This window comes from Gopherus flavomarginatus, chromosome 8 (assembly GCF_025201925.1).
Source record: "Gopherus flavomarginatus isolate rGopFla2 chromosome 8, rGopFla2.mat.asm, whole genome shotgun sequence".
Taxonomy (NCBI): domain Eukaryota; kingdom Metazoa; phylum Chordata; order Testudines; family Testudinidae; genus Gopherus; species Gopherus flavomarginatus.
In genome coordinates, this window is record NC_066624.1 from 43,197,153 (window position 1) to 43,339,119 (window position 141,967).

General features: G+C 50.3%; 3 protein-coding genes across 8 annotated transcripts in view; 1 reads left to right on the forward strand and 2 right to left on the reverse strand.

The window, feature by feature from the left end:
* Positions 1 to 9,580: 9,580 nt before the first annotated feature.
* ELF4 (E74 like ETS transcription factor 4) lies at positions 9,581 to 51,970 on the forward strand. 4 transcript variants are annotated; one of them, XM_050964212.1, is made up of 10 exons: positions 9,667 to 9,712; positions 26,234 to 26,597; positions 35,388 to 35,673; positions 45,553 to 45,724; positions 46,170 to 46,262; positions 46,708 to 46,851; positions 47,807 to 47,890; positions 49,276 to 49,468; positions 49,710 to 50,018; positions 51,093 to 51,970. In XM_050964212.1, exons 3-10 carry the CDS (start codon positions 35,602 to 35,604, stop codon positions 51,796 to 51,798), a joined length of 1,773 nt encoding a protein of 590 aa, XP_050820169.1. In that variant the 5' UTR covers positions 9,667 to 9,712; positions 26,234 to 26,597; positions 35,388 to 35,601; the 3' UTR covers positions 51,799 to 51,970. The 4 variants fall into 4 exon arrangements, with proteins under 4 accessions (XP_050820168.1, XP_050820171.1, XP_050820170.1 ...); XM_050964214.1 differs by lacking the exon at positions 26,234 to 26,597 and having other exon boundaries at positions 9,617 to 9,712; positions 35,385 to 35,673; XM_050964213.1 differs by lacking the exon at positions 26,234 to 26,597 and having other exon boundaries at positions 9,617 to 9,712.
* A 2,524-nt stretch (positions 51,971 to 54,494) lies between these two features.
* BCORL1 (BCL6 corepressor like 1) lies at positions 54,495 to 102,292 on the reverse strand. The gene is made up of 14 exons (XM_050964190.1): positions 102,210 to 102,292; positions 94,013 to 94,151; positions 88,150 to 88,240; positions 85,279 to 87,867; positions 84,647 to 84,812; positions 84,276 to 84,356; positions 83,502 to 83,906; positions 80,548 to 80,777; positions 80,222 to 80,428; positions 79,927 to 80,093; positions 79,569 to 79,714; positions 78,405 to 78,482; positions 71,484 to 71,637; positions 54,495 to 56,162 (listed from the first exon to the last, which is right to left on the reverse strand). Exons 2-14 carry the CDS (start codon positions 94,096 to 94,098, stop codon positions 55,883 to 55,885), a joined length of 4,680 nt encoding a protein of 1,559 aa, XP_050820147.1. The 5' UTR covers positions 94,099 to 94,151; positions 102,210 to 102,292; the 3' UTR covers positions 54,495 to 55,882.
* A 38,773-nt stretch (positions 102,293 to 141,065) lies between these two features.
* Positions 141,066 to 141,967, reverse strand: part of UTP14A (UTP14A small subunit processome component) — a 9,873-nt gene continuing 8,971 nt past the window's right edge. For all 3 annotated transcript variants that reach the window (XM_050964200.1, XM_050964198.1, XM_050964199.1), the window contains exon 15: positions 141,066 to 141,578. In XM_050964200.1, coding sequence (XP_050820157.1) covers positions 141,309 to 141,578 — 270 coding nt within the window. In that variant the 3' untranslated portion in view covers positions 141,066 to 141,308. The remainder of the gene's footprint in view (positions 141,579 to 141,967) is intronic.

The window sequence follows — 141,967 nt, forward strand, 5'->3', positions numbered from 1 at the left end:
GAGAGGCGGTGCGGTGCTCCGTGCCGCCGCCCAAGCTTTCTGAAGGCGGTCATCCGCTTCCTGCTCAGTCTGGAACTGTTCCCTTGAGGCTGGGGTCACCAGTTCTTCCTCAGACTGTGGACTTGGGCTTCGTCCCTCTGGAAGCGATGTAGGTGATGGGGTGGTTTCCGTTGCTGGTGAACCGCTCTCCGCTGGTGCACCTGAGGGTATTTCAGGCTCTGGCTGAGCCTTTTGGGTATGGCTGTCTGTTGCTTCTGCCAGTTCTGGCTCGCTGGCGCCCTCTGGCGTTGAGTTTGAAGATGTGGTTGCAATTGCTGGTGCTGGTTGCTGTTCCAGTTCCGGGCCTGGGACTAGAGGTGCTGTGGCTGTTTCAGTGGTTGGCATGGAATCTGGGTCCACCACCTCTGTCTGGGTCTCTGGTAACACAGACGGGGCGTCTGTGGATGGCTCAGGAACAGGAATGGGTCTGGAAGCTTGCCTGGTTTGACTACGTGTAACCATTCCCACTCTCTTGACCCGCTTCACCTGGTTGGCCAAGTCTTCCCCCAGTAGCATGGGGATGGAATAATTGTCATAGACTGCAAAAGTCCACATTCCTGACCAGCCTTTGTACTGGACAGGCAGTTCAGCTGTAGGCAAGTCTACAGCTTGTGACATGAAGGGGTAAATTGTCACTTGGGCCTTTGGGTTGATGAATTTGGGGTCTACGAAGGATTGGTGGATAGCTGACACTTGTGCCCCCGTGTCTCTCCACGCAATAACCTTCTTTCCGCCCACTCTCAAAGTTTCCCTTCGCTCCAAGGGTATTTGAGAGGCATCTGGGCCTGGGAATCTTTGGTGTGATGGTGGTGTAATGAACTGCACTCGGTTTGGGTTCTTTGGGCAGTTGGTCTTTATATGTCCCAGTTCATTACACTTAAAGCATCTTCCAGCTGACTGGTCACTGGGTCGAGGTGAGTTACTGGAGACTGGTGAGGTGGAAGAATAGGGTGTCTGTGGCTTTTCTTGGGTTGTAGGTGGGGTCTTTGGTTGCCCTCGGTTGTAGGGTTTATTGTCGGTGTGCCCTCTGGGGTATTCGCTCCCCTTGACAGTAGCTTTCTTGCTTTCTGCCACTTCCATCCATCTGGCTCCAATCTCCCCCGCCTCAGTGAGATTTTTGGGTTTTCCATCTAGTATGTACCGTGTTATGTCCTCAGGAACACCATCCAAGAACTGCTCCATTTGTATGAGGAGGTGCAGTTCGTCTATGGATTTAACATTGTTTCCTGATATCCAGGCCTCATAATTTTTCCCAACGTAGTAGGCGTGTTTGGGAAATGACACATCTGGTTTCCACTTTTGGGTTCTGAAACGCCGACGGGCATGATCTGGGGTTATCCCCATTCTGTATCTGGCCTTGGTTTGAAAAAGTTTATAGTCATTCATTTTCTCCTTAGGCATTTCAGCTGCCACCTCTGCTAAAGGTCCACTGAGCTGTGGCCTCAATTCTACAATGTACTGGTCTTCAGGGATGCTGTACCCAAGACAGGCTTTTTCAGAATTTTCCAAGAAGGCCTCAGTGTCATCACCTGCCTTGTAGGTGGGAAATTTCTTGGGATGTGGAACCATAATTGGTGAAGGGTTGTTAGGATTGGCTGGAGCCTGTTGCTTAGCCTTTTCTAATTCCATGGCCTGTCGGTGGGTCTCCCTCTGGAGTTCTATCTGTCTTCTGTAGGCTGCCTCTTCTTCTTCTTGTTTCCTTCTGTGGGCCACCTCTTCTTCTTCTAGTTTCCTTTTGTGGGCTGCCTCTTTGGCTGCTTGTTCTCTTTTGTAGGCTGCCAGTTTGATGTTTTCTTCCTTTTCTTTCAGCTCCACCTCTTTTTGTCTTTTTTCCAGTTGTCGCCTGTGTTCAGCTTCTTTGATTTGTACTTCGGCCTCCATTTTTGTATTGGAAGGCATGGTTCCTGTTTTCTTGTGTTGGGGTGCCCTCCGGTGTTTATCTTCTGAACTGCAGGCTCTCTGCCTCCTGGGGTCTGCCTAGCAACAATGCCTTTTTCCCTTTCTTCCTCTAGCTAATCCTTTTAAATGTAAAGTAAACCAGAAAAACCACTTTATTTGCATGTGTATTGTGCTGGTACTTGACTCTCAATGAGAGTGCTATTATCTCACAAAAGACCCTTAATGGTTCCTTGCTTAATATGCAAGCCAAAAACTGCAAGAGAGAGCAGAAAAAAAAATTTCTCTCTGGTTCCTTTTAAAACCAAACTGTTTCTCTCTGCTTAAAAGCCCCTAGCAGAGAAAAGGAAAATAATATTTCTACTGGCTTCTGGATTCTATCTATCCCACTTCTACCACCATGTCATAACATTTTTCCCAGATCTGGACCTTAGCGTCCAAAATATGGGTGTTAGCATGAAAACCTCCAAGCTTAGTTACCAGCTCGGACCTGGTAAAGCTGCCACCAGCCAGGGATTTACAGTGCCTAGCTCACTGTGGTCTCCCCAAAACCTTCCCTGGGGGACCCCCAGACTCAGATTCCTTGAGTCTCACAACAAAGGGGAATAAACCATTTCCCTTCCCCCCTCCGGCTGTTCCCTCCCTGGGTTCCTGGAGAGATATACAGAAGCAAGCTCCGTGAATCTAAACAGAGGGACTCCACCCTCCCTGTTTCCAGTCCTGGAAACACAAGTACTTCCCCCCTCACCCAGAGGGTATGCAAAGTCAGGTTAGTAAATCTAACACACAGAGATTTTCCCCCTGACTTCTTCCTTCCACCAATTCCCTGGTGAGCTGCAGACTCAATTCCCTGGAGTCCCCACTAAAGAAAAAACTCCAACCAGTCTTAAAAAGAAAGCTTTATATAAAAAGAAAGAAAAGGACATAAAAATGGTCTCTCTGTATTAAGGTGACAAATACAGGGTCATTTGCTTAAAAGAAAAAAATGAATAAACAGCCTTATCCAAAAAGAATACAATTTAAAACATTCCAGCAACTACACCCACGTAAATACAAAAGAAAACAATATAAACCTATGGTCTTCCTATCTTTGTACTTACAACTTGGAAACAGAAGATTAGAAAGCTGGAGATAGAAAAATCACTCTCATAGCCGAGAGGGTACAGACACAAGACAAAGAACAAAGAACTCACACACAAACTTCCCTCCACCCAGATTTTTAAAAAGTCTTGTTTCCTGATCGGTCCTCTGGTCAGGTGTTTCAGGTTACTGGTGTTACCCCTTTACAGGTAAAAGAACATTAACCTTTAGCTATCTGTTTATGACATGGGCAACTCCAGTCTTGACACTCGGGGAACACTGCAAGGCCTCGCTCTTTGATAGCACCTTGGCAGCACTAGCCAGAGGTTTCAACCCTCAGCCAGCACAGGTCAACCCCACCCACTCCAGGCCCAGCCTCCAGGAAGCCCACGCAGGCCTTTCCTGTTGTCGCTCAATATTCCAGGAAGGTGCTCAGATCCTGTGACTGGTGAGGCAGATCTTAAGGTAGATGGGCTCATGCAGGAACCAGAGGCGGCAGGAGGAAACCCTGAAAACAGCGCTGGCTTGGCACTTTATTAGGCTCCTGTACAGTGATTTCCCTACACCCTCCTTGAATTTCCCCAACACTCCTCCCCGCCCCCGAGTTTTGTGAACTATTTACATGCCAAACCTGGTGTCTGAACTTTGCAACTTTGTCCTCACCCACAACTGTTTCACATTTGGGGACAATATATACCTTCAAGTCAGCAGCATTGCTATGGGTACCCGCATGGCCCCACAGTATGCCAACATTTTTATGGCTGACTTAGAACAACGCTTCCTTAGCTCTCATTGCCTAATGCCCCTATTCTACACTGATGACATCATCATCTGGACCCATGTGTAAGGGGACTGTTATCCCCTTACTAACTTTCAGTGGTGGGGTGGAGGTTGGTTGCTAGTTCCCAGCACTAAGGGGAAGGATCGATGGCAAATCAGGACCCTGAGACTGACAGTCCCCAGGAACAATGGCGAGAGGCCAATGCTCCAGGTCAGCCTGATTGACAGGGCGGGCAGGCTAATCAAAGAGCCAGAAGGCCAGGGTGGGTCCCATCCTCTGTGTGAGCTTAAATTGCCTGGGTCAGACAGAGTGGGGCTGAGCTAAGGCGAGAGCAGGGGCCCAAGCTAAGCTGCTGGGAGCAGAGCTGCAGCCCAAAAAGCCAGAGCACAGCCCAGAAAGAGCAGACCTGCCCTGGGAGGAGAGCTGCAGCAACCAGAGCCAAGGGGCCAGACAAGCAGCCCAGGAAGCACGTGAGAGCTGAGAGTGAGTCACAGAAGCAGCCTGCAGAGCAGACCTGCCCTGGGAGCAGAGCTGTAGCAACTGGAGCCAGAGAGGCCAGAGAAGCAGCCCAGGGAGCTGGAGGCAGAGCAGCAGCAGCAGCTGTGCTGAGGCAGAGTGGAGCTGGAGTTGGGGCTGGAGCAGTCCGGAGCTGGGTGCGGTGAGCAGCTCGGGAGAGCGAGGGGGACCCTGGGCAGTGGGCCCAGCACAGGGAGACACCTCAGCCAAGAGGCTCTGCAGGCCAGACTTGGAGGGGGATCATAACCCTGACAGAGCAGAGGTGACACTGGGGAGAAGGGTCCTGCCACCCAGAGCCTGAGAGAGTGTGGCCACCACCAGAGCAATTGTCTGACCCGCAGAGTCCCTGCAGCACAGCCAGGGCCTGAGAAGGAGGCCTGGGACCTACAAGGAACAGACTGTGAAGTGCCCTGATGTCCAGAGACACTGTTTGTGATGGTCCCTGCCACAGAGCGGGGTGATGTGTTTTCCTTTAACCTTTCCCATTTTTCCTTATTCTTTTTTAAAATTAATTGTTAATTAAATAACTTGTATTTGCTTTAAATTGTATGATGTGATCAGTGGGTCAGGGAGGTGCGCAGTGCAAAGAGAGTACCCCGGAGTGGGGACACTCTAGCCCCTGTCCTGGGTGACCACAGCAGGTTGAGGGTTGAGCCCCCCAGGAATCCTGGGCCCAGCCTTGTTGGGGTTACGAGGACTCTGCCAGACAGGAGAGTGGAAGGGGAGTCCTAAAGGGCAGGGAGGCCTCTGGGTAAAGGAAGTGGGAGCGAGGACTCAAGATCCTTTCACTAGCCCACTTCACCGGGTTAGTGCAGAAGCCAGGAAAGTTTCCCCACAATAGCGGGACCATTCCCCCGCTTACACATGGAAAAGAAGCCCTTGAGGTATTCCACCATGATTTCAACAATTTCCATCCCACCATCGACCTCAGCCTAGACCAATCCACACAAGCAGGATTGTGATTTGACACTATTGTGCTAATAAGCAATGGTCACATAAACACCACCCTATACTGGAAACCTACTGACCGCTATACTTACCTACATGTCTCCAGCTTCTACCCAGGACACACCACACGATCCATTGTCTACAGCCAAGCTCTAAGATACAACCGCATTTGCTCCAATCCCTCAGATAGAGACAAATACCTACAAGATCTCTATCAAGCATTCTTAAAACTACAGTACCCACCTGCTGAAGTGAAAAAACAGATTGACAGAGCCAGAAGAGTACCCAGAAGTCACCTACTACAAGACAGGCCCAACAAAGAAAGTAACAGAACACCACTAGCCGTTACCTTCATCCCCCAACTAAAACCTCTCCAGTGCATCATCAAAGATCTACAACCTATCCTGAAAGATGACCCCTCACTCTCCCAGATCTTGGGAGACAGGCCTATCCTCGCTTACAGACAGCACCCCCAACCTGAAGCACCAGCAACCATACACCACAGAACAAAAACACTAACCCAGGAACCCCTCCTTGCAAGAAAGTCCAATGCCAACTCTGTCTACATATCTATTCAAGTGACACCATAATAGGACCTAATCACATCAGCCATGCTATCAGGAGCTCGTTCACCTACACATCTCCCAATGTGATATATGCCATCATGTGCCAGCAATGCCCCTCTGCCATGTACATTGGCCAAACCAGACAGTCTCTACACAAAAGAATAAATGGACACAAATCTGACATCAGGAATCATACCATTCAAAAACCAGTAGGAGAACCCTTCAAACTCTCTGGCCATTCAGTAACAGATTTAAAGATGGCAATTTTGCAACAGAAAAGCTTCAAAAACAGACTCCAACGAGAAACTGCTGAACTTGAATTAATATGCAAACTAAATACAATCAACTTAGGCTTAAATAGAGACTGGGAATGGCTGAGCCATTACACACGTTGAATCTATTTCCCCATGTTAAGTATCCTCACACCTTCTCATCAAACTGTCTTAAATGGGTCATCTTGATTATCACTACAAAAGTTTTTTTTCTCCTGCTGAGAATAGCACATCTTAATGAATTGGCCTCTTAGAGTTGATTGGGCAACTCCCACCTTTATGTTCTCTGTACGTATATATATATCCTCACTATATGTTCCATTCTATGCATCTGATGAAGTGGGCTGTAGCCCACAAAAGCTTATGCTCAAATAAATAAATTTGTTAGTCTTTAAGGTGCCACAAGTATTCCTGTTCTTTTTGCGGATACAGACTAACACGGCTGCTACTCTGAAACTTGCTCGTTCTTGTGTTATGTGAAGGATTAAATAACATTTTCTTATTCACTTTCTTCACACCAGTCAAGATTTTATAGACCTCTATCATAGCCCCCTTAGTTGTCTCTTTTCTAAGCTGAAAATTCCCAGTCATTTTAATTTCTTCTCCTGTTTCATACCCCTAATCATTTTGGTTGCCCATCTCTGTAGCTTTTCCATTTCCTATATCTCTCTTTTGGGATGGGGTGACCAGATCTGCACATAGTATTCAGGGTGTACACATACCACAGATTTATATAGAGGCAACATGATATTTTCTGTCTTATTATCTATCCCTTCCTTAATGATTCCCAACATTCTGTTTGCTTTTTTGACTGCCACTGCACACTGAGTGGATGTTTTCAGAGAACTGTCCACAATGACTCCAAGATCTCTTTCTTGAGTGGTAACAGCTAATTCAGACTCCTTCATTTTGTATGTATAATTGAGATTGTTTTCCAATGTGCATTATTTTGAATTTATCAACACAGAATTTTATCTGCCATTTTGTTGTCCAGTCACCCAGTTTTGTGAGATCCCTTTGTAACTCTTTGCAGTCTGCCTTGGACTTAATTATCTTGAATAGTTTCGTATCATCTGAAAATTTTGCCACCTCACTGTTTACCCATTTTTCCAGATCATTTATGAGTATGTTGAATAGTAATGGTCCCAGTACCAGCCCCTCAGGGATACCACTATTTATTTCTCTACATTCTGAAAACTGATAATTTATTCCTACCCTTTGTTTCCCATATTTTAACCAGTTACTGATCCATGAGAGGACTTCCCTTTTATCCCATGATGGCTTACTTTTCAAAAGTCAATTTAAATTAAATACATTTAAAAAATATATTGTTATGTGTTTTGGTGTAACTTGCATTATCCTTATGTTAAATTTGTATTATCCTAACAAAATATTTACCTTATTCATATCTCCTTTATATATCTCATTGGCCCTGACACCCACCCTGTAAATTCAAACACTCCCCTAATTTCAATTCCTGGGGAAACTACTGCTCCCGTAATCCAGCTTACCTTGGCAGTCCTCACTTCCAGCCAGTCCACACCAGTAAACCCACTTCCCCTCATTGCAGCAGCTCCCTGGGCTTGGACAGCCATGAACAGGGGCTGGAGCAGAGCCGTAACAAGGGCAAAGTGAGTGAGGCACGTGCGCAAAGCGGAGGGGTGCAGCTCTACCATCCAAGTGGGGCAGAGGGAAAAAAAAAGCTGCTATCGGCGGCGGGTCCCTCAGTCCCTCTTGGAGGGAAGGACCTGCTGCTGAATTGCCACAGCCGCTTCATTCATTCTTTGGCGGCAGGGCCTTCTCTCCGAGAGGGACTGAGGGACCCGCCGCCGAATTGCCGCCAAAGAGCCTGGAGCCAGCCCTTGTCTCAGGCACAAAAATTCCTTGTTACTGCTCTGGCTGGGGGCTAAGTAGGAATGTGGATATGTAAGGGGAGGGGAGGACAGGTGGGAGCCACACTCCAGTGTGTGGTTTGTTGGACCCTGACACTTCTTTCTGTGGTGTTCTGGTATGGCCAAGATGGTGTCCCCCCGTCACGCACCCCAAGCCTGGCCCAGTGCAAACAGCATGGACAGAGCCCGCTACCTGCTGCCTTCCTGCCCTTACTGGCAGTCTTCCCTCTGTGGCCCCACAGAGAGCATCTCTCTGATATGCCTGCACAGACTCTGTCAGCCACTCATGCCAGTGCCTGCTCCCCGCAGGAGCCTAAACTTGGATTTGCTCCAGCTCCCTTTGCCCATTAATGCTCTTGGTGACCTTCATGCCCTTCTCACTGAGGTTACTTTCTCTGGCCCCCTTGCTGCCCTGGTTCGTGTCTGCTCCCCCTCGCAATTGAGAACACCCAGAACACCCTTCCTTTTTCCTCCTTCCCCTATAGCCCCTCACTCAACCCTCAAATCACCTCTGAGCCCCTGCCTCTCTCTAGGTGCTCTGGCTGCCTGCGTTGCTCACATGCTGTTACCCTTTGCAATAGCCTTTGCTGGTCAAAGTAGGGAATTGGGTGGGGTGCAGGAGGGGGGGAAGAGAGGCATGTGGTTTAAAGGCCTTGGCTCTCAGCAGCAAAGAGGGCAGGAGTTGAGCTGACAGGATCCAGTGCTACTGCATTGAACAGAGCAATACTTGATGTGGACTCCAGTGTGCTGGTAGTCAGGTATGAGTGTGCATTCTGTCCCTGCAGCTGGCCAGGCTCTGCTACTGATACGTCCCAGAGAGTTGGTAGCTGGGCATTGGGTTGCTGCAAATCCAGCATCCCTGGGGATCAAGCTGGGCAGCAGCCATAGGGTTCTCACTGGTGGGGTCCAACAGGGCTGTCTCTTTTGCCCCAGCCACATTAGCATCTCCCTGCAACCTCCATGGGGCCCGTGAGATGTCATGGCCCCTGCTATAGCAGCATGGATGCCTCCCAGAATTAGAGTCACACTGGGATGGAGCTGAACCCAGCCAGGTGGAGATGTTAGTGATGAGAAGAGAGGGTCTGCCCTCTAATCACCCTAGGGGCACACCTGGGCATATTCCTGCTTCAAGAGGACAGGGTCCCTGCAGCGTGTGCAGGGCATAGCTGAGTTCTGGCCCCCAGCTCTGACTTGTTTGATGTGCTCACCGTACGGTGGCTGGAGCTCTGCTTTAGCCCTGGGTTTTGTGCTGCTGTGTGCACAGATTCTGTGTGGTGAGGGGGCCTGGTGCATTGTGCACATTCTGCCCTTTCACTCACTGTGCGTGCTGAGTCCCCCACCCCTCTGTTTTGCACACTCGGTCCCCCTCACTCAGTTTGCAGCTTAAGAGCACTAGCTCTTGGGCATGATGACAGCTGCAACTGGGTGATGGGCTGCTTCCCCATTGCACTCTGCTTCTCTCGCTGTGGCTTACAGTCATCCGGCTCACCTGGTATTTGCATGTCTGCAGCGCTTGCCATTGGCGAGAGGAGCCAGAGGCGGGCCCCAGGGACACGCCTGGCTCGCTGACTCACTTGCACAAGCCCAAGTTATGCTTCTCCTTTTTGAATGTCACCACTTCCCCATCCTGTTCGGGCAGGATTGCTCAGGGAAGCCCTCACTTCCTGCACAGCTTCTGGGGCTCCAGGGACCGTGCACAGGAGTATGGCTGCGTGCCCTCAGGTACATGGCTGGGAGACGTCGCTAGGCGGGCGGGATTTGCTCCACTGAAACCTTGCTGGGTGTGAAAGGTGCCGTGGGGACAGGCACTGAGGTGGGGACCGGCTGGGAGAGTGGGTGGCCAGCAGGACTTTCTTGGGGGCACTTGGCCAAGTATAGCAAATGTGGCTGGGATCCTTTGCTCATGTGCCCAGCCTGTGGAAGAGCCTGCTATTAACCAGGAAGTGACACAACCCACCCTGCAGCCTCTGGCACTCAGAATATTAGCTTGTGGGTCCTCACCCATCTCCAGCCCTGAGGAAAAACCTGAGAGCAGGCCACCTCCCTGCAGGACAGCCACACACCTGGGTTCACTGTCCTAGTCTCACTCCCTACACCCGGGGTATGGGTATGCTCCCTTCTCCCCGACCAGGCACCTGCCAGCCTTGCTCCCCCACCCCTATGCTCACCTGCGCTCCCCACCACACATGCTGCAGCCTCACTAGCTGGCCTGCACCCTCATTGGCTGGAGCACCCAACCTGCCCCTCCTGTGGGTTAATGTTTGACAATACATTGAGTCAGTCACTGTAATCAGCGCCCCAGGCAGGAGAGCCATTCACCTTGTACTTGGGGGCTGGGGAGTCCCTTCCCCATGCAGTGAGCTGGCTCTGGAGCCAGGTAGAGGATGAACGAGTCTGGCCGAGGCCTGCCTCAGTCTCTCCTCCTCGTGCCGTTGTATGGGAACCGAGCGCTGTGTTGCTGCCCCTCAGAGGGGGCTATATGTACTCAGTTGTTTGGGCCCAGCAGGTCTTGGGTTGGGCCTGCCTGTGCAGGGCCCTGCCATTGTTGTCTAAGGGAGTGGCTTGTTGCAGCTGTTCTTGGCATTGCTAGGGCCCCTTGTTTGTTTGAGGGGCTGCTGAGCACCCTCCCAGCAAACATGGCTGGAGCCTTCACTGACCAACTGCACAGCAGCCCAGCCCAGCACCAGCTGTTCCGGTCCCGGGTACTGGATGCAATTGCTTTCAGAGCTGAGTTTGGGGCTGCACCTACGGTGCCCAGACAGCAAATGTGAAAAATCGGGACAGGCAGTGGGGGGTAATAGAAGCCTATATAAGAAAAAGATCCAAAAATCAGGACTGCCCTATAAAATTGGGACATCTGGTCACCCTAGCTGCACCGGGCCAAGTTTTGAGCCCAGCCTGGAGCTCATGAGCAGCTGGGAGAGTAGGAGCCGACACTCAAGGGCAGAGTGGCTCTGTCTCCAGAGTCATCTTAGCCACAAATCCCTGGATGGGAGCAGCAACAGCAGTTCTGCTGCACACAAACCTTCTCCATCTGATAGCAAGAAGGACTCCCTCCAGCCAGCCCCTGGAAAGGCTCAAACATAACAAAGGCAAGTACCTCCTAGTAGTGGCTTCCAGGCAGTGTCAACATCTTGCAGCCAGCCCCCTACAGCAGCTAGCATCACTCACGCCTTGCTGTGGTTTGAGCAGGGAGAAGGGAGGGGTTCCTGACAGCAGCCTACTGCTGCCAGCACCGATAGGAGCCCTAGCATAGATGGCTCCCCTCCACCCCCATTAACACTGTGTCCCGTGCAGCTCTCCATCCCCCCACCATGATTAACACTCTGCCCCGTTCAGCCCCCCCATTCCCCCACCCCCACTCTGCCTTGTGCAGCCCCCTACTCCCATGGCATTATATAGTGGCATTATGATATTATTATTATTATCTATCTTTTTCCTAATGATTCCCAACATTCTGTTAGCTTGTTTGACTGCTGCTGCACATTGAGTGGATGTTTTCAGAGAACTGTCCACAATGACTCCAAGATCTTTCTTGAGTGATAACAGCTAATTTAGACCCCATCATTTTAGATGTCTTGTTGGGATTGTGTTTTCCAATGTGCATTGCTTTGCATTTATCAGCATTGAATTTCACTTGCCATTTGGTTGCTCAGTCACACAGTTCTTTGAGATCGTTTTGTAGCTCTTCACAGCCTGCTTTGGACTGAAATATCCCAATGCCGTCCTGCTGCGGGAGCTGATTCCCAGCACCAGCCTGCTGGGCTCATCTCTAAACAGGGCTGGCTGCTCCCCAGCCCACTCCTTCACTCTCACTCTGTGACCCTCTCCCCAGGGGGAGGCGCTGTCTGTAATGACTCCACATTCCCCGCAGAGCACAATGGGAACACCCTCCTAGCCAGGCACGGCGTGCTCTTCACACTCCTCGGCCTTGGGTGCTGTCCGCTGCTAACACACAGCAAATGCCTGAAGTGTCCCCATCACAGTTGTACAGTCACCACAATCCTCCTTCCTCCACTCCCCTAATGCTGGCTGTGGAAGGCAGAACACAGGGCTAGTCCCTGCTCAATCCTCGCCATCTGTCCAGGAGCTGGGCTCCAAACTCCTGCCTCTAGGATGGAGACATTGGCTTGGCTCTATTGTTTGGAGGCAGCGGAGGCATTAGCACTGTCTGTCTGAAATCCCACAGCTGTGACGTGAGGCAACGGTCTTGCAGCAGCAAACTCCCAGCTCAACACTGCTCCGAGCCGTGGTGCAGCAGCTGCTAAGGGGAGGAGTGGGAGGAGCGCTCACTTGTGCTCCGCAGAGTAGCTGAGAGCTCATTGCCCTGGGTCTCAGAGCAGCCCCTGCAGGTGTAGCAGCGTGCTGCATCCACAGTGCCATACCGAGTGTACAGCTACTCCAAATCCCCCACCAAATGTGGCCACCAGCACCAGTGTCTTGGCTGAGCTTGCTCACTTGACTGCATGGGGTAGGGGCTTTCTCACAGCCCGGTTCCGAGGTTTGCTGTTGCCCTCAGCGCAGACCACAATATGCAGTCGCTCCCTCTGCGCATGGACCTTTGCAGATGGTATAGCCTAAGCTGTCCATGAGCCCAACCATCCACATCCGCTGCCAATCTAGGCACTCCGCTCTTATGGCAGGGGCCCAGTTCCCAGGGGCACTCCGGCAGCACAAAGCAGCTGGAACGCCAGCAGGTCCAGCCCACTAGGATTTCCCCTGTGTTGTGTGTGAAGTGGCTGCTCCTGTCCACACACACTCACTGTCACCATAACTTGGCCACAAGAGGAGCCAGTCTGTGCTGTTAGGTTGGCCTGCAGCTCCCTAGAGATCTAAGAGTCTGTTACTCTGAAAGCAACCCCCCTTCTAGGCCGTCTCACAAGTCACTCTGTTGTGGGAACACAGTATCCCTCAGAATGGGGTTCCCAGGCCTAGCAGCCTTTCCATGGGGTCCCAGCTCTTAGCCATGCACCTCTGTCCAAACCCCAGTCCTCCCTCCTAGGGGGTCAGAGGTTGCCCTGGGAGCAAGCACCACCCTTAACAATAGCACCATCCTTTTATCTAACCCAGGCCAATCCAGGAGCAGAGCCAGGCCAGGATCTCTAGAAAGGTTACACAGACTCCCTTGCCCCCAGCTAGACACGCGTGGACTCTCTGCCATGCACCAATGCAAATGCCTCCCCTCCCAGGTCAATCCAAGCCAGGTGCTGCTGGGTGTGCTGAGTTCAGGATGGTGGGTCGGTTACACTCCCTCAGCTTCAGGATGAGAGGTTATGAAAGTCCCCGTTTGCCAACCGCTTCCTTCCTGCCCTTGCTCAGGGCATCAGCCTCTTTCACCTCCTGTTCCTGTGTCTCCTCTTTCAACCTTACCCCATCCCACCCAGTCTGCTCCTTGGCATCTTCCCCCAACACACACACACACAGGTCAGAGCTGTGAATCTCCATGTGCCACATGCAGCCCCTGAGCTGGTCCTTCTGCAGGCTCCTTGGCTGCCCAAGCCACCTTTGGGCTGCTTCTGTTCTTGGGCAACCGGGGCTTGCTCAGCCTCCGAACGGCTCTCCCTTGTGCTCAGTCTGGCCCACGGTCCCTGGGAGTAGAAGGGGGCAGTGTAGAGACCAGCTGCCAGTCACGCGCTTGCTGAGGAGTCCCTTATGCCTGGGCTCTCTTGAGTGGGAGGGTGAGACCTGCTACCTCAAAGGCCCCATTATGGTGCCAAAGCAGGCAGGGGCTTTAGGGTAGCAGGCTCACTGAATAGTCTATTGTGCATCCCTTGTAATTCTTCTGGAACCCTAATTGGAATTCTGTTAATCAGTGGTGGCTGGGCCCTCTGCCCCCTGGATGTTCTCTGAGTGTGTGAGAGAGTCACAGAGCACATGCCCAGACTGCCTGCATACGGTGTGTTTACTAATACCTTGACATGCCCCTGCCCCATATGGCCATGCACCAGTGTCCAGACACTCTCACACCTGTCACCGCAGCAGCCGGATGCATCCCTCCCTCCGGCTGCTGTGAAATTTGCCGACTCTGGGGGTGCAGCCTGGCAGGCGAAGCCCCCAAAGTGGAGCCTGAGAGCAATAGAAATAGCTGGGCTGCTGATTTTCAGTGACAGCAGTACACACAGCTCTGTGTTTAGGGGAAAATATCTCCCTTTGTGCGGCTCGCAGCCCAGATGCCGCAGCATTGTGCTAGGCCAGAAAGTCCCAAGGCAGAAGAGCTCAGCACCCGTGGGCAGCCAAGCTGAGCTCTTGTGAAAGTCTGGCTCCAAGTGACCATAAAGAGAAATGAAACAGACCATGCTCCTCTTCTACCACAAAATGCAAACCCGAAACCAGTCCCATCAGTGGGGAAAAACACGTGGCTGCCTGCCCTTTTTTAAAATAGCCTAGCTAGAACTGTGCTCAGAGCAAGGTTCTTCTGACAGCACACACTCTCCCCTGTCCCTTAGAGCCGGTCCTCCTCTACCTTTGTGCTGTCATTCACATCTTGGCTAAGGTTACCACATTTTCCAGATCAAAACCAGGGATGCTTTTGTGGCAACCTTAAGAATCCCCACAACCCTCATCTCGGCACCTTTCCTGCCAAAGGTGAGCTGCTCTGCGGGGCTCTGGCATTGGGTAATATAAACACACAGCACAGGCAGGAACACACAATTTTTTTTTTAAAGTCCTAGTTCCTGGGTTCAGGTGAAACTAAGAATCTCAGCTTGCATTAGAAAGTCAGTTTCTAGTGCTGGTGGTTGCAGAGAAAAGCTGGAAACCGTGACCCAAGAGCAGCCTGAAGCTCACATACCAGAAGGCAAAGAGAAATGTGCAACATTTATTATTTTAAAGACAGGCTCATAAGTTTTGGGGGCCTGATTCTTGATGTTTGATCACTTGAGATTGGTGACACGGCACAGAATACACAGAATATATTAACCTCTGCCCCCAACTTCTCCTTGAAGAGAACCACACATGGCAGATGCCAGTCATGTGATGCAATGCACTCTTGACTGGCGCTCAGAGAGATGGAGTGTCTGTACTGAATAGAACAGAGCAGAGCCCCTAAATTCCCAAGGTTTGTCTACGCTGGCCTTTTCTACCTCTGGTTAAGTGATTTCCAGTTAAGTTGAGGCAGGTAACATGTTGGTAAAGGCTAGTGTGGACACTATTGATGTCTGCGTGTTTCCCTAGGGCTCAGTCCTGGGACTGGAGACTTGATTCTTCCTTCTGAAACCTAAGAAATCAAATGCAAAGAACTGTGTTAAGGCAATATATATATATATTGGATCTTTGAAAAGAGCCAGTTTTCCAATGCTGGAAGCAAAATTGAGTGTGAGAGGAAAAACATTTTCTATTAACTTTTTATTCAATGTTTTATATATATATATATATATATATATATATATATATATATATATATATATATATATATAAAACCAAAGGTAAACTATACATAAATATCTCATAATATATTAATCATTTGCTAACTAACCTTAGCTATATTTGAAACAATTATATCTGTAATATGAAAGGTTAAAATATAAATCAGTTATTTGTATTGGACATGCACAAAATTTGTTTATAAAAATCCAGCTAATTAAAGAAAAAATATTAAATTAAGATAAAAAATAGAAACAATGTTCAGAGGGAGATAGAACTGAGGGGAAAAGGAAGTGGACAGAGAGGAGGGTGAAGCGAAGGGGGTGGCATGCATTTAATAGGGTCATTCAAATACTTCCAGGGAAGCATCCCATGTCTCTGAGAATTTTTCTTGGGTATTTCTGTTACGGTGTATGATGCTTTCCATGGCGGCCCATCTTAGGTCTATGATCCAGTCCTCAACTGTTGGTTGCTTTTTTTATTTCAGTTTTGGTAGAACACCTCTACCCTGATATAATACTGTCCTTGGGACCCAAAAAATCTTACCATGTTATAGGTGAAACCGTGTTATATCGAACTTGCTTTGATCCACTGGAGCGCACAGCCCTGCCCCCATGGGGTGCTGCTTTACTGCGTTATATCCAAATTCATGTTATATAGGGTCACATTATATCAGGGTAGAAGTGTACTAGTCCTTTAGCAATTTTTAGCCAAAGTTTTTCAAATGTATTCAACTTCCCATTATCATCCATTAGATTTAAAATAACAAGTTTAGCTTATAAGGCAATTTTATCTGATAGGAAAAAAATTACTGCAATTAATTTCTGCTCAAAGCATATAGATGCAGGAGCATTCCCAGAACATATGGGTTACGTTAGCACCTGCTGAACCAGCACCAACATTTGCCTGGCTTAGTGGCGCCAGTATTGAACAGTCAGAGATGAGTGCAATGCAGCCTCCATATGATTTTGTGCTGGATTAATCTTAAACAGAGATCCAAGGAATAGGTCAGAGCATTGGCTAAAATTTGTTTCCACTGATTAGGAAAGAACAATTGGCCTCGTTGCTCGTCCCATGTCTTTTTTAGGGAATCTGTGTTTGCTGGCCAAGTGCATACATAGTGTTACCATAGGACTTGGCAATATGGACGATATTTGGAGAAATGAAAGCCATTCAGGTGGCTCAGGGGTAGCATAGGGATGGGGGCCAAACAAATGGGAGATTGCATGGATGTATTGCCATTCCACCTTAGGCTCTAGATTGACTTTTCCATTCATATTGTCAAAGGGAGGGAGAGAGGTATCATTTTCTATAAATTGGCTGATGGCCAAAATCCCTTTTCTAATCCAATCTGGTTGAATGATGGGGTTGCCTGCTAGACAGAGTTTTGAGTTACCCCAATAGAGACTTTGGTGTGTAGAAGGGGGTGATCTTTAACTTCAGCAGCCATCATACACCATGTTTCTGGCTGCTGTAAGTTGGTTGGTAATAGTTGCTCTTTAGGGAATCAGTCATAATCCTAGTGCAGTGCAGTGCACTGGAAAGGGGTTAAGGAGTGACCAAGTCCATTTCCAGCTGGAGCCAGCCGGGGGCTCCACAGCATGAGGGAATGAGGTGCTGTGCTGCTTGGATAAGAATTATTGCCTGATGGTGAAGTGCAAAGTTGGGAAATCTGAACCTACCTTAATTAACAGGGAGCTGTAATCTGTGTAAGGAAATTCTGGGCTTGTTGCCAGCACCCCATGAAGAAGGGCCTGGACCTCGTGTTGATTTTGGTAAAATAAAAGGGAGGAATATGGCTATGGAGGCAGGTCAGAATCACAAGGATCCTGGGCAGGGCATTCATTGTAATGATGTTGGTTTGTCCCCAAAAGGGGAGATGCAGTACTTGCCACCTGCTGAAATCATTTGCTAATTGCATGATTAATGGGGCTAGATTAACCTGGACTATGTTTTAATTTCCTTAGGGAACAGATGCCAAGATAGCTGATGTTTGTCTGTTGCCACCTAAATGTCCCTATAGGTGAGCCATTTCCAACTAAATCCAATGAGATCTTCATTACTTTCAAGTTATCCCAAGTGATCTGGTAGCCAGAGAATTTTCCAGTTATCTATTGTTTTCAGGGTATTTGGAATAGATTGATCCAGATGTCATCTGCATATAGAAGGATTTTTGTCTCCTGAGACACTTATTTGATCCCTTGACATTCCCTAATTAGCACTGCAAGTGATTCCATCCATATCTGGTTCCCTGAAACAGATCAGGGGGTGGGGGGGGGCGGGGATGGATGCTATTTGTTTGGGTACAAGAGCTGGGATTGGAATATAACAACTCTATCCAGGAAATAAAGAATTTCCCCAACCCAAATTTATCCAGGGTAAGCAACAGGAATTGCCATTTCACTCTGTCAGAGGCTTTCTCTGCAAGGAGTGAAATGACTGGGTGGGAATTTCTAGAATGCCGGTGGAATGCCGTAATGTTGATCAAGTGACGTTTGTTACCTAAACCAGGCCTTTTTAAAATAAATCCCACTTGATTGGGGTGAACCACATCATTCATTACTTTTTCAAGTCTCTTAGCCAATACAGGTATTTGTGAAAGCATTTTTTTATAGGTACTGATTAGAGAAATGGATCTGTAGCTATTACACTTTCCCACACGTTACTTTCTTTAAGTAGTGCTAATTAGGGCTCCCCTCACAGAAGACAGCACCATAGCTTTATTTTTATGCATCTTTCTCCATATATAATAGCTTAGGAGTCAGCATTCTTTGAGACTTTTATAGAATTCTGTTGGTAGGACACGAGGGCTGAGGGTCTTGCTCAGACTCATTTCCTCCATGGCCTTAATTATTTCCTCTGATTGCAAGGAAGACGCTAATCTGGCCTACTCTTCTTCTGAGGTTTGTGGGAGTATAACAGTTTTAACACAGGTATTCAGTTCTTCTGGGTCAGGTGATGAATCATTACAGTAAAGAGCCTGGTAGAATTTCAAAAACTGATCACTGATCTTTTTTTGATTGGTAGTAACCTGCCTTGGTGCTGATTTTGAGTCATACTATTTGTGACCTTTGACCTCTTAGTTGTAATCTGTATATGAGAAAGCTCCCTGCTCTCTCCTCGGACTCCCAGTATGTTTGTGTGAGTCTAACAAGAGCAAATTTGGCTTGTGCTGAAGTCGATCTATTTCCTTGCTGCCAAAGGTGAATTGTTTAAGATTTCCTTGGGTGGGGAAGTTTGCACATTCTAAATCCAGGGCTTGAGTTGTTTGGTTAGCCTGGCTAGCCCTCTTCCTGTCAGCTGAGTAGGCAGCGGTCCTGCCCCTAATAAAAGCTGTTAGTGGGTGTGACAATCCAGACTAAGGAATAGCTGTGTCACTCCTATCCCCTAACCTAGAGTGCCATTTACAATGCTTTGCTGCTGAAGCCTCCAACCTGGACTGCTCACAAACAGTCTCCAGCATGTAAGTCACTCCCAGCCATATCTGTGTGTGTGCGGCAGCCAGACAGCCAAACCTTGGCTCTTATCAGCCTGGGTTATACTGCAGGGTGACCCCAACACATCCCCAGTCCCAGATCTTCCCCTCATAAATGTATGTCCTGTACTGCACAGCCTTCTCCTGGACAGTGCAAACATGTTAAGTCCATTATTCCTTTAATGGAATAATATGCACACAACTTGTTACCCAAATGGAGTTACCCAGACACTTCAGCTTGAACACACTGGATTAGACAAAACAGTAAAACAAATTTATTAACTACAAAGAGAGAGATTTCAAGTGACTACAAATAATGAGACATAAAAGCCAGAACTAAATCCATGATATGCCTATAAATCCATGGTACACCTATAAATCCATGGTACGCCCACATCTTGAAGACTGCATGCAGATGTGGTCACCTCATCTCATAAAAAATATACTGGAATTGGAAAAGGTTCAGAAAAAGGCAACAAAAATTATTAGGGTATGGAGCAGCTTCCATGAGGCGAGATTAATAAAACTGGGACTGTTCAGCTTGGAAAAGAGATGACTAAGAGGGGATATGATTGAGGTCTACAAAATCATGACTGGCCTGGAGAAAGTAAATAAGGAAGTTTTATTTACTCCTTCTCATAACACAAGAACTACGGTCACCAAATGAAATTAATAGGCAAAAGGTTTAAAACAAACAAAAGGAAGTATTTCTTCACACAATGCACAGACAACCTGTGGAACTCTGTGCTAGAGGATGTTGTGAAAGCCAAGACTATAACAGGGTTCAAAATAGAACTAGATACATTCATGGAGGATAGGTCCATCAATGGCTATTAGCCAGGAGGGCAGGGACGGTGTCTCTAGGCTCTGTTTGCCAGAAGCTGGGAATGAGCAACAGGGAATGGATCACTTCATGATAACCTGTTCTGTTCATTCCCTCTGGGTCACCTGGGATTGGCCACTGTTGGAAGACAGGATACTGAGCTACATAGACCTTTGGTCTGACCCAGTATGGCTGTTCTTATGGTCTTAAATGGTTACAAGAAAAATAAAAATAAAACACTTACTCATGCCTAACTTAACAAACTACATGAAATTCAAAGCAAAGGTTTCTCACCACATGCTTTCAACAGTCTTACTGATCAAACTCTGTAGGTCAGGACCCTTCCCCCAGAGTCCAACAGCTGCTTTCTTTGTGTCTTCAGGTGCAGGGAATGCAGTAGGAGGGGAGAGAAAGAGGGGTGCCTTGGGGTGTTTGTCCCTCCTTTTTATAGTTTCAGTCCCCCTCTTGAAAAACATTTCCAGATGAGATCCAGGAGACAAGGAATGTATGTGGAAGGATGTTCCCTGCTGTTTCTTCTTCACCTGTTTGAGCTGCCTTTGTCTTCCCTTCCTGCTTGAAGACTCTGCTTACTGCATAAATGCAAATTAAGGCAAGCACACCTTCCTTTCTTTAGGGTAGACTTGTTTGCCGACTTGTGTTTGGGCAAGGCTGTGAGGATTGGAACATGTGTTGATAACATCATGCAAGGAAATCTTATAACTTCACATACAATGTTGCCACATATGTTTTACCAGGACAATATATCCAGCAAATTATCAGTTTTCAAATGATACCTTACAAGGCATACTTGGTACAAAGATTATTACAATAGTGTGCAGGATGTGAATACAGGGGTGTTCCATCACACACAAATGTTTATCTTTCAAATGAAAGGAGTTCAGTCTCCATCTTTTACAAGTCCAATTTGTCTTGGGAGTGGAAAAATTTAGTATAATTGGTGCATGATCAGAAACCACGATAGACTTGATTTCATTATTAAGTACTGAGTCCACCAGATTCATAGAAATCAGGAAGAAATCTATTAATGAATATGTGGAATGTAGGAAGGAAAACCAGTAAAAGCCTTTGTTGCAGGGTTCTGCAACAGCTATACGTTTTTAAACCCTAATTCTTGCATAATATATCTTGTATGTTTCTAGTATGGGATTGTGTATGCTAGAGTCTGCCTTACTTGTCTAAAAATGGTCCAACATCTTATTAAAATCTCCTGCTATGATGAGTGATTCTAGTGGGATATTAACTAATTTGGCAAAAACTTGTTTTAAAATATTTGGATCCTCTTTATTGGGTCCTTCTATATTAATCAGGGTATACACAGAGTCAGATATCTTAGCTCTTATCAGCAAAAATCTACCTTCTTCATCTTTATTTACATATAGAATTTGTACAATGAGTCTTTTGTGAAACATATTGCCACACCTTGGCTGCAGAGGAGAAATTGTTGAACTCTGCTACTCCCATCCACTTGCTCCTAAATTTCTCTGCCTTCCAGTCCTTAAAGTGGATTTCTCGGAGGGTGATAATATCTGCTTTCAGTGTCTTTAGGTGGGTGATAATTCTTTTTCTTTTTATCAGGTGATTCACCCCTTCGATGGTCCAGGAAACACAATTTATAATATTAGCCATAAGGAGTGTTTAGGTCAAATATTTCTTTCTCAAGTGCCATTGTTAGCTCCATGTCTAGGCATGGTATATCTGGGTTCCCTCTCTCCATCCCAGGGACATGAGGGAGAGGGGAAAAGGGCGAGGTACGGAAGACCAGGAAAGGTAAAAGATTAGGTGTGATGTGGGAAACAGACAGGAAAAAGAAACCAAGTGGTCAAAACTGACCAAGGAGCACTAAAAATACATGATTCATGTCAAAATGTAAATAGGACCTAAGTCCAGGAGGTTTACCAAGGTTGGCCTTGTCACGCAAATGTGAGGGGAAATATTAGACAAAACAATATGAATTATAATTAGGAATTGTATAAAACAATTTTTAGATGCCCCAAAAGATCACAATTTTGCTATCACATAAAGCCTCTTCCATTAAAAAAGTCCTCATTAAGAAAGTAAGTGAAAGCAACAATAACAAATACAAATAAAATCCAAGAAATGGAAAAATGAGGACTCTGATATTAATGAGTACAAATCAGCAGTTAGGAAATGCAGACAGTTGACAAAGAAAGCCAAAGGAATCAATGAAAAATCTACAGCCAGTGGGTTGAAGGACAATAAGAATTTCTGGAATCCATCAGGAACAAAAGAAACCTAAGAAATGCTACAGAACTGGTACTGGACAAGGTCATTAAAATCATCACTAATGATGCAGAAAAGGCAGAAGAGTTCAACAAATAGTTCTGTCTATAGAAAGAAGCAAGATGATGTACACCTTACAGTGACAACGAAATACTTTCCATTCCAATTGCAACTAGGCAGGATGTTAAACAGCAACTACTGAACTTAAAACATATTTTAATCTGCAGGATCAGATAGCTTACACGCAAGAGTTTTAAAAGAATTGGCAAAGGAGCATCTGATACATCGATAGTGATATTTAACAATTCTTGGAATATTGGTAAGTGCCAGAGGACTGGAACAAAGTTAATGTCATGCCTGTATGTAAACAGGGTAAATGGAATAATCTGGGTAACTACAGATGAGTTAGCCTGACATTGATGCTGATCCATAAGTATCTAAATATGGAGGAGATCTCAGAAAGCAGAAGACTCTTTAATGTAGCAGACAAAGGCAAAATAAGATCCAGTGGCTGCAAACTGACGTTAGTCAGATTCAGACTAGAATGGGGCACAGCAAATGTTTAACAATAAGAGTAATCAACCACTGGAAAAACTCATCTAAAGATGTGGTAGATCTTCCATCACTTGAAGTCTTGTCATCAAGCCTGAGTGTCTCTTTCTGAAAGCTCTGCTCTAGTTCAACCCAAAGTGAGGGGCTTGTTGCAGAATCCCTTGGTGTACTTCTCTAGCCTGTGATAGACAAGTCCGACTAGATGATCATAATGGGCCCTTCTGGCCTTAAAATCTCTAGGTGAATTCCTGACCTTTTGGAAGTCTATGTGGGGTTTCCATTGACTTCAATGAGGCCAGGATCTCACACTATGAGATTTAAGGTTGTACAGCTGGGTGCTCAGAAATCAAGAGATAGCAAAGTTAAGGTTGAACACACAACCTTACTCTGTGTACGCAAGATAGTACAGTCTGTAATTACAGGGGCACAGATTATTTTAGATGCACACTTTTCTACTGCCTTAGATGCACATCTCACATATCTCAGGTACAGACAATGGCAAAGTTAATTTGGCGTTGGTCAATGTATTCTCTGAGAAGGGAGGTTTCTCCCAGGCTGGGGAAGGGGTTTGACACCCAGACTGGAAGAGCTGTTCCCATAGCAGGGAGGATTCTTGGGGTGCGAGGGTGCCCCATGCAGAGATCTCACTGCTGTGTTACATTCAGGACTCAGTGGATGGAAGAGCCACATGTTTCTGTGAGAAACAGCCATGTGTTGTGTCCCTCCCAGCCCATCTACGACTGACAATCTGTAAAGTTACCATGGCCCTACGCATGCCACATGTTCTGGGCTGAGATCTGCTGGGAGTTCTCCCAGCTGAGAGACAGTCTGGCCCCCCAAATGGGGATTTCATTGCACAGGCCCTCCTCTCCCACACAAGAAGTGGAGCTTGCACAACACATGCTGTGCAGGAGAAAAGGGCTGTGGCTGAGCCTCTTTCTGAGCCTCTTCCTGCCTGGTCTGCACAGCCCTGTCTGAAAGCTCCCAAACAGGAACACAGTGCACCATTGTAAGGAGTTTGCCATCGTGTGTGCGGTCAGCAGGGCAGACGTCCCACAGCTGAGTCATAGGTGAGTGCTGTGAGCTGGAGGCCAGCCACAGAACTTCATACATGGTCATACCCACCACTGACAGAAGCCCAGAGAGCTTTGACTTCTATTAAATGGAGCCAAACGCCAAGCTTGGGCCCTACCAGCATGGCTGAGGCCTGTCTGGCAGGCAGGCCCTGCCGTTGTCTCTCGGGTCTGCGCATTGGATGCCCTGGTGATTTCTGTTGCACGGAGTGCAGGCAGCAGAGTGCTGGGGGCAGTGCCAGGTTGCCCTAAACACTCTTACAGCACAGACTTGGGGACTGCACTTACATTTCCAACAGGAGAGGAACCCTGCAATGCCAGCCTGCACTGCACAGCGTCAGCTCTCCTCCCGGGCTCCTCTCAGCCATAGTGTTGGAGCTGTGGGGCACAGATCCCGCAAGGAAAAGCAGGCTGGAAAATCAGGAATCTATTAAAAATAAAGACAAGTATCATTGGACAGTGGTGTGTGCAGGGGCCTCAGGGCTTGTGCAGGGGGCTCAAGGTGTGTGCACCACAAGGGCTGAGCAGGGGGCTCAGGGTGCGTGCACCACGAGGGCTGAGCAGGGGGCAGTAGCAGTGTTTTTATGTAATACTAGTGTATAATATGCAACAGGTGTGTGTGCAAGAGACTCCTAAGAGAAGCATGTGGGCATCATAGGGAGTGAGTGCTCCAGACAGCTGGGCCTGGGGCTCTTTAGGCTTTGTGAATTTCCTAAGGGGACAAAGCTCAGCATGTCACAGCTGAAGGCCTCTGGAGGGAGCATGCTGTGAGTACTGGCTTACCTGCTTACACAGGTGTGCTTGGTGTCATGATGTGGACTGGTTACAGACATTCCACCCCAGAGAGAGAAGTAAAGGCATGTTCTCTTTAAGAAACTTGAATAGACTACCTACTCTGGCTGTTCTCTGCTCAGGTATGACACATAGTGCCACAGTTAAACATACCCTTCCATCTTCCCCTTTAAGTTCTACATCCCCACCGTTTTCAAAATTTACACTCTCTTGCTGACTTTGAAGTTCAGGAGGTATTAGTCTAAGTGTCTGAATCATACGGGTTTTCTAATGACAAGACCTGAACGAATAACAAAGTGGTCCCCTGTCCATTAGTTGTAATGACTGGTTCTGGTCGATTCGGAATCTTTGAGTCTTCTTTTTCTTGTTCTGTACCCGCCATCGGTAGCATTTGCTCTGTTGATGGTTCTTTAGGAGGAACAAACTGTAGATGTCAGCGGTTTCTGTTGAACTCTTCACTGTTGGTCTCAATCACACATAATCTGAGTGATTATTTTTCTTTATGACAGCTGGACTTGTCCGTCCTTTTTCTCCTTCTAGTTTGACACGAACATGGTCACCAGGTTCTAGACTTGGCAGGTTGCTGAGTGATGTGTTGTAAAAGTGTTCAGAAACTCTTGTTGCCCTTTTAGCTGACGCGGCTACTCTCTTCATGTCTGGGCACTTTGCAGCTAGGTCTTTTTCCGAAGTCAGTGCCATAGTTCTGAGTTGTTGCCCCAGTAGGAGTTGTGCTGGACTATATCCAGTAGCTGATATCAGAAGAGCAAGGAATGGATCGTCCTGCAGAAGGATTTTCTTGGCAGTCTGTACAGCTCTCTCAGCCGCTCCATTCACTTGCGGGTAATGTGGGCTGCTAGTAACACAATCAAAATGACATTTCATTTGGAATGACAAATTCTGCTGCAGTGAATTGTGCTCCATTGACTGTCACTAGTTGTTCTGGAATACTGAAGTGAGTAAAAGTACGCTTCAGTTTTTTGATACCATTGCAACACATTTTGTATTTCAAGTACATTATTTCTACATAGCTGGAAAAATAGTCCACTCTATGGTTCAGCATTGTCTCCTAAGGTTATTTGTACTGGACCTAATTTCAGAAGTCCAATATCATCAAATATTGAAGAACTCCGTTGAGTTCTTCATCTTGGTTGCCATGCTGTGGCTGAGAAGGTTGTTGGTCTTTGATTCTTTGATCACATGCACTCTGTATGCAAAGCTTTCATCTTGTAAGTTGTTTCTGTGGTGAACTGGCCCATGCAGTTCAGAATATCTCCAGGGCTAGTCAGAGCTGTGTCAGGTGACTTCAGTTTTTGGAGGAGTTGAAGGTGATTAGAAGTCCATTCTCAGATGACTGTGACATGCGCTCCTGATTCAATTTTAAAGTCAATAATCTTGCCATGAATATTTAGTTTCACTCTCCAGGTAGGCTCTGTTCATCACACACGATAGAGCCCAGGAACAATATCTCCTTGACTGGCTGTAATATGAATCAACTCCCTGACTCCCTTAGTATGGGGAACAACTGCAGAATGTCCATATTTTATGCATTTATGATATTTTGCACCTTTGGCTAGACATACATCTCTTGGGCTATGAATTTTCTCATACTTTGTGCATTTAGTCTGAAAGTCTTTGTAGTTAGCCTGGAATTTGTGCCTCCTTGCCTCAGGGGTTGTATGATAATGACTTCTAGCACTTCTAGCTGCTTGTATTTGCTGCTTCTAAGCTAGTTTCTGGTTTGTCAAGTTTGTTTTGCTGCCACAAGTTCGTAGTTTGCTTTGCTATTTGAATAGCTGTGTGTCTGTTTTTAATTGTAATGTCTGTTTTTAATTGTAACTTCTATGACCAACTATCATCTGTAAAGCCAATAACCAATCTGTCTTTAATATTTTCATATTATACAGGCCCCAAATCACAGTTTTCAGCCAATGCATGTGAAGCTCTGATAAAAGATTCAAGAGATTCCCCAGTTGTGGAATTCTGTGGTGAAAATGTGCCCTTTTATAAACCACATTTCTCTGAGGCGCAAGGTGTGCATCGGACATAACCAGAACCCTTTCCCAGTCATCTTCGTGACTGTCTTTGGTAAAGGTAAATGCTCTGCCAGCTCCCCTGTAACATACTTTACTGAGCATACCTGGATGTCTCCAGTGTTCTTGTGGAGTTTGGTTTCAATGTGAAATCTTGCAAAATGCTGCTTCCAGTCTGTCCATTGTGGAGGTCTGTCGAAGCTGAAGTTCCCTGAAGTTGAAGTTCTCTGGCCTGTTGGTGAGCAGCCTTTGTTCTGCTTTCGTTCTGTTTCTGTTTTCTGGTAGTGGCTAGGCTGCCTTTACCTTTGATGCATGTCATGTATCAGATAGTGACTGGTTACAGAGCTTCCACCCCAGAAAGATATTTGAAGATGTACTCTCTTTAAGAGACTTAATGCACTGCCAGCTAGGGCGGTTCTGTGCTCAGATAAGGTATACGATACACTTCCAGGTGTCCAAATAGTCTGGGGACACTGATTTTATTTGGTTAATTGGGAGTTCTGCTAATCAAGAGATCAAGAGCCACTTGGCCATAGGGTGGCCTTTCCCGCATTCCTGGCTAGGAGTCTCTGCTCTACCCTGCTCATTCATTCCTGTGACAGCAGGACTGCAGAGGACTCCCTCCCTGCAGAGCCAGTGGCACCCGATCCCTGCCAGCACAAGGTGAAATGGGAAGTTGTGCTTCTGGTGGGGCAGAGGAAAGACCCCTGGCCAGGACGCTGCTCTGCCCATCAGGACTACAGGCTTCCCTGCACCTTGTACCTGCAGGGATCCGGTGTCACCCATCCTGCAGCAGCACAGGAAACCTCTGCAGCTCTGCTGTTACACAGCTCTGCTCACTCACTCCCATAACAGCAGGGCTGCAGAGGGCTCCCTGTGCTGCTGGAGGAGCCATTGAGCAGCAGGGTGGTCTCCCCCTGGCTGGGGGCTTGTCCTTCTCCTCCTCCTTGCAGTTCTAGCTGGGGTCTCTGCTCTGTTACCTGAACCTCTGCATTAGCCAAATCCCTTCCTTGTTCCCTCCCCGCCATGAAATGCATGCTGCAGAGGACATATATCATGTGTCTCCCTTCCTTGCCCTCACCCCCGCATGAGATCCACACTGCAGATAGGGCTGCCAACTTTCTAATTGCACAAAACTTGCCCCATCCTCTGCCCTGCCCCTTCTGAGGCCCCACCTCCACTCACACTCTCCCACCCTCACTCACTTTCACTGGGCTGGGGCAGGGGGTTGGAGTGTAGGAGGGGGTGAGGTCTCCAGCTGGGAGTGTGGGCTCTGGGTTGGGGCCAGAAATGAGGGGTTCAGGGTGCAGGAGGGGATGAAGGCTCCAGGCTGGGTCTTGGTTTGAAGGGTTGGGGGTGCAGAAGGGGGCTCTGGGCTGGGGCCAAGGGGTTTGGAGTAGGGGAGTGGGTTCAGGGGGTTGGAGTGTGGGAGGGGGTGTGGGGTGCAGGCTCTGGGAGGAAGTTTGGGTGTGCAAGGGGACTCAGGGCTGGGGCAGGGGGTCTGGGGGGCAGAGGGGGTGTGGGCTCTGGGAGGGAGTTAGGGCGTGGGAGGGGGTTCCAACCTGGGGCAGGAGGGTCAGGGTGCAGGTTGGAGTGCAGGGTCTGGGAGAGAGTTAAGGTGCGGGAGGGGGTTCTGACCTGGGGCAGGAGGGTCAGGGTGCAGGTTGGAATGTGGAGTCTGGGAGGGAGTTAGGGTGCGGGAGGGGGTTCCAACATGGGGCAGGGGATTCGGGGTGCAGACTCCGGTTGGACGATGCTTACCTCAGGCAGCTCCCAGTCAGTGGCCCCACAGGGCTAAGACAGGCTCCCTGCTTGCCCTGGCTCCGCACCACTCCTGGAAGTGGCCGGCATGTCCGGCCCCTAAGTGGAAGCACCTCCCCCCCCCCCCGCAGCTCCCATTGGCCGCGATTCCCGGACATGCCAGCTGCTGCCAGGAGCCGCCTCAGCCCCACTGCGCGGCCAACCAGACTTTTAGCAGTTCAGTTAGTGGTGCTGGCATTCTGACTGAAAACCAGACACCTGGCAACCCTAGCTGCAGAGGGTATGCTTTGCATGTCTCCCTTCCTTGCACCTCTCCTCTAGGGTTGCCAACTTTCTAATTGCACAAAACCGAATGCTCTTGCCCCACAGCCCTGCCTCACCCCTTCTCTGAGGCCTTGTGCCCTCTCGCTCCATTCCCCTCCCTCTGTCGCGTGCTCTCACGCACCCTCACTCACTTTCACCGGGCTGGGGAAGAGGGTTGGGGTGCAGGATGGGGGGTGAGGGCTCTGGGGTCAGGCAGGGGATGATGGGTTTGGGTGCGTGAGAAGGCTCTGAGCTGGGGCAGGGGGTTGTGGTTGGCAGGTATGGGCTCTGGGCTGGGGGTTTGGGCTCCGAATGGGTCCAGAAATGAGGGGTTCAGGGTGTGGGAGAGGTCTCTGGGCTGGGGTCGAGGGGTTTGGAATGCGGGAGGGCTCCAGCTTGGGGTGTGGACTTTGGGGTGGGGCCAGGTATGAGGGGTTTGGAGTGAAGGAGGGGGCTCCAGGCTGGGGCAGTGAGTTGGAGTGTGGGGGTGTGTGTGTGAGGTCTGTGGCTGGGGGGGGCTCTGGGGTGGAGCTGGTTATGAGGGGTTTGGGGTGCAGGAGGGGGCAAGAGAGGGGATTGGGGTGTGAGAGAGGATTCAGGGTGCAGGGTCCCAGGGGCACTTACCACATCTCCAGGAAAGCAGCCACCAGGTCCCTGCAGCCCCTAGAAGCATGAGTGGCCAGGGAGGCTCTGCGTGCTGCCCCCACCCCAAGGGCTGGCTCTGCAGTTCTCATTGGCCAGGAACAGCGACCAATGGGAGCTGTGAGGTTGGCCAGGGAGGCTCCGTGCACTGCCCTTGCACCCGCAGGTGCCGCCCCTGCAGCTCCCATTGGTTGTGGTTCCCTGCCAATGGAAGCTGTGGATCCAGCCCTCAGGGCAGGGGCAGCACACAGGGCTACCCTGGTTGACTATGCGTCTAGGGGCTGCAGGTGGCACGTATTGCTGTCTTACATGCCTCGCATGCTGCAGGACAGACGGGATATGGATAATGCAAAGGTCCTAAGAAGAGGGTTTCAGATACACGGCACTATACCGTATCATGCACAGTGCTACCTAGTGGCTAACCATTCTAATAGTTCAACATTCCATTCCACTCGAGGCCCAGCGCCCGGCCCTCAGATGCTGTGCCTGCATTGCAGCTGGCATGGTTGTGCTGATCTGTAAAGCCTCGGTACTTGGCAGAGGTGCACAAAACTGCTTTTTTTTCTACTCTATGGAGTCCGGATGCGTTTTGCTATTTGTCCTGCTGTGTTGTGTTTGTCAGGGATTTGCCTCAGAGCTGCAGCAGGGGGTAGGGTCTGCCCCCAGTCGCCTCCTTTTGCATGAGATGGTTGTTAGCTCAGCTGTCCCCTCCAGCTTTGAGCTGTCTCTGCAGGAAGCTGTGAGGTGACACGTTTGCTGGATTTTGGTTTCAGTTTCCTATTGAATCTATTTTGAGGCTGACGTTTCTATTTGTGCCTGGGAGCAGAGAGTACAAACATGCAAATGCAGAACACAAAGCACTCTGCTCAGCCACCGCAGTCTGGGCAGCCTCTCCTAGCACAACCTCCCCGCACACTGCAGGCCTGCAGGCAATGCAATAGCGCACAACCTCGACTGCATGGAACAGACATGGGAATAGCTGCACTCAGCAGCAACAGCAGCTTTATTGAATCTATGCACTTAGGAACAAGGCTCCCTGCTCTCATTGCCAAGAGATACTAATACCGTGCTCTGACACAGAACTTTTCATCTGTAGATCTCAAAGCAATTTACAAAGCAGGCCTACAATAAATTTGTTAGTCTCTAAGGTGCCACAGGGACTCCTATTCTTAAAGCAAGTCAGCATCCTTATCCCCATTTTACAGATGGGAAAACTGAGGCACAGAGGGGTGCAGTAACATGCCAAGATCACCCAACAGGCTGGTGGTAGAGCTGGTATTAGAATTCAGCTGTCTCGCCTACTCGTTTGGTGCCTTATCCACTAGGCCACACTGCTTCCCTTGTGTTATAACAGGGTGCCAGCCTGGCTGTTGCTAAGGCTGAGCATGGCTTCCTGTTTAAAGGTGGGCTCTACGTGCTCTAAAATCCACATGCTGACTTGGATTGGCTTGAAATTTGTTATGCCTCATGCTGGGAGGCAGATTAAGATCAACATTTGGGTTTATTTGAACAAAAGGTTCCTGTGTTATATCCCCTCCAAAACCAGCATTTTACAAAATCATCTTGTTCTTCTACCATTTTTTGCACACCCCTGGGGCTCAAACAAGGGCTCAGCTCTTCCCCAAATTGATCTTAGTCACAAGGATTTCTCTCTGCTTGGACATGACACCCACTGCCCCTTTGGGGAAGCAATAGAGAAAGTAAAATTTGTCCCCTGGGGTGCCAAACGGCTGCACCTACAAGTGGAATGCACCTGTGGGCATTGAATTGAGAGGCACCCACACATGTTTGAGCCCTGGCCTTGGCAGCTCTCAGGGAACAGGTGTGGGGCCCCTTGCTCTCTGTCTGCTCTCTGCAGGGGGCTTAGGGGGAGCCTGGCCCCTAGATGAAAATGTCTGGTTTAGGAGCGCAGAGTGCGCTGCAATTCCCCTGCAGACTGTGCAGTAGAGTCAAGGAAATTAGCACTGATTAATAGAGGGAAGACGAATGACTCTAGTAAGCAGTTAGGGTAAAGAAGTCCATGTTTCCTGAATATTGGGATTGGTTTTGTGATGCACTGCCCCCGGCATGAGCTGCTCAGAACACGTTCCACTTCTAATCACCCTATATCATAGAATATTAGGGTTGAAAGAGACCTCAGGAGGTCATCTAGTCCAATCTCCTGCTCAAAGCAGGACCAACACCAACTAAATTATCCCAGCCAGGATTTTGTCAAGCCAGGCCTTAAAAACCTCTAAGGATGGAGATTCCACCACCTCCCTAGATAACCCATTCTAGTGCTTCACCACCCTCTTAGTGAAATAGTGTTTCCTAATATCCAGCCTAGACCTCCCCCACTGCAAGTTGAGACCATTACTCCTTGTTCTGTCATCTGCCACCACTGAGAACAGCCTAGCTCTATCCTCTTTGGAACCTCTCTTCAGGTAGTTGAAGGCTGGTATCAAATCCCACCTCACTCTTCTCTTCTACAGGCTTAATAACTCCAGTTCCCTCAGCCTCTCGTCGTAAGCCATGTGCCCCAGCCCCCTAATAATGCCTGTTGCCCTCCGCTAGACTTTCTCCAATTTGTCCTCATCCTTTCTGTAGTGGGGGGGGGGGACCAAAACTGGATGTAATACTCCAGGTGTGGCCTCACCAGTGCCGAATAGAAGGGAATAATCACTTCCCTCGATCTGCTGGCAATGCTCCTACTAATACAGCCCAATATGCTGTTGGCCTTCTTGGTAACAAGGGCTCACTGCTGATTTATATCCAGCTTCTCATCTACTGTAATCCCCAGGTCCTTTTCTGAAGAACTGCTGCTTAGCCAGTTGGTCCCCAGCCTGTAGCGGTACACGGGATTCTTCCTTCCTAAGTGCAGGACTCTGCACTTGTCCTTGTTGAACCTCATCAGATTTCTTTTGGCCCAATCCTCCAATTTGTCTAGGTCTCTCTGGACCCTATCCAATACCCTCCAGTATATCTATCTCTCCCCCCAGCTTAGTGTCATCTGTAAAGTTACTGAGGTTGAAATCCATCCCATCATCCAGATCATTAATAAAGATGAACAAAATTAGCCCCAGGACCGACCCCTGGGGTACTCTGCTTGATACTGGCTGCCAACTAGACATCGAGCCATTGACCACTACCTGTTGAGCCCAACAATCTAGCCAGCTTTCTATCCACTTTATAGTCCATTCATCCAATCCATACTTCTTTAACTTGCTGGCAAGAATACTATGGGAGACCATATCAAAAGCTTTGCTAAAGTCAAGATATATCACATCCACCACTCTCCCCATATTCACAGAGCCAGTTATCTCATCATAGAAAGCAGTTAGGTTGGTCAGGCATGACTTGCCCTTGCTGAATCAATATTGACTGTTCCCGATCACTTTCCTCTCCTCCAAGTGCTTCAAAATGGATTCCTTGAGAACCTACTCCATGATTTTGCTGGGGACTGAAGTGAGGATGACTGGCCTGTAGTTCCCCAGGTTCTCTTTCTTCCCTTTTTAAAATATGGGCACTATATTTTCCTTTTTCCAATTGTCTGGAACCTCCCCCAGTCGCCACGAATTTTCAAAGATAATGGCCAATGGCTCTGCAATCACATCAGCCAACTCCCTCAGCACCCTTGGATGCATTAGATCTGGACCCATGGACTTGTGCATGTCCAGCTTGTCTAAATAATCCTTAACCTGTTCTTTCACCACTGAGGGCTCCTTACCTCCTCCCCATACTGTGTTACTCAGTGCAGCAGCCTGGGGGCTGACCTTGTCTGTGAAGACCAAGGCAAAAAGAGCATTGAGTACTTCAGCTTTTTCCACATCATGTTGTCACTAGGTTGCCTCCCCCATTCAGTAAGGGGCCCACACTTTCCCTGACCTTCTTCTTGTTGCTAACATGCCTGTCAAAACCGTTTTTGTCACCCTTCATATCTCTTGCCAGCAGCAACTCCAGTTGTGCCTTGGCGTTCGTGATTACACCCCGACATGCCCTAGCAATAGTTTTATACTTCTCCCTAGTCATCTGTCCAAATTCCCACTTCTTGTAAGCTTCCATTTTGAGTTTAAGCTCACCAAAGATTTCACTGTTAAGCAAAGCTCGTTGCCTGCCATATTTGCTATTCTTTCTGCACAGCGGGATTTGTTCCTGCACCCTCAATAAGGCTTCTTTAAAATTCAGCCAGCTCTTCTGGACTCCTTTCCCCCTCATATTAGCCTCCCAGGGGATTCTGCCCATCAGTTCCCCGAGGGAGTCTAAGTCTGCTTTTCTGAGGTCCAGGGTCCATATTTTGCTACTCTCCTTTTGTCAGGATCCTGAACTCAACCATCTCATGGTCACTGCTGTCTAGGTTGCCACCCGCTTCTACTTCCCCTACCAATTCTTCCCTGTTTGTAAGCAGCAGGTCAAGAAGAGCATGGCCCCTAGTTGGTTCCTCCAGCACTTGTACCAGGAAATTGGTGGACAGCTGGGGAATATCAGGGATCAGAGCAGTCAGGGGAATGTGGGAGGTTGAGAAAGAGGCCTGGGGACTGCAGGGGAGGGGAGCATGTGGGGGAGTGGGGCCTGGGGAGTGAAGCCTGGGGAATGTGAGGGCAGGGAGTGGGTAGGGAAGTGGAGCCTGGGAGTGTGGGGGTGGGGAGCGTGGGGGGCAGTGGGGCCTGGGCAGTGCAGGGTCAGGGAGTGTGTTCAGGAAGTGGAGACCTGGGAATTGCAGGGTGGGGAGTGTGTGGGGAGAGGGGGGCCTGGTAGGGTTGCCACCCTCCAGGATTGGCCAGCAGTCTCCCGGAATTGGCATTGATCTCCTGTTGACTATTGAAAGCAATCCAGGAGATTTTAAGAAAATGACATTATGTCATGTTGGGGGGAAAAAATCTCCTGGAATAGCTTCAGTCAGAGTTGGCAATCCTAGGCCTGGGAATTGCAGGGTCAGGGAGCATGTGGGGGAGTGGGGCCTGGGGATGGCAGGAAGGGAGAGGCCTGGGAATTGCAGGGGTGGGGAGTGTGCAGGTGTCATAAACAGATAGTTAAGGGTTAATGTCTCTTTTACCTGTAAAGGGTTAACAGACAGGGAACCAAACACCTGACCAGGGGACCAATCAGGAGACAAGATACTTTCAAATCTCGGTGGAGGGAAGCCTTTGTTTGTGTGTTTTGGGTTTTGCTTTGTTCTCTCTGGGCTCTGAGAGTGACCACACATACCTACAGGCTCTCTAATCTTCTATTCCAATTTTGTGAGTACAACGGTAGAAAGGTGGTATAGTCTTTTTATTTGTTTTCCTTTATTTGCAAATGTGTAGTTTGCTGGAAGTATTTTAAATTGTATTTTACTGGGGGGGAGGCTTCTTTCTAGTTTCTATAAGCTGACAGACCCTGTAACTTTTTACCATCTAAATTGCAGAGATAAACTTTTACCTTTTTTCTTTCTTTTTATTAAAAGCTTTGCTTTAAGACCTGTCTGATTTTTTTCTCCTAGTTAAGGCTCAAAGGAACTGAGTCTGTGTACACCAGGGAATTGGCGGGGAGAAGGGAAAGAGAGCAGGGGAGAGAAGGGAAAAGTGAATTTCCTCTTTGTTTTAGATTCACAGAGTTTGAATCTGGATTGCCTCTGGGTGAAGGGAAAAGAGGAAGGGGGAAGGTATCATTCCTCTCTGTGGTGATTCAAGGAGTTTGAATCACGGTGATCTCCTAGTGTACCCAGGGCGGAAAGGAGCTGGGAGGAAGAAAGGAGGGGGGAAGGGAAATGGTTTATTCCCCTTTGTTGTGAGACTCATGGAATTTGGGTCTTGGGGTCCCCAGGGAAGGTTTTGGGGGAGACCAGAGTTTATCAGGCACTCTACTCTAAGTCCTGATTGGTGGCAGCACTACAGGATCTAAGCTGGTAATTAAGCTTAGGGGAATTCATGCTAGTACCCATATTTTGGACACTAAGGTTCAGAACTGGGAATTATAGTATGACAGCAGGGATGGGGGATGCCTGGGGAATATGGGGGCAGGGGGCATGTGGGGGAGTGGGGCCTGGGGAGTGTGGGGGTAGGGAATGTTTGAAGGTGGGGTGGGGCTGGGGAATACATGAGTGGGGAGCGTGCAGGGGCCTGGGGCTGGGGAGTGTGGGAGCAGGGAGTGTGTGGGGGTGGAGGAGGCCTAGGGATAGCAGGAGTGGGGCCTGGGGAGTGTGGGATAGGGAGTGTGTGGGGGTGGGAGAGGCCTGGGGAATATAGGGGTGGGGAACATGCGGGGGACTGGGGTCTGGAGATGGCGGGGGGGGGGCCTGACGAGCTGCTCCCTCTGGCTGGCTCCCGCACAGCAGAGCACTAATGTCTCTTTCTCTCTCCAGCAGGCCCTGGCCTGTGGTGACATTGCTCAGCATGCGGCAGTAGCCGAAGGGATCCCTCATCCAGTTCCCCGGGCTGGGCCAGCTGTGTGGGGCAGCCTTTCCCTGCAATCCCTATGAAGCTGAGGGCACCTGCAGTCCTGTCACACCGGCTCCCCTAGGGCAAAGGCACCACTGCTCTCTCATTTCTCCTGCTGGTGCCTGTCTCTGATGCTGGGCCATGTCGCTAGCTGCCCACCCCACTGATCTGGGGTTTGAATTTGCCAGCAGCAGCTTGGAGGAGATACACCAGGTAGGGTCCAGGGGTGGAAGCATGCACTCCACTCCCATTCCTACGCTGTCCGCAGTGGGGTCTAGCCTCACCGGTGTGTCTGTCTAGAGGCAGGATCTTGCCTTAGTGCCAGGGGGCAGTGTGTCAGGGCATGGGTATTTGTACAATAAAAGACGGTTACTCACTTTTGTAACTTGTTCTTCGAGATGTGTTGGCTCCTATCCATTCCAGTTAGGTGTGCGCACGCCGCGTGCATGTTTGTCGGAAGATTTTTACCCTAGCAACACTCGGTGGGTTGGCTGGGCGCCCCCTGGAGTGGCACCGCTATGGCGCCAGATATATACCCCTGCCGACCCAGCCACCCTTCAGTTCCTTCTTGCCGGCTACTCCGACAGAGGGGAAGGAGGGTGGGTTTGGAATGGATATGAGCAACACATCTCGAAGAACAACAGTTACAAAAGTGAGTAACCGTCTTTTCTTCTTCGAGTGCTTGCTCATATCCATTCCAGTTAGGTGATTCCCAAGCCTTATGTAGGCGGTGGGGTCGGAGTGAAATGTGGCAGAATGTAAACTGCTGAGCCAGAGGCTGCAGCATCTCTTGACTGTTGAACCAGAGCATAATGCGAAGCAAGAGTATGGACCGAGGACCATGGAGCTGCGCGATAGATCTCGTGGGTAGGTACACGAGCCAGCAAGGCGGCAGATGAAGCCTGAGCCCTGGTAGAATGCACGGTGATGTGGCTTGGGGAAGTGTGAGCCAAATCATAACAAGGGCGGGTGCATGTCATCACCCAAGATGAGATTCTCTGAGAGGAAACAGGTAGGCCTTTCCTTCGGTCTGCTACTGCGACCGAGAGTTGGGGCGTTTTACGAAATGGTTTTGTCCACTCAATATAAATGCGAGTGCTCTACAGACGTCCAGGGAGTGCAATTGTTGCCCCCATTGCGTTGAGTGTGGTTAACATGAAAGGCAGAGACCACCTTAGGGAGGAAAGCCAGGTGTGGTCGTAACTGCACCTTGTCTTTGTGAACATAGTGTACGGCGGAACCACCGTAAGAGCCCTGAGCTCGGAGACTCTTCTGGCCGATGTAATGGCTATGAGGAAAGCTGTCTTCCAAGACAGGTATAGCAGTGAGCAGGTCGCTAACGGTTCAAATGGGGGAGACATAAGTCTGGTTAAAACCAGGTTGAGGTCCCAGGTTGGGGCTGGGCGGCATACTTGACGGTGTAAGCGCTCCAAGCCCTTGAGGAACTTTGAAACCATAGAGTGTGAGAACACAGAATGACCACCTTAGCCTGGGTGGAAGGTAGAGATGGCTGCCAAGTGTACCCTCAACGATGACACCACTAGGCCCTGCTGTTGTAGGCCAGAGGGCAGTCCAAAATAGAGGGGATGGAGACCTCAGTAGGAGTAAGATCAAGTGTTTTGCACCTGTAGGAGAAACGCTACCACTCGGCCAGGTACGTTGACCAGGTGGAAGGCTTCCTGCTACCCCGGTTTAGTCATGCAGCAGCCACATCGTGAGGTGAAGAGACTGCAGGTCCGGGTGGCGAAGCCTGCTGTGGTCCTGAGTTATGAGGTCTGGGTGGAGTGGCAGGGTAATTGGGTTGGCTGTTGACAGGTCGAGCAACGTGGTGTATCAGTGCTGCCTGGACCATGCTGGAGTGATCATGATGATGCGCGCCCTGCCCCTGCAAAGTTTGAGCAGAACCCAATGAGCCAGGGTGAACGGTGGGAAGGCATAAAGGAGTTGGCCCTTCCACGACATGAGGAAAGCGTCCGAGATCGATCCCGGGGAGAGACCTTGGAAGGAGCAGAACCTCAGACATTTCCTGTTCTCGCGGTAAGCGAACAGGTCTATGTGGGGAAAAATCCCCACTTCTGGCAACAGAATGCATCACATCGGGGCAGAGCGACCACTTATGAGACAGGAAAGACCTGCTGAGTTGAAGCGCCAAGGCGTTCCGAACGCCTGGGAGAAAGGACGCTACCAGATTTATCGAGTGGGCTATGCAAAAGTCCAAGAGATGGATGGCCTCTTGACAAAAGGAGGAGGACCATGTCCCTCCCTGGTTGTTTATGTAGCACATGGCAGTTGTGTTGGCTGTAAACACTGAGACACCACGGCCTCGCAGCTGCTGCTGGAACCCCTGGCACGCCAGGCGGACTGCTCTCATTTTTGGACATTGATGTAGAACGCCAGCTCCTGAGAAGACCAAAGGCCTTAAGCTCGAAGATGACCAAGGTGAGCACCCGAGCCGAGAGATGATGCGTCCGTCGTCAGGGACAGTGAGGGCTGGGGCAGATGGAACGGCATCCCTGCCCACACCAGGGAGGGAGTTAGCCACCATTCTAGGGAGCCTAGGGTGCTTGAGGGAATGGTGATTATCGTGACCATTAGGTCCCTGTCCGGGCGGTACGCCGATTTGAGCCAAACTTGGAGAGGACAGAGGCGGAGCTTGGCGTGTTTGATTACAAACTTGCAAGCAGCCATGGGACCCAGGAGACCGAGACAAGTGCGAGCTGAGGTCGTTGGGAAAGTCTGCAGACCTCGGATGATTGTTGCCATCGCCTAAAACCGCGGCTGTGGTAAGCAGGCTCCGGCTAGGTCGGAGTCCAGGATAGCTCCTAGGAAGTCTAACCTCTGTGTGGGAACCAGAGTGGATGTTTCTATAGTGATCATCAGGCCTAGACGTGTGAATAGGTCCTTGACAATGCCCTCATGCTGAGTGACTTGTGTCTCGGAGTCTCCTCAGATAAGCCAATCGTCCAGATACGGAAAACGCATATCCGACGTCGGCGGAGGTGGGTGGCGACTACAGCCATACACTTGGTTAATACCCGTGGGGCTGTAGAAATGCCAAACAGCAGGACCGTAAACTGGAAGTACTGACGGTTGGCTAGAAGCGGAGGTATCTCCTGTGCGGAGGGAAGATGGCGATGTGAAAGTACACGTCCTTCATATCGAGGGTGGCATACCAGTCTGCAGGATCCAAGGACGGGATAATGGTTCCCAGGGATATCATGCGGAACTTCAACTTTATCATAAACTGGTTGAGTCCTCGCAGGTCTAGGATAGGTCTGAGACCTCCGTACGAGTTGGGGATTAGGGAATAATGGGAGTAAAACCCCTTGCCCCTTTTGTTCATCAGCGTCTGCACCTCTTGTAAGAGGAATTGCTCTTGAGAGGGGTCCCTGAAGAGGGACAGGGCTGGAACAAATTGAAGGTGGTACCCATACTCCACCATGTGTAGAAGCCAGTGATCTGAAGCTAACGGGCCACGCCAAGAGGAAGTAGGAGTGGGATCCCACCTATAACTGGTATGCCGCTCTCGGGCGCACCTTCGCAAGTTCTTCTTTGGTCCTGGTGGTGATTGTGAGGGACCTCGATCTTGGCCCTCTAGGGGTCCTGACGGTCGTCTGCGACCACCTCAGCCGCGCCGTTTGCCAAAGTCCTGTCTGTGGCTAGGCACAGAGTATGGCGGTGTGGCTGAGGACGGAAAGGCCTGTGTTAGGTCGTCGGTGTTGCACGCTGAGAGAGCGCATTAGGACCCTGTTGTCCTTCAGGCTTTGCAACCTGGGGTTGTCTTCGCCGCAAAGAGGCCTTTACCATCAAATGGTAAGTCGTGAATGGTATACTGCCGCTCCGGCCGGAGGTTTGAAACCTGAAGCCATAAGATGCTCCTCATGGTAACACCCAATGTCAGAGCCCTGGCTGCTGAGTCTGCTGCATCCAATGAGGCCTGGAGGGAAGCTCTGGCCACCTTTTTTCCTTCCTCCAAGAGGGCAGAGAACTCTTGGTGGGAGTCTTGAGGGAGAAGCTCCATAAACTTATCCACCGTCACCCAGGTGTTATAATGATATGGGCTAAGCAAGGCTTGTTGATTTGCCACGCAGAGCTATAAGGTCCCAGCAGAGTACACCTTGCAGCTGAGTAGGGTCATTCGCCTAGCCTCCTTTGATTTCAGGGCTGGCGCCTGCTGGCCATACCATTCCCTTTCCTTAACGGACTGAACGACTAGTGAGCAGGGAGGAGGACGGACATACAAGTAGTCTTACCCCCCATAGAGTATCGGCATTCGCCTGGATGGTCCGAATAAACGGGTATGGTCCCTCTAGTGGGGCAACAGCCAATAGAATGTCCACTACCGGGTCCCCTACCTCCAGGACCTCCTCCACCTGGAGGTCCATATAGAGTGCTACCCTCCTTAGGAGGTCCTGATGGGCTCTTAGGTTGTTGGTGGGCACATCAGAATCGCGGTCCTGAGCATAAGAGCTATCCGCATGGGATGACACTGATGTGTGTCTGGATGGCCATGGAGGTGCTGAAAAATTGTGGTCAGAGTCTCTGACTCTACCGGACCTTGCCCAACTCGGCACCGGGGACCGGTGCTGGGAGGTGTACCGGTACCTGGAACGAGATCTGGACCTGCGACCAGAGCGGTGTTGGGAGGTCGACCGAGATCTCGAGGCTCGATGTCGGGAGCGGCTACGGGAGTCACGGTGCCTGTAGCGGTGCCGGGAGCTGGAACGGTGCCGAGAGTAGCGGGTTGGCGAACGGGACACCGACCGGTGCGGCGAGTGCGACCGGTACCGAGGAGGAGAACAGCACCGGGACTGCAAGTGGTGTCGGGAGCGGGAGTGCCGACGGGACCTGGAGCATCTGCGGGACCGAGATCATGAACTGTGCCACTCTGCTGTGCCGACAGAGGATGGTCGTATCAAGGGAGGCTTGGCAAGAGACTGTATTACCCGCACTGGCGGTGCCGGGGGTTCAGGCAGCATCTGCTCTGTCATGGCAATGAGATCCCTTGCCGCTGGGAATGTCTCTGGTGTGGAGGGAACAGTAAGCTCAACCACAGCGCGTACTGGGGAGCTGTCAGGCACCGGATTTGATGGCTCTCGTGGGACCGGGATCGACGGTGCCGACGTCATCAGTGTCTCGGCAGGTGTCGGTACCGGGCGATCCGACTTAGACAGGCTCTCTGGCTGCGGTGCAGTTGGCACGGAAGCAGCAGGAGCAGTAAGCTCAACCACGGCGCGTGCCGGGGAGCAGTCAGGCACTGGATTCGACGGCCCTTGCGGGACCGGGATCGACGGTGCCGACGTCGTCGGTGCCTCAGCAGGTGTCGGTGCCAGGCAATCCGACTTGGACGAGCTCTCTGGCTGCGGTGCAGTTGGCACGGAAGCAGCAGGAGCATGAAGCTCAACCACTGCGTGTGCCGGGGAGCAGTCAGGCACTGGATTCGACGGCCCCATGGGACCGGAATCGATGGTGCTGACGTCATCAGAGCCTCTGTCGGTGTCGGTGCCGGCTGATCTGACTTAGACGAGCTCTCTGGCTGTGGTGCAGTTGGCACGGAAGCAGCAGGAGCAGGGAGCTCAACCATGGCGCATGCCGGGGAGCTGTCAGGCACTGGCAGGAGGAGTCGTGGGCTTTCTCGACCTCAGAGAGAGGGAGCGATGCCAAGTCCACCTCGGTGCCGGCGATGGCTGGTGCCGAGAGGCCTTGGCAGTGCCAGCGGTGTCCAGTGCTGGAGAGGCGCTTCTGTCCGCTGATTGACTAGTGCTCGGTGCCGAAGGTGGAGGGGTAAGTGAAAGTCCCGCTCCATTTTGTTCTCGGCTTAAAAGCCTTGCAAATGGGGCACTTAGCTGTGAAGTGCGATTCCCCGAGGCACCTCAAACAGGAGTCGTGCAGATCTCCTGTCGGCATCGGCTTGTGGCAGGCCGAGCACGGTTTAAAACCCGGTGAGCCGGGCATGGGCTCCGGCACCGGGTGTGGAGAAGGGGCTACTCCCCGAACCCCGCTAACTATTACTAAACTAACTATGCTAGTAAAGAAAAAACATATATATATATATATATATATAAGGATTATAACTATATAACTATATGCACAAGAACTATGAGTAGCTAGGGAAGTGGAGGTCAGCTAAGCCGCGCTCCACTGTTCCAACGACCGACACGGGCGGTAAGAAGGAACTGAAGGGTGGCTGGGTCGGCAGGGGTATATATCCAGCGCCATAGCGGTGCCACTCCAGGGAGCGCCCAGCCGACCCACCGAGTGTTGCTAGGGTAAAAATCTTCCAACGAATGTGCACGTGGCGCGCGCACACCTAACTGGAATGGATATGAGCAAGCACTCAAAGAAGAACTTGTCCCCGCTAGAGTTCTAAGCATCCCAGAGCCCTTTCTCTTGGCTCAGGGGAACATTTATTTTTCTCCGAATGGGCCTTGTGGGCTGGAATGAGAAAATCTGACAGAAGAATGGCTCCAACCAAATACATGGAGGCTTTAGGAAAGAATTAAAGAAGAGTTCAGCATGAGCAAGCTAGCAGTAAAAGAGTTATTCTGCAGCAAGACTATACAGCAAGACAAAGATGAGGAAGTTGATAGATCATCCAGAAGAGACAAGAGGGTGGATGGCTACCAAAGCAAGAGAAGATGAGGAATTGTACAAGAGAGGGGATTCCTAGTATCTGAACAACTGTTCTCACAGTTCTCAAACTGTTGTAGCTTTGTGAAGCCCGAGATGAGAGGATTTTAACCACAGAGGAAGGACCGAGCGTTTCATGTCCAGGCTATGCTCAGTCAGCCAGAACCACTAATGCATATTGCGAGTTGTGAAGAAACCGTGGACTTACCCATCTCACTAGGAGTAACTGCTTTTGAGAAAACAAGTAAGGCCATAAGTCAATTGAAGAGGTAAAACCCCAAGCTGTGGTAAGATACATGGGGAAATGTTAAGTGCTGGAAAGGAAGTCATGGTGAACATGTGTGCAGGCTGTATAGCATGGGTTGGGAAAAGGAGATCTGTCCTAAAGATAGGAGAAGAGGTGTCACCTGTAAAAATCCCTGAAAAGGGGATCCAATCTTTTTCTGATAAGTGGAGCAGGGTGACATTTCTCCCTGTACCTGGAAAAGTGTTTTGCATGATCATTTTGAATAGGATGAAAACTGCTGTTGACAAAATATGCAGGAATGAACAGGCTGGATTTTGATACAAAAGGTTGTGTTCAGATCAGGTTTTCACCTCCAGGGGAGCTTAGAATACGAGCAGAAGAAGGTTTTTATTTAATTGATTTCACAAAATCGTTTGACAGTGTCCACAGAAAAGCCCTCTGGAAGATCCCAAGACACTATGGAATTCCAGCAAAAATTGCAAATTGATAAAAGCTTTGTATGAGCAGGAGGTCAGACTAGATGATCATAATGGTCCCTTCTGACCTTAAAGTCTATAAGTCTATGAGTTTAAAGTCTATGATGAGTCTGTGTGGTGGAGACACGGAATGGTTTAAAATTGTTATTGATGTAAGGCAAGGCTGTGTACTGTCTCCACTTCTCTTCTGCATTGTCTTAGACTTTGTAATGAGATGAGTGATGGAGAGACAGGAGATAAACTGTGGGTCCAAAAGTTTGCAGATGACATAGTCATATGGATACCAATGTGGATGGAACACAAATACTCTTTATGAGCATAAACCTAAAACCTACCAATCAGTATTTGTTTCAGTATGCAGGAGACCAAGATTAGGGGATAGCAGAGAATGCTGATGATATTGACACATATATGACCGATGGAGAAGAGTATGAAAGAGTTGATGACTTTGGTTAACTTGTCAGTACAATATCTGCTAATGGCCAGGCCATTAAAGGAGTGAAGGCAAGAACTGGCAAAGCCAGAGAATCATTTTCTCATTTTTTAAACATCTGGAAGAGTAGGAAGACACATTTACACAGTGATGGCAATGCTATTAGAGAGACAAGGTGTGGGAGTTCATATCCTTTATTGGACCAACTTCTGTTGGTGAGAGAGCCAAGCTTGTTTCTCTAATATACTGGGACCGACACAGCTAGGCAGGTGTAAGCCACCCGGGCTGGACAGGCAATCGGGTGTCGCCTGTTACAGCAAAAACCTAGTTATGGTATATGGGGAGGGGAAGTGGAGGAAGCAGGTCAAGCACTCCTGGGGGCTGACAGCTGCTGCAGGGCTGGAGCCAAGGGGCTAGGAGCTGCAGACAGACTCAGACTGAGCCAGGCGTAGCAGTATGGAGCACTGCACTCTCCACCAGTGGTTGGCTGCCACTCTGCAGCCCCTGTTCCAGGATGCTTCTTTAGGAGACACAGTGCTGCCCTCCAGTGGCATTTGCCCACATCTCCCTTGCTCTGGCCAGTTTCTGCTCTCAGCTATAGTGTGGCCAGCCAGCCTGTGGGGCCCTTACTCTGCATTCAGAGCAGTGCTACTGGGTGCCAGAGCAGGCCCTGTGCCTGCATCTCTGGAAAGGGTCAGGACTGCTCTCGCAGTGACCCAACAGGAGCATGTCATGCAGCAGCCAATCCAAGTGCTGGCAGTCTGGAATTTGTCCCCAGTTAGGCATTTCTAGGAGTGTGTGGGGTGCCTTACTGTGGGGTGGGGCTGCCATGATAGCTACACAGCCCAGCCATGCAGGCAGAGGTTAGGGTGGGGGTTCTGTGTAGCCAGGCAGCAGAGCCACTGAGGGGTGGGAGCTGTGCAGCAGCTTGGGGTTCCTTGTCCCTCCTTCCAACCCAGAGAATGACTGTCTGTTGCATGGGGTGCGATGCGTTTCAGGGACAGCGCCTGCCTCTGGAGAGGTGTGTTTGGAATGTATGGGTGTCGCACTCTGTACCTCAAATCAAAACCCTGGAACCCCCATATTCACGACCGTCATGTAATGTGATATGTTTTGTACAAAGCATGCCGTGTAAGATATCCTAGGAAAGGTCATGATCTGCTGAAACCTTTGTTCTGTCCAAATATCTCTCATTAGTGTGTATGAAGCTATGAGATTTTGCTGTACGGTTGTTACTGAAATGTGTTGTAAGTTTGCTAATGACATACAAAGGAGGGTGCTCAACTACCATTAATCAGCAAGGGAGTGTAATCAAGGGATTTACAATTCAATGAGAGCTGCCCAAGCACCACACAATGGGGACTGCTCAAGTCTGTGACTCAGTTGCACAAGAGCCCACCCTGGGGATTGTCAGCCCAGTGACTCAGCAAAGCCCACCCGGACATGTCTGCGGAAGTCTTCTAGACACATGGACTGAGGATAAAACTAGGGAACAGCGGCAGCATGCCTCGGTCTTTCACCACCCGCACCTACACTGGAAGCAACAGGAACAATGAGAAGACAAAAACTTTAACTGAGGAAACTGGGCCAGGCTTAAGGGGAGGCCTGTGTACTAAGAACTGTAACATCCAGTGGGATGAGAAAATTGCTTGATCCAAATACTGCCTAGTGTAATACAGTTTAAGATTTAGATTGTGTGCTTATCTTTTATTTTCATTGGTAACTATCTCTGACCTCTTATGCGTACCACTTATAATCACTTAAAACCTATCTTTCCGTAGTTAATAAATCTGGTTTATATTTTACCTAAAACAGTTTGGTTTGGTTCAAGTGCTTGGGAAATCTCACTTCAGGTTACAAAGGCTGGTGCATGAACTCTCCGCATTGAGGGAGGGGCAGACTAAGTAATAAATTTGCACTGGTCAGGCTTTTGACCAGGGCAAGATGGTACAGCTCTGGGGTGCAAGGCTGGGCAGCTGGGGGGAATTGGCTGGTGCCTTTCTCTGTGTGATTTGTGAGTGGCTCAGGGAGCATTCGTGCAACCCAGCTGGGTGTGGGGCTCCCCCTGCTGTTGTGCTGAGTGATAACAGTGCCTGGGGGGGGTTGCTGCTTGTCACTAGCAAAGCATTGGAAGCGACAGCCCAGGCTGGAGAGTTAAGGGGCACAGCGGTCCCACAGTTCCCGGTTGCACCTGAGGCATTCTATCACATGGCTGGCTCTGAGATCTCTGTCGGGGGAGGTGCTAAGCATGCTGGAGGGATGGTCTCAAACTGCACTTTCTATGATGTATGTCTGTCCCCCTGCAGCTCGATGACCCACTAGCCTTTCCTGCCCCACTGGAGGAGCAGCTTCCCTGCACAGACCTGCTGTGTGTGTATTCGGGGCTGGAATTGGATGAAGTACCCAGTGGCATCATGGCAGATGGGCTGCTGGACAAGCCCGAGCTGCAGGTTGTCGGGAACAGTGTCACAGTGCCAGGTGGGTCACACGGGGATACGGGGGGAGGAGGGTGTTTCATCCATTGCAGATCCCCTAAGACTCCAAAAGCCAGGCCTTTGCTGGGACCCAGCAGAGCTGAGCTCAGGGCTCTCCCCTGGTGTGCAGAGACAGTCTAGCTCCAGCCCTGCATATGATGCTGCAGCTAGCAAGCTGCATGTTGATGCACCACCATCTCCACTGGCAGGGGCAGTGACATGGCTCCAGCCTTCATGGGGTCAAGGAAACCTTGTACAGCACTGCCTGTCAGAGTCTGCATGGAGCTTGCACTGAGAGGGGGAATGGCTCCATCATCCCAATGGAAACAATAGGTGCTGCTGGGGGCTGGGCTCTTTGGAAAGCCTGGCAACAGATGGGTGCCCCAGGGTGGTCCTATTCCCCCTTGAAGTGTGTGTGTGGGGGGCTGACACAGGCTGTTTCTCTGCAGGTGACGCTGAGCAGCCGTTACCCCCCATTGCAGCTGGCGAGGGCCTGCTCTGGGTGGAGTCACCCAACAACATCTTGGATGAGAAGCGCCTGCGTGAGTTGCCTTTCCTGGGCAGTGGCCCTCCCCTCTTAGGTTGTGGTGGGGACAGAACTGGGGGCCCTCCTCTCTCACAGGGCAGGACAAGAGCCCTTCCCCTCTCCTGGGAAGGAGGGACTGGAGGCCTCCCCTCTCACAAGGCACTACGAGGGCTCCTGCCCTCTCACAGGGTGTTGGCTGGGGGCCTTCCCTTCCCATGGGGGTCTCTTGAGCATCAGGGCGAGGTGGCTCTCCCCTCCTGTGCGTGGGGTAGGAGGGTTGGAGGGTGCTTACGCCCAGATAGGGTCTATGTGTAGGTTAGAGGCCTTCTTTCAGGGTGGCTGCATCTTGGTGGGCAGGGGAGTTGCTGGCATGGCCTAGCCTGAGTGAGTGTCCTGGGGGTGTGATGCTGATCTGGTGCCTCATGTTCAGTCAGGCTTCCCTCCCATTGCATCCCTTGTAGTTGGCGGCACTAGGGTTTCCCTGGACAGAGGGGCCTGCCCCCTGGGTCCGGGGGAAGCCAATGGCCTGCGCAGGTCTGGGGACGAGGAGAATCCCATGGCTAGTTCCACCAGGGAGCAGACAGGGAAGCAGCCCAGGAGGAAAGGTAACCTGCATCCCCTAAATCCTGCGCGTGCTGTCCCCTCCTCTCCTTGCATGGCTTCTCGGGCCAGTGGCATGTCCTGTTCTGTTGGTGGGGAGCACCTAGTGCAGAGCCAGCCTCCTCGCTGGCATGCACCTGCCGCATCCCCCCAAGTCTCAGCTGCCAGCCTTAACCCTGACCCAAGGCCCTGCCCAGCCAACCCCGGGTGTCCCATTTCCATTGCCACTCCCTGCACTGCAGCTTCCTGCACACTGGCCAAACCAGTTGTCCACCACTATGGGTCAGAGACACCATTATCTTATATCCTCCCCACCCCCACCCCATGGCCAGTGCTGGCCCTGCCCCCAGCCCACCGCCCGCACCCAGTACTGTGCACCAGGGTGTGGAGACAATATCACCTGCACTAGCTGCTCTGATCTGAGCCTAGCAGCATGGCCAGCCCTCTGTGCAGAGCCTGTCTCCATCACTGGCTGTGTGACTGTTGAGACCCAACCCTACAGTGCTGGCCTGTCACCCCCTCCCTCCTCCGGCACTGACACACTGGAGGTGGGTGTGGTGCTGTGCAGAACTGTGCTGGGAAGACAGCAACCCTGCTGTAGTGATTGCACACTGTCCTGATCTTGAACAGCGGCAATCTTCCTGCAGCGGACGGCGGCTATCTACATTTCAGTGGGGAGGGCAATGATTCTGGGCCATGCACACAGCACAGTCCCAGAGTGCGTCCATGGACAGACAACCGTATTCACAGTCTGATGGTCACTGACAGAGGAAAGCTGCTCTCTGAAGTGAATCCAGGAGAGGTGCAGTGCCCAGGCCCCGCTCAGAGGATGCTGCAGGGGCAGGAGGTCCAGTGCCTGCTGTGAGAATACTGATGGCCTGAGGAGACCCATGGAGAGGCAGGTTGGGTGGTAAGAGGGTTGGGGTAGTGCTCTTCCTTTCCCCTGTCTTCCCCTTGCAGGTCGCAAGCCGAAGCCCCCCCGCTGCCTTTCCCCCATCACCGCCCCAGGCTTTCCAATCTGCAGGAAGAGCAAGGATGGCAAAGGTAGTGAGCAGCATCGTGGACCATGGAGGGGGGGCAGTCTAGGAGATGCCTGGTCAGGCAGGGCCACAGCAAATGGCTCCTGTAGCTTGACAGGGAGCAGACATGCTTGGCTCAGCACCCAATGGGGCAAATCATCAGCCAGAGGCTGCTGAGCAAACGGAAGATGCTTCCCGCTTGGCTGGGCCCCCTAGCCAGTCTAACTCAGGGACAGGGGAGCCCGGTCCATACGGCCTGGCCCACCACTAGCCCGGCAGCTGCAGCAGAGAGCCCTCCCTCACCACCTAGGGATTTCTGTGAGGCAGCTCTCTGGCCTGTGGGGTGCAGGGGACAGACTAGTTGATCACAGTGGACCCTTCTCACCTTGGACTCTCTGAATGGGATGGCAGCCTGGGAAAGCTCTAGCCTCCAGCCCATGATGGGAGGCCTGGTGGGACAGGAGCAGCCCAGTGTTGCTGTGGATAATAGTGACTTGCTCTCTGCCAGGGGCTGCTGGGCGAACTTGCTGGCTCTGCTAACATCCCTGAGCCAGGAGGCTGCGTCCGTACTGCACAGAGTAGCAGGATTCCGAATGGAGAAAATGAGCAGTTGTACTTCCCCAGGCTCTGCCCTCTGCCCATGTCTGCCCAGGCGATGACGTTCTGTGCAGCTATATCCAGGCCTCTCCGCCTCCTCTTTGGTGCTTGAGCACTAACAGTGCTGATACTGAGAGGATTTCCCAGCGGTCTCCCCTGCCGCTCTGAGCTGCTTAGACGAGTCCCTCCTGTCTGTGCCTTACACACGGTGACGGTTGCCTTGCAGCCAGAAGGGCTAGAGCCCATTGTGAAGGAGAGCTGAGACTCTGGAGCACGTCACCTGGGAGTGGCCCGCACCCACAGTGCACTGATTAACAGCTCTCCACTCTGCCTGGGCTGTGGACCTAAGGCCTACATTCGCTGCTGCTGCAGAGAGAGGGCACTCTGGCTAGCGATGGGGTGGTGCATGGGGCACTGGGCTGGCTCACAGGACTCAGTAAGACCCTGACTCCTTGCCCTTAGAACAACAGGGGCTGCACTGGACTCTTCAGCACAGGCAGGGCTGGCTCCAGGGGTTTGGCCGCCCCAAGCAGCCGGAAAAAAAAAAAAGCCACGATCACGATCTGCGGCAATTCAGTGGGAGGTCCTTTGCTCCGAGCGGGAGTGAGGGACCCTCCGCTGAATTGCCGCTGAATACCTGAAAGTTTTGCCCCTCTCTAGAGTTGCCACCCCAAGCACCTGCTTGATAAGCTAGTGCCTGGAGCTGGCCCTGAGCACAGGGGGAAGTTCAGAGGAGGGGAGGGTCTGGGATGCCCCTTCCCAGGGCTGTTCACTGTCTGCCCCTCATGTCCGCCGTGCCCTCCCTCCCCCCAGGTAATGCCCTCTACCTGTGGGAGTTCCTGCTGGCGCTGCTCCAGGACAGGAACACCTGCCCAAAGTACATCAAATGGACCCAGCGAGACAGGGGCATCTTCAAGCTGGTGGACTCCAAGGCAGTGTCCAAGCTGTGGGGAAAGCAAAAGAACAAACCCAGCATGAACTACGAAACCATGGGCCGGGCACTGCGGTAGGGCCCTCCAGCTGGGGGCTGGTGGCAAGAGGGGAGCGGTGGGGGGGATACAGTGTGGGGGGAAGCTGTGTGGGAGAGTGCAGCACTGATGGGGTAAGGGGGGGCTGTGCAGGGGCCAGGGTAGGGATGCAGGGGAGTGGTGAGGGGTGGGTATTGGCACTGGAGGAGGCAGGGCTGGGGTTGTGGCACTGGGGGATGGGGAGATCTCGGTCTCATGCTGCAATGGTGTCTCCCCCAGGTACTATTACCAGCGTGGCATTCTGGCCAAGGTGGAGGGGCAGCGGCTGGTATATCAGTTCAAGGACATGCCCAAGGACCTGGTGGTGATTGAGGATGAGGGGGAAGCAGTGGGCACCGTGAACCCCAGAGCCAGCTGCTCGGCCGCTAGGCCCTCTTCCCAGAGTGCCGCCCTCCAGGGGGCCGTGTCCCCTACTCGCAGCAAGAGGGAGACTGCACCAGCGACCCAGCCTCGGGAGTCCGCAGCTGCACCATGTCCTGCCCCCAAGGTGCAGCAAGGGGCCAGCAAGCCACCCGCCCACGCCATGGAGTAAGTGCCTGGAGGAAGGGCCAGTTCTGCAACATGCAGGGCTGAGGAATGCCAGCCGTGCCCCAGCCTGTCTCCCCCAACACAGCCCCTTGTGGATGCAATGCCAGCCACGGGGGTGGGGGGGAGGAGGCTGCATGGACCCTCTGGCCATGCAATGCCTTGCCCACCATTGGCATTTGCGCTGCCTTGAGTGGAACAGACCAGCCTCCAGGCCAGGGCTAGGCCTGGCCCTGGAGGGGGTGTTTGCCCCAGGGTAGCCCCTCACAGTGGCAGCTTGTGTTCAGCAGGATGAAGGTGCCATGGCCACTGCAGGCAGGACCCTACAGCTTTCCTGAGAGCAGCATTGGGCAAGGGGAGTTGGGATCCTGCCAGGGCCCCAGGCTCTGCCCAGCCTCTATGCCAAACCTGGGCACAGGGCCATGGCTGCCATCACGTACAGACAGCAGTACCCTCCGTGGCCAGGCTGCCAGCTCTCTGGAGAAGTTGGGTGCAGGGCGGGCAGGTTGTGGAAGGAGGGCCAGTGATTAGTCCCTCCTTCCAGATGATGGGGCTGGAAGAGACGAATGCTGCTGAGAGGTTGAGTGGCTCAGGAACAGGGTCACAGGGAGCCCAGCTGGTGGGACAGTGCAGGGGCAGAGAAGCATGGGAGCCAAAGGGTGGGGATCTAGCAAAGCGTGACAGGAGAGCTGCGCTGCTGGACAGGAAGGGGAGGTGGTAGGAGGCCCGATGGAGTGACACAGTGAAAGTCAGTTTGGAGGGACCCGAGGCTGAGTGAGCCAGGGCAGGCCAGGGCAGGGCAGGGGGGATATGGTGCATGGCTGATAATCAGAATGCCAACACCTCAGTGCCAGCAGAGGCAGGCAGCACAGGGTATTGGGCACATATGCTCCAGCTTAGGGTCACAAGCACTGGGGCTGGTGCCCCAGCTGTGAGTGGAGGGATGACATGGGGTGCAGCGGAGGCCTGGCTGGGGAGGAGGGGGGCAGGTTTCCCATCCCCCACCTACAGTGGTTGGTGGGGCCCAGTCTGCACATTCACTCCAGCATGTAACCATTTTCCTTTCTCCTTCCCCAGCTCCCTGCTCCTGCCCGGGTGCTTGGGGCTGGGACCCCTGACTCTCCAGCCCATCCCACTCACCACAGTGCTGGCCCTGGAAAATGCTGCCAGTTCTCCTTTTCCAAGCAGCAGCCCTGCTCCGGACAGGCTCCCGCTCCAGCCTGGGTTCCCCATGAATGGGTTTGCCAAGCCACTGCCAGGCCCGGGCAGCAGTATCCCAGCAACAAGCCCCCTCCTGCCTGCTGCCCCACAACACTCCTTGTCTAGCCTGCTCCAGCCAATGGCTCTCACTGGCCAGCCAGGTACTGTTGTTGCCACCATCATTGGGACAATGGAAGCCAGCAGCAGCTGCCTGGCTATGCTGGATCGCCCGCTCCCCAGCCTGCTTTCCAGTGATCCTGCCATGCTGACGTCCCAGCAGGAGAGCCTGTCTGGCTGTGCAAAGGTCCAGGAGCTCCAGCCACCAGCTCTAAGCAGCTCCCAGGATAGCAAAGCAACAGCAGCCCTGCCAGCAGGAGGCACTGACAGCTGCACCCAACTCAGCCACCCAAAGGTGGGCTTGACACCTGTGGTGGAACTGGAATTAGCCATCAGCTCGGAGGCAGCGTTCCCTGGTGAGCAGATGGCTCAGCGCCTGGCAAAGCCCAGCTCTGCCCCAGCCCCTGCAGCTCTGCTGTCTCTAGGCAGTGGTGACATCAAGGAGGAATGCTGGGACGTGGTGTGAAGTGCATGGATGCACCCTGGGCTCCAACAGAGACAAAAGATGCTGGGAAAGCTCAGTTCCCTGGACTGACAGGATCCAACTTAGGGCTGGGGGCTGCTGGGGCCAGGGGGGCCTCACAGGCTGCATCGCATTTGCTTCTTGCCGTCACCCATTAAAGAGAAATTTTGCACCAGACTGGCAGTGGGCTATGGCAGGCAGTGGCAGCACATGGCCTTGCCACCCCTCATCTTACCCAGGAGTTGCCATCTGCGGAGATGCCAGGCAGTGTTCTGGCTTGAGCCAAGAGGCTGGGCTAGCGGCTGAGCCTGGCCCCACGTACAGCTGCTGGAATGGGAGCTGCTCCCCATTATCCAGAAGGGAGGGAATTCAGCTGGGCCCTGCACTAGGGCTGCTGTAGGGGAGGTGCTGCTTGCACTGCTCTAATTGCAGAGCTTCTGGGACCTGTTCTGGCTCTAGAGGCCCAGCACAGGCTATGACTGGCCTGGCTCCTACCCTAACTCATGCCCTGGGTGCCATGGCCTATAGGCCTTGCCGAGGTGGGGGCTGGTGAAAAGGGATGCCCCAGGCCACCTCTTATGCCCCAGCACCCCCTAGCATGCTGAGCTGGGGAGACCTCGCCTGCAATGCTAGCTTTATGGTCCCTTTGTGGCAGCGGTCACAGAGCAGTGCTGAATAGCAGCAGCCCTTGAGGATCCTTGTGGCGTCCACTGGGACCATGACCAGGCAGCTGGAATAAAGCAGCCCCATATGTAACCTGAGCCATGGGAGTGGCTGAAACCACCAAGGGGTGCTGGTTGGATGTCTGGTTGGAGCGAGAGCAGCAGGCTGAGGGCTGGCCTCTGTGCCAGTCAAGGGCCCATGCCTGGACACCTACTGCCTGTGCCCCAGAAGGCATTGCAAGGGGCCCAGAGAGCCAGGGCACAGCAGGTTCAGGCTTCCACTCACACTAGCTGCATGGTGTTTCACATTCACATGCCCTATTCCCCTGCCCTGAGACCCCCCCCCACCCCTGACTGCTAGTGCCCTTCCCCAGCCCTGAGTATCCCCACCACACTCCCAACCAAGGGGCATTTAACCCTTCCATTACCCATAGCAAGTAGGCTGCGGGTCCCATCAATCATGTGGCAGGGGTGGGCCTGCCTGCCCAGCACTGTTCAGAGCCCTCGTGCCATGCAACATAGCAAACTGACTTTGGAAGAGCCTAGCCCCGCCCCGCCCAAACTGTTCATCCACTGGCCCCCCACACACACCACAGAGTGACACCTGCCCCCTCCGTGAACGTGGCTGTGCTGGTGTACTCTGCTCCCAGCAGCTTGGTCCATTGCAGTAAGGCCTAGGAAGGGCCCTGGCACCCAGCCTGCTCTGTCTAGATGGCACCAGCAGTGCCCTCACCAACAGGCAGCCTAGAAGCCGGACTTAGCTGAACCAAGAGCACTTGTGCTTTCTCTGGGTGGTGCTTGCCATGGGGTTCCAAGGCCCCACCTACCAGCTTCCCCTTGGCCTCTTGAGGGGATGGCATGGGTGGTATGCACACATCCCTTCCCTCTTCTGTCCATAGGGACTGCCCCCCTGACATCTCCCTCCCACCCAGCTGACCCAGCCCCATTGGAACTCTCAGAGTTGTTTTCCAAGCTTGCGGGAAGTGGGGTGCAGCTAGACTAAATGCTTACAGCATCCCGAGGAGCTGCTAGAAGCGGTACAGCACCTGGCCGGACTCATGCCCTGGCTCCCTCCAATATCATCTACACCTGGGAAAAGGGTGTGTGTGTGAAACTCCCTGATCAGCATGCTCTACCTACTGGGCCCTCCCACATGAATACACAGGCTGGGACAGGGGAAAAGGCCCATCCTGCCCATTTCATTCCATTGCCCCTGCTCCCCACCACAGCCTGGACTCAGTTCTTTCCCCTACCACCACTGTTCATTAGGCCTTAGGGAGTAGACATGCCTGGGCCAAGGTCCTGGGGCTGGAGCTCTATGCCTGGGCCTCCAAACCCCTGTTAGAAGTTCCTTCTTATGTTACTCCCTACTGCTGCCCCTGGCCTGTGAGCAGGTGCCCAGCAGCTTGTGCACACGTGTGCTGAGGTGAGAGGCCAGGCCTAGACTCCAAGGCTGGTATTACTCTGTCCTTGGGAGTAACAGCTCCTCCATGGAGCTAGGCTGAAGCACAGCTGAAGATTTAAAACACTGACTGAGCAAGAGCCCAGCCTTGCCTTTTTGTGTCATCTCACTGTGCACAGCTGCTGCAGTGAGTAGCAGCAGCTATATGCACAGAAGGTGCCCCTCTGCTTGCAGGGAAAGGAGCAGAAGGCTGAGGCACACTGGAGCAGGCTGCACTAAAGCAGTTTGGGCTACAGGGGCAGAAGTGGGACCCTGCTTTCACTTGCCCCAGCTGATCCCCTGCCTGGTGGATATAAGGCTCTAGGAAAGCACACTGGAAGAGGATGCTACCCTCAGGCAAGCAAGGGGGCAGGGCTGGGCTCTTACTCAGCCGTAACAGGGCTGTAGCAGTAGATCTCACAGTACAGACAGCAGGGAACAGCAGCTCACTGAGCAGTGTGCAGAGCCCAGGGTCATTTCTCTCACCCCACCCTGCGAGTACAGGAGTTCTCATCCCAAAAACAGTGCTTCCTCCCTGCCACCACCAGTTAACAGGACACGACACACACAGCGATAAAAGAGCCAGGAGGCAGAGGGCCTGATGCAGGTTTTTCTGTACATAAGTGTTTTTTGACACCACAGCCGGTTGTTTATAATAAAACAGAAATCAGAAAGAGCAGCCAGAATACACACCCAAAGGCAATAACCCTCAGCTTAAAAAAGGAACTGTCTGGTCCCAAGGAGGGGGAGGCAGACAAGTGGTGGTCAGGGGAGGCTACAACTGCCCCAGCTGGGACGAAACACAACACAAAGAAAAAACCACCCAACACTCCCACTGCAGGGCAGGACAGGGGAGAGCCAGGAAACAGATTGTCCAGTCCTCAGCATCCTTGTTAGCACCTGTACAATAAAACTGTACCATCTACACAGCGGTGCAGCCCTGCTCTCTGCTCCTGCCAGGGGCAGGCACTTGCCCCCTCAGGCCAGCTCTCTGCAGTAGAACTGCTCCTCTGAACAGAAGAAAGGGGCACAGACAGGGGTGGAGGAAGGGGCCTGTCTGCATGCAGACACTGCATCAAGGAGGATGGTCCTCCGGCAGCAGGAGCCCATGAGGATGGGAGGCAGCTGGAGTCCCTGTCTGTGGCTTTAGAATAGCTCTCGGGCTGCAGCTGCCTTTTCAAAGTGGCCCAGAAGAATCCAGAAACAAGCGATGTAAGTGAAATGCATGAGACAGCCAGGTGAGCACCTGGGCGAGACTGAACCCTGGGCTGGAGAACAGCTCTCAGCTGGACTTGCTTTTGGGAAGGGAACAGCCCCAGCAGAAGCTGCTGAGGGAAGGGGCTGCCCACGGGCCCTAGAATTTAACCTGGGGACTGTTGTGAGAGATGGTCCCTTTGCTGCCAGGCCGCAGCAGTTCGGTCACTGGACAGCTAGCTGCTCATGGGAGAGCAGTGTCCTCTGGGCGTATCCTGGGAGAGGGCCCAGAAGAAGCCCTCTTCATCACAGCCCGGGGCTCAAATAATCACAGTGATACAGACTCAGCAGAAACCAAAGAAACATTACAAATTAAATACTAATTAAATAAATACTATGGAAGACATTAGGGGGAGGGCAGCTTGAGAGAGAGGCGCATTTCTATGGGGGGAGCAGGGCAGAAGCACGCACTGCCCCTCACTTCAGAGCCCATGGTCCTACAGCCAGGAGGGCCCAGCTAGGGTAGCCCAGTGGGCAGGTCCGAGCTTCCCAGCTGATCTAGAAGGGGACCTGCAGAGAGCTGCATCTGCTGCTGCTCATCAGAAAGGGACTCTGGGAAGTCCTTGGAGACAAGTGGAGTCTCTCCCCAGTCGGAGTTCAGGGGCCGCAAGGAGAGAATAAAACAGCCAAAGACTCCAGGCCCCGCTGCTGGCATTGAAAAGGCTGCTTCCCATCAGTCCATCTTATTGCCTCATGACGCAGTCCAATGCGGGGAGAGCTCCAGCCCCCGTCAGCTGCTCCAGGCCTGGAACTCCACTGCTGAGCCCAGGAGCTGCAGTAGCTCTGGCTCATAGCGCACCAGCTCCACTGTCTCTGCAGGGCCATGGAGGAGCAGCTCGGGGCTCTCTGGCACCTCCTCCTGGGCCAGCAGCTGGCTTGAGGACACCTGACGCTGGAACTCCGCCTTGGGCAGGGTAGCAATTTCAAAGTGTGGAAAGCGAGCCTGGAATATGCGAGAGGAAAGCTTCAGCCTCTTGAGAACGTCAGAGAAGAGAAACCAGTTGCAGGGCCTGTGAGAGCAGTAAGAGAGGCACAGGTTAGTGAAGAGGGACCCATTCCACATACCCCCACCAGCACCACAGGGAACAGCCCAACCACACAGATCCAGCACAAGGCAGATATTAGTTGGTATCTGCTAATCACATGAAAACTGGCTCCTCTGCACTTATCTAGGATAGAAAGGGAAAAAAGCTGCATAACACGGGACTTTAATTTGAGTAACATATGCTGGAGGTCTCATGATGTCAGGACTAAAACGTCCTTGAAATTTCTAATATTATAGACAACAATTTACTAATTCAAAAAAGCACTGCAGCTAATACTGGAAAATGCTACGACAGACCTTGACAGAGAGGAACTGATCACTGAACTACAATTAATGGTGACTTAGGTACAAGTGATCAGGACTTGATCACATTTATAACATGCAGGCAGAATAAAGTCCAGATCAGTGCTATATATAGCTGATGCTTCAAAAAGAGCCAAGCTGACAAAGATGAAAACAATTATGAGCCAAAACTGCTGATAGGAAGAATTTATTCAGAAAAATGTGATTGATCATTAGGAATTGTTTAAGAAAGCTTTATTAGACTCCTAAAAAAAATAAACAATTAAGGAAGAAGGCAGTATTGGTTTAAAAAAAACTTGAAGTGAAAGCAACTATAAAAAATGAAAAAAAATATGTATAGTAAATAGAAGACAGGGAAAGCTGATAGTAACAAATATAAATCAGAAGCTAGGAATTGTAGAAAATTGATAAGGGAAGCAAAGACACAAGGCGAAATCTACGACCAGTAGAGTTAAGGAAAATGAGAGGGAGTTTTAAAAGTATAATAGGAACAAAAAGAATTCTAACAATGGCATTGGTTCATTAACTAGATGGAAATAGAATTATCAATAATAATGCAGAAAAGGCATAAATGTTCAATAAATACTTCTGTTCCGTATTTGGCAAAAAACAGACGACAATCATATCCTATGATTACACTCCTTCCATTCTGTTTAACATTCTTGACGGAGGATGTTAAACAACATCTATTTAAGTTAGACATTTGTAACTCAGTAGGTCTGGATAACTTGCATCCAAGAGTTTTAAAAAAAGCTGACTGAGGAACTCACTGGATTGTTAATGTTGATTTTCCGTAAGTCTTGGAATACCAGGGAAGTTCAAGAAGACTGGAAGAAAGCTAATGTTGTGCCAATATTTTAAAAGGGTAAATGGAATGATTCAGCTAACTACAGGCCTGTCAGTCTGACACTAATCCCCACATGATGGAGTGGCTGCTATGGGAATTGATTAATAAATTAATAAACAAATAAATAATTAAAGGAGGATAATAAAATTAATGCCATTCAACATGGGTTTGTGGAAAATAGATCCTGTTAAACTAACTTGATTTTTTTTCTGATAAGATTACAAGTTTGGTAGATAAACGTAATACTGCTGATACTTAGATTTCTGTAAGGCATTTGACTTGCTACATTTTTTGATTAAAAACTTGAAAGATTAAAATTAACATGGCACACATTAAATAGATTAAAATCTGGCAGATGTGTGTCAAAATGTAATAGTGAACAGGGAATCATCAAGTAGGGTGTGTTTCTAGTGGTGTCCTGCACTGATCGGTTCTTGACTCTACGCTATTTAACATTTTTATTAATGACCTGAAAGAAACCAAAATCATCACTGATAAAGTTTGCAGATGACACAAAAATTGGGGGAGAGGTAAATTATGAACACAACAGGAAGCGAGATCTGGATCACTTGGTAATCTGGGTGCAAGGAAACAACATGTGTTTTAATTATGTTAAAATGTAAATGTATACACCTAGGAACAAGAAATGTAGGACATACTTCCAGGATGGGGACTCCATCTTGCAAAGCAGTGACTCTGAAAAAGATTTGGAAGAGGTGGTGGATAATCTGCTGAACATGAGCTCCCAATGAGACACTGTGGCCAAAAGAGCTAATGTGATTCTGGGATGCATAAACAGGGGAATCTCAAGTAGGAGTACTGAGGTTATTTTACTTTGTATTTGCCACTGGTGTGACTTCTACTGGAATCCTGTGAGAAGTTCACATCAAAGAGAGATGTTGATAAACTGGAGAGGGTTCGGAGAAGAGCCATGAGAATGATGAAAGGATTAGAAAGCATGCCTTTGGATGACAGACTCAAGGAGCTCAATCTATTTATCTTAACAAAAAGAAGGTTAAGGAGTGACTTGATTATAGTCTATAAATACCTACTTGGGGAACAAATCTTTAACAGTGAGCTCTTCAATACAGCAGAGATAACACAATCCAATGGCTGGAAGTTGAAGCTATATCAATGCAGACTGGAAATAAGGTGTACATTTTTAACAAAGAGAGTAATTAACCATTGGAACAATTTACCAAGAGCTGTGGTGGATTCTCCACGAATTACAATTTTAAAATCCAGACTGGATGTTTTTCTAGAAGATCTGCTCTAAGAATTATCTGGGGGCAGTTCTATGGCCTGTGTCATACAGTACATCAGACTAGATGATCACAATGGTCCTTTCTGGCCTTGGAATCTATGAGGTTAGAGCCTCCCCTACAAAGCCACATTGAACAACACATACCCCACAATGCCAGGTCTCAAGAATTCAGGCCTGCCTTGACCTTGTCTTGTCCTGGGAGTTGGAGTCCATTGCAGAAGGAAGAAGCCATTGGCCAGACTGGCTGGTGAAACTGACACCTTGCTGGACAAGTGCATTTCATGGCCTAATTTCCACTGGAGCACTCACATGCTGGACCCCTATTCTCCCCTCGGGCTTGAACTTGTTCCCTCCTGTTCTAGGCCAACTCACAGAGTCAAGGAAGGGGAGAAGCAGTCCCCCCGCACACCTTCTGGATGCCCCCAAATGTACCCTGTTCATCCTGACACTCCCTCTTCCTGAGACAGATGCCCAAGACTTTCCCACTCTGGAAGTGCAGTCACTCCATGCCCTGCATGATTGCAGAGCTTGACACCGCTCCAGACCTCTCTCCCCACAAAGGAACAGGTCTTCTTGCACATCCCCAGGTCCCCAAGCCCCATGTGGAATGATCCCGAGTGACTGGCTTTCATGCACCTGGGACCTGCTGATTCTGTGTTCTCCCTGCAAAGTAAAAGCAGTAGCATACTACGTTAAAATGCTCACAACAGGCACCACAGCAACTCCTCTCCCTGCACAGGCTCACCCAAGCCTATTGGCTGGTGTGAGCTGGACCAGGAAGGTGCATCTCACAAGCAGCTCTGCAAATCAGCCACCTCAGATGCTTGTGACCAACTTGCACAGCAGCGCTCCCTGCCCCCAGCTCCAAGGGCAGATCTAGGATTGTCAGCAAGAGAGTGATGCTGATCTCAGTAACTGATGTGATCTCTACGGATGTCACATCCCAAACCAGGAAGTGCTTTCAGGATTAGAGCCAACAGCTGCTTTAAAGGGAGAGCCTGCTAGGAAAGCCCAGCTCTGTTCGAGCGTTTTGGTCCCTGCAGAGTTACCTGCAACCTCCCAGATTCCTATAACACACAGGATTTCCAGTCAGTCAGTCTCTCTCTGCATTGGTTCCCTTTGGTTACTCTGCACTGAGGCTCTTTGGGAACCCATGAGTAGCCAAGGGCCAATGGCTATGACAGTGAATCTCTCTGGCAAGGGATGGCTGTACCCCAGCAGCTGTGAAATAACCTTAAGTCTCATCAATTCCTCATGGTACTTTCCCCTTCTAACCACTTGGGGGGCAGCGAGCCAGTCAGGTCCTTCTGAAGCAGGCACTGCCTAGTGTGGATGAGGAGATATGGAGCAGTGTCATGGAAGCCCTAAATAGCCATTGATCCCCTGAAGGTAAATGCTGAGCAGAAAGGATCTCCCATGAGAAGGGCCTCTGAGGATGGATATGAAATTGCCCAACATGAGACCTCGTAGTACAACCGCACCCTTGCTGGACCCTCAGGGGCAGCTGAGTAGCAGAGCATGATCAATGAAAGACTGCCAACAGCAGCAGCCCAGACATGTGATGTGTCTGCACAGCCAGATCACTGACCTTGACCCAGTCCTGTCTATGAACTATTCCCAGGCCAGAAACTAGAATGATAGGGATCCAGGCCTGGACGACTCCAGATTAACCCAGAGCTGTTTTGTCACAGTCAGTGTGTAAAGTCAGAAGGGCTCACCTAGTCTGACCTCCTGTATATAACAAGCCACCAACACCACCCAGCATCCACACACTAAACCCAACAACTGAGATGAGACGAAAAGTATCTCAGCCCACAGGAGACTAGACTGTTATGTGCTACAGGTAGAGAACGAGGGAACAAGGCACACCGTATCTGAGGCCCCTGCTCTGGCAGGGAGATGATTAAGTGAGAGATACTCAGATAATCCAGGCAAGTGACCCGCACCCCCACACACTGCAGAGCAAGGCAAAATGCCCCAAAATCACTGCCAATCCGACCTGGCAGAAAATTCCTTCCCAGCCACCTATAGGTATACCAGGGTCTAGCTGATTGGCAGACTTTAGTAACGCATTTTATACGGTCTCACATGATATTCTTATCAATAAACTAGGCAAATACAACTTAGATGGGGCTACTATAAGGTGGGTGCACAACTGGCTGGATAACCATACTCAGAGAGTAGTTATAAATGGTTCCCAATCCCACTGGACAGATATAACAAGTGGGGTTCCGCAGGGGTCTGTTTTGGGACCAGCTCTGTTCAATATCTTCATCAACAACTTAGATATTGGCATGGAAAGTACGCTTATTAAGTTTGCAGATGATACCAAACTGGGAGGGATTGCAACTGCTTTGGAGGATAGGGTCACAATTCAAAATGATCTGGACAAACTGGAGAAATAGTATGAGGTAAACAGGATGAAGTTTAATAAAGACAAATGCCAAGTGCTCCACTTAGGAAGGAACAATCAATCAGTTTCACACATACAGAATGGGAAGAGACTGTCTAGGAAGGAGTATGGCAGAAAGGGATCTAGGGGTTATAGTGGACCACAAGCTAAATATGAGTCAACAGTGTGATGCTGTTGCAAAAAAAAGCAAATATGATTCTGGGATGCATTAACAGGTGTGTTGTGAGCAAGACACAAGAAGTCATTCTTTCCCTCTACTCTGTGCTGGTTAGGCCTCCACTGGAGTATTGTCTACAGTTCTGGGCAACGCATTTCAAGAAAGATGTGGAGAAATTGGAGAGGGTCCAGAGAAGAGCAACAAGAATGATTAAAGGTCTAGAGAACATGACCTACGAAGGAAGGCTGAAAGAACTGGGTTTGTTTAGTTCGGAAAAGAGAAGACCGAGGGTACATGATCGAAGTTTTCAGGTATCTAAAAGGGTGTCAGAAGGAGGAGGGAGAAAACTTGTTCATCTTAGCCCCTAAGGATAGAACAAGCAGCAATGGGCTTAAACTGCAGCAAGGAAGGTTTCACTTGGACATTAGGAAAAAGTTCCTAACTGTCAGGGTGGTTAAACGCTGGAACAAATTGCCTACGGAGGTTGCAGAATCTCCATCTCTGGAGATATTTAGGAGTAGGTTATATAAATGTCTATCAGGGATGGTCTAGACAGTATTTGGACCTGCCATGAGGGCAGGGGACTGGACTTGATGACTCTCAAGGTCCCTTCCAGTCCTAGAATCTATGAATCTGATCATGTGAGCAAGAACCAGCCAGCCAAGCACCTGAAAGACAGAATGCTCAGTGCCACCTCAGAGCACTGGTCCACCCCATTCTATGTCCCATCTCCAGCCAAGGCCATCCCTGAGCTTTAAAGGAAAAAGATTTTAAAAACAGACAGAATACATGGACAGGGAAGAGGGAGAATCCCTTCCTGATCCCTGAAGATGGCTGTCTGAAGCCCTGAAGCATGAACTTTTAGAAACATAAAATAATCTAGAAGGGACCCCCTACTCCACAGGGCTACCAAGCCTATCCCCCATCATCAAAAGCAACCCCATCATACAATCTGACTGAGAAATTTGTCCCGCTCTCTCTCAAAACTAACTAAGTTGTTTGCCCCCACAACTTGTACTGGAAGGCTGTTTCCAAACCTCGTTACTCAGATAGTTAAAAACCTTCTTCTAATTTCCAGCCCAAATTTGTTCATGGTCAGTTTATACCCATTTGTTCTTGTGCCAACAGCATCCTTTATCTTAAAGAGCTCTTCTCCCTCCCTGGTATTTACCTTCCTGATGTATTTACAGAGAGCAAACAGATCCCCTCTCTGTCTTCTTATAGATAGGCTAAATAAGCCAAGCTCTTCCCATCTCCTCTTGTAAGATAGGCCCTCCATTCCCCTCTTCTTTTCTGTACCTATTCCAGTCTGAATTCATCTTTCTTAATCATGGGTGACTGGAATTGTACACAGAATTTCAATAGCATTAATACTCCCCAATCTCCACTAGAAATGCCTCGTCTGATACATCCTAGGATCACATTTGCCTTTTTTACAGCTGCATCACATTGATGGCTCATAGTCATCCTGATCAGCCCATTCATCCAGATCTCTCTCCATCTCTGCCATTTCCAACTGATGAGCCACAGCTTGTACCAGAAATTCTTATTAGACCGTAAGTGCACTGAATTTCATCCCATTTCTGTCACTCCCATCTTCAAGTTTATTCAGATCTTCCTGTATAATGTTCTGATCCTCCTCTGTACTGACGATGCCTCCCACATTTGTATCATCAGCAAACATCATTAGCACACTCCTGCTTTTTGTGCCAAGCTCATTAATAAAAATATTGACTAAGATCGGTCCCAAGGCCAATCCTTGAGGAGCTCCACTAGTAACCTCCCTCCTGTCCAATAATCCACCTTTCACAACAACCTGTTGCCTTCTTCCATTTAGCCAGTTCCTTATCCACCTTACAATGCTTGTACTGCTCCCTATTCTCCATAATGTATTTAATAATTTCACATGTGGTACTGTGCCAAATGATTTACTGAAGTACAAGTATATTAGATCTGCTGCACTTCCCTTCTCTAAAATAATCAGTTATTGTCTCAAAGAAGGAAGTCAGGTTACCCTGGCATGATCTACCTTTGGTAAAAGTATGTTGCCTCACATCCTCTCTACCATTTAACTCCATGAATGTAATGATCCTTTCCTTCACAATGTGTTCTAAAGCCTTGTATGACTAAAAAGTATGTTATTAACCAGATCACATCCCCCCACTTCTTAAACAGAGGTACAATGTTAGCTATTCTCCAGTCATATGGTACTACCCCTGAATAGACCGGTAAGGTCATTAATGTTAATGATGGCTTCTTGAGTGAGGGTCTGGCCCATACTTGTGTGGCTGGTAATTTAACCTCCCACAGGCAAGAATTAACCTTCATCAATCCAAGACCTGGAATTAGGTCCTAATCTCCCTCACAAACCCATGTGGAATGACCCATATTGCACACTTCCCTGCTGCTGCTATGGTCAACTTTGGTACATGTATTGTCATGTCCCCTTGGACACACATACATAAGACAGATTGGTCACTTCCAGCCATCGGACATACTGAAACAGACAATAGCAGACCAGCTACACCATCTTGTCTCTGACAGTACCCATGGCAAGATGGTAGAGGGTGGTTTAAAAACCCATGATGGTTTCTCTCTCATCAAGGAGCCAGACTCAGTGCATGGGAAAGTTTACTGGGCTTACCAAAGTGGTGTGAGCACTGGGATGCAATGGTGTGACCCCAAACTTGCTTCATCACATGGGTCTCATTACCATCAAACTCCTCCCTCACTTTAATTGCAAGAGGGTGCTAACAGCTGGTCTAAAAAAAGTGCTCCAGCTAGGTACTAGCAGTTGGTGATATTGGGAAACTGTTTGCCAGTTGCTTTGAGAGAAGATACAGCTACAGCACTAGTTTGTGACAGTGGTCTCTAACACTGCATTGGAACTGAAACAGAACAAAAGCAAGCCAGCAATCAGCATGTGAGCAAAGATCTGGTTGCCCTGCCAGATGTAAAAATAAATGTACACATGCTTGGGACACTGGAAAATCCAGCTGTCAACAGTAGTCCAGCTCTGGTGATGGCAAGAGAATGCTTGGCACTTTGGTCATTCCCAGGCACAGGCTTCAGTAACTTACACTTACAGGGAGTACAAAAAAATCCTGAGAAATTCCAACTGCACTCTGTGTTGGGTGAAGGTCCAAGTTGCACCCATAAACACTCTGAAGTCAGGGAAGCCCAAAGTTCGCATTGAGCTCACCTCAGTCACTGCCCAGCTTTCGAGGCTATCAGAACAGCTGTATGATATACTGCACTATCAAAGAAATAGTATGTGCATGTCTTTAAGCCTCTATCATAATGCCTTAATACATGAGGGCTGGCATCCTCTGATTTCTGGCTGCTAACTGTCCAGCCTTAATGAGCCCTGTGTTTCCTGATGGAATTTCCCAGGTCTACAAAAAGGAAGAAAGGATGCTCCCATGAACCTTGTGAAATTCATTGTGGGAGCTCATTCTCCTGCAGCCCTTAAGAACTATCCTTACAAGATAGGCAGGGACCGAGGAGGCCCAGTTCTCCTTTTGTTCCAAAGAGGAAAGTCAGTCTGGAATTCACTGGGCTCCTCCTCAGTAGACCTACTCCAGGTGGTGCTTTGAAGCTGCACAGGGACATATCCAGGAAGGTCTCAGGCCCAGTTTTTGATACGAGTTGCTGGCCCCGCACACAGACTTGATTTCAGGTGCGGAAATCGGTGGCAGCTAGAAGGAAGGTCAAACCAGGCACCATTCAGCTTCTATCTTATTTTGAAATAAAATATCAAAAACTGGGGTCTCTTCGTCAGATATAGGATTATGTGCATAAAAACTATGTATCAAATTATTTGCAGCACATAATGACCTATGTGCATACCATGGCATGTGGTGAAAAGACTTCAATGTAAGCTCTTTGGGACTTGTCATGCTGTGTCCTCAGGTAACAGCTAGCACACAAGGGCAGCCTCTGGGCAAGAGCAAACAATGTAGATGCCAAAAACTTCACCAGCTGAATTGTACTGGTTGCTCCTTCACAGCTGCTGGAGACCTCCCTTCTCCAAATGTAGTGTGATGTCCAAGTGCCACATTCACACCAGCTGCAGTCCTCCATGCGGTGCTTCACAGCAAAGTATAGTCATACATTGCATACACAAACTATACATGTACTGGACTGTATTGTGTCCCTGTGGATCTGAGAAACTCTGCCTGGACCGGACAAGCTGGGAGGGAACGCGGACCGGGTACCAAAGGAAAGCTGGGCTAGTGCCCCTCCCAGTTTTTGTTATGATGCATCAAGAAAAGCTGAAGCGTCCATTGTCGCCCACCGGAGTTTTTATTTCTACTTTATTTTAAGCATGATAAATTCAGATCCTGTCTAGACTGATGGACTAAAGAACTCGTGCACTGGTGAAATCACAAGAGTCAAGAGAATAAACGCTGAGCAATTAAGGGAAAGGAGTTTTTACATCTTATAACAAAAATTGTACTATAACTAAAATAGTTTACAAACTGGTTTAGTTTAACTGATGCCAAGCCCCTCGTGTGGGCACTAAGCTAAAGTAACTTTCAGGCCTCTCAAATCTATTTCAGAACATCTATACTTGGGGGCTGCACCACTCAACTACATCAGGGCCTAACTGATTTAAACAGTACAGTGTGAGTGTGTGTGAGTGTAAACAAGGCTTAAGGGAAAAAACTAGCAAGAAAACTCTCACGTTCCAACCCTTCCTTGATAAGTCAAAGAAACAGAGACAATGCAGCAGGATAAACCCAATTTTTTAAACACTCCTTTGCATAGTCACTGGCAGTTAAAGCATGCAAGAAAAAAGAGGGGCAATTGTTATGAAGATCTGCATTGTCTCATTTTGGCATCAGAGTGGGTGAAGCTCAGAATATGGCAGCCTGGGGGAAATACCACCACTTATTTCTGCCTCCTCTCTGTCCTCTGCAAACTGGCACTGGACACATTTCCCTGTCAAAATTACTTAAACTGGAGCCTTTCAGCTTTTGCAATTGAAAGTTAAACACTAAACACTGCCACTTGAAATGTCTGTCTGCTGTAACAGCGACCCACTCAGTGACGAGCAATGCTAAGGGCTTTTGAGTTTCTGACTATCTAACCTACCCATGAGCACACGTCCATTTAGACAGTAGGACTATGTAAACATTCACATTTTTCCAGTAAGCAGGGACCGAAAGAGGAGTGATCATTTTTATGTTGCCTTTTTGATTGATTGTATTTTGCAGTTTAAGCAAAATATTATATAGTTCTATCAATAGCAGTCATGAACAGTTTGAAAGAAAAGTCCTTTTCAAATCAAAAGCTACGGTTTGCAAGTCAAGGTGCATGCCATGAACTCAGTCAGGAAAATCCACCTATTACCACATCGCTGTGCTCCAGAATCTCAGCTGAACAATATTTCTAAGAGTACATTTATGCTAGAACATAAAAATGGTCATACTTGGTCTGACCAATGCTCCATAGAACCCAGTATCCTATCACTGACCGTGGCCAATGCCAGATGCTTTAGAGGAAATGAACAGAACAGAACAATTTGGAGTGATCCACAACCTGTTCTCCAGGCCCAGCTTCTAGCAGTTAGTGGTTTAGAAGCACCAGGAGCATGGGATTGGGTTCGTAACTATCTTGGCTAATAGCCATTGAAGAACCTATACTCCATGAAATCATCTAATTCTTTTTGAACCCAGTTATAGGTTTGGCCTTTACAATATCCCATATCGATGAGTTCCACAGGTTAACGGTGCATTATGTTTTAATCCTGCTCTTTATTAATTTCATTGGGTGACCCCTAGATTCTTGTGTGATGTGAAGAGGTAAATAATACTCTCATTCACTTTCTCCACAGCATTCATGATTGTATAGACCTTTATCAAATCCCCCCTAGTCATCTCTTTTCCAAGCTGAACAGTTCCAGTCTTTTTAATCTCTCCCTCTATGGAAAATATTCCATACTCCTAATCATTTTTGTTGCCTTCTCTATACCCTAATATATCTTTTTTGAGATGAGGCAACCACATCTGCATGCAATATTCAAGATGTGGGTGTACCATGAACTTCTACAGAGGCATTATGATATTTTCTGTTTTATTATCTAAACCTTTCCTAATAGTTCCTGACACTGTTAGCTTTTTTGACTGCCGCTGCACATTGACCGGATGTTTACAGAGAACTACCCACAATGACTCTTTCTTGAGTGGTAACAGCTAATTTGGATCCCATCATTTTATATGTATAGTTGGGACTGTGTTTTTCAATGTGCACTACTTTGCATTTATCAACATTGAACTTCATCTGCCATTTTGTTTCCCAGTCACCTAGTTTTATAAGACTCCCATGTAACTCTTGGCTCTCAGCTTTGGACTTAACTATCTTGAGTAATTTTGTATCTTCTGCAAATTTTGACACCTCACTGTTCACCCCCTTTTTACAGATCATTTCTGAATATGTTGAGCAGCACAGGTCCCAGTACAGATCCTTGAGGGAGCCTGCTATTTCCATTTCTCCACTGTGAAAACTGATAATTTATTACTACTCTTTGTTTCCTATCTTTTAAGCAGTTACTGATCCATGAGAGAATCTTCCCTTTTATCCCATGATTGCTTAGTTTAAGAGCTTTTGGTGAGGGACCTTGTCAAAGGCTTATGGAAAGTCCAAGGGTACTGTATCCATTGGATCACACTTGTCCACATGGTTGTTGACCCCCCCCCCCCCAAAGAATTTTAATAGATTAGTGAGGTGTGATTTCCCTTTCCAAAAGCCTTGTTGACTCTTCCCCAATATATCACGTTCATCTGTGGGTCTGATAATTCTGTTCCACACTATACTTTCAACCACTTCGCCTGGTACTAAAGGTAGCTTTATTAGCCTGTAATTGCCAGGATTGTCTCTGGAGCCTTTTTTTTTAAAAAATCAGTGTTACATCAGTTACTCTCCTGTCATCTGGTACAAAAGCTGACTTAAGACATAGATTACATACGACAACTAGTACAGTAGTTCTGCAATTTCATATTTGAGTTCCTTCACAACTCTTGGATGAATACCATCTGGTCCTGGTGACTTACTACTGTTTAATTTATCAGTTTGTTCCAAAACCTCCTCTATTGACACCTCAATGTGGGACAGTTCCTTAGATTTATCACCTAGAAAGAATGTTTCATGTGTAGGGATCTCCCACATATCCTCTTCAGTGAAGACCGATTCAAAGAATTCATTTAGCTTCTGAACAATAGCCTTGTCTTCCTTGAGTGCTCTTTTAGCACCTCGATCATCCAGTGGCCCCACTGTTTGGCAGGCTTCCTCCTTTTGATGTACTTAATTTATTTATTGCTGTTAGTTTGTGTGTCCTTAGCTGGTTGCTCTTTGAAGTCTTTCTTGGCCTGCTTTATTATACTTTTACAGTTGATTGCAAGAGTTTATGCTCCTTTCCATTTTCCTCAGTAGGATCTGACTTCCAGTTTTTAAAGGATGTCTTTTTGCCTCTAACTGCCTCTTTTACTCTGCTGTTTAGCCACGGAAGCTGGAGGTGCAATACCCAACTTGAGTAGATGAATATGCACTAGCTCTTATTGAGGTTGTGCACTAAAAATAGCAGAGTAGCCATGCCGGCAGGGGCAACTGCTCATGCTAGCTCCCCAGAGTACAATCCCATACATCCTAACTACATATTCAAGTGGTCAGCCTAAGCTGCTAGAGCTACACTGTTAACATGTTTATCTACCTGAGCAGGGAACTACACCTCCAGCTGTAGCATGGACGTACCCTTAGAGGTTGGAATGGTTCGTTCATCTCAAGGGGAAATTAGCACTGAAGCCTAACATAATGGTAGTGTTCATATTAACTCATTTACTGCTGATCGTTTTAACTGAAATCATACTTATCCTACAATTTGAAGCAATCTCCCAGGTGCCAAGTGGCCCACCTGTCCTCTCCTCACCTGCCCTTGCATACATATGGGATGCAGCTACATGGTGTTAACACAAAAAAATCTGCGGCATATTGAAAAGAATCCAGGTCCCACACTGGAGAATTCAGGTTCAGTTTGCCATGACAGATGCCTTGCTTCTCAGAGAAGCATAGTTTCAACCACAACTAGGGAGCCTTGACTGAGCTGTGTGTTAACACTTTTTGTCTTCAGAGTGCTTTACATACATCAACTGAGCCTCAACCCCGCCACCCACCCACACACAGTGAAGTGGGCATTGGCCCCATTTCACGGATGGAGAAGAAAAAGATGAATACTCAAAATTACAGCCGCACCATTTTTTTCAGAGAAATAGCTTATTTCCTAAAAGTCTCAGTTTTGGTAGTCTCAAAACTCTCCCTGAATTTGACACAAATTCATTAGTTTTGGCCAATACTACTTTTCAGGCTCGATTCACAAACTGGTAAGTGTGAACTGAAATTTTTTTTTTGATTTTCCAGGGTTGCCAGAGAACCGAAACCCCGTCACTTAATTGCCCCACTCAATTCAAGGCTTTGTTTACACTAGAATGCTTCCCCCCATTGCTACAACTGGCACAGCTCCACTTGTTGGGGTGCTAGTGTAGACAGGGCACTGGGGTGTTTTAAATACTGTGTCACTTAGACCTGAGCAGAGTCAGATGACATACATGATGATTAAAAAACCCAGCAGCATCCCAGAGGCGAGTCTACACAAGCTGCTGCTGTTACAGCCACTCTTGAGGCTGAACAGAAGTAAGTGCAGCTATGGAGGGGAAAACAAAGACAGGTTTCCTAGTGTATGAAGAGCCCAGGTGCCTAAGCATGACAAGCCAAGAGTAACTAATTCCCAGCAGAAAGCATCTACCACTGCCATACTGTCCCACAGGGATATTCCTGCTTGTCTTCAACTGGCAATGTGCTTATGCCAGAAAGATTAAAGATTGATAGGCCTTGTGATTTTATCCCAGCTAATGTAATTGTAGATGTCACTCATATACATGCATTTACTCTAGCTATGAAATGTATCCATCTGTTTGCCTCAATGTCCTGCAGCAGAGTTTTCATCAGGGAACTCATATATTGCATCCTAGGAAGTTCTTAAAAGAATGTCATTTCGAAAAAGATTATTTCTTAAGTATTTTGAAATGACACACCTTTTAATCCAGTGCCTCCTGTGCTTGTTTTACGGACAATGGTAAATTAGAATAATTTTAAATTTGTAAATGTATCCCGAAAGATCTCCACTCAATTCTTTACAACACTGAAACACACTCACCTTTGGAGCAGGAAGGCAGAGATGTAAAAGTGTACGGCAATACTAAACAAGAGTTTAGGACAGGAAGTTCACATAAACAAATGAACTACAGAAAATGTTGCTCTCATCTGCATTTTTCATTCTTTTATAGGCTTCAGTCTGAGCTCCTTCCTAAACCACATAGCCTGGGTTTTTTATTCTCTTCTTGTATGGAATCCCCCCAGGTCTCACGACTCACTGCTCGTCTGGACCTTTCACACCTCTGTTCTATTCTCCACCCAAAAGGTCATGATTTCTGATCTCTTATTTGCATCTCTGATTTGGGGTTTTGTAAGACTTGTGTCCTCCCTTCCATTCCTGAACAGAACAATGGTCCATACTCTATGCCTTTATGAGACAGTTCAGTGCAGTAGGTAGTGCACCAAAATGGGAACCAAGAGACTTGAGTACTATTCCTGGCTCTGTTACCGACTTGCTGTGTAACCTTAGGGAACCTCTCCATGCCTCCACTGCCCAACTGTCATATAATGGTAACATTTGCAGTGGTGCTAAAGCTTTGCTGGTCCCAGGATATGAGCGACAAGGTTGGTGAGGTAATATCCGTTATTGGACCAACTTCTTTTGAGCTACACAGAACTTTTGAGCTACACAGAACTCTTCTTCTTCTGACATGAGGAAGAGCTTTGTGTAAGCTCAAAAGCTTGTCTCTCTCACCAACAGAAGTTCGTCAGATAAAGATAATGACATTTCGCCCACCTTGGCAAAGTGCTTTGAGACCTACCAATGGAATATGCAAGGTACATGCAAAACGTTAACATTCTCTATTGGGATTCTACAGTGCCTGTTACCCAGGTGAGCAATCGCCTAAGGCTCTCAAAAAGTGCTCAAGCAGGCATCATCTGTTGCTCAATAATTGAGACAGCCCATGTACTCTGCATACTGCTCTGCCTCCTTCTGAGGGCAGCCTGGGGCCTACTTCCACTCTCAGCTAACTCTGAGGACTCATGTTCTCCGTTCCTGCTCCCATTTCTCAATACGCTCACTGGTTCCCCAAATTTGTCCGAAATTTGCTCTGCCCAAGATTTGCTACGCAAAGAGGAAATAACACTCACCCACGTGAGACCGACACCTGGAGGTTATAGCAAGGAAGCAGGGGCTTGTCTGAGAACTCAAACATGAAGCTGTCTGATTCTTGCTCCTCTTCCTCCTGATCAGAGCTTCCGGGAGGGTTGAGCAGAAGATCGCATCCAATCCCATCCTTCCCCTCTGAAACAAGCAAAATTAGGTGTTGGCATCTCCCATACTTTCACTCTTGCTGGTGCACAGTGTTTCCCTAGGAACTGGGGAGGAGATGGAGGGAGGAACAGAAAATATTCAGCACCAAGAGTGAAACTCAGAGTCCCTGGACAGGAAACTGGACTTGGTGTCTTACTGCACATTTCTGCTCCCAGCTCACTCAGCACACTACAGCTGTTGTTCCAGGTCTCCAAAGAAGAGGTTTCACCTGCTAGATTATGATCTGTGTCACAAAGGTACCACCAGACAAATGAAACCCGCACTGCTGGCTGCAAACTCTGCTGGAGGAACCATAGTACACAGCAACCCACTGCCCTGAACAGCCCACTGCTAGAAACCAGGCTTCAATTGGACATGTCTTTACTTTAGTGCCCGTATATGTGCATCACAAGCCACCAGATCAATGTGGCATGACCGAGAAGCCAGTCTGCAGGGAAGTCGGGGGTACATGTGACTCAGAACTGCAGTGTACCAGAACTGCAGGTCAGGAGTGAGGGGCGCTCGCAAAGGGGCATGTGGAGGAAACTGGCACGTCTGCCCAAACTGCCCAGGTCTACCCAGTGCAACTAGCATCTCACCTGCACAAGTACAAAATACCACAACAAATTCAGAAACAAAACCCATTTAAATCTCACACTTCCCATCCACCCCAGCATCTCCCACTGGAAGGACTCAGCCCCAGGGATTGCCCAGTAACTCCCTGCCCCACTCTGAATCAAATAGTAGACTTGGGAGTACCAGCTCCTTCTCGTCCCTCCCTGCAGTGCTGGCTCGGGACTGTTCGGTCATTAACATCTTTCCTGAGCCCATGCCCTCCAGCCACTACCAGACCAGTGCCACCAGATTCTGCCTGAACCTCTGGCCCGGTCCCATGGTTCAAGCTGGAGCACTGCAGTGGACTGTGTGCAACAGACAGCTGGTTACTCAGCAGGACGAGTTGCAATGGTGACTCTGTCCTGTGGTTCATGAAAAGCTGGGAAAAGTTACTCTCCTTACAGTAACTATGACTCAGATGTTTTACCCCCACAGATCCCATTCTGGGCCCTATGCACATGAGATACAGCTCTTTTGGTCAGCAGTATCTGTTGGGGCCACTCATACCCCTGCATGCCCTCAAGCCCCTTACTCAAGGACATAAAGGGCTCAGTGGCCCCAACCTCCACTCTGTTCTTTCACCAATACAGAATCCCCAAGGCAAAGAGACTCCACAGTCAGGGGAAGGGAGCGTGGATGGTGGGATCTGTGTAGACAAAGCATCCCAAAGAACCAGTTACTGTAAGGCAAGTAACCATTCTTTCTTCTTTGAGTATTTGCCCACATTGATCCCACCTTAGGTGACTGGCAAGCAGTTGTCTCTCTAAGGTGATGGGTGACAGGAGTCCTATTTGAATAAGATCTGTAAGAATGCCCTGCCAAACGGTGTATCAGATCTAAAGGCTGACACTAAAGAATAGCAGTTTATAAAGGAATGTATGAAGCTCCAAGGAGCTTCTCTACAGATTTTGAGTACAGAGATGCCTCTTAAAAAGGCTGAGAAGGTTGCCTGAGCTCTTTTATAGACTTTAAGGTCAGAAGGGACCATCATGATCATCTAGTCTGACCTCCTTAAATCAGTTCACTAGAAATTCTAATGCAGTCTGATACCCATTTTGAGAGTGTGTGTCAAAACACCCAGTCCTCTGGACTTATCACCAGAAGACAAATTGCCTGGGTGATCTGTGCGATGGTTTTGTTGTCTTGAGGTAATATAAGTTAGCTCTTTAAATGTCGAAGCATCTGAGGGGATGAGAGAGGTCTTGGAAAGAACACTTGTAAGAGAATAAACTGATTAAAGTGAAAGACCGAGAGCAATTGAGGCAGAAATTTAGAATAAGAATGGAGAGTAACTGTCCTTATGGAAGGTGGTCCTACCATCGGTGCTTGGATTTTTACTCGGTTTGCGAGTAGAGCACCAATCTAAGAATGTTGTCTTAATCGACAAAACACAAAGAACAGGACGATGTAGGTTGAAACGGAGGCTCTGAGATAAGAGGACTACGTGTATGTCTAAGAGAGGGGAAAAAATTCTTAACAGACAGAATAGCCCCTTCCAAAATTTGGTTACTGGAAAACCAGGAAATAAAAATGCATCCCTGTATTGGCGATATTGCTACTAAGTGAACTTAACAGAACTTCTGGAGAAACCTGAAAAGCTTCAATGATAGACAGGTAATCTAGGAGGATAGGAACAGACACATCCACAGGGAGGAAAGTTATGGTGGGAAGCCCATACTGAAAACGTTTTCATTTGGTCCCATAAGCCTTGAAGAATTTTGGCTTTGAATGAGAATGTTCTGTACCTCTGCTGAGCAACATCTCTCTTCAAGCTCAGCCAGAGAGCCTCCAATCCAGTAAAAAGACACTGGATCTGGGTTTAGAATCAGATCTCAGTCCTGGGATATTATGTCCAGAGAGACAGGTAGCTTGAATTGCAATTGAATCAGTAGATGTACCATCTCTGAGTACAAAAATTGTCATGCCCATGCCAGGGCCATTAAGATGGCTTGAGCCCTGTCTAGTTTTATTTCCTTAAGAACGCTGTGCATCAGAGGGATTGGGGGGAAAACCCTTAGGGCAGATTCCTGTCCCAATTAATCAGAAAAACATCCGAGAGGGAGCCTGGACTTCTTCCTCCCCTGGAGCAAAGCATGGGACATTTATTATTTAGACCAGTTGGAAACAGATCTATGGTGGGAAGGGCCCTCTTCTGAAAAGTTCTCAAAAGAACTGAGTCCTTGAGGGAACATTCATAGGAAAAGACATTTTCTACTGAGTACATCCATTGCATTATTCTGGAAGTCAGATAAGAGTAGGGCTATGGAGATGGACATGATGCTGAACATACCATTCCCAGAGGAGAATGGCCACTAGACACAGAGGGGGATATTTTGCTCCTCTTTGCCTGTTCAAAAGTGCCCCAGAGTAGTACCGTGTCAAAACATGGACAGTGGTGCCCTGAAGCAGAAGAAGAAATGCTCTGCAAATTGGACAAACAGCCTCAAGTTCTAGTATGTTTATGTGTAGTTGGGATTCTGTAGATGGAACATAAATCTTGAGTTAGCTGTGCTCGCCCCAGCCCTGTTTGGAGGCATTTGTCACCAGACTGTTTGTGGGATTTGGAGATGAAAACATCAATCCCTAAAAGCCATTCTGAGGAATTCTATGAGATTAGTGCTGAAAACATGCTCTCACAAGAATGGTCCCTGAAAAAGTATGGGTTGGAGGGCAGGGAGTAGGCATGGATTAATTGTATCTCATAGCCCTTCCGGATGACTTTGAGACCCAGCAGTCTAGTAATTTCAGCCAATGTATCAGAGAGGCAAATGCCAAATGGAGGGAAGAAATGCATGATTTGGTCCAGTCATTCAACCATGGCATCAAACTTGCTGCCTTGGGCCTGATGTGTTGTGAGATGTTACAGCAGAACCCCTTTGCTTCTGACAATAAGGCCTCCTCTTAAAGGTTTCTGATGGTCTCTGGTGTTAAAAATAAGAGGAAGGAGGAATCTATCTTACTTGGTGCTGTGGTTTGAATGGCTTCCTTCTTTGGGCTGGGGTGTAAAGGCCTAGGCAATGAAACATCAGTTTGGAATCTTTCAATGAGTGCAACGCTTCATGTGCTTTAGAATTAGAGTGGCCATGAGCATCAAAGGGTAAATCCTTTATTCGGCTGTCTGGAGCCCAAAACACTGTACACATGGTGCCTGCAGTTACCACTGATCTTGTGACAGTGCTGGAGGCATCAAACGCAGCTTGAAGAACCACTGTTGCAATTAGCTGACCCGATAAATATAGAAACTTAAGTTCAACTCTAGAATCCTGTGGAACTTCACACAAGAACTTGTAGACCCTCCCTCTGGAGACAATCATACTTAGGTAGCAAAACCTGAAAGTTTGCAATACTGGCTTGAAGGCTAAGCAAGGAATAGACCTTCCTCTCAAATAGGTCCAACTTCTTTGAGTCTTTGTCTCCAAGAGTAAATCTTGGCTGACCGGCTGCTGCCCATGCACAATGAACCTGAAACCAGGTGAGTATAAAGTTCTCAGAGCCTTTACTTGGAACTTGAAAACAACAGCCTACTCTTTTGGAGGTAGCTGAGTTGGAGGCCAACGTCTGCCAAAGGGCCCTGGCTTGATCGAGAATGCCTCCATTAATGGCCATCACCAAACAGCCTTCATAAACAGTGTGCAATAGTATCAAACATTCTATGTGACCGTTCTTGTACCATCTGAACAGGAATTTCTAAGGTGTCAGCGATCCTCTTCAGAAGGTTCTGCAAGGCCTTAAAGTCCTTGACAGTGGAAGGTACCCTAAGGATTAATAACTTCATAAGGGCATAGCAGGGTCCAGGGAGGGAGCACCACCTCCACCCCCGACTCACCCTAACAGGCCACTCATATGTCTGGGGCTGTGTGCCAGTGGCTGCTCCCCCAGGGCTCTACTGGTCCCAGAGCTGCCCGGGCTGGTGACTCTTGCCCACATGCTCAGGGTTTAACTGATTGCCATATTTGGGGTCGGGAAGGAATTTTCCTCCGGGGCAGATTGGCAGACACCCTGGAGGTTTTTCACCTTCCTCTGCAGCATGGGGCACGGGTCACTTGCTGGAGAATTCTCTGCAGCTTGAGGTCTTCAAACCACAATTTGAGGACTTCAATAACTCAGACATAGGTTAAGGGTTTGTTATAGAAGTGGATGGGTGAGATTCTGTGGCTTGCGTTGTGCAGGAGGTCAGACTAGATGATCATAATAGTCCCTTCTGACCTTAAAGTCTATGAGTCTATGAGAAGAAGAAGAAGAAGAAGAAGAAGAAGAAATAGATAATGGAACCAAAGGGTCATCATAGCAATCCATGTTATCTCTTCATTCCAGAATTCTTGAACCAGGTGTTGAGAAGCACTTTGTGGGGTGGATGAGAGGCTGTGATACAGATAAATCTCCTAAGGTGGATCTAACTACAGAAGCTTTAGAAGAATATGGAGTAAAAGGAGGTGTGGGCTCAAGGGAGGTCATATGGCCAGGATTGCATCCCATATGGGTATGGCATATGGGGACAAGAAGGAAGGATCCAACAATTCTGAGATCTTCCTGAATTGTCTTGTATGATGAGAAGAACATCATCCTGAAACCCTCTTCTCAGAGGCCCCTTCACAAGTTGACTGAGGAGAAAAGGAGGCAGCACTAGGCGATGGACTTCTGCTATAGACTGAAAGTGATGATGAGGCAGAAGAATACACCTCTTCTGAAGGAGGTGCTGATCTTTGTGGAGTTGAGGAAAACTGTGGAGAACTGATACTATGTGATGTCATATTGAAACTGAAACCGAAGATTTTGGTGAAGTGAAATCTTCATTATTGGGACTCTTGTCTCCAGTATCAATGAGAGATTTATTGACAAGGGAGAAACATCAAGTAGAGGAAATACCAGCTCAGGTCTCCAGATATGCTGATAACAGCTGCTTCGAGATCTGTGATATTGATTGCATAGATACTGGAGCAGAAATTCTCACCAATGCAGTCTTTTGTCACTGCACAGTGCTGGAACAATTTAAGTGAACGACACAGAAGATGACACCCAAGATAGACGAAGTGGTGGTAGCTGATATGGAATGGTGCTGAATTGGTACCATAGTTGTCGTAGCCAGCAGGTCAGGATTTAGAAGACAGAGCCTACACTCAGTCAGATGAGGGGTATGTTTTCACTCTGTTTTTAGCTAGCATTGGGGATGGTGATAAGTGCTAGGATAGTTTCAGAGTTTTTTTCCCTGTCACAGGCAGCAGGAGCCACAGACTCACCTGAGGGGATCTGTGCCAGAGTATCAGCAGCCTTTGATAAATGCCCAGTCTTTCCGAACACAAAGAGACTTGAGATCTGGGAGCAACCTCACAAATAGAAGCAGCATTGACTTAATGCTGTCAGTCATGGAGTAGTGCAGGATTCTTTCTGCCAAAGGATCTCAGAATTAGACCCTCTCTTCATGGAGTAATCTAACTAAAATAATTTTAAATGTACAGCTCTAGCCTTTGGAGTTTGTGTCAAGAAAGATACACAAATGGAGCACTAGACATTTAAAATACCCATCATTTAAAAGAATGGCTGCTTTGCAGTCTGGGCATGACTTAAAGCCTAGAGCCTTAGCCTCTGCAGTACCTTGGAAAACTCCCTGAAGGAATAAAAAGGTTTTATCTTCTTTATTTTGCCAACGGACTACCAAGACATTAACTATAAAAACATCATCTGCACTAGAGTAACAAAGACGTTACAGCTACAGGATAGTGAAACATACTGAGGCAGTTCTACCTTGCTGCCACGGGCAGCAGGAAGTGAGTGGTGGCTAGGGCCCTTGCCCTTTACAGCTTCAGAGGAGGAGCTCAAGAGCATGCAGGGTACACGCATAGCCCAACTAACGCCGGACAAAAGAAGCTAATCTCACGCTCATGGGGTATGCGTGACCCTAGACTGGGATCCGTGTGGACAGATATTTGAAGAAAAAGTCCCTTTCAGGAACTAGTAGATTCTTGAGTCAGTGAATGGTGTGAAAATATAGCAGATCACATGCCAGGGAGGGCTCCCTGCTCATTTTCTCTTTCTATACACTTAGCAAGTCCCAGCTTGTGTGACTGTTGTCTAGTGTGACTGCCTCATCCAGCAGGCACACTACACTCTGCCCTGCAAGGGGAGATAGAATCAGCTGAACTTACCCAGTACAGAGCTGCTGTAGAAATCCCATGCTGTTCGGGGGTCCCCATCAGCACGCCCTTGGAGATCCGAGAGGTAATCTGCAAGAGGAAAGCAAGGAAGGGAGGCACCCATAGAGCAGCTATACAACATTCTCATCCTTTCATCAGTAAGGCTCTTGGGGGAAGCAGCAGAGAGCTGAAGTGACTCACTCCTCCCTGCAGCCCAAGGCAATGGTAGACAAGGGACCACAGTCCATGAGGAATATGTCCTCCAACCTCCAAAAGGGTGACCAGGGACTGCGAACAGGAGAAAGAAAGTAGGGGGAGGGGAAGGTGAGAAGAACAACTCTAGAACCCACTAGAGTTAAGGTATTATCTATTTGGAAGGAGTGGTTCCAAGCACACACACACACAAGAATTTAGTTAAGTCTAGAAGAGCACATGGGCACAACTTTCCACAACCACAGGAATAAAAAGGTACCTATCATCCTGAATCTAGTGAAGAACAAAAAGGAGCTAAACACAGTTTCAGGCAACACCTGTGTAATCCCATTACAGTTACTTTTTTAACTGTTTCTCTCTGCCTTGCTTCTGTGCAAGACCCACAACAACAGGAAAATAGCAACACCAATTCACACAAATGGCACAGGAAGCAAACAGACATTTTACTTTAAGCGTGCAGTCACAGTGACCTGAAGCATTATTGCTAACAATGGCAGGTAAACACTCTTCAGAGGGAGTAACTTTAGAATTGAGAACATCACTTCTCAGCTGCAAAAGTGCATGTTAATGGAGTGCTGAAGTTGCATAGTAAAGGCAGGAATTGCCAGTTAGGTTTGAACACACATCAGCTCTGCCCTGCATTAGGATACTACCTTTAGTTACATGATCACAGGTTCTTGCAGATAGTTGTGTGTCTATGACTGGAGAAGGACTCATATCCTTTATTGTAGTATTTGAGAAACAGTATAGACTGGACTGGGCACCAATGTGCATTGGGGCAGAAGTATGTTTATTCAATCCACCTTTCCTCTGGCATCTCCTGATGACTGAGTGTTTAACTATGGCCCCTGAATACTGCCATGCAGTTTTGTGTTTAACACCTACAGTTTGTAAAGCATTTGGGTTCTTTTGGGGTGGAAGGTACTCTGTATAAACATCAAATCATTACCATGCCCGACTTACCGCTCAGGAACTGCTTCATCACCTCACTGCTGGCCAGTTTCATGGCTGTCTGCCCCGAGTAAGTGGCAAGTGTGGGGTCAGCCCCATACGAGAGCAGAAGCCACATGGTCTCCAGGTTGTCATTCACCACTGCATCATGAACAGGCCTGGCAAGGGACAAGAGAGTTACCAGAGGAAAAGGAGATCTGTGCAGTCCACAGAGCAAACAAACAATCTGCTTCTCCCTAGGTGGCTATACCGCCAAAGGTCGGTTAGTGACACTGCCTGAAAGACTCCCAGACCCACACCCCTGGAAGCTGCTGTCTCGCTAGCTTCTGCCCCAAACTCTCTGGGCTAGTAGTACTGGGAGCTGGCTTGCCTTGTGCCATCCTGTGCACTGCAGTTCACATTGGCACCGTGCTCTAGCAGAATGTGCAGGATATCAATCCAGCCTCGTGCGCAGGCTTCATGCAGAGCTGTGTAGCCGGCATTGTCACGGTGGTTCACCTCGCTGCTCTTTTTCTGCAGGCAGTAGAGCACCACGTCCTGGAGGAATGACACCACCAGAGGCCTGGTTACACAAACCACAAGAGAGGGGCATGGCTCCCGAGGTACTCAGCAGCAAGCCCTAACAGAAGGAGGCGGGTAAAAGCTGTTCTCGGCCCAGCACTCACCTTGTAACCAAGCCGTGCCGCTCGCTGAAGGAGAGTCTCCCCGGCATTCTTGTTCACGATCAGCCGCCGAGCCTCAGGAGGGATGTGCTGGGTCATGGGCAATTCAGGGGAGTTTCCTGGGCTGGCCTGCCGTGACTTGCAGAGTGGCCACAGCTCCTGGGCCTTCTTCACAGAGCGTGGCTTGGGCTGATTCCAGTGCCCTTTCACCTGGAAAATACAGATGGAGGGAGCTTCCTCAGAGTAGCTGGACGAGGCTGGATCCAGATATCCCCTCCCCCCTACACATGCTGGGTTGATGATCCCCGTTCCCTAGGCCTGGATCGTACCTTCCCCTCTTCACAGATCCCTGCCAGATGTTTTGTTTTACATTTGCGTTTTCCTGATGGTTTCTCGAGTGCTTCCTGGATGGAGGAGTTGTCCGGGTGATCCAGGAGAAAGCCATTTCGGAAGTCCGGGCGCCCTTGGGACTTCCGAGGCGATGGGGAAAGCCTGCTCCTCAATCGCAGCTCTGAGCCTTTGCCTTGGGTACATTCCTTCTGCTTCCGGTACCTGAAATCTAAGAAGAGACAGGGTCCACAGGATGCAGAGACAAAGACTAGGGGCCCAGACTTCCCCCTGTAGGTCAAGAGCAGTCAGCCCCTGCAGGACTTCATTGGCCACATCTGAAAGCTTGGGCCCAGGTCCACTAAAGCCACGGTTACTCTGTCAAGAAGCAGAGTACAGAAGAATAAGGGTATATGGAGATGAACACAGCACATTGAAAATGAAAGTGCATCAGTGGGATGCATGTTGACAGAAGGCCTTACTGGTCTGACCCTATGCACGTCTCTATGCTGAGCAGTTGTGGAGCTGGTTACACACTCACTTGGATATTCTATTTCTCCGGACAACGCGTGCCTGTTATTCTGCACTGGGACAGTACTCAGGAGAACAGAGTTTGATTTCTCATCCTGTTGGCAAGTTCTCCAGTGGTTTAATAAAATGCATTAACAAAATCAGTATCCTGTAGCCATACTGCTACAGGGTGTGATCTATTCAGATCTTTGAAGCTAAGCAGTGCTGATGAGAGACATCTAAGGGAAAAATAGGGAATCCTCCTATCCCCAGATGGCAGCTGCTATTCCACTTCCTGCCAAACTATGCCCTGTACCGCTGTCCATGCTGCCTTTTCAGTGATTTTTCTTATTTCTTCCTCTTAAGTGCAACATTAAGGCTCTGATTTTACATACACAGAAATAGGGACATTCTGAGCTAAGGTTTCTCAATGGAAATTTGGACTCTTCCCGCCTAATTCAGGGTTGCTTGTTACAGAACCCCATAACATCAGGCAAGGACATGCAATTTTATAACACCTAACAGTAAGGGAACAATTATATGTGGAAGATATTAAAGTATATGATGAGAAAATAAAGCCCTTGGGTGCAAAGAAGGTGAGAATAAAACCCCTGTGCACTGAGCAATGCACAGGCATTTGCAGTTCTGGCCCTTTTCCAATGGGTAGAGATTAACAATAGCTTTAAAGTGGGCTGCAGGGGAACACAGTGACCCTATGTTGCCTGCAGAGCACTATCTGACTGACTGGGTTAAAGGCTAAGCCTGAGAAGAGTCTGAGTGCAGGGCAAGGGAGTCACTCTGGATAAGTCACTTTGCTTCTCCACCTCTGCTCCACGGAGACAAGGCCACCTGCCTCCCAGGGGAATGCATGCACATGACAGTTATGTAAGGGCAACACAGGTGCAGTTCATAATTATAACTCCATAGGTAACACTTTGTCCTCCTATTTTGCAAAGAGATGATGGTTCCTTCACAGTGAAGGCTGCAACCAGCTTCCCCAACCAGCCTTATGTGAGTGGCCTCCAGCCCTTCCATCAATAACTTTGCTTGGAAGCATTGGTTTGGCCCAAGTTGCCATATAAAGGAGAAGTTTTCTGAAGAAAACTGGTCAAACTGCTCTTGAGTTAGCACTCATCCAATCAGAAGGTGGTCTGGCTGCAGGCTACTTGACTTTCCGAGGCAGCTCCATCAGGTTCCCTCCATCACACATCATTAGTAGCTTCTACAGTACCTCAAGGGCCATGGTAGTTCTTTCTCCCCTGCCCCAATCCCAGGTTTACACCCCTGGACATTCCAGCTGTCTCATTCCCAGGAGCAGGTGACTGGCTCACTCCCAGATTCATCATGCAGCTACTGATAAAAAAGAGACCCAAGAGCGGGAGCAGTTACTGTGCACTCCAAAGAGGCACCTGCCCCCCACTCCCCAGTACAATCACAGCAGCATTCTCCTGTCTGACACCAGCAGCCCCACAGCGGGCACATATGAGCAAAGCCAGAGGGTACAAGCAGAGCAATGTACACACAAGCCAGGCCATTGTGCAGCTCCAGAAGCTGACAAAATTCACTGCTTTCCAAATGCTTCACAAACACCTCCACAGCATGGAAAGGGAGAGCTGGCCTGCAAAGCAGCAGACATCCCAAAATGCCCAGGAAAGAATCAGGGTGTGTGTGTGTGGCGGGGGGGGGAGAGCACAAGTGCCTACCTAGACTCAGGAGGATCTGCATCACTGGCTGAGCCACAGGTGGGAAGCTCAGGAGATGGTGAATGGAGGACTGTGGCCTGCATCAGGAGGAGCTGGGAGGGGAACAACTGCAGCTTTCTATTACAGCCCTGAATGTGCACTGTGGGAAAGGATTCACCTCACAGATTCAGGCATTTTTCTGGGGTCTGTCACACCCCTGGCTCCCAAGTCACCTTCTCTCCTAGGCTCCTGCTGAACAAAGCTTCCTCTGCTCCCTTTCATAAGCCTTACAGCTTACTTGTGTATAAAGACAAATGGTTAGCTGTATGTGTAAAAGCAAGTCTTAACTGTAATGGTCTCAGTTCTCTCTACTCCTGTCAGGCAGGCACTACCCTTGGATGCCTCTCCCTAGGGTCCACATTTATCCAGTGCAATTATACTGGGTCTCCTCCTTCCCTGCGCCCAGTCCAGCCTAACTGTGGAATGAAGTCAGTACCCAGTTAACACTGCCACATAATTTTGGGTTCCCTGGCCCATCATTTACAGTAATTATCCTGGAAAGGACCGGTGGCCCACCGCAGTGGCAGCAAAATGGAGGGAATGGTCCCTGAACATGCAGCCCATGGCCCATAGGACTTGGAGCTGATGCTCTGGTTCTAAGCCAGAATTTTAAGAGCAGTGCTGGAACAAGAGGCTGGTCTGGAAGAGGTCCTGCAGAATAGCCAGCTGAGCCAAAGACCCTTCCCCTCTGCCAGTGCCGGTACCTGCTTTCGATTTCCGCCTCCTATGGGAGTAGCAGCTCACATGTTCCTCCTCTTCTCGCTCAGTCAAGTACTCCCCAGTCTGGTATTTCCAGCTCTTCTGCCGTCTCCTCTTCTTCCTCTTGACATGGCTGTCATCATCCTCCTCATTTGGGTCCCACAGCTGCCTTGGTGCCTCCACTCTCCAGGGCAACTCCCGGGCCCTCCTCAGGTGGCAGCTGCCCTTTTCTGACTGAGACCTGTCTCTGGCCCTGCGGCTGCGATAGCGGGACATTCTGTGGGATTTCCTCAGCCTGCGGCGTTTCAAGGATGTCTCCTCCTCCTGCTCCTCCTCCAGCAGTGGTAAGACCTCCTGGCCAGTCACTTCGCACTCTCCTCTCACACTAGCAGAGGAGCCACCAACACTTCCTGCAGAGAGGACCACACAAGGTGTGTCCAGTTACTAGAGACCTCTCAACACAAGCAGAGCCAAAAGTGCCCACAAGAACACTCCTAGCTAGGAAACTGGGGACAGGACAGTCCCTCCTCAGTACCCCACAAGACCTTCCTGTCTCAAAAACTGACTGGGTCATGTGGGCAGGGACATGCTCTTGCTCCCTTCACCCCCAACTCCCCACTGAACCAGTCACTAGACCAAGTTAGTAAAGTACTCTGCTCCCAACTGCCAGGCACACGGCTTGCAGTGCCTAACGGACAGGACATCTCAGTCTCAGCCATATTGGCTAGCTGAATCTCCCTGGCAGAGGCTAGCCTCTGGGGTCTGCTGCAATCACCAACCTGACTGACTGCGTGTCCGGCTGCTCAGCACCACTGGGATGAAATCACGGAAATTGTTCTTGGGTTTCTTCTCAAGGTAACCTGGGAAGAGAGGAGACCCCAGAGGACTAACGCCACCGAAAAGCTAATGGGGAATCCAGGAGCTGACAGAGGACTGCTGGCATGGGAATGACAACGCACCACATTATACTGGATCCCTACATGGGATTCTAACCTGCTGTATGTAGTGCCCAGCTCCGCAGCCCATAGGAACTCAGCTCCAGGAGAACTGGCAGCCAGATCTTCTGGCAGGCAAGGGGAGCAGAATGCCAAGACAATGCTACAGCTTGGCTTTGCAAGGGAAGAACACTATTCAGAATTTGTAACAGTACCTTCCTCATGGTTGTCCCCACGACGCCCTGGAGATTGGAGCTCTGTCTTTGTTGGCCTCCTGCGCTTGCGCTTTACCCTGAGGCTATTGTGCTCATTCATGGATCCTGGGCCCGCCCGGCTTTCTCGTTTGCTGATCTCATGCAGGTCCCCGCGATGCTTTTGCCACTGCAAACACAAGACAGATGTAAGTTTCAGTCCAAGCTTCAATACAAGCATCATGTTGGGACAGCAGGAAGGGAAGGACCCCAGAATAGTGTCACTCACTGCTAGCTGTATCAATACCTCTCAGTCCTGACCCACAGCCTTCCCAGCTATTCAGCTCCACCAATGCCCCTCAATCCCAACACTCTGCTATTCCAGTCATAAACCCAATGCCAGACAATACTGAGATGCCTGGAATGAAAAGGCCCCTAGTGAGGTTCCCCAAACTCATCTCTTCACCCAGCTGCCAATCCCTCTTGTTGCTGCAATGATGGGTTCCTCTTCCTCCTTACACTGTTGTCCTCTCCTCCCTTACTTTGGTTTTGACCCCCGATATTATTCTAGGAAGTACAGAGTCCCAGCACTAGAACTATCTGTGCCTGCCTCCTTCTGGGGGGCTGGTGACCGTCTTGAGTAGCTCCTCACCCACCTTCCATCCATGCAAGCTCCGGCTGCCCGACTTGCTTGGGGCCTCCTCTCCATCTCTGGCTCTGCACTTCAGTCTCTTGTGGGCCTGTTTGGCCCGCCCATCGTGTTGTCGTTTGGATTTGCAACATAAGCTGCCCTCTTGTTTGATATGCGCTGTTCCCTTGAGTTTGGTCTCTGGAAAGCCCTTGGGGGCTACCCCAGCTCGCAGACAAGCCCCAGAGGCAAATGGCACATCACATTCCACTCGCTCTTTCTTGACCCTGCACAGGTCCACCTGGTGTATACACTGGGGAGCCTCTGAGGCTGGCTGCTCCCGGGCCACCTCACATCCCAGTTCCTTGCGTTGACTCTCTACAGGTACAGCTGGCAGCTCAGAGGCTGTTTGCAGGCCTTGCTGATTGACTACAGGCAGGTCATGTGACAGATAGGCAGCTAACACTTGGTTTTTAGGTTTTGAGTCTCCTAACTGCTTGAGGCTACAGCTCCCTGGGGGAGCCTCAGTCTGTACAACATTATCTCTACCGGAGTCAGCCTCTGGTTCATCACACCCTTGGCTCCTGGAAGGGCTTTCTGCCTTCCCCTTTCCCCCGCTTGCTTCCACAGTATTGGCCTGAAGAGATGGAGCTACAGCTATGGGGACTGGATTGATGGGCTCCTCACAGAACTTGGGCAAGGCCCTGCAGTTCTTGGCTTTGGACATGGCTTCCCATTCCAGAGACGGAAGTCTTGGCAGACTCTCTGGGACCTTGGAGGCTGCCATGCCAGACTCTACAGGCTGCATGCTGGGAAACACAGGGAGCTCGCCTGCACCAGATGGTTTGGAGGGGCCACTCTGATTCAGGGGCAGCTGTCCAGTTGTGGAGATGCCAATTGAAAGCAGAGGGGCCTGGTGATAGGGAGACCACCCAACAGGCAGAAGCTGGGGACTGGATGGTTTCCCATTAACTGGGCATCGGGGGTAAATGCTTCCCTGACCAGGATTCCAGAGAGAGAGTTCTTTGGACTGGCACAATGAAGCCCCTGGGGCAACTCTGCCATAGAGGAACCGCCTAGCTGGGTCCTGCTGACCCTCCACACTAGCCTGGCTGCCTTTTTTCCCAGAGGGTGGCCCAACATTTCGGGGGTCTCCCTGATCGATGATGGAAATGGGCTCCTGTTTGGGGAGGTGTTGTGGATCCCTGCTGAAGCTAATGCTGGAGTCTTTGCTGAGCAGTAGTGAGGCAGGCACTGGGTTGGCCACCCCCACATAGGTGCCTGGAATGGTGCTAATCAGTGCAGTGGAGTTTTTCATCCAGGAGCCCTGCTCACCATTACGCAGGAAGTCAGGAAAAATTACCAAGGGAGGGCTGGTACCCAAGCATGAGGTGACACTGCTTCCTGTGCTCTGGGCTGCACGCTGGGACTTGGACAGGACCGTAGTGAGCACTGCCTTGCCACTGGTGTGCACCGGCGTTAGGATGGGCATGGGGGGTGTCTTACGCTGGCTCGGTGGAGGCAGCTTCTGGCGGTTGGATTTAGAGGACAGATCAAGAGGCATCTCACAATATTCTGGGAAGGAGACCATCTCACGCTCCAGCTGTGGGGGTGACTTCAGGGGAGAAAGCGAAGTGGTGGCCCCTTGAGCGACCTGCTCTGGAGCACCAGAGGCCCTAGTATGCAGGCCAGTACCTGGTGGGGGAGCTGCACTCCCACATGATGCTGTCAGGGAAGGCTGGCTGGGTGAAAGCGAAGAGCCCTCCACGGATGGGGAAGGGCCATCAATAGCTGCAGCAGTTTGTGTGCTGTTCCCACCTGAAGGTGAAGGGCAGCTCAGCTGGTTCACCTCCACAGACACCACTTTGGAGTCTGAAGGCAAGGGCCTGGCTACGGAGAAGGTACAGGGAAACGAGCACAGCTCAGGGGGAGCAATAATGCCTGGCGGGCCACACTCCTGCAGGTAGGAGGGATGGACTGGGAGAGCAAGTGTGGAGGGGACCCCAAGGGGGCTAGGAAGAGTAGCCACACTGAGTGGCTGCCCACAGCTGGAGGGTGGGATATACACTAGGGGCTGGCTTGGGGCCAGAACTGCCCCGGGCTGAAAGGAGAGGGGCATTTTTTGCATAGCTGGGGTTTGAGATGTGGAAAAACACACTCTATTCAAGGTGAAGGTGGCTGGAGTGGATGCAAGGGTGTTGCAGCTGGAGGCAACCACAGGCAGTGTCTCCTCCACAGGCACTCCAGCCTCTTGTGTTTCAGCATTCAGGGTGCTCTTCTCTTTCCCAGCATGTTCACTATCTGGAGCATTGGGGCAAGCAGGAGAAGCATCAGCTTGTTTGTCACTGTGAAGATCTGCAGGTGTCCTGGCACTGTCAGTGCTGCTGCTCTCGGGCTCCACAGCTCCCGGGACTGCAGGCTCCAGCTCTCTGCCATCTCCCTGGTTTGCCAGAGGGCCCAGCACATTATCTTCTATCACTGCTTGTCCAGCACACTCTGGTTTCGAGTAGGGTTTGGGTGATTGCTCTTCAAGCTTGGGCCCAAGTTTTTCCTCCACGCTGCTATTTGCATCCAGCCCCTCGGCATTGCTGCCACCGCTGACTGCTGTGAGCTCCACCTGCAATGAGAAAGGGAGAAGGGACACCCTGGAAGCTGAGCCAGCATTTCTCAATGGGAAGGGCTGGCTCCCTCTCTGCTAGGTGTCTATGGGACAGAGAGAAGCCCACAGGAAAGGGGAGCAGTGCTGCTTCCAGGCCCTGCACTCCTGCCTTCCACTGTCTCCGGCCCTGCACACCATACTGTCACAAGGCACTCATCACTTGGGTCCAGGTCAGGGTCAAACTCCCACGCATGGCAGTCCTTGGCTCCTCAGCCCAGCCACTCTGTACAAGGAGCTCACCTTGGAAAGGCTGCTGCTGACGCAAAATTCCTGGGACCCCAAGTGCTGGGAGCTGCTCTTGTTAGACTCCTCATCAGAAAGCGGGGCTCTCCTATGACAGAGATGAGACAAGACAAGGGAGGCACAATGAACCCCAGCGGCACTCTCCTAGCCCACTGTTAGCTCCGCGCTGCACACAAGGCAGCGAGTCAGAAGGGGCTTGCTGGCTATAGGGGAGTAGGGACTCCTACCCTAGAGCCTAAATCCCTGCCTCTCCAGGCTCGCCCCTGTGCTACTTTCCAAGCTCCCAAATTCAGCACAGCAGGCACACCTTGGAGAGCCAGCCAGCCAGAGACTGCCTGCACTGCCCTCAGGTGCAGGTAGTGGGGGCCAGGGATCCCCCTAAAGCCAGGTCTTGGGAAACAGCCGGCAGGTCATTTTTAGGCTACTGCCCCTTTAAGGAGATGGAAAGCACTGGCTTAAAAGTTCCATGGCAGTTGGGAAGTGACAGTTGGCAAATGAAGCTGCAGAGTGGGGGATGGGGAGACCCACAAAATGACCATCACCCGAAGGGCAGGGAGCTGGTCCACCCCCCCAACACCAACCCCCCAGTGCTCCCCACGAACTCCTGCCTGCCAGTCCTACCTTCCACCACCCCACGGGTGCTCCATCCCCCCCACAAACCGGCAGTCCCACCTTTTCCCAGTCCTGCCCCCCAGAGCCTCCCCTCCCGCAACCTGGCAGGCTCACCTTTCCCCGAGCCTCCCCTCCCCCAGCCCGGCAGTCCCTCCTACCCCCCAGAGCCTCCCCTCCCCCAACCTGGCAGTCCCACCTTTCCCCGAGCCTCCCCTCCCCCAGCCCGGCAGTCCCTCCTGCCCCCCAGAGCCTCCCCTCCCCCCAACCCGGCAGTCCCTCCTGCCCCCCAGAGCCTCCCCTCCCCCCAACCCAGCAGTCCCACTTTCCCCCCAGAGCCTCCCCTCCCCCAGCCCGGCAGTCCCTCCTGCCCCCCAGAGCCTCCCCTCCCCCCAACCCAGCAGTCCTTCCTGCCCCCTAGAGCCTCCCTTCCCCCAATACCACCTCCCCAGAACCTACCCCCCACCTGGCAGTCCCACCTTCCCCCAATGCTCCCCTAAAACTTCCCTCCTCGCTTATAATCTCATCATGCCCCAACTCCCCCTCCTGACCACAATCCCTCCTTCCCCCAGCCCTGCCCCGTACAATCCGCCCAGGTCCAGTCCTGCCTGCCCCACACTCGTTCAGAGTTCTCACCCTCCCCCAGCCTCCTCATGTTCTTGTTTATGTCCTCTTCTCCCAATTTGCACATTCTAGGTCTGCCCACCCCACAGCCCACCCCCTCATCTGCAACCCCTACCTTCCAATCCTGCCCTCCTCCCTAGACTCACATTCCTATCGCTCCTCCCCTCCCAGTCTCTCTCTCACATCCATACATTACAACTGTTGTTCATTCCTCACCCACCAGGCATACTACCCCAATTCCTCTCACTTGCCCTCCCCCACATCCTCCAGCCACACACTAACCCTGGTTCTGGTCCAAAACCAAATCCCCCCACAGATAATTTTAATTCCACACCCACCCAGTATACCAGTCTTATCCCCTCTACACACCGCCCAGAACCATCTACACTTCTCACTTATAGTTTCTCTTCCCACCCATACGCTAGTGTCAGTCATGTCCCCGCTTCATAGACCCTTCAGATAGCTGGGGAGTCCTGTCACTGCTCCAGGAGCCTGAGCACATTCAGCTCTATTGCTCCCCTCCAGCCTCAAAGCAGGAGACACCTGGGGCCTGGAGTGTGAGATTGGAGCTTTAACCCCTTATCCTTCACAAGACGGAAAGAGGGCAGTTCATTCCTTCAAATAAAGGAGTTCCCCAGGTGGAAAGTGTGAATTCAGAGTAAGGACCATGATCAAATCCAAGGAAAGGAGACATATGGGTGGAGGCCAATGGCAACAATTGTGCACATGATATGGTCACACTGGAGAGATGGAAACAAGCAATACTTCTGCCTAAGTCAATATCTGAACCAGGAGCTGGTCGGATGGGACAGAGCATGGTGCCCAGCACAGGGTTCAATATCCTAAGATGGTTTGAGGCCCAACCCTAATGTTTTCTGTCTGCTGACACAACAGCCTGTGAACATCAACTACAGGGAAAGCCAGTGGGGATAGAATAAACACTGTGATGCTGGTAGTCTTTTCTTTCTCCCCTTGTCTGCTATCACAGGGATTAAGCGATGCAAACCTTCAACCCCATAGCTCCAGTGTCCAGTACTGGTACTCTGCTCTCTTGGCCATCCTAAGGTTGCCCTCGATGGTATACAACTGCTGAAGTTGTATGCTTGAGTAATGACCTTCAGGTTTAAACATCCTGGTAAGGCAAGCATCCTGGTATTGGCCCATTACATCTGTTCCTTTACAAATGCCCTCAGTATCATGACCCCACACCAGCTCCCCCACCTCATGGACACAGCAATGTTACAAATGCAATGCTGGTCTTCCCCACAGCTGCACTAGTTCCCTTGTGCTATGGCAAAAGTACAGCACCTCGCATAGGTCCCTGCACCCTTCCCACTAGACATCATCCTTGCTGTTATTTACAAACATAATTTGACATGGATTTCCTAAATCTGGATTTCCCGAGTTATTCAGGCCGCAAAAGGCTTAAGAGGATTGTTATTAATAAGGGAAGATCAGGTTTCTGCAATAGGCAGCAGCAGCAGGATCCAGAGGGCAGCTGAGAGGTGATGGGATGGGGGGCGGCTGGAATTGCAAGAGAACAACCCTTAGAACTAATGCCTGAGATAGGCTTTCAGTAGTCTGTAACCCAGGAAAACATAGCTCAGACGCAGAATCAGGTTCCTGTTTCTTGCCCAGTTTGTTAGCCAGGGTGGTGGAGGAAGGAGGGTGGAACACGCCCAAGGTCAGTCAGGTAAGATTTGTAGCCAGGCCACATATTCTACCCAGCAGAGCTTGTAGACTACTACCTAGCAGGCATGTATGTTCTGGTACTGCCACAGAGCTGGGCAGGGATGGAACTCCCCAGCATCTCAGGTCTAAGCTGACCTCCCCAGTGTCCTCCTGTGAGACATCTAAATTGCATTAACTGTGAGGCTGGGGGCTTTTGAAAACGTGCAAGAGCGGAAACGACAGTGCCAGCGTGCCCCCTGCGCCTCCGCCAGAAGACCATAAAGCTTGAGCCTTGGTATGCCAGGAAAGGCAGAGTTAAGGGGACTTTTTCGACCCTGCCCCCACTGAAATGCTGAGATGGGCCAAAAATCTCATGGCCCTTACCTCAACTATTGTCCCTTGGATTCTCTGCCAAAAAGCAGCACAGGCCTTGAGCCCAGGGAGGCTCTGGAGGAGTTGGATGGGATCAGTGAAAGAGCAGAGGTGTTAGGGAGCTGACACCTTGGCCAGGCAGGCATCTCCGTGACAAGCTGGATAACTGGCACAGAGAGCTTCCTATGCACTTATGCAGCAGAGCTGGGAGCCTCGCTCTGGCTCCACCTCCTGCTACAGCGCCAATCCCAGCCCTCTCGGAGACAAAGGCAGAGACGTGGCAAGGGCAGCAGGTGGAGCTAGAGCGCAGTTCCTGGCCCTACAACAGCCCAGGCAGCTTCAACAATCAGGCCCAAGTGAGGGATTGAGCTAGTCAGTGAAGGCAAGCAGCTCCGCATCCTAGGGCTCCAACAGGTGAGGGCAGCCTGCCTGCCAGAGAGGCATGTCCAACATCCCCCCATGCCCCTCTCCCCCCACCCCAGGAGACCACCATCCCGTTCAAGCTGCCACAACATCATTTCCCTTGTCTTGGAGAGGAAGTGATTCCCTTCCCCCAGGGCAGCACCTGTCTCAAAAGGCACAGTAGATCAGCACACCCAGGCCGGTGATGCGCAGGTTAATTGCTGGTTGGGAGCCCAGACAAGGAGCTGAGCTGGCCACTCAGCTTCTAAGATAGCCTTGGGGCGAGCACCCCCTCTTGTTCCTGCCACTGTCTCAAAAGCCAAACTAGCAGCCTGCTCTTCTGAAAGCTAATGGAGATGCAAACTTCTTTGTTTGTCATACTGCTGGGGAGGGGAGGGGGAAGTACAGTGACTCTGGTGCAGGCAAAAGGGGCCAGAGACTGAGGTCTTCTCCTTAGCCCCAGAGCACATACAACCTGGGCAGTGGAGGAACAAACTGCACCCACACTGCTCACTGCCAGTGGTCCTCACCCTGGCCTTAGGGAAGCCACTTCTTGGTACAGAGAGAGCTTAGGTTCCATGGTCCCTTAGCCACTCCAAGAGACAGCCAGGAAGGGAGCCAGCTGGGACAGTGATTTCTGTGATGTGAAACTTTGTCCAGGAAGGAAATGGAATAAGTGTTCTCCCAAATGATTATCCCCACCCATCCATTTTACATAGGGGCCAACAACTGGTAAAAAAAAATCCCACCATTCAGTTACGATCAACCTGGTTTGTCTGTCTTGATTTAATCTTGTATTCAGGCTATTTGGTATTTCTGTTAAGGTGCCTAGACCCCTTAGAGCTCAGGTGCCTGAAACACTGAAATTTATTAGGATCAAGAAGTAGGCCTGCATAGTCTTTATCAAGGGGTAACTAAGATGAGAGGCCATACATTACTTGCCAAAATCTCCCTTACCCCACTGTTCTTCTGCCTATCTGTTGCACCATTTTACCATCCCAAATCCAGGACAGTCTGCACCACACACAGCTCATTTTAGTCCATATAACATGACCTTTCTAACCCTCCTAGAGCATTTGCCACAGCTGAAAAAGCTCCACTGCATCCTGGCACCAGGGAGGCCACAAGCTGGCCAGTTCTCAGCACAACACCTGAGAACAGCACGATTAGATAGGTGCTAATGCTGTGGGTTCGGAGGGGACTGCCAGGGCAAGGAAATGGGATAGGTCAGGACTCCTGCAAGAAGCAGGTCCTGACCAACTGCTAATCTTCCCTAGTCCCTATCCTGTGGTGTTCATGCAACTCACCTATCCAATCACCTGATCCAGTGGCTCTCAACCTTTCCAGACTACTGTACCCCTTTCAGGAGTCTGATTCGTCTTGTGTACCCCAAGTTTCACCTCACAAACTACTTGCTTACAAAATTATAGACATAAAAATACAAGTGTTACAGCACACTATTAATGAAAAATTGCTGACTTCTGCATTTTGTCTGCATGAAATTTTAGTTTGTTCTGCCTTCGCTAGTGCTTTCTACATAGCCTGTTGTAAAACTAGGCAAATATCTACATGAGTTGATGTACCCCCTGTAAGATCCCTGCATACCCCTAGGGGTACACATACCCCGGTTGAGTACCACTGATCTAACCTGCACTCCCCATGCAAATGTACTGGAAACACTTCTCAGTTACCTAGCCTGTACTGTCCACATAGCCCTCTTCCCAGGTCCCAACCAGTCAGGCTCTATGGCAATCAGCAGAGAGCACAAATCCAACAAAGTCAAAGAAGAAAGGTACAGAGGGTAACAACATTGCCATTAGCAGCCTTAACACTGGGGTAGCAAGGCAACAAGCAGCACCCTGGCTCCATACAGCTGGTGGTTCTTGCCCAGAAAGCAGAGAACCTCCAGTATCATTCCCCTGCAAGCATTAGACCCTTTCTTTTTCTTGGGCATGGAACACAAGGACCATAAAGGAGACTTGACTGCCTAATGCATCCTTGTCCTACCCCTGTGATCCTTATGAACTCAGCCCTGTAATAGATAATAGGTTGATCCTGCACTAGCCCCAAAGAGAACCACTAAACAGGATTCAGTATGCTTTCTGTTTCTAGCCTCTCCAATTCCCTGACACAAGCTCCCTGCTTAAAGTCTTCCCCCTAACAAGCCACCCACGCACCTCACCTCTCCTCGTTGAGGCCACACATGCAAATCCGCTCTGCACTGGCCCAGTTATGCACCCCACTGTAGAGAGGTGCTGTAGAGATCATGACAGCTGCTCAACACCAACCAGGACCTGTTGGGGCTCGCGGGGCCACTCCGCCTGCAAAGACAAAACAAAGAGTCAGAAGCTGTTCCCTGGACACTGCATTCAATTCCATTCCTTGGAGTTCTCCAATGAAGTTGTGAGTCTGTGGTACAGTTCAGAGAGATCATCTGCATGCCAGATCACTGAGAAAAGGAGAGGGCAACACCTCCTCCTTACCTGCCATCTGCAGGTTCATTTCCATGCAGCTGGGGTACATCGTTTGAGCAGCTACAAGTCTGTTTGCAAAGACCCTTCAGGAGAGGAGTACACTCAGGGCTGGGACAATACACAAGGCTTACACTCATGCTAGGATTTTTCACCAAACCCATTCAATCTGTAGTAGGACTTGGCCTCACCCAAAAGTGCTTTGTGCAGACACCTCTTCATTCCCAAGAAAGTCTCCCAGACACTGCAGGCAGGCAAAAGGCAGCTTTACCCAAAACAGACTTATAAAGCCATAGAATTGTCCAGTCTTTTATATTTCTCTATCAGTCACCACTAACCAGCTCAGGAGACAATTGTGCAAAGAGGAAGATCACTGTTCAGGCAATCAAGCGCCTAGGGTAGACCTGCATAGGACCAATGCGGAGAATGTGTGGGGCGCTGCTTGACAAACTTTGCAGGGCTTTCACCACTAGAATTTCACTTTACTATTGTTAGGAAGTGGCAGGCATTCTTAGGGGTTAGAGACAGAAAGTAGAGCAGAACCCTGAGATTTGTGAGTCAGCCAAGATGTCGGCCTCTGTGATGGAATTTTTCAGGGGAAGACATGCCTGCCATTGCAGTAGCGTTGTCTCATTGAGCACTTCAAGCGCCGGGCTGCTTCTTGAGTCCCATAATTCAGGAGAATGAATTGAGCTAAACAGAAACAGAGCAATGAGGGAGGGGAAGGATCTGAAGTGCATGGCCAGCAGGAGCAGGCTATGGCCACGTCCAGACTAGAAATTAAAATCGATTTTAGATACGCAACTTCAGCTACGTGAATAACGTAGCTGAAGTCGAATTTCTAAAATCGAGGTACTCACCAGTCTGGACGGCGCTGCATCGATGTCCGCGGCTCTCCGTGTCGATTCCGGAACTCCGTTCGGATTGATGGAGTTCCGGAATCGATGTAAGCGCGCTCGGGGATCGATACACCGCGTCCAGACTAGACGCGATATATCGATCCCCGAGCAATCGATTTTAACCCGCCGATGCCGCGGGTTAGTCTGGACGAGGGCTAAGTTAGACTGGGCAGGAGAGATTAAGGAGGTAGTGACATTGTTGAAAGGTTCCTGTTTCGGAGATGTTATATACATGAAGCAAAAGAGGTACAAATGGACAGCATCCTTGGGACAGCAGGAAGGAACTCTAAAGACAGCATGTGATCCAAAGTCTTATATAGTTTTTTCTGTCATGACATGTCAGATGGACACAAGCTCTTGGTAGGACAAGGAGCAGTCTGTAGTATCAGTCCACACTGGAATCCGTCGTATAGGGATAAGACGACTGAAGGTTTGAGGAATCAGAGGGAAAGCTAAAAAACTGAAGGTGTTCTCAGAACATACTGCCTGCTCATTCAGTGCCAGGTATGAACACACCTGGTACACACAGGCACAGTCTAGGTCAGTGGGGTGTTTCTGGGACTCGTTTGGGAAGAGACAAGGGCCACAGAAGCAGGAGAAACCAGAGAAATACCAGTATACTGGCTGAGGGGACAGAGTGAGCCACAGATGAGAGAAAGAGTTTAGATGGGCAGGCAGAGACTGCAGAGAGGAGAAGCTACCCAGAAGTCAGGAAATGAGAGGAAGCAGCAGCCAAAATAAACACACCTGGAAAGGGAAGAAATACTAAGCAATGAAATGGGTACCTGGGCTGAGTGCAAGACCCCGAAAAACTGGGTTGTACCCAGAAAGAATGAAAGGTCACTTAGGGTGGGAAGAGGCGGAGTCTTGCAATGGTTGGAGAGAAACGCAAGAACCCAAAGGAAATAGGGGAACAAACAATCTGCGGGGATTTCACCATCCTGGGCTGAACTGAAAGAAGGGAAAGGGAAAGCGTATGACAGTGAGGGTACAATGGCAGCATAGACATTTTAGGAGCGCTCCAAGAGAATCTCGTGTGGGAGAAGGGAGAGAGAGACATGTACCACTGTGCTAAACAGAATGGAAATTTGGGAAGAGACTGAACTAGGAAACCTCCAAGAAAGCACTGATGGGGCAGAACCATTGTGGCTTGAAATTAAAGATGCCAAGACAGAAGGCTGATAGCAAGATTTCACAAGCAGTTACAACAAACAGCACATTTTGAGTGCATGAGGAAGAAGAGGCCAATGATGGAACCTGCAGGGCCTCTTGGAGAAAATTACGAACATGTAATGACAGAACTGACATTGTTAAATGAATTCTTGATTTCTTATTTGAGGAGGATGCAAGACACATGTCAAAGGCAGACATTTCCCAGGGAATGAAGAAGAAATAGGGAGGGAAATTAGAATCCCAACCAAGAGAAGGGATCAAGGCATTCAAATGTAGAGACAAAATAAAACACCTGACTCAGGTGGTTTCAAACCCCAATTCCAGAGGAAGCAACAAAAGAATCAAAGAACCCTCAGCAGAAGGTGCCAGGTGCAGAGATAATTCTATCTGAGGAACACAGGGCAGAGCCACCACTCCCTTAAACACTACTGAGCTATTCTGGAATAACTCTGTAGACATACTCTAACTCGGGTTTATATCCTAGAGAAGACCAGGCAGTTGTATTTTTAACATGAGATATCAGATCAAGTTTATGACTGTACAGGGGCCGAGGGTTTAACTCAGCCTGTTAACTCATGTTAAACTAACTGCCTTGTCTTCATTAGGATTGTAACTCGTCAGCCAACTTGAGTTAAGAACACTTTTTTTTTTTTTTTTTTTAAATAGTGAAAACAAGCCCTGAGTGCACTCTCCCTTCTTCCTAGCAGAGGACGCATCTGCACTAAGGTCTGGTCCACATACAGTTTTTGTACCAATTTAACTATGTTGGTTGGGGGCATGATTTTCTACCAAAGCAGTTAAGTTGGTACAGTCCCCTTCTGTGGATGCAATTATACCAGTATAAAGTTGCCTTCTACTAGTATAGCATATTCCTTTTCCCTTATGGAAATAAACTATGCCAGCATAAGCACTCACATTAGGGATCTGTACTGCTTTAATTATACTAGTATAGTTTTTACTCACTTTACTGGTTCTACTTATACTGGTATACACATGTCCATGTATCAACAAGATATGAGAATTTTGGGAAATTCTCTGACCACTGCTATTGCACCAGTCTGAACACTAGTGTAAAGCAGCTGCCAGCAGTTTACCACTGTTTCATCCAAGCCTTGCTCAGAGGAAGTACCAGACGGCAGGGTGGTAAAAACACTGACAGTCTACACTAGCTTTCCCACCATTGCTATCACCAGGGGAGCCACACTAACGTTCTCAGGGTAACAAAGAATTGTCTCTACTGAAGATTTGCCCAGTGGCCAGCTAGTGGTACAGGTGCACTAGTGCCATGCCTAGGGCAGACAGGCAAAGCTCCTGGGAGGCAAGATTTGCATCATTACAGCACATCCTGGTTAAGTAAGGGTAAGCTCCACCAGTGCCAGTAATGGCTCTGCTCATCTGCACTAGGCATCTATACCAGTGGTTGTGACTGGTGCAAATTCCCAGTGTTAGCAAAGTGCAGGGCAATGATGTTCACTTCAGTGCCTAACTTGGACCATTTCAATGCTAACATTATTTAACAGAGCAGACTGAGAAACACACTCAGCTGGAGTTCAGGTACTTGAAAAACACTGTAAACCCTGTCTGCCTGCTGTCTCTCCTTTTCCCCCTGTGATGGGCTCTCAGCCACTGCTTTCTCTAAAGTGGGACACCCTAGAAGTCTGCCTTGACTGGAAGGAGACTGGGAACCATCAACCTTGAAATTTTTCTTTTTGATTTCCCAGCCTGTAGCAAGAACTACTGAGGATGAGCACATGGATACTTTTTTCTTTTTTTAAGGTGTTCTACAACTCATTTGGCCAGGGGGCACTGTGGAATGCCACGAAGGGTTGCACTTTGACCCTGGAAACACATGATAGCTGGGACTGGATATTGCAAATAAAATCTATGATCAAAATGTGGAATACATTAAAAAGGGGTTTCAAAACCTAAGGCCAATATGATATTTCTATTATATTTTTAAACTCCAGTGGAAACCACTGTTTTGAACAAATCAATGATCATTTATATAGGATGCAACCCAGGTGCTTCTCCTGAGAACATGACTGGACATGACTATTAAAAAAAAAAAAAGAAGAGATAAACAAACTTCACTAATTTTTAGCGAAACTTAGAGAAATGTCAAAAGGAAACCAATTACATCAACAGTAATAATTACATTTACTTTTTTAAAATTTCAGCTTAACTATCTTTGATACCATTAGTAACAGAGACAAAGAATTATGTCTACTATATGTGATCTTTGAGATGACAGTGCTTTGAAGTCCAAAATAAGCACAAATCCAAAGAGCTTCCAGAAATGTCCTAACACAAGGCTTCAGCTCCACCCACATTTCATACAAACTAAACTGTTTGCAACAGAACTATAAAAACCCCTTGCAGGGGTCATACATGCAGGGCTGACTTTAGTACAATTCCCCCAAATCGGGACTCACGCCTAAGAGGGCCCCGCATCCTAAAGAAGAGCGCCTAACTTTAATTTTTACTCACCTGGTGGCAGTCCGGGTCTTCGGCGGCACTTTGGTGGCGGGTCCTGCGGATCCTTCAGGGCCGCAGAAGACCCGGTGCGATTGAAGGACCCATCGCCGAAGTGCCACTGAAGACCCGGACCGCCGCCAGTTATCCGAATTGGGCCCTGCACTTCCTAAAGCTGGCCCTGCATACATGGGTCTTGAATCCAACTGGAAAAAAGTTTTTAAAAATGTAATATTGAATGCAAACCATATCATGTTAAAAGCAGATATGCATCCGACGAAGTGGGTATTCACCCACGAAAGCTCACGCTCCTATACATCTGTTAGTCTATAAGATGCCACAGGACTCTTTTTTGCTTTTACAGATCCAGACTAAAACGGCTACCCCTCTGATACTTCACATCATGTTACTTACCTTAAACAGTTTGGAAACTGTAGAGTGATAAAGTCATACCAATCTACAGCCAAATTCAGTCCCGGATAAGCCAAGCTACATCTACCATAGTCTTCAGTAGTAACATGCATGTTGCATTTGGCCTGCAGAGCAGATGATAATCTGGATCTAAACTTGGGTCTTCCACTCTGTTGCCTAGTACAACCACTGGCTACAGCTGTGCTGAGCTTGTGTGCATGTATCTGCCTTGCCAGTTTAAAAACACACTAACTCTGATTTATGTCATTGCAATGACCAGCATAATAAACAGAAATGTTCAACTAAAAAAAATAAAAATACAGCCCTATTTGAACTAGGAAAGTTTCCTGAAAATTTAGCAATTTGTAAAAAGTACATCTTCCCTATTGGCTAAAGCTACAGCTAGTACCTAAAACACTGACTGCAGTCTAACAAAAAAGCCTGTCCCTGTGGAAGGCTATCACAGCAGAATCTTAAGGTGGCTTTTTTTTTTTAAAAAAAAGGGGGGGGGAGGGATGGGAGGTGCCAAAAAGCCACCAAAAGGTGTAAAATCTTTGCAAAATCTCTGACATCGGAAGAAAACCACACATTGCACACAATCTTACAATCTTTTTAGTTTTCCTTGCCCATGACATATGATACTATCCCAAAGCATGCTCCCTCACCCCCAGTTCAGTCCTACCCTCTCAAAGTCCTCCATTAATTTATTCCTTTAAGACTTCGTTTACCCTAGATTCAGTTTTCTAAAATTTCTCATAGCTGCTCTTTGCAGAGATAGCTGACATGTTGGTAAAAGTACTAGCAAAGTATCTATACTGATGGCAGCAATAGTGGGAAATATTACGGCAAAAAAGCAAATGTAGATACAGCCTAAGGCCTCAAACCTGCAGAGGGATTCACATGGGCAACTCCTTTCATCCATGCAGATCCCATTGACTTTAACGGGACACCCCATGGATGTAGAGCCACAAGTATAGATTCCCTTGCAAAATCAGGACCAAAAGACTATCCCAACACTTCATATCTTGGTACGACCCCATAAGAGTCTATCCTCATGCTCCCTCAAATCCACCATAAAAATCAAAGTTAAATTCAAGGAATCAATGTCCTCCCCCATAAGCCTAACTGTACGAAAGGCAGCTCTTCTGCTGAATTTGGTTATGTCTCAATACTCATCTTGAATGTAGTGTACAAGAATGGGCCATAACATCTGGGAGCCCTCTCCAGAAATTCCTCACTCCAAAACATTATTAATCACACCAGGAGCAAAGTGAAAGTAATGTTGAGTGCCAGCATGGACTAGGGCACTGCAGTAGGAATCAGGACACCTGAGTTCTGTTCCTAATCCTGCTCCTGACCTGCTGTGTGACTTTGGGAAAGTCCCTTTCCCTCTCTCTGCCTGCTTCCCCCTTACCTTTTGTTTGTCTAGTCTACTTAGATTGCAGGCTCTTTGGGGCAGAAACTGTCTCTGAGGCCTGGACTACACATAAGAGTTTTATTGACACAGATATGTTGGCTGGTAGTGCGCGGGGCAGGGGGAATCACATCCCTAACCAATGTATCTATGCCAGCAAAAGCTCCAGTTGTAGATAGTTATACTGGCAAGAAGTTTTACAAGTATAGCTTATTTAGATTGGGGAACTGCTATAAGCGATATCACCTAAAGAACTCCAATGTAGAAAGGTCTTACTATACATTTGTACAGTGCCTAGCACAATCCTGATTAGGATCTTTAGACACTGCTGTAATACCAATAAATAAAGGCATATAATGTCACTCTCCCTTGCCCAGGCCTCTCTTTGGGGTCTTGCCCAGAACAGTCCTCAATTCTGAGATGAAGGCTCCTAGATGAATGGGTACTGTCCTTTTTCAACAGTTGGCTCCTGCAGCTAGGTTGGGGAGAACTGATGATACCTGGGCACTGCTGTTCTCCCCACGTAGATGGCCACTAATCTGACTTTACTTCCTACAGCACCTACCTCCACAGAAGGAAGCTCTAAAAAAAAAACAAAACAAAAAAAACGTGAATTGCTGACAGGAGACCAAACTCTGCCAACCAAGGGCCACCAGAGCAACATGCCAGGACCCCGAGGACCTAATTGGCAAAATATGGAGCTGACTAGTCTCTTATATTTAGTAGTGAGGTTCTGCCAGCCTAGAAAGATTACAGAATCCACTGGGGAGCAAGATGAAGCACTACAGGCTAGGATCTCGAGTCTCTGCTGGGCACCCCCTATGCAAGAGATTAGGTCGCTGGGGCCATGCTGCGAAACTCCAGGAGCCATGCCACCCAGTCCCGTTGTTTAAGGAGCGAGGGGCCAGGTCCGGGTCTCAGCTGCGCAGCCCGTAGAACAACATGCACATGCACGGAAGAGTCGGGATCAAAGCACGGAAGATTCCTATCCCCCCCCCCGCGCCCCAAGAAGGGGCCCGTCAGGTGGAGGGGATGCACTCCGGGAGCTGGGGGTCCGTCCTCCGGCTAGATCTGGGAGCGGCAGGTGATGGGGCGCGAAGCTAGGAAGGAGCGGCAGCTACACGCGGGACGCGGAACCCGTCCCAGGTACGTGCAGAGGAGGCAGCAGCAGCTCCCCGCCGGGATCCCTCGGTGCCCAGCTGCGCCGGCTCCAAGCTCGCAGCGCCTCCGCTGTCACAGCCTCCGCGATCCGTCCCCACCCTCCCCCGCTCCGGGATTCGCTGCCCTCCTCCCCGTCCCACTCCGGACGCTGCTCCCCCTCCCTCCCAGCCCAAGCCCCCAGCGGCGCCCGCTGCCCGGAGGGGGTCCCGGGGCCGGTCTCCATGGAGACCCAGCCGGAGGCGATGGGTCGGGCCGCCCGCTCGGCCGCTCGCTCGGTCCGGCTCCCCGGTGGTGGGTGCGGGGCGAACGGGCCCGGGGTGCCCGGGCAGGGGGGCCGGGTGTCCGGAGCGGGGCGGTGGGGACGGGAGGGGCACGCACCTGTTCCCGAGCTGGGCGGGCCGCGGCGCTGCGGGCCGAGCCGGGCCCCTGCCCGAGGCGACGGGTCGGACACTGGGCGCAGCGAACGAGGGTTCGGCGGCGGAGACACTGGCAGCGGCAGCCGGAGTGTGAGGGCGAGAGGCAGCCGCCGCGGGGCCTGACGGGAAGTGTAGTCCAGCCGCCCGTCGCCCCCGCGCCCACTCGGGCTGGGCCAAGCCCTGGGGACTACAACTCCCAGGGTGCGCCGCGCCTAGCCCTGCCCGCACGGCTGGGGGGGGTCGGGTGTGCAGAGCTAGCCGAGTCCGGAGAGGGAGCGAGTGGGAGGGGGCTCCGCACCCAGCAGCGCAGCGCCGCGCAGTCGGGGGAGGGGGCTCCACGCCCGGGGAGGGGCTGGGCCTCTGAGCGCTGCACCCCGGGGAGGGGGACCGCGCTCCAAAGCCGGGTCCGGGTCTGAGGGCTCCACGCCCGGGGTGGGGAACCGCGCTCCACACCCGAGGAGGCTGGGTAGGCGCCCCACGCCCCGGGAGCGGGCTCTACCCGGCGAAGCGGGCTAAACTGGACGGGCGCTGCCGGGGGGCGGGGGCCACAGCCAGGGGAGCGACGCTCGGGGGGCCAGGGCCGGCTGGGCTGACAGGAACTTCTCCCCGCGCTGCCCGGAGCCAGGCTCCCCCGGCCGGATCCCGCGCGCCGGGAGGGCAGGCACAGTCCCTCCGGCCCGGGGACGCAGGAGAACTCTCCGGCCCTTCGGGCAGCCCGCCGCCGCCTCGCCTGTGGGGGGATGCGCGGCCAGGCGCCCCCCGCCGGCCGGGCTTGACCCGAGTGCCCCGCCCGGGGAAGGGGTAGCGGCGTGTGGGCGGCTCACTTGCCTGGGGAGACGCGACAGCGACCCGCCCGCCCCGCCGTGCCGCGAACCGGCTGGCACCGCCTGACCCACCGCGCTCGGCCCGGCGCAGCCTGGCTGCGGAGCGCAAGTTCCTCAGCAGCCGCCGCCGCCCCCCCCACTCCGGGGCACCGAGCTCGCAGGCCGAGCCGAGGGCAACGCCCGGCCCTCCTCAGCACCCTGGGCAGCCCGGCCCCCGCGCCACGCCAGCGCCCTCCCGCGCCGCCTCCCTCCACCGGGGAAGTGGGGATCTCGCCCCCGGTCCCCCGCAGGGCCCTGTCCCCCGCACCTAGGGCTTTGCACCGCACAGCCCTGTTTCCTCTGCCCCCCCCCCCCCCCGAGGGCTTTGCGTTCCCCCAGCACAGCCTTGTTCTCTCTGCCCCCACATCTGTGCAGGGCCCAGCTACTTCTGTGTCTCACCCCAGCCTCAGGATCTGCCCCATACCCCTGCAGAGCCTTATGCCCTCTGCCCCCCCCCCCCGTTCATTTCCCTGGCCCCTCTACCCCAGGGCTCTGCCCTTCACTGCACAGCCCCGTCCCCTCCCCCACACCCAGGGTTCTGCCCCTGTACCACACAGCCCCGTTCCCTATACCCTCCACCAGTGCAGGGCCCTATCCCCCGGGGCTCTGCCCCTGCATCACACTGCCCTTGTCCTCTCTGACCCCCCACCCCCACCCCTCAGGCTCTGCCTGTGCACTGCACAGCCCTGTTCCCTCTGCCCCCCACCCCAGGGCTCTGCTCTCCCCACTGCTCAGTCCTGTCCCCTCGGGCCCGCTCTGCCCCTGCATCACACTGCCCTTGTCCTCTCTGACCCCCCACTCCCACCCCTCAGGCTCTGCCTGTGCACTGCACAGCCCTGTTCCCTCTGCCCCCCACCCCAGGGCTCTGCTCTCCCCACTGCTCAGTCCTGTCCCCTCGGGCCCCCCCTGCCCCAGGGTTCTGTCGCTGCACCACAGGGCCCTGTCCCATTTTCCCCCCACCATCACCGTACAGCCCTGTCCCTTCTGTCCCCCCTACTCCAGGCTCTATTCCCCTCCACTGCACAGCCCTGTCCCCTTTGCCCGCCACCATAGGGCTCTGCCCCCTGACAGCAGCACAGGGCCCCCCCACTCCAAGGCTCTGCCCCTGCACTGCACAGCCCTGTCCCCTTTGCCCCCCCCCCACCGCAGTACCTGTTCCCTTCTGTCCTCCCACCAAACAGCCCTGTCCCTTCTCTTCCCCCCTCCAGGGTTCTGCTCCCCCCATTGCTCAGCCCTGTCTCCTCTGCCCCCACCACCACTGCAGGATCTGTCCACCGCCACAGTGCCCTGTCCCCTCTGTCCTCTCCAGGGCTCTGCTTCCCCCACTGCATAGCCCTGTCCCCTCTGCCCCCTACCACCACCATAGGGTTCTGCCACCAGCACAGGGCCCTGCCCCTGCACTGCACAGCCCTGTCCCCTCTGCTCCACCCCCCTTTTGCAGGAGCTGTCCCCTCTCCCTCCCCCTGCCCACCACACAGCTCTGTCCTCTCTGTCCCCCCTCTCCAGGGCTCTGCCCCTGCACTGCACAGCTCTGTTCCCTCTGCCACCCTCCACCATCACAGGACCTGTCCCCTCCATGGTCTCTCATTGTCATCCCCGCCTTGCCCCTGCACTGTACAGCCCTGTTCCCTCTTCCCCCCCTCTGCAGTGCTCTGTTCTCCCCACTCTAGGGCTCTGTCCTGTACAACCTTGTCCCCTCTGCTGTCCTCCCCACCAGAGGGCCATGTCTGCTCTGCCACCCCTCCTCCCTGCAGGGCCCTGTTGCATTCCGCCCTTCTCGTACTCCCTATCCCCTCTGCCCTGGCCTTCACACCCCTCCAGTGCCCTATGCCTTCTCTTTCCCTCTAGCGTTCTGTCTCCTCTTCCCTTCCCCCTAGTGCCCTGCCCCCTTCCTCCCTCTCACAGCACCCTGTGCCTTGTGCTCTGAGCTACCTCCCCCACCTACTTCCCCCAGAGACCTGTCCCTTCTCCCCCATGAGCTGGGCCCTTTCAACCCCCCCCCCCCCATACACTGTCCCTTCTGGCCAGCTCCCCCAACCTCTTGTTCTCTTTCTGCTCTGGAACCATCTCTTCCCCATGTTGCTCTGAGTACACTGCCCCTCCTGGCTGGGCTCTTTGCCCCGCCAGTGCCCTAGGGCCATGTCCCTTCATTTCTCCCCACACTCTGTCCTCTTTTCTGACCTGGACTGGAACCCTCCCTTGTCTCTTCTGCCCTTACCTTGGTGCTAGGAGCTGCACCCCTAGTACATATTCCCTAAACCCTGGGGCCATGTGCCCTTTCCCCCTCCCCCCCCCCCGTATTCTGTCCCCTCTGCCTAAGGGCCAGGAGTCCCTCCTCAAACCCAATCTACCTCACCCCTGCAGCTGTGGGTCCTTGGCACCTCATCTGCTTCACAGCAGGGCTATTGTCCCTTCCCCATCAGCTGTGGTCCTCTACCATAGAGCCCTCTGGCCCAGGACCCTGGGCCCCACTCCTTGTGCCCTATCTCCCCTGCTGTGGTGACATGATACTCCCCTACCTTGCACAGATCCACTCCACCTGGGAGCTATGAGCCACTGGGTTCATAGCCATCTGCACTGTGCTGTGGAGCTGCGGTGCTACACCAATCCTTCTCTGCCCAAAAGCCATGGGCCCTTCCCCTCCACTCCGGCTGTGGACCTTTCTCTGGGCACCCCTCCTACTTCTTACTCTTCTCTGTGGCCCTAAGTGCTATGCCAGTGTCTCATCCCCTCTGCTCTAAGGCCATAAGTCTCTCTGTGCCAGGCCCTGACATGCTGTCCCCCCGAGTGCCCCATCTCCTTTGTCCTGGCAGCTGTAGGCTCTATCTGTATCTGTGCAGCACCCCATCCGTTCCAGCCCTGTGATGCCCAGTCCCCTACATCCTAGGGTTTCAGGTCCTTCCTCTGCTCTGGAAAGTCTGCTCCTCTCTGTAACATTCCCTTTTGCAGAGTTCTCTGCCCCTCGACTTTTTTCTCCAGAATGACAACATCTGTTGTCCTCACTGATCTTCATCATACAGCCTGGGGTGAGGTAAGGGGCTGTTTCATTGAAGTGCCCCTGTAGCCTGGGTAGTAACTAATGTCTCTACCCAAGAGGGGTATTCACAGAGGTGGCTCTAGACATTTCGCCACCCCAAGCCGCGGGACCAGCAGACCCTCCGCAGGCATGCTGCCAAAGGCTGCCTGCCTGCCGCGCAACCAGCAGAGCCCCCCCGTGGCATGCCACCCCAAGCACGCGCTTGGCTTGCTGGGGCCTAGAGTCGCCCCCGGGTATTCAGCTGCATGGTGGTAGAGGACCAAAGGAGCTGCAAAGAGAAGCCTATTTCCTATTCCACAGAGGAAGTGGAGGAGGCATCCACCAAGGGGGAACTGTGGGGAGGGGGCAGGCAGAGACTGCCTTGCTCCAGAGAGTAGCTGGATGAGGAGGGGGAGAGGCAAGAGTCCTGTGTGCTTCTGATGGCAGCCCCATATTATCTCTAAGGGGAAGTGAATTTTGCCAGTTAGTCACTGCCCTCAGGTTCCTGGCATGTTGCCAGGTGACCCTTAGTTGGAAGAGTTTGGTCTGTTGCTAGCAATTTCTGTGATTTTCTAGGGCTTCCTTCTCTGCAGTTGAGCACCTTAACCACTCAGCCACTGCACTGAAAGGCCACCTCTCATTCACCCAGCTGTAAAATGAGTGCCTAACCCATCTGACTGAGGCAGTCAAAGGCAGTTGGATGTGATGCTGGCCATATCCCTCCCTTGTGTACTGCTGGCTATGAAACTGACATGCCTTAACCACATCAGCCAGATGAGCTGTTGGCTCGGAAGAACTTTGAACTTTTGACTTCTGTGGAGGTAGGTGCTGTAGGAAGTAGAGTCAGATTAATGGCCATCTGCCTGGGGAGAACAGCAATGCCAGAGTCTCCTCAGTTCCAACCAACATTGGTTGCTGCAGGAGCCAACTGTTGAAAGAGGCTGGTGCCCATTCATCTAGGCACCTTCCCATAAGAACTGAAAACAGTTCCAGGCTAGGATTCCTGGGCGGGGGAAACTGATATCCAGAGTCCACACCTCTGGGGAAAATTATTCTTCATACTCATTCTTGTTACAGTAGTGTCTAAAGATCCCAGTCAAGACTGAGATAGGCACTATACAAATGTGCAGTGACTCTGCCCCAAAGAGCTTACAATCTAAATATCCCAGACAGACAAAGGGTGAGGGGGAAGCAGGCTCAGAGAGGGGAAGGGACTTGTCCGGTCTCACAGCCGATCCGTGGCAGAAATGGGTGTCTTGACTCCTAGTCCATTGTTATCTTGACCATGCTGCCCTCAGTCAAGGCAGGCCTCTTCTCCTAGGTCAAAATGACCAAAGGTTTCAGCACTAAAGTCCCTGGTTTCTGACAGGGACAAGGAAAGGGGGCTGAACTACTATGGAGAATAACAAAATGTACATAGGGTGCCAGAGAAAGGCTCCCCAGAGAACCAACATTGCTGTTAATTTGCTTCTGATTTGATTAATAGTATTTTGGGGTGAGGGACTGCTGGAGAGGCCTCCCAGATATTGTGGCCCATTCTTATACACTGCATTGGATCCCTTGATGCTGTCCCTCTTGTCCCCTTTTCACCTTGAGGGATTACTTGCAACGCGCATGAGTTTATGCAGGGTTAGAGGTAGGAAGACTGTTCAATCAAGTGTTGTCATGCTTCTAATTCAAGGCATAAAACACTGCCTAACACAGGGGATTAAGAGGAATTTTACCCTATGGGCAATTTACTCTATAATTGTCCATTTCTGGGTTTTCGTACCCCTTCCTCTGAAGCAGCTGTGAGGGAGACAATATTGAACTAGATGGAGTCATGGTCTGACAATTCCTGGGTTCTTATGAATGCAATGTCTGGTTCAGGGACTCTGTCCTGGGTTTCAAACTCCTTCATTGGGCTGGCCCTTCCTACGTGGGAGACTGACTCTCCTTCTCAACTGTGATCCCCAAGACAGCGTTTGAGGCTGGGGAATTGAGTGTAAGAGACAGAACTTTCAGGAGCTGGGCCTATGCTATCATGTGGCCTGCCCAACCGCTTTCTCTTCCCCTAGCCTGCCCCACCCCTCTAGTGTCCCTTGGATTGCCCCAATCCCTCTGCTAATCTGCAGCCCACCACCTCCCCTGTGTTATCTTTGTATCACATCAATGAGCGTGTGGATTTAACAATTATATTCTTTTTATTCAAACATTCCATAACACAGAAACCAGAAGATGCAGCCTACCTCTCTCTGATCTACCCCTTGCAATCAAGAGCCCCATCTTCTAAAATGGAGGAGGATCTTTGGTCTCACCCAACGTCATTGCATGACAGCTGCTCTACACTTCCTCCCCTTCTCCAAAATTAAAATATTTGTGAAGCTCTGGATGGGTGAGCTACAGGTCTCCCGTCACAACCTTGCCTTTGAAGTAGTGCTGTGTCTAGTCCATCTTTTGTGGTCTCTGGAGACATTTTTGTAGGGCAGGAAACATCAAATATTGTAGTGTGGCCGTGTTCTTGCCCTTTTCCATTCCAACCCTGGAGCAGTTATTTCATATCTTTAGTTTTAGCAGACAGATTTTCTATGAATTTTCCCAAGAAAGTCATACCTATGATCATCCATAAGTCCTTTCTTTCTGGAACTGTATTTCACTGTAGGCCGGGCCATGTGTGGTCAAATATGTTTGCTGCAAGTCTGGCTCTCTGCTCTGACTGCTTTGGAGAATTCTTTACTGGTCATTATTGCTCCTCTGGAAGCAACTTCTGCAAAGCTCGAACCTGTTCCCAGCTGTCTGGTGGAGGAGTTCTAGTTCCTCTGGATCTAGGTGCATCCGGAGCAGTGGGACTGCATTCAGGATGTTGCTCCTGTTCTTGCTGCTGCTTTTTGTCTCCCTGGGTGAGAAGGAGAGAAGTGTATCTCTTGGAAAAGGCTTCATGCCATAAAGCTGCTTCCGAATTCTGTGCATCTCCTGTAGGTTGAAATTCAGACTTTCACTTGGTCTCATTTGTGGATTCAGTGGCACTTAGCTCACTGGACTTTGGGCAGCCACCCTTCCAGTTCTGTTTAGTTGGCAGTGGTGTGCGCCTCCCCGTTTACCAGCACCTGTGACTGTTAGTGTAGGGCAGGGGTGGCCAACCTGTGGCTCCCGAGCCACATGCGGCTCTTCAGAAGTTAATATGTGGCTCCTTGTATGGGCACTGACTCCGGGGCTGGAGCTACAGGTGACAACTTTCCAATGTGCTGGGAGGTGCTCACTGCTCAACCCCTGGCTCTGCCACCGGCCCTGACCCCACTCCACCTCCTCCCCTGACCTGCTGTGCCCTTGCTCCTCCCTCACCCCTCCGCCCCAGAGCCTCCTGCACACCACGAAACAGCAGGTGTGGGGAGGGAGGGGGAGGTGCTGATCGGTAGGGCTGCCAGTGGGTGGGAGGCCCTGGGAGTGGGGGGCAGGGGAAGCCGGTGTGGGGGCTGCTGACCTATTACTGTGGCTCTTTGGCAATGTACATTGGTAAATTCTGTCTCCTTCCCAGGCTCAGGTTGGTCACCCCTGGTGTAGAGAATCATCACTGGGACTATCACTGGATGCCTTGGCTGCATTGCCTTAGCAAAATGGTTGTATTTGTGGCAACTCAGCACCTTTTCCTTAATGCTGGACAATGTTCACTTCCACATCTCTCACATTGTCACCTGGGCTGTTTGTTACAAGGGTTTAGTGCTCTTCCTTGCATTCTCACTCCCATCCCTTATATTGCACTGTGTGTGAGCCCTCATATACGGTTTATTGACTCTCTGTTTCTCTTGAAACCTGCCCTTGTTATTTTGCCTGTCCTGCTGTTTTGCAGATTATTATGACTTTTTGAAAGTCTCTGTGCAAAAACATTCACGTCCCTTCTCAGCTCTGCAGCCCACCACCAGCCCCTCTATAATCTGGGTATCTCTTCCAGGTCAAAAGTGCAAGAATGGCTCTCGAGCTTCAGATCTCTAACATGCTCGTTGGTACTTTCTTGTGCCTTTTGCAGGGTTGAGTGAAAGAAGAATCTTTCAATTGTTTAATTTTTTCTGGACACAGGATAAGTTTCAGACTGTGCTAGGACCTTTTCAGATGCTGTCCATGAAAACTATTACAACAGGCAGAGCTGGTAGTACAGCCTGTTAAGGTTGTCTGACCTTCCCTGTCCCACACTGAGATGTAGGCAGTGCGACCTAGTGGTTGGAGCAGCAGTCTGGCCTAGTGGGCGGAGCAGAATCAGAGGGCAGACCTAGAGGCATGATCAGAAAACTAGCCAATGGCTGAAGAAAGGAACCAGAACAGAACCAAGGAGCAGTTGTGATCAGGAGAAAAGCCAGTGGTCAGAGCCAGGAGTTAGGAATCAGGAGTTCAGAGGTAGTCACCAACTAGGGCTGGAGCAGAGCAGAAGAGTGGAGCAAAGGCTGAACAGGAAGCAGGTCTGGAGCAGCTGTGGGTGTGGAATACATTGATCAGCCACTGTACTGCTGTTGCTTCAGGTTTAAATGGGAATCTGATGGCTCTTCTGATGAATCAAGAACCACAGTTGTTTGTAGAGGGTTCATTGGGCCCAGCCAAGCTTGTTGGGTTGCTAGCATGGGTGGCAGGTGGAGTGCCCCTTTGGGGAGGCTAGCCCCAACTCTGCCCCTTCCACCCCCCCCATCTCGGCCAGAGGAGCCCCAAGACATCCCCCCACCCCCTCGGTCAGAGGAGCCCTGAGCCAGCCAAAGCCCCGAGACACTCCCTCCTTGGCCAGAGGAGCCCCGAGACCCTCACCCCTTGTCCAGAGGAGCTGGCCTAATCCTGAAACACCCCTGCCACCTGCCTAGAAGAGCCCTCAATGGCTGAAGCCCCGAGCTTCCCTGCCCGGAGTCCCGGGCCAGCTGCAGCCTCCTCTCCCCAAAAGCATGTGTCTCTTCTCCGGAAGAAGCTTTTGCTATGCCCCATGCAGGTTCCTGGGTGGCTGAAGAGGTGGTAGCACATACTGCCGCCTCAGCTGCCTCAGAACCTGCATGGAGCATAATACATCAAAAACTCCCCCACCAAAACCCTGCAACTGGGGTCCGGTGGCCGTAGCAGCGCCAGGGAAGGCTTAGCCTCCCCTAGCTTATACCAGCTGCCCATGGTTGCTAGGCAACTGAGCCTGGAGGCAGCTGATTTTCTAACAGCCCCCCACTGAAGACTTGGTTGTCAGTTGCTTATAAGTTTGCCAAACTTTAGTTTTATATGCTGGGTATCTGCCTCAAGATGAATTGTTTTGGAAAGTTTCAACCAGAATAGTTCAGCCATTTCCAAGAATGAAGTTAAGGAAATAGATGGAGCCAGAGAATGGTTTTGGCTATTGTCACCACAACTGGAAGCCACTTGGACTCTAGCCAGAGGAAGGGGTGGACTGCTTGGCCAGAGCATGGGTCTGCGCACCCTGCATGTTCTGTGCTCTAGGAAGTGAGGGCAGCCTTGCCTCCTGCTTCTCTCAAGTGGGCTCTGTGGGAGGGTGCTCCTTGGCCCTCTGGAACTCATCATTGGGCCCCTTCCCATAAGCCTCCCCAACCACCCCCATGCCACATGAGCAGATGGAACAACTTCCAGCCAATCTGCCTCCAAATCATGCCTAGGGAACGTGTACATGCTCGTGCTTTACACCTTCCATTTCCTCACTTTCATGTCCCATGTGCCCTTGTGGGGGGGCTTTAGTTATGGAGGGGCATGTCCCTAGTATGTTAAATACCCATACCTGTTGGCACCTGTGGAGGGTGAGGAAGCCTGGTGGGCCAGTCTGTACTCCACTCTAGTTCCACAGCCTGCCAGAGATATTAGTTGGTAGCTCCACAGAGCCAGGAGCACAGGCATGTAGGTGGAGATAGAACTGCTGGTTGCAGTGAAGCCCTTGGCTGTAGCAGAGGAACACATGCAGCATGCACTGTGCCACACTATGTGCCTGGAAGGCATATAGTATTTGAATTACTGGGGTCAGGGATGTGCCAAGTGAACAAACAGCAGAAGGAATGGGTCAAAGGTTGAAAGGGATACAATGGGAGATGTTGAGCAGAGAACCCTGACAGCACCCACTGTTCATAGAATATCAGGATTGGAAGGGACTTCAGAAGGTCATCTAGTCCAACCCCCTGCTCAAAGCAGGGCCAATCCCCAACTAACTGTTCCTCAGAGGGGTCTAGAGGCTCAGTGGATGTAGCCTGGAGGAACCCTGCCCGGAGGCATTATCATAGGAGGGAGTGGAAATAGTTGCAGAATACCCACTCATCCAGCTTCCTTCTCCTGGAATGGCAGATGGCCATCCTGACCAGCCCCGGGAGGAAGTTGATGAGGCAGTCTCACAGCTTTGTAGAGTCATGGATGGGGTTCTTATTGATCAGGAGGTGCAGGAAAAAGTATAGGCAGAATATCAGAGAGAACCTTACTGGGGCTTCATCCTGGTGCTCCCTACATAGATGTGTGCAAGGGTCGTCTTCTCTCTGCTAAAGGGACAGGTATCAGGGGAATTCATGAACTGCATCAGGTAACATGCCCATGCTTACAGGACCTGGAGGATTCACCCGCTAATGCCCATTGTGGGCCATGGAACCAGAGTTCTTTGCCCTCCGTTAGTGGCAACAGGTCCTGCCACTTGCTGTTGAGGTGGGACATGGGGATGAGGAAGTGGATAGTGTGAAGCATGAGCACAGATGGATGTTCTCTAGGTGCAGTTTGGAGGTGGCTTGGCTGGATGGCACACAGCCAGCACAGGTGGCATGTTGGGTGGGCAGCTAGAGAGGCTTGCGGGGCAAGGTCCCAATGGCGAATTCTGGAAGGTGAAGGGTGCAGATAGGTGGGAAGTCTCCTGCCTCATGATCCGCTCAAGTGAATCAGGAGGCAAGGCTGCCCCCACCCCCTGGAGCACATAACAGGGGACACGCAGGATGGACAACCTCATGAGTTGGCCAAGTATCATGGGGTTCACCCGGTCCCTCTGACCATAGTCTAGAAGGTTTCAAATTCTGGTGGCACCAGCCAGGACCATCCTCCAGTGCACCAGGGAGACTCCATCACCTGCACACAGATATGGCAGTTGTGTAGCAGTGGTTCCATTAGGAGGTCTTCCCCCTTGGTGGCCAATATGGACCTAGTCATAGGATCTAGCTTCCAGGTCCTGAGGGCATCCTGATAAATGACCAGCAGCTCAGAAAGCTCTCAGAGTCTTATACATGAAACATCTCCCCTAGCAAATTCATGGTCCATTTTGGTCAATTTCATGGCCATAGGATTTTTAAAATTGTAAATTTTATTACTTCAGCTATTTACATCTGAAATGTCATGGTGTTGTAATTGTAGAAGTCCTGACTCAAAAAGGAGTTGTGGGGGGTCTCAAGATTATTGTAGGGGGAGTTGTGGTACTACTACCCTTACTTCTGCACTGCTGCTGATGGCGATGCTGCCTCCAGAGCTGGGCAGCTGGCAACCAGTAGCTGCTGGCTGGGAGCCCAGCTCTGAAGGCAGAGCAGCTGCCAGTGGCAGCACAGAAGTAAGGATGACATGGTATGGTACTGCCACCTGTACTTCTGCACTGCTGCTGGCGGTGCTGCCTTCAGAGCTGGGCACCTGGCCAATAGCCGCTGCTCTCCGGTTGCCCCAGCTCTGAAGGCAGCGCAGAAGTAAGGGTGGCAATACTATGACCCCTCTAAAATTATCTTGCGACCCCCTGCAACTCTCTTTTGGGTCAGGACCCCGAATTTGAGAAATACTAGCCTCCCCTCTGAAATCTGTATAGTATAGAGTAAAAGCACACAAAAGACCAGATTTCACAGTTGGTGATGCATTTTTCATGGCCGTGAATTTGGTAGGGCCCTACCCATGCGGAAAAGAAGAGCTGACAGCCGTATTGGACAAGGTGGAGGAAGACGTGTTCAGCACGCTCCATGCTGGACTACATGCATGGAAGGTGCATACCTATTGTGGTTATCTAGAGATGGTGGGCTTAAGCCTGCCCAATACTAAAGGATCTCTCCCTCAACTGAGGGGGAGGAGACATTGAATCCAGGCTCCAAGTGGAGACCATGGACAACAAATGAAAAAAAAGGTGGGGGGTAGGAGTTAAGGTCAAAGGAGAAAAAATCTGGAAACTAGAAAGGGACACAGAGCAGAAAATCCCCAACATTCCCCACTGCTCCTCAAAAGGTGTCTAAGGAATCATTGGACACCACCAAGAAGAACTCTGCTCAGACGCATTACTTCACAAGGGAACAGAAATATGCCCCACAGTTGCAGAGCACCCATCCATCCAGCTTCCTCCTCCTGGAGTGATGGATGGCCGACTTGGTCAGCACCAGGAGGAGGTTGATGAGAAAGTCTTGCAATTTTGTGGGGTCATGGATAGTTTATGCATGAATCAGAATATGCAGGGAGAATTGCAGCCAGAGCTTCACTAAAACCTCCTAGAGGAACCAGAAAAGGGGCTGCTATCTGATGCATCCCATGTAGATGTGCACAAAGGTCTCCCTCTCACTGCATAAAGGACAGGTGTCAGGGGAGTTCATGAACTGTGCTGGGTACACACCCATTCTCATGGCTCCATGGAGGACCTACTAAGGGTATCCCCGGCAGGCTATGGGACCAGTGTAGAGTGCAGACTGACCCCACCAGGGTTCCTTGTCCACTTTGGGTGGCAGCAGGTCCTGCCCCTTGGTGTCAGGAATGGATGTGAGGGCAAGAGAGTGGATGGCGTGAAGCATGAGTATATACAGATATTTCCTGGATGCAGTTCAGAGATGGACCAACTGGTTATTGTGCAGCTGACTAAGGTTATGTGACTGGGGAGGCTTGTGGGACACAGGGTTGATAATTTCAGGAGGGCCAGGGTGAGGGGTGAATGGGGAGCTCCGTCCAACAGGGCCTGCTTAAGAAAAGAGAAGCAGGAGGTAAGGCTGCCTTCATCTTTGGAGGACATTATGGAGACACATGGGGTGGACAAGCCCACCATGCACTGGCCAAGCACAAAAGGGTCCACTGAATCCTGATCAAAGTCCAGGAGGTCTATGACTCTCGTATCAGCCAAGACCAACCTCCAGCATATCATGGGGGACACCACTACCTGCACATGTAGATGGGGATTGTGTGTGAGTATCTCTGCTGACCTGGTTATGGAAACGAGCTTCTAGATCAGTGATTCTCAAAGTTTTGTATTGGTGAGCCCTTTCACATAGCAAGCCTCTGAGTGCGACCCCCCCCCTTATAAATTAAAAACATTTTTTATATATTGGGTTTGGGATGGAACTCCTCAGTTCAGGAGGCAGAACCACTGAGACATGGGTACTATTGATTTCTGGAGACAACAAAAGTAAAAACAGAATCAGGTGTGGGATCAAAGTGAATAATGAGGAATCCAGAGTAGGACCGCACACTGACAGTGTCTACTTCTTCTCAAAGACGTCTGAGGAAGCAGTGGATACCATCGAGAGGAATGCTGCCTGGAACAGGTAACAGCCTGGAAATAGGCCCCACAGTTGCAGAGCATGCCCCTCCCGCCATCCAACTTCCTCCTCCTGGAGTGACAGATTGCTATCTTGGCCAGTACCAGGAGGAGTTGATGATGATGTCTCACAACTTTGTGGAGCCATGGATGAGGTGTGAGTGGATCAGTAGGTGCAGGGAGAAATGCAGTCAGAACCTTATTAGCAGGTTCTGGAGGAGCCACAAGAGGGGCTGCAGTCGGATGCACTCTACATAAATAGGCAATTCTCGATTTAGTCCTTAGTGGGGCACAGGACCTGGTCCAAGAGGTGAACATAGCTGAACTGCTCTGTAATAATAACCATAACATAATTAAATTTAACATCGGTGGCAGGGGGAATACCAAGACACCCACCACAGTAGCATTTAACTTCAGAAAGAGGAACTACCCAAAAATGAAGCTAATTAAACAAATTAAAGGGACCAGTCGCAAGAGAGAAATGCCTGCAAGCTGCATGGAAACATTATTAGAAACACCATAACAGAGGCTCAAACTAAATGTATGCCCCAAATAAAAAAAAGGTAGAGGACCAAATAAATAAATAAATTCCACCATGGCTAAACAGAATTAAAGAGGCAGTTAGAGACAAAAAGACACCCTTTAAAAAGTGGACGGACAATCGAGGTACTAAAAGGAGCAGTCAAGGAAGACAAAGCCATTGTGGAGAAGCAAAATGAGTTCTTTGCCTCCATCTTCACTACGGAGGATGTGAGGGAGATTCCCACACCTGAGCCATTCTTTTTTAGTGACAAATCTGAGGAACTGCCCCAGATTGAGGTGTCATTACAGGAGGGTTTGGAACAAATCAATAGATTAAACCAGGGACAACACATTTTTGGTGGTCTCAGAGTGTGGCCACCAACTCTTGCTGGGGGCCACTCTCACAATTTTTCCTAAAATATTTACTGCTAATTAACTTTAGGAAAAACAAAGAAATATGCACATAGACATTTCCAAATCATTGTCATTTATTGATGTAGGATTTTTTTTCAGACTCCATATTAAAAATAATGTACAGTTGTCTCTGTTCTTTACTGAACATAAACAGAACAGAAACACAAATAAGGTGCTTTGCACATTCTTGTCCTTTTCCTTTTTTTAACATGAGTTGCTAGAAAGTAAGTCTGTCATGAAAAGTGCTATTAACAAACATACAAATATAACTTTTCACAGCAGATTTACTCAGTCCCAGCAAACCTGGGGACAAATTAAGCCCTGGATGGGAAGGTGGGTACGGAGTGTCATAGCATTCCCTCTCAGATCTGAATCTTAAGAGTTCAGAAAATGAGATACTAGCACCTGAATCCTCTAAGCTTAATTACCAGCTTAGATCTGATAGCACTGCCACCACCCAAAAATATAGTGTTTTGGGGCACTCTGACCTCCCCAACCTTCCCTGGGGACCCCAAGAACCCAAATCCCTTGGGTTCTTAAAACAAGGAGAAATAAACCATTCCCCCCACCTTTCCCCCTCTCAGAATTTCCCTCCCTGGGCTATCCTGAGAGATACTGATCCAACCTCTAAATCACCATACAGAGAAGCATCTCCCTTCCCTTCCACAAAGAGGCAAACAGATTCAAGGAAAACAGAGAGAGATTCTATCTCTCCCCCCCTCCTGTCTCCCCCACCCGTCCTGGTGAGTTATCCCAATCCCCTGGAATAAAACAAGGGAATCAAGAAAAAAAATCAATCAGGGTTCTCTAAAAGAAATCTTTTAATAAAAGAAAGGAAAAAGTAAAGAATTATCTCTGTAACTTCAAGATGTAAATATTACAGGGTCCTATAGCTTACAGACACCAGAAAGAGACTTTCCCCCCAGTATCAATACAAATCAAAATATTCCCAGCAACTACACATATAAAAGTTAACTAGCCAGATCCACAATTGCAAATAGAGTAAAACAATCAAAAAGCCTAAACCGCCTGTTTTACTTACTATTTGAAAAGAAACTTAAGAGAGCCTGTAGTAATGTCTGGTCTCTCTCAGACCCTCCAAGAGAAGAACACACAACGGACAAAGAACACACACAAAAACTTCCCTCCACCCAAATTTAAAAGTATCTTGTCTTCTGATTGGTCTTCTGGTCAGATGTCCAATTCCCTGCTTGTAACCCTTTACAGGTAGAAGAGACATTAACCCTTAACAATCTGTTTATGACAGAGTTGCTAGAAAGTAAGTCTGTCATGAAAAGTGCTATTAACAAACATGCAAATATAACTTTTCACAGCAGATTTACTCAGTCCCAGCAAACCTGGGGACAAATTAAGCCCTGGATGGGAAGGTGGGTACGGAGGCAGCAGGGACCAGTGGCAATGGGGCACTGGGGGAAGCAGCTGGGCTCAAGCCCACTACCACAGGGCCAGGGAACAGAGCCTAAAACCTTAAAGCTGGAGCCTGCCCCCCACCAGCCCAGGGCTGAAGTTGATCCCACTGCCCCCAGGAAGGTGAAGAACTCACTGGCTGCCTGCTCCTCCAGCTTGTGTGTCTCCAGAGAGGGGCAGGGCTCAAACACTACTGATGGCTTTGGAGGAGGGGCCAATGCTTTGCGACATCCCCCTACTCTCCTCATCTCTGCCCAGGAGGCTGTGGCTGCAAGAAAAACCCCTAGTGGCTGCATTTGAGAAACACTGCATTAAACAGTAATAAGTCACCAGGACCAAATGGGATTCACTCAAGAGTTCTTAAGGAACTCAAATATGAAATTGCAGAACTATTAACTGCCATATGTAACCTAGCACTTAAATCAGCTTCTGTATCAGATGACTGGAGGATAGCTAATGTGACACCAATTTTTTAAAAAGACTCCAGAGGAAATCACTGCAATTACAGGCCAGTAAGCTTAGCTTCAGTACCAGGCAAAATGACTGAAACTATAGTAAAGGACTGAATTATCAGATACATAGATGAACATAATTTGTTAGGGGAAGAATCAAAATGGCTTTTGTAAATGGAAATCATGCCTCACTAATCTATTAGAATTCTTTGAGGAGGTCAGCTAACATGTGGACAAGGGAGATCCAGTGGATATAGTGTACTTGGACTTTCAAAAATTCTTGACAAGGTCCCTCACCCAAGGTGCTTAAGCAAAGTAAGCAGTCATGGGATAAGAGAGAAGGATCTCTGCTGGATCAGTAACTGGTTAAGAGATAGGAAACAAAGGGTAGGAATGAATGGTTAGTTTTCACATTGGAGAGAGGGAAATAGTAGTGTTGCCCAGGGATCTGAACTGGAACCTAGGCTGTTCAACATACTCAAATGATCTGAAAAAGGGGTAAACAATAAGGTGACAAAGTTTGCAGATGATGCAAAATTACTCCAGACAGTGAAATTCATAGCAGACTGTGAAGAGGTTACAAAGCGTTCTCACAAAACTGGGTGACTGGGCAACAAAACGGCAAATGAAATGTGGTGGTTAATAAGTGCAAAGTAATGCACATGGGAAAACATAATCCCAGCTAAAACATAAAATAATGGGGTCTAAATTAGCTGTTACCACTCAAGAAAGATCTTGGAGTCATTGTGGGTAATTCGCTGAAAACATCCACTCAATGTACTGTGGCAGTCAAAAAAGCTAACTATGGTAGGATTAAAAGAGATTTAAAAAATTAATTGCAGTTAATCGTGCTGTTAAATAATAATAGAATACTATACTATATATATATTTGGGTGTTTTCCACATTTTCAAATATATTGATTTCAATTTCAACAGAATACAAAGTGTACAGTGCTCACTTTATTTTTATTATAAATATTTACACTGTAAAAATAAATTGTATTTTTAAATTCACTTAAGTAATGTAGTGCAATCTCTTTCTATGAAAGTTGAATTTACAAATGTAGAATTATGTACAAAAAATGCATTAAAAACAAAACAATGTAAAACTTTAGAACCTATAAGTCCACTTAGTCCTACTTCTTGTTCAGCCAATCACCCAGACAAACAAGTTTGTTTACATATGCAGGAGATAATGCTGCCTGCTTCTTATGTACAATGTCACCTGCAAGTGAGAACAGGCATTTGCATGGCACTGTTGTAGCTGGTATTGCAAGATACGTGCCAGATGTGCTAAAGATTCATATATACCTTCGTGCTTCAACCATCGTTCCAGATGACATGCACCCACGCTGATGATGGGTTCTGCTCGATAACAATCCAAAGCAGTGCAGACCAATGCATGTTCATTTTCATTATCTGAATCAGATGCCAGCAGCAGGTTGATTTTCTCTTTTGGTGGTTTGGGTTCTGTAGTTTCCACACTGGCGTGTTGCTCTTTTAAGACTTTGAAAGCATGTTACACACCCTGTCCCGATCAGATTTTGGAAGGCACTTCAGATTCTTAAATCTTGGGTCAAGTGCTGTAGCTATTTTTAGAAATCTTGCTACCTTCTTTGCGTTTTGTCAACTCTGCAGTGAAAATGTTATTAAAACGAACATGTGCTGGGTCATCATCTGAGACTGCTATAACATGAAATATATGGCAGACTACAGGTCAAACACAGAGCAGGAGACATACAATTCTCTCCCAAGGAGTTCAGTCACAAATTTAATTAACACATTTTTTTTCATGAGCATCATCAGCACAGAAGCATGTGCTTTGGAATGGTGGCCAAAGCATGAAGGGGCATACAAATGTTTACCATATCTGGCACACAAATATCTTGCTGGCTACAAAAATGCCATGTGAACATCTGCTCTCACTTTCAGGTGACATTGTAAATAAAAAGCAGGCAGCATTATCTCCCATAAATGTAAACAAACTTGTTTCTCTTAGCGACTGGCTGAACAAGAAGTAGGACTGAGTGGACTTGTAGGCTCTAAAGTTTTACTTTGTTTTGTTTTTGAGTGCAATTACGTTAAAAAAATCTACATTTGTAAGTTGCGCTTTCATGATAAAGAGATTGCACTACAGTACTCATATGAGATGAATTGAAAAATACTATTTATTTTGTTTATCATTTTTACAGTACAAATATTTGTAATAAAAATAATTTAAGTAAGTACTATACATTTTGTATTCTGTGTTGCAACTGAAATTAATATATTTGAAAATGTAGAATAACATCCAAAATAGTTAATAAATTTCAATTGGTATTCTATTGTTTAACAGTTCAATTAAAATGGCGATTGCCATTAATTTTTTTAATCACGATTAATTTTTTTTCAATTAATCATGTGAGTTAACTGCAATTAATTGACAGCCCTAGAAGGAACCATTAGGAAAGAGATAGGTAATAAAAACAGTAAATATCATAATGCCTCTCTATAAATTCTTGATATACCCACACCTTGAATACTGCATGCAGTTCTGGTCACGCCATCTCAAATCAGATACATTAGAAATGGAAAAGGTACAGAGAAGGGCAACAAAAATGATTATGGGTTTGGAGCAGCTTTCATATGAGAAGAGATTAAAAGACTGGGACTGTTCATCTTGGAAAAGAGATGACTAAGGTGGGAATATGGTAGAGGTCTATGTAATCATGAATGGAGTGGAGAGAGGGAATAAGAAAGTTATTTACCTCTTCACATAACAAGAACCAGGGGTCACTCAATGAAATTAGTAAGCAGCAGGTTTAAAACATAAGGAAGTAAAGTACTTCATACAATGCACAGTCAACCTGTGGAACTCATTGCCAGGGGATGTCATGAAAGCCAGACGTATAACTGCCAGATGCTGGGCCCAGATGACAGGATGGACCCCTTGATAATTGCCCTATTCTGTTCATTCCCTTTGAAGCATCTGGCACTGGCCACTGTCAGCAGATAGGATATTGGACTAGATGGACCATTGGTTTGACACAGTGTGACCGTTCTTATGTTCTTAAATAAAAAAAATAACCTCTACTCCTACTCAGGATTTCCCTGTTTATGCACCCCAGGATTCCATTAGTCCTTTTGGCCACGGCATTACACCGGGAGCTCATGTTCAGCTGATTATCCATCAGAGCCCCAGATCTTTTCCAGAGTCACTGCTTTCTTGGATAGACTAGAGTTCCCCTGTAAGTATCACGTACATTCTATGCTCCTAGTGTATACATTTGGCCATATTAGAATGCCTATTATTTGCTTGTCCCTAGGTTTCCAAATGATCCAGATCACTCTGTATCAAACTTTCAGTGATGATTTCTTCCAGGTCATTAATAAAAATGTTAAATAGTGTAGGGCCATTTAACTTCTTCTTATTGTCCTTACCTCTGCTGGGCATAGAATTTGCCTTTGCTTCCCTTATAAAAAATTTGATAATTCCTACCTTCTGGTTTATCATCATTACCCACTTCCCCTTTGTTCAATTTGTTATATATAATTTTTTATAGCTGCCTTCACTTCCCTCGGAGCCAGGTGGTTGTTTTTTTTAACCAATACAGTCTGCTTCCTCAACTGTGGGATTGTAGTTTTTGGGCACTCTGTAAAATGGGATACTATTCCTTCACCTCGCACAGGTGAAGATAAATTAATATGTTTACAGGTGAAGATAAATTAATATGATTGTGAAACACTCAGATACTATAGTGATTAGAGCCACAGAAAAGCCCATGATCATGGTTTGAGTAGTATGCAGTAAATAAGGCAAGGGGCCATGCACTGAACAACAAGGATACAACAAAATATTGAATAGCTCCTCATTAAATAAGTGGTCACATACTATTTTTTCCACAGGAGCCTTACCTCATTCAGAGCACAGGGTGGATGAATAGTTCATTTAAAGACTGTATCATAATGCTTAGGTACAAGGGGAAGGAGGGAGGAGGATATTAAGGCTGCATGAGCAACCTTCATTTTGACATTTCCTGACTTGAGTGCTTGACTTTGCAACTTTAACATTTTTTGTGTGTGTGTGTAATAAATATCTAGGGCCTTTGCACCAGCCAGGGGCGGGTCTAGACGTTTCGCTGCCCCAAGCACGATGGCATGCCACGGGGGGCACTCTGCAGGTCGCAGGTCCCGCGGCTCCAGTGGACCTCCCACAGGTGTGCCTCTGGAGGTTCCACTGGTCCCGTGGCTCCACCGAAGCCGCGGGGCCAGCGGACCTTCCGCAGGCAAGCCGCCAAAGGCGGCCTGCCTGCCGCCCTCCCGGCAACCGGCAGAGCGCCCCCCATGGCATGCCACCCCAAACACGCACTTGGCGTGCTGGGGCCGAGAGCTGCCCCTGGCACCAGCTACAGTTAATAATAAGGCCTCTTTCCTAGCACCCCTTATTGTGTTTCCATCTACTGTAGTCAGATAAAAGAACCACCTATTTTTGAAATGCTTCCAAGAGTTCCCCACTTTTTTGGCTCCAAACCTTAATTCTGAGGTTGGTTTCAGCCACCCATAGAATATTAGGGTTGGAAGGGACCTCAGGAGGTCATCTGGTCCAAACCCCTGCTCAAAGCAGGGCCAATCCCCTGACAGATTTTTGCCCCAGATCCCTAAATAGTCTCCTCAAGGACTGAATTTACAACCCTGGGTTTAGCAGGCCAATGCTCAAACCACTGAGCTATCCCTCCCTCCATCTATTTATTCATCCAGCCAGCCAGCCAGCCAGCCAGCCTGGTTATGTACATGTCAAATCCCTCTGCTCCTGGTATCACATGTTGTTCTTTGTATTACAGTGATGAGAGCTTGCAGTTAACTACTTTTATTCAAGTATTCTATGACCTAGAAAGCAGAGACTGATGAATTCTGCAGCCTGCTACTATCTGTTCCGCTTCTCGTAGTCTTGAGCATCATCTGGCCCAGGGGTAGGCAACCTATGACATGCATGCCAAAGGCGGCACACAAGCTGATTTTCAGTCACACTCACACTGCCCGGGTTCTGGCCACCAGTCCAGGGGGCTCTGCATATTAATTTTAAATGAAGCTTCTTAAAAGTTTTAAAAACATTATTTACTTTACATACAACAATAGTTTAGTTATATATTATAGACTTATAGAAAGAGACCTTCTAAAAACATTAAAATGTATTACCGGCACATGAAACCTTAAATTAGAGTGAATAAATAAAGACTCAGCACACCATTTCTGAAAGGTTGCTGACCCCTGATGTGGCCCCTCTGCTACCGTATAGTGCAAATGCAACTCACAATCACCAGTGTTGCCCGCTCCCATGATTATAATCACATATCTTGCAATATTTGGTGTTTTTAAGCCCCAGCTCTCGGAGTCATGGGATTACATGAGAATCTCAGCTTTCAGTTAAAAAACTAGTACATTTCTGGCCTTCCTGGGTGTGAAGAAGCGCTTGAAAACCTAAAGGCTCAGAAGCCAGAAGGCAAAGAAAAAGAACCCATATGTATTGTTTTCTTTTTAAATCTCTAGATTTTTTTTAAGCCCAGCACCTGATTTTTGTAGCTTAACTCGTTTTTTAATGGTTAGGATTGGTGATGCTGCCCCCAGCCTGCTATCCCCCAGCCTACTCTACCCCCTTTGTTTTCCAGTGGCCTGCTTCCGTCCCTGCCCCAAGACACACCACAGCCTGCTTCCCTCCCTGCCCCACCCTGTCTTCCCACCTATTCTATGCCCCAACATGCCTCCCATGTCTCAAATGGAAGAAAGGGGACATTGATAGGAATTGTAAAAAATTGAAAAGAGAAACCTAGGGGACGCAAGGAGAAATCTATGGCCAGTAGAGTTAAGGACATTAGGAAAAACAAGAATCCTGATAATGGTATTAGTCCATTACTAGATGGAAATGGTAGAATTAGCAATTATAACGAGGAAAAAGTAGAGGTGTTCATTAAATATTTCTGTTTTGTATTTGGGGGAAATAAACATGGCAGTTTTATATGGCAATGACATTACACTCTTTTCTTTCCACTAGTATCTCTGGAGGATGTTAAACACAAGCTATTAATAGTACACATTTTTAAATCAACAGGTCCATATAACTTGCATCCAAGCATTTTAAAAGATCTGGCTGAGGAGCTCACTGGACCGTTAATGTTGATTTTCAGTAAGTCTTGGAACACTGAGGAAGTTCCAGAAGACAGGATGAAAACTAATGTCCTGTCAATATTTAAAAAGGGTAAACAGGATGACCCAGGTAGATCTAAGCCTGTCAGCCTAACACTGATAACAGGCAAGATAATGGAGCGGCTGATATGGAACTCGATTAATAATGAACAAAATGAGGGTAATGTAGTTAATGCAAATCAACATGAGTTTATGGAAAACAGATACTATCAAACTAACTTGATATCATTTTTTTATGAGATTGCAAGTTTGGTTGATAAAGGTAATAGTGCTGATGTAATAGACTTAGACTGCTGTAAGGCGTTTGACTTGATACCACACAATATTTTGATTAAAATACTAGGAGGGATATAAAATTCACATGGCACATATTAAATGGATTAAAACTGGCTAACTGATAGGTGTCAAAATTTAACTGTGAATGGGGAATAGTCATCAAACGTGTCTGTTTCAGTGGGATCCTGCAGGGATCAGTTCTTGGCCCAACGATATTTAACATTTTCATCAGTGACATGGAACAAAAACAAAATCATCACTGATAAAGGTTGTAGATGAGATAAAATTTGGAGAAGTAATAAAGAATGAAAAGGACAGAGTGGTCGCTCTGCTGAGAAGAGCACTGGGGGAGGGGAGAAGGGGGTGACCCTGCAGCAGAGAGGGATCTGGGGAGAAGAGTTGGGGAGTGGCCCTGCTGAGGAGAGGGTCCCAAGGAGTATTGTGAAGCGATACCCCTGCTTGTCAGCCAAAAACGCATAATTAAAATTAATTGGCCACAATGAGAGGAGGAAAACCTAGAAGAGGGAGGCTCTGGGGAGGCAGGAGACTGCCAGGCCATGGAGGGATGGGATTAAGGTCAAGAAGGTGATCCAGGGGCAGCCCTAACGTGCAATCTTGTCCAGGGGATGAGGATAGGCTGACTGGGGGCATAGGAGACCAGGGCAGGCATAGAGGGGGGACTAAGCAAGGCAGATTCTTTTCCCTACATAGTAACCTTAAATACTGAAATCCCCATCTGCTTTCTCCACATTCCACCCAGGGGGAGCCACTGCCCCAGAGGGCATCCCTCTCATGGGCTCGCCCTGTTATTGTTTGGGAAGTCACATAAATGCTCGGGCTTCTTCTCACTCTTACTGAGATGTTTGCCTCAGTAACATGTGGTGGCAGCATATTCTACAGGTTATTTATAGTCCATGCAAATAAATAAATAAATAAAACATTTCCTTTTGTCAGTTTTAAATGTGCTGCCTTTTCATTCCATCCAAAGCTTTCTTGTCTCTTGAGACAGGTCAAATAGGCCTTCTCTGGGCCCTCCTTTATTGCACAGGCCTCTGCACAGCTCCCTCACTCTTCCTCACAGATGAAGAAATTCTAGTTTTGAAGTCTTCGTACGCAGGGGCCTTGTCCTGTCATGACCATCCCTCCTCATGCCTCATCACTTTTGCTTCTTTTCTCTGAATTTTCTGACTCTGAGGTTTACAGATTCCGAGATTTGAAGGCCTGGAGGGGCCATCTACTCTGATGCAAGCCGGAGAATCCACCCTGCAATTTTTAGATCAAACTGAAATCTGTCGCCAACCAGAGGTGCAGGTACACAGCTGCAGTGCTGGGAGGGAATTCCATTGCTAAATTGGTTGTCCCAGTTTCTATCCCCAGCCAAAGTCAGAGGAAAACACCTGCTTCCAGACCTGTAGCACAAGAACCACTCAAGCTGCAGTGGCTTCTTCATTCCTGACTAATTTGAGAGGCTCTTCCTGTAGGACTCACACACAGACACACACACACACCAGTCCTCTCTCTAAGCACAGGTTCCTCTAGCGGCTGCCAGGCCAATCTCCTCCTCAGACTAAACTTTGAGTCCTCCCCTGAGCTCATGGTCACTTGAGATCAGTCAGATGCGACAGACCTGCCATTGTGATTCTCTTGCTCACTTCACAGAAGCCAAACTTCACTAGCCTCTTCATCCTTCACCTGGACTGCCAGCTGGCTAGGTCTCAGCGCTTGGCTGTGTGTGCACCATCATGTCTGGCATTAGCACATGCTCCTTGCTGGTATGGGAAGTACTAGCCTCCTTCACTGAGGCTCCTCTGCTCTGTAAACCTGGTTTTGACGTAGCCTGGAAAGTAGGCCAGTAAGAGCGAACTGCAGCCGATTGCAGCACTCTCAGGGGACGCTCTGTGCTTGTGCATCTAGAGGAAGGCATGTGCATTAATAGATCCACTTCTCTCTGGGGGTTACCACATGCAAGAGGAGACTTATGTAATGGTGCAAAGGGTTGTTTTTCGTTTGCTCTCTAATTACAGAAACTCCTTTACCCTCCGAATTTCACAACAGAAAAATCTGACTTCTCATACAGCACCTAACACTGCTGCTGCAATCTTCTCTGCAGCCAGCAGCCTGGCAGGGAGAGCGCATCAGCGCTGGCTGGCACAAGAGATGAACAAGGCCTGACCATGCCACAGTAAGGACAGTGCTCTAGAGCAGGGAATTCCCTGCTGAGGGGACAGCTTGGTGATCTAAAACAGGTGTTTGCCCAGTGGGAAAATAGAGAGGTGTTAGGACAGCCAATTTCCAGCAGAGGAAGTATGTTCTTGCACAGAGGACCCCCTGTCACAATAGTGCTGACATGGCAGATTTCCTCCCAAGGAGGTGTGTACAGCTTCTAGTCTAATCAGGTTCTTATATCATGCCCATCACCATGGTGTCTGAGCGACTTCTAGCTGTGCATTAAGGATGCAACTAACAGCTGTCAGATGTGGTTCTCTCCTTATTCTTTCTCTCTGCAGGGGAAAGTTACCTGTGGATTTTATTTTGTTATTAAACAAATATTAATCCCTGTCCTTTGTAATGTGATTATAGAAGGCAGTTGGAAGGAGTGTGACCTGCACTTGCAATGGAAGGTTTGCAGGGGGAATTCATTCCAGTGTGTAACCAGTTCCAGAAAAACCTCTGTCCCCTACTCAGACAAGTCTTGCCTTGCAGTGGGTGGGGCCTGAGGAGCAGTGCTGCGACTGTGGTGCTCTGTCTGGAGCTTTAGGGGATCTGCTGAGTAACCTGGGCACAGGCTGTGGAGCACCTTGAGAAGCGGGACCTTTATCTTGATTTTGACATGATGCCTGATGGGAAGCCAGTGTAGAGAGTGAAGAGCAAGTCTGACGCGCTTGCAGAAACCTGTGTTGCTGAGCAGACACACTGCAGCATTCTACACAAGCTGGAGTTTCCTGACAGCTTGTGGCTTCACATCCAGGTATATCACATTGCTACAGCCAGCTGGGAGGTAGCAAAGACATTACTGAGGCCAGATCCTCATCCACTAGGATGGGACAGGAGCGCTTCGCTAGCCAGAGATGGCAGGATGTTACTTGCAGACGCTCCTAGATGAGCACTTAGCATAAGTGAGTAATCTAGAGCACTCTAAAGTGAGGATTGACGTGATACAGTGGTGGACATACACCTTTAGCCAGAGGAGACGAACTGCTGCCAGTTCCTCCAAAGATGACAAAAATAGGTTAAAAGAGGAAGCAGCCTACATTCTGGGGGGCTGCATGACTGCTGGGCAATATTTACTGCCATGGATGGTGAAGGACAGATGGAGCTGCCTGTAAATGCTAAATAGGCCTGGAAGGAGAATTGACCCTTGTAGGACTCCCCCAGTGAGCAGTCTGGGTGCAGAGGTGCAATTTTCCCATCACTGCCCTTTCAGTGTATCCCTCCAGAAGGGCTTGCACCAGTTCAGTGCATTCCCCTAGACTTTGATGCATCCAGGAGCAGGGGGTTTTCAGCACTGGTCAGGCAATTGGATGTTCGAAGGTGGAGCGGGGTGGGGGTGGGGCAAAAGGAAGTCTCTTCCTCTCCTGAATGAGGAGTTGGCTGTCTCAGCGAGGATGGGAGGGGCACCACTTGCTCAGGACTCTTAAATCAGCCAGAAGGCAGATTCACAGGTCAGGTCTCTTTCAGTGTCCAGTACACTCACTGGTGTAAATAAACAAAACTCCAGGAATGCTGGAAGACTTTTTGTAGGGTGGTGGAGGGGGCTTGGATCCATGTGGCCTGAGGAGCCTTCTCAAATGCAGATGAACTTCTCAGCTCTCTGCCAAGGCAACATAACAGGATCTAGAGCTGGCATTCAGGTCAGGGAGATGGTGGGATATTCCAGAACCTATGTCTCCATCCACATCCTGACTTGGTTTGGAACAGAGCTTGCTGGCATGTCTACAGAAAGGGTCTCCATCCTGGTGCTAGGATACCAGCTGGGCTCTACCCATGCCAGATTCCAAGTGGGAATCCCAGCCAGCACTGCTCCCCGGAGGCTGCAATGCCGTTCTGCAGCAAACTAGTTTTCATCTTCCTGTCTGCCAGGAGACTGAGGCTCTGAGAAGGGAAGTGGAACCTGGTTTGCTAAGCAGAGAAAGGTTCTCATTTCTCTGAAGGCTGCCGCTCTCCGGGTGGGAGTTCTGAGCTTTCCCTTGTCTGAGTGACTTTAGTTTCGTACACATATAATTGCTGAAGGGGTCTGAAGAACAAACTGTCACAAGCTGCCATATGGGGGTCCTGTGCAATACTGGCTGGGGGTTCTTGCTGACCGACAGCTGCAAACTTTCTTTGGAGTCAGACAAGTTTTTAATCCAAAACAGCATCTCTGATGTCCTTCACTTTGGTTTAGCTCAGCTAGGACAGGGGAGCTCCACTGCAGTGGAGACTGAAGGGCAGGATTCTCTGCAGTCTCCTACAAGTGCCCAGATACAGGCCTTGTCATGTCCGCACAGGCACACAAGCTGCACAGGACCCACAAGTCCCCTGGGGGTAGGAACAGCAGGTCCTGACCCACAGTAACTGTGGGTCCTCATGATGTTTGCCAAGGTGCATCCCACTTGTGCACATGGGTTTGGAACATTTTGGCCAGCAGTCGCTTCTGGGCTGTCCATGCACTCACCTGTTCTCACATCCCTGTCCCAGGAGATGAAGGGAGAGAAGCTCCAAGCACCAGTGAGCACTCTAGTTGCTCACAAACTCAAAAGCCAATAGAGAAAGAGCTGAACTCTGAAGGAGCAGAAGAGGAAGGCAAGACGTAGGATCCAAACATCTCAGAAAGCCATCATTAGAGAAGGTAAGTTACCGCTCACTTTTTGGCACATTTACTGTCCATGTGAACTCCACTCGTGGTGCTTAACTAGCAGTTCCCAGACCAGGTGGAGGAGTGGCCAAAGAGTTCTAGCCAAAGTGAGTCTGTAGAACAGTTGTCCTGAACTGTGGTCTCACTTAGAGGCCACGTCCAGAGACTAGTGCTGGGTGAAGGTGTGGACTGAGCTCCATGTTGCAGCTCTGCAGATTTCCATCAGAGGAACATCCCTGGGCACATCAGTGAAGCTGCTTTGGGCCTAGTAGAGGGGATCCTGGTACCTGGGGAAGGGACAGGCATGCCAGTTCATAATGGAGTTGGACACACTTATGATTGCCAGCTAGTATTCATGCTGTCAGGGGCAGGGACTTGGGGTCAGGGTGAAGGATCTGCAGGATATTGGGCCAGGATGCTGGGAGTGGTATAGGAGACTACAGACAGCCATAGCAGCTCTGTGAACCAGAACAGCTTCATCCCAGAAGGGACTACACAACACTATGGCTGTGTCTTATCTGCCCTTCTTGAGGCCTCTGGCGATGACAGGTATCTGGACCCTGTCTTGGGAAAGGTAAGTGTCACAGAGCACATCACTTACCACCAGACTGGTGCTGTCTTCTGGTCACTGTCCCTGCTCCTCCACCTATCTCCCAGGCTTCCTGCCATCAAACAGCTGTTTGGCAGTGCTTAGGACTTTCCAAGAGGGAGGGGGGAGGAGAGGGGACACACACATTCGGGGAGGAGGCGGAGAAGAGGTGGGAACTTGAGGGAAGTGGGTGGAATGGGTGGGGGAAGAGGGCAGGGATTTTGGGGAAGGGGTGAAATGGGGGCAGGGCAAGGGGTGGGGGGGGTCAAGCACCCACCAGGAGCAGTGGAAGTCAGCACCTATGGTTCTAGGGAGTAGCTCAAGGCTGACACTCCCATCCATGGCCTACACATTATCACGCCTTCTCCGCAGTCTGCCTGCACCCCCTCTCGCAGTGTCAGGAACTGCAGCATACTCTTTGTAGCTCGGCCCTCAAGTCAGGTCACTGGCTGTGTTTAGCTCATAGTCCTGACATTTCCCTAGCAGTGTTCCCTCTAATTTTTCCCACCATAGGCGCCAACTTCTAGTGGCCCCACCCTAACTCCACCCCTGTCCCGCCCCCTCCCACCTCTATTCCAACCCCTTCCTCAAAGTCCTCCCCAACTCTGCCCCCTCTCGCCCCCATTCCAACCCTTTCCCCAAAGTCCCTGCCCCAACTCGGTGGCCGGAGGAAGAATTACATCACTTCCTGGCTGGAGCCCATCAAAGCTGCGGCGCCCCCTCGCAGAGAAGCGGGTTAATAACCGGTTCTAGAACTGCTTCAAAATTTAAAAACCGGTTTGCGTGAACCAGTGCAAACCGGCTTCAGCTCACCACTGGCCCCACTCCCTACCCCCTATTGGATTCCTTCCCCAAATCCCCACCCTGCCCTCGCCCCTTCCCCACCTCCTCCCCTGAACGCACCACGTTCCCACTCCTCCCCCCCTTCCCTCCCTCCCCGAGCTTGCTACAGCTGTTTGGCGGTGACAAGGCTGGGAGGTAGGAGGAGCTGGGACACAGCACGCTCAGAGGAGAAGAGGGAAGCAGGTGGGGGGTGAGGGGAAACTTAGCTAGGAGTCAGTACCTATGTTTCCCACCCATGTGCAGAATGAATTTTGTTATGTGCACCAATATGGAGGTGATGTGACAGGAGTGGGGCTGAAGGGTTCAGAGTGTAGAAGGGGGCTCAGGGTTAGGGTGCCAGGGGCATGAGAGCTCTGCTCTGGGGTGAGGCTAGGGATGAGGGGCTCAGGACTAGGACAGAGAGTTGGGGTACAGGGGGTAAGGGTTCCAGCTGGGGTACAGGCTCTGGAGTGAGGCCAGAGATGAGGAGTTTGGAGTGCAGGCTACCCTTGGGCTACAATGGGGAGAGAGGACTCCCCCCAGCTCTCTCCCCCAACAGCAGCACCAGGTAGCTATTGATGCTGCTCTGCCCTGAGGCTTTTCTTATGTGGGTCTATGAGGCCCTGATTGGCCACTCCTCCACAGCCCCTTCCCTATTGGCTGCTTTTCAAGCAGCCTCTCTCTGCTGCTTTTAACCCCTTCTCTGCCAGTGTACGGCAGATGCCCCATCATGGTAAACTCTTGTTGTTTGGACTCCAGGATGGGCACTATGATCCCTAGAGTTCTGGAAAACACCAGGGTGGATTTCTTGTCATTGACTTGCAGGCCTAGGGTCTGAAACAGGTCAGGGATGGTGATTAAAGCTGATGAGGCATCCAGAAGGGATCTCCTCTGACAAACCAGTCCTCTGGGAGTGGTTAGCTGTGCACCCCCAGAAATCTGAAGCAGGCTGCCACCACTGCCAGGCAGTGCTAGAGGCTCTGGAGACAAAAGGGCCATGCTCTGTGTTGGCTCTGTTGGTGTAGGCACTTTGTAGGAGCTGGATGGGAGCATATGTGAAAACAGGAACCCAGAGTCCTGGCCCCACATCTCAGATCTGGGGGTCCACCAATCAGCTTGCTGCTAACTGACTGAGGGGGGAGACATGAAACCTGAAGCTACCTCATGGAAGCCTTCCCTGTGCCCTGATTGTAGGAACACCACAACTGCTGATTGGTCAGGGCTTCCTATTTAAACCAAAAGAGCAGCACAGGAAGTTGTCTGCACAACTGGGCTCTTCCTGGCTGCTCTCTTGGAACTTGGCTCCTGTCATGTTCCTGATCCTTGTCTCTGGACTCTGACCCTTGGCTTGACTCGCTGACTTCAGCTCCAACCACTAGACCCAGCTGCCTATGTTCCAGCCTGGAAACCTGGAGGCCAACAGCTGGAACCAATCATGGGGGCTAGGAAAGGGATGATGGAGGGGCATCACTGTTCTGAATTACACTGGATGGGTCTGTGTAGAAACTTTAATTCCATTGAGGGCACAGCCCTCCTTCCCTTGGGGATGAAGAAACAACATGAATAGAAACCCTTGCCCCTAGATTCCTGCATTAACTCTTTGATGTCTCTTGGCTGGAGGAGGGAGGCTACCTCTGCCCTCAGCAACATCTCATGAGAAGGGCTATTGCAGAGGGATTGGGAAGGTGGATGGGAGAGGGCAGGGTCGTAGGTCACCATAGTCACATGTGGGAGTGCTGGGGTGGTATTCTGGAGGGTCCCTAGCTCAGCTCTGAGATGTCCGCAGAGAGTAAGACATCCCATGGTAGAATTAACTTTCACTTGAGTGTTGCAGGGACTTCAACAGGTACTGATCCTATGGCACCAAACCTGGGCCTGGCACTTGATGGCAGGAAGTGGGGCACCTCAGCTATGCCAGAAACACTGCCATAGGCAGCTCTGGAGGCCATCAGCCTCCCATCCTGGGGCTGTGACGTTGGGGCCCTTGCTAAGGGCCTGGGCTTGTGATGTTGATTGTGCCAAAGGCAGCTATACTGAGGTGGTGAGCATTAGTGCTTCCAGAAGCTGAACAGGGGTGGGCACTGCCCTGCTGGGGCCCTAGCAGCAAGGGGAGGTGTGGGCCTTATGGCTCCTTTCTATCCTTCCTGCCTGGCTCTGAGGGGGAAGCTGGTGCCAGAGGTTGTGCTGGGAGCAAGGTTCCTGCCTGTTGTAGGAAGTCAGCACTGAGGGGGTGAAGTCAGCAATGAGGCTGCAGTGCTAGGTCCACGGGACATTGACCAGCCTTCAGATGGGGTCAGGCTTCCTGCCTGCAGAAGACCAGAGGCTCAGCATGTGGGCTGGAGCCCTGTCTCTCCAGTACACAAAGAGACTGGTGCACTCCACCTGAGGGGCAGTCTTGCTTGGTGGCCTTTTTGTGCCCTGAGTCCAACAGCCCATCACTGATTGCCCAGGAAAGGTAGAGTCAGGCAGCTGTTCCTGGTGCACTAGGGCCTGCTAGTGGGTGCTAGAGATGACTTGGCAGATGCAGCAGCTCTGTGGGATGTGGCCTGCTCCCAAGCAGAAGAGGCACCTGGAGCATCTGTTGGTAGCTAGTGTGAGGCCCTCACATGCAGAGCAGGGCTTAGTGCCTGAGGTCCTGTGCTCAGCCAGGAGATGAGAAAGAGGGACCTTAGCACCCTGCAGCTGGTACATGGCTAAAGTGAGTGCATGTTGCCAAGAGGGCAGACCAGCTGCCAAGCTGTGTGGTATGCTTGGTAAATGAGCCAGGGATGCTTCTGACAGAAGGGTCTGCTTCTGGAAGGGGGTAGGCAATACTGGATTCCTACTTGCTGGGGTTGCTCCCTCACAGACGCTGCTAGCCAGAAGGTCTCGTATGGGGTGCACACCCCATCAGTGGGGTTCACATACACAACACTCAGAGAAGAAGGTCTTGTTCTCCTGGTAGGGCATACTGGGGCCAGGATACCGGGGCTCTCACTTTCCAAGTCTTAATAATCATTCTGGAATTGTTGCCTCTCTGGCCACCCCCAGACCTGGGTTAGTGTCTCCTCCAAAGGCTGAGTCTTTATAGACAGCCCTGCTAAAGGAGGTGTGTCAGTGGCAGAAAAGGGGCCTAAGATGAAGGGGTGAGGCTGCTGTGAGGAAAGCCCATTCCGGGCTGGGCCAGGCCAGGCCAGGCCAGACTCAGAGGACATAGGGGCGTGTTGCCAGGGCCACTCAGGGGGGGGGGCAAGAGGGGCAATTTGCCCCAGGCCCCGGGCTCCGCCGGGGGCCCCCATGAGTTTTTCAGGGCCCCTGGAGCGGGGTCCTTCACTCGCTCCAGGGGGCCCGGAAAACTCTTGCAGGGCCGGGCCCTGGAGCTTCTTCCGCTCCCAGTCTTTGCCGGCGGGGGGTCCTTCTACTCCAGGGCGGAAGGACCCCCCACTAGTGAATTATCGCCGAAGCGGGACCTGCCGCTGAAGTGCAACCCGGTCTTTGGCGGTAATTTGGCGGCGAGGGGCCCTTCCGTTCTGGGACCCACTGCCGAAGAGCCCCGAAGACCCGCGGCGGGGGCCCCCCGCCGCCAAACAGGGCCAGCTCTAGACATTTCACCGCACAGGGGGCGCCCTGCTGCTTGCTGGTCCCGTGGCTCCGGTAGACCTCCCGCAGGCACGCCTGCGGATGCTCCACCGGAGCCGCGGGACCAGCGGACCCTCCGCAGGCACACCTGCGGGAGGTTCACCGGAGCCGCCTGCCGCCGACAGCCCCAGGCCCCCGGAATCCTCTGGGCGGCCCTGCATGTTGCCCAGTGTGCGGAGGTTGCTCAGGAAACCTCAGTTTACAAAAGAGCCAGAAAAGCTTCAGAGGAAGTGAGCAGCCTGATGGTGGGAGCAGGGCCGTGTCATGGTGGCGGGGGACACCCGGAGCTCACTGAGCCAAAGAAATGTTACCATGGGAAGAGATGACTACTCTAAATCTGGGCTGGGGCATTGTGTCAGGGGGGCAGGCAGTCTGGTTGCATAGTTAAAGCCAGGAGCCAACGGGCCTCCCTTAATCATGGGCAGATGCAGCTGGTGAACTAGGGGAAATGTTTGAAAGGTGCAGCCAGTGGGCCACGGAGCTGTTTGCCAGGGCCAGTCTGGCCAATGCCACCAACCCTCCAGCTCCCTGAGCTCCACCTAAGCTAGCATGAAGCTTATTGCTAATGGTGCTATGCTACATGCAGTGCTATGTGTTACCACAAAGCTCTGCGGTGACAAGCTGGACAGTCAGACCCTTTTCTCAGCCCAGGTTCCCTGCTAGTGGACCCTTCCCCCACCAACATATGCACCTGGTCAGGACACGAGCCCCAGCACCTTGTCCCTGCATAGTGCTTTGGGGGGGGCAGGGCAGGTAACCGCTGCGGAGTCCCTCCCCTGCCAATTTCCCAGGGTGGGGAATTAATGGTACCATCTGTTAGGAAGATGGGGGTTGCTGAGCAGGAGCAGAGCAGGCTCTTCCAAGCCCAGTCCCGTTTCTAACAGTGGCCAGGACTAGTTACTTGCAAGGAAGGTGCAAAATGCCCTGATGCCGGTGGTTATGGGAAAACCTACCCCTCTGGGACATTTCTTCCTGACCCCTCAGCTAGCCACTGGCTTGTGCTGTGAAGTAGGAGGGTTCCCATCTCCTGGTACCGGAAGGCAGAATGGTTCAGTGGGATGGACATCGGGTTTGCAGTCAGGACTCCTGAGTTCTGTTTGTGGTTCCGCCTGTGACCTTGGTCAAGTCAAGTTTCCCCTCTGCCTAGTCTGTAGATGCTCTTGTGATTGCCCCTGTAGCCACTGGCAGAACAGGGCTCTGATCTAGGCTGGGTTAGGGGCCGTCTCTTCCTGTGTCTGGGCCATGCTTGGCAGAACAGGGCTCTGATCTAGGTTGGACCAGGGGCCATCTCTCCCTGTGTCTGGGCCGTGCTTGGCAGAACAGGGCTCTGATCTAGGTTGGACCAGGGGCCGTCTCTCCCTGTGTCTGGGCCGTGCTTGGCAGAACAGGGCTCTGGGCTAGAATGGGTCAGGGGCCGTCTCTCCCTTAGGCTGGGGCAGGGGCCGTCTCTCCCTGTGTCTGGGCCGTGCTTGGCAGAACAGGGCTCTGGGCTAGACTGGGTCGGGACCGTCTCTCCCTTAGGCTGGGGCAGGGGCCGTCTCTCCCTGTGTCTGGGCTGTGCTTGGCAGAACAGGGCTCTGATCTAGGCTGGGTGGGCACTGCCCAGGTCTCTGTAGCACCTGGCACAATCGAGCCCCTACACGCTCGTCTAATGCAAACAAGGTTTGATTCTGGGGGGTGCAGCGGTGGCTACCTGCCCTCTCTGTACAGTACGCGCGACACTCCTCACGCAGCCTGTGCCTACCGCTAAAGGCAGGGGCTGGGCAAGGAGGAGGCATCAGAGCCAGGCAGGGAGAAAGGAGGGGGAGGGGGGCCAGCGACCCACTTCAGGGGCAGCAGCCTCTGGCCCCAGGCGAGCGAGGCTTTGCGAGGCTTTGCAGGGCTGGGGCCAGCTAAGGGACGTACCAGGAAGAGCAGAACGTGAGAGACCAGCCCACGAAGCTCCGCCGGCGCAACCCAGCAGGCAGAGTGCAGGGAGCAGCCGCGCGGGGCTCGGCAGGAAACAGACAGGAGGGGAGGGCGGGGCTGCGTGTGTGTGTTAGAGAGCGAGCGAGCGAGCTATGGGGTGGGGGAGTCACGCTGTTTGTGTGTGTGTGTGGGGGGGTGCGCTGTGAGTGCTCTCTCTGTGTGTGAGGCATGCTGTGTGTGTGTGGTGCTCTGGGGGGTGTCTGTGTCAGAGAGACACACTGTGTGTTACTGAGTGTGGGTGTGTAGACCCCACCGTGGAGGGTGCCTGTGGTGCTTGAGAAGAGAGCAGAAACCATGGGCAATAGCCTGGCAAGCATAAAGCACTGAGGAGGGGTCCATGGCATGAGCAGTGCAGTCCCAGGCTGGGGGAGGGGTATACTGGCATCTGGGAGGCTGCCCCACCGAACCAACTCCCACTTTGCTGCAGGGCACTGGATAAATGACCTTCCCTCCTAGGCCCACCCTTAAAGTTGCAGCTAAGCCTTGTCTTCAGCAGTGCAGGGATAAGAGCTAGCATGCAAAGCGGCCCACCTGTGCATGGCAGTGGGCTAGCACTCTGCACCAGCCAAAGCATGCGGCCGGTGTGCAGGGATGGCCAGGGCCTGGCTCCCACTACAGGGAGAGGCCAGGCAGAGCACACACACTGCAAAGCCCCCAGGGCAAGGCTGGCAATCAGCAGAGTCTGCCCTCAATGCCCCCTGAGGAGGCTGTGCTGAGGGCCCCTGGTTGCATGATGGCAGTGCGCTTCCTGCCTGTTGCCCTGAAGCTGGGCCTGGCGAGGCCTGAGGGTGCTCCCAGTGTTATCTCATCCTGTGTCTGAGGGCAGACAAGGGGCAGGTGGGATCAGCCTGTGGCATCTCTTGGGACACTGCTCTAGAAGAAGGCTCCAGGCAGCGCAGACCTTGGCACTGTATCTGCAGAGCTGGGCTCTGATTGCCCTAAGGCCAGTGGGATTGGCTGTTCTTCTGGTACATTGGTACTGACAAGAGAAGCCAAGCAAAAGAGATGAGTGCTGCTGATAGAGGTGCCCTCCAACACCCCAGCCTCTGTGCTACACCCCATACTGGGGATGGTTTAGCCTCCCTATCCCACAGCATTACCACGATGGGCCATATTCCACAGATGCTTGCACAGTTCCCTTTTGGCTTCAGGAAATGTGCTCAGGGCTGGGAGCTGGCCAATCAAGGCCTCTAAGCTTGCATCCTCCACACTGATGGCTGTTCATATTTCCATGCATTTCCTAATCCCTACTCTCAAGCAAGGGCTCCTAGTGACCCCATCCTTAAGAACCATGACTACTCCTCTGCCCCTGTGTTGCATGTCGGGGGGGGAGGGGGTGGGAGAGTGGCAAAGTGTAACATGCATGCAACCCAGAACTGGCTCCCCCCTGCCCAGCACCACCACCTCCCCTGCCATTCCAATACTTTTTAAACAGAGGGATGCTCCCAGTGGTTTGATGCTGGGGAGTGGGTCCCCCATGCTGTGGAGCCACATTTCCTCTGCCAGCAGCAGAGAGGAACAAAGTAACAAACTTGCTCCCCAGCCACCCATGTGGCATGCATGACTGGCACAGCCCAGCCCACCTCAGAGCCAGCTCCCCCTCCCAGCCAGGACATAAGGGTCCGAGGCCTTTGGAAGGTTGCTCTGATCAATGTTTTCCCCCCAGCAACACCAAGAGAGTCACTGGGTGCCCACAGCCCCAGGTGGGGAAGAGCCACAAGGCAAGGGCAGAGGAAGAGCACAAGGGGCCACACCCAGTCAAGGGGGCTGGAGAGGTGGGCCCCATGGAGTGCACCTGGGCTGCTCCTCACACCAAGGGTTTTGCCTCATGCTGAAAGGGTTCACTAGAATCAAAGGCTACCCAGTTAAAGGGGACAGCACGGCATGGGGCTCTGACCCCCACTGGTCTGTGCTGCCCCAGACAGTGGCCATGCTGAAGGCTGGGGAACATGACTTACACGAGACGCTGAAGGAACTGGGGTTATTTAGTTTGCGGAAGTGAAGAGTGAGGGGATTTGATAGCAGCCTTCAATTACCTGAAGGGGGGTTCCAAAGAGGATGAAGCTAAGTTGTTTTCAGTAGTGGCAGATGACAGAACAAGCAGTGATCTCAGCTTGCAGTGGGGGAGGTCTATTGGATATTAGGAAACACTATTTCACTAGGAGGGTGGTGAAGCACTGGAATGGGTTACCTAGGGAGGTGGTGGAATCTCCATCCTTAGAGGTTTTTAAGGCTCAGCTTTACAAAGCCCTGGCTGGGATGATTTAGTTGGTGTTGGTCTTGCTTTGAGCTGGGGGTTGGACTAGATGACCTCCTGAGGTCTCTTCCAACCCTAATCTTCTATGATTCTATGAAGGTATTTCAGCTCACAGAACACTCGTTGTGGGGAAAAGCCCAGAGCTCTGATGGAGAAGAGGGGATGGGGTGTGTGAACGCTGCCTGCTCTGCATTTCACCCACTCCAGTCCCCCAACAAGGAATGCAGGGCAGCTGGATACATGCAGTGCTGTGATGAGAAAGGAGGGGTGGGACAGTGCTAGGCTGAACAGGAGCCGTGAGCATGGCAGTGTGGAAGGTTAGAGCAGGGAGGCTGGGCTGCATACAGGGGAGGTCCCCTCTCCTGCCCCAAGTCACAGGCTAAGGCCAGAAAGGTCCACTGTGATCATTCAGCGAACTGCCCCCAGATATTTCCCATAGCAGATCTGTTAGAAACACAGCCAGTCTGAATTTAAAAATGGTCACTGAGGAAGGATCCACCACAGCCCTGGGTAAATTGTTCCAAGGGTTAATTACTCTCATCAGTAAATATTTACACCTTAGTTCCAGGCAAAATTGGTCTAGCTCAGGGGTGGGCAAACGTTTAGGCCCGAGGGCCACATTGGGGTGGCAAAACTGTATGGAGGGCCAGGCAGTGAAGGCTGTGCCTCCCCAAAAAGCCTGGCCTCCGCCCCCTCTCACTTCCCACCCCAACTTCCCCCTTCAGAACCCGCGACCCATCCAACCCCCCTCGCTCCTTGTCCCCTAACTGCCCCCTTCTGGGACCCCACCCCATATCCAACCCCCCTGCTCCCAGTCTCCTGACTGCCCCAACCCCTATCCACACCCCCGCCCCGAGACTCCCACACTTATCCAACCCCCCCCTCCACATTCCCTGTCCCCTGACCGCCCCCCAGGACCTCTGCCTCATCCAACCGCCCCCGGTCCCTGTCCCCTGACTGCCCTCCAGGACTCCCCACCCCTTATCCAACCCCTGGGCCCCTTACCATGCTGCTCAGAGCAGCATGTCTGGCAGCCGTGCCGCCTGGCTGGAGCCAGACATGCTGTCATGCTGCTCGGCAGGAGCGCGCAACCACGCCACCCAGCACGCTGCCCACATGGCGGCATAGCTGCAGGGGAGGGCGGAAAGCGAGGAAGGGGCCAAGAGCTCAAGGGCTGGGCAGGATGGTGGTCCCGCGGGCCAGCTTGCCCACCTCTGGTCTAGCTTCAGCTTCTAGCCACTGCATCGTGCTATACTGGTGTGCTAACCTGGAGAGCCCACTATCAAAGATTTGTTTCCTGTGTAGGTACTTATCGGCTATGACCAAGTCACACCTTTACCTTCTCTGCGTGAAGCTAAACAGACTGAGCTCCTGGAGCTTGTCACTCTGCAGCAGGTTTTCTAATCCTTTAATCATGCTCATGGCTCTTCTCTGACCCCTCTCCAACTGATCGCAGTCCTGCTGGAGTTGTGGGGACCAGAACTGGACCCAGGATCCCAGTAGCCGGCACACCAGTGCCAAAGACAGAGGTAAAATAACCTCTCTGCTCCCAGTCGAGATTCCCAGTTCATGCATCCCAGGATCACATTCGCTTTTTTGGTCACATATGGGGAGCTCATGTTCAGTGATTATCCACCATGATTCCCAAATCTTTTTCAGTCTCTGCTCCCCAGGACAGAGTGGCCCACCTTGTACATATGGCCAACATTCTCTGTTCCCAGCTGTGCACATTTACATTTAGCTGTATTCACATGCATATTGTTTGCTTTCACCCGGGTTACCAAATGAGCCAGAGCACCCTGTCTCCATTCCCAAATCCTAGCCTGCCTCCATACCAGGAGGGACTACCCACCCTTCCCCTAGTACTCCTGCTCTGCTTCCCCCAGAAAATCCAACTGTCCTGTCTGCAGGGGTGGGGTGTAACGCAGCATCAGCTAGAGCAGCTGAGCCCAGCCAGATCTGGCCCTTGCTTGGGGAAGGAGGGAGCAGCATTGGGTGGCACACCCTAGCTGCTAGCAGCCAAGCACTGCTCTCCTATAACAGACTAGTTCAACTCCTGCCCCCCTGCAGCCTGCCTGAAAGAGCCTGGAGGTGGGGACGAGGCACAGAAACTTCACAGAGGAGCCTACAGCCAGGGCATTTATTGAGAAAGGAGCTCTGGTTCCAGATGTATGCAGCCCACTGTGTGGGTGCAGGACAATGCCCCTGCCTCTGGGGCAGGAGCATGGCACAGTGTCCTCTGCCCTTACCTAGGGCCAGCTTGGCCCACTTGCTCACCCAGCAGCTCCTAGCCCCGCCAGGGCCTGGCCATACACTTCACAGCCACCCTCAGTCTCTGTGCTGCCATGGGCAGCATGGCCCCTCTGGCCTAGCGAGCCTTCTTGCGGGGCCGCTGGTGGTGCCTGGAATGCTGAGGTGTGGGGGCTAGGGCAGCGCTGCCTCCACGGGTGGGCACAGTGCTCTGCGGGCTAGCGTCCTCAGCAGATATGGGCTGGATGATGTGGCCTGACTGGGTGAGGATGCGAGGGGCTGTCAGCTTCTGGAAGGCTCGCTGTGTGTTCCACGTGGGCCCCACCGGCGCCCGGATGCTCTGCTCAAACTGCTGGTGGTGCTCGAAGGGGAATGGGACCTCGTTGACCTGCCAGAGAGGGAGATACAGACAGGGTCAGAACCCTGTCCTGGCACCAGACTGGGCATGGTTGGTCCTGCTAGGGCAGCCAAGGCACGGTAAGGAGGTCACTAGAGACCCACACTAGAGGGAGAGCTGCCAGTACTGGGCTCCGCATGGGCTGGATCCTTGCTCAGGGCCCCCACTACCCCGGTATTCAGGGCTTGTGGGGATTCAGCCCTGAAGCAGAGGAGAGCCCAGCTGTGATGCTGGCTGCTGCAGGGAAGCTGTGGTGTCAGTGCTGCTCCTGCCTGCTGCAGCTGGAACCCTGGCACCCCCTACACAGTCAGCTGAGGCCACGGCTCTTGGAGGTTTGGTGCCACTGGTCCTGGGAGGGAAGTGATTCCTGAAACAGCCTC

Excerpts from the sequence above, each read along its gene's own strand:
- BCORL1 (XM_050964190.1), bottom strand. The coding sequence starts at position 94,098 with ATGATCTCTACAGCACCTCTCTACAGTGGGGTGCATAACTGGGCCAGT. Across the intron at positions 79,715-79,926 it reads AGTGCACAGGATGGCACAAG|GCCTGTTCATGATGCAGTGG; the intron begins GCAAGCCAGCTC and ends GTCCCTTGCCAG. Across the intron at positions 78,483-79,568 it reads GATGAAGCAGTTCCTGAGCG|ATTACCTCTCGGATCTCCAA; the intron begins GTAAGTCGGGCA and ends TTCCTCTTGCAG.
- ELF4 (XM_050964211.1), top strand. The coding sequence starts at position 9,599 with ATGTCACCACTTCCCCATCCTGTTCGGGCAGGATTGCTCAGGGAAGCC. Across the intron at positions 9,713-45,552 it reads GTATGGCTGCGTGCCCTCAG|CTCGATGACCCACTAGCCTT; the intron begins GTACATGGCTGG and ends GTCCCCCTGCAG. Across the intron at positions 46,852-47,806 it reads GAAGCAGCCCAGGAGGAAAG|GTCGCAAGCCGAAGCCCCCC; the intron begins GTAACCTGCATC and ends TTCCCCTTGCAG.